This window comes from Furipterus horrens, unplaced genomic scaffold, assembly GCF_987537825.1.
Source record: "Furipterus horrens unplaced genomic scaffold, mFurHor1.1.pri manual_scaffold_13, whole genome shotgun sequence".
NCBI classification, from domain to species: Eukaryota; Metazoa; Chordata; class Mammalia; order Chiroptera; family Furipteridae; genus Furipterus; species Furipterus horrens.
In genome coordinates, this window is record NW_028327183.1 from 51,172,604 (window position 1) to 51,309,796 (window position 137,193).

The window sequence follows — 137,193 nt, forward strand, 5'->3', positions numbered from 1 at the left end:
GGCGATGGCCAGGGCAGCAGCTAGAAGGGCACCAGTCTGGTGCGGAAGTGGGAGAAGTGCCTGGAAAAAGGGCGAGTGCTGAGCAGGTGGCATTGTTCCCTCTCAGGCCCCTTCCCCACATACAGTGCCACAATGTGGTTAAATGAATCATCCTATACTGACGAATCACTAAGGCTCCGCCCCTTACAACGTAACAGGAGCAACAGGTCTACCTGGGATACTGAGGCAAACAGACACAGGAGCCTGTCAGAATGAGGAGACAGAGAAGTATGACCCAAAAGTGGGTATGGATCAAGGTTCCAGTGGGAGATCTAAGTGACGAGGAGATAGCCAATCTAACGGATGAAGAGATAGATAACCTAACAGATGCAGAGTTCAAAACACTGGTGATAAAGATGCTCACAGGCTTGACAGATATGCTTGAGTGTGGCCAACACCTAAGAGAAAAAGTGAAGGCTATGTTAAGTGAAACAAAGGAAAACCCACACAAAACCAATGGTGAGGGGAAGGAAACTGGGTTTCAAATCAATGATTTGGAACATAAGGAAGGAAAAAAACAGTCAACCAGAGCAGAATGAGGAAGCAAGAATTGAAAAGAATGAAGAAAACTTCCCAAATTTTGCAAAGGAGATAGACATACAGGTCTGGGAAGCACGGAGGGTCCCGGGCGATCCGGACCCAGAAGGGACCACACCGGGACACATCATGACTGAGATGCCAAAAGTGAAAGATAAAGACAGAGTCCTGGGGGCAGCAAGAGAGAGGCAGAGAGTTGCCTACAGGTGGGTGCCTATAGGACTATCAGCTGATTTCTCAGAGGACACTTTGCAGGCAGGAAGGGACTGGCAATCAGTATTCAATGTGATGAATGGCAACCTGCAACCAGGATTACTCTATCCAGCAAGGCTATCATTTGGAATGGAAGGGCAGATGAAGTGCTTCCCAGACAAGGTGAAGCTAAGGGAGTTCATCATCACCAAGCCATTATTATATGAAATGTCAAGGGGACTTACTTAAGAAAAAGAAGATCAAAACTATGAACATTAAAATGACAACAGACTCACAACTATCAACAACTGAATCTAAAAAATAAACCTAAATCCAACTAAGCAAACCGGAATAGGAACAGAATCATAGGTATGGGGATCATTTGGAGGGTTATCAGCTGGGAGTGGGAAGAGAGGAGAAATGGGGAAATGGTGCAGGGACTAAGAAGCATACCTGGTTGGTACAAAATAGAGAGGGGGAAGTTAAGAATAATATAGGAAAGGGTGAAGCCAAAGAACTTATATGCATGACCCATGGACATGAACTAAGGGGGTTGGGATTGCTGGAAGGAAGGGGGGTACTGAGCAGAGGGGCGCTAAGGGAAAAAAACTGGAACTACTGTAACAACGTAATCAATAAAATATACTTTAAAAAATAAAAATAAAAATAAACTCTTCAAGTCATTCCACCAGGATTCAAACATCTGCCTCACCACTTAGCCTCTTGCTAGTTCCACTGCTCACGCCGCTCATGCAGTTCTGGGAATTCCATGAATTAACATGCGCAGGCGTGGCCAGTGCCCGGTGCACGGTGAGCCTGCAGTAGCAGTCAGCTCTGGGTGGCTGGTCAAAGTGCCCTCAGCCAAGCGCTGCCCAGGTAGTCATTCGGGGGAAGGGGGCAGCTTTCAAGAAGCCTTTGCATATCTATGGCTAGTGGCTAGTAGCTAGTGTCTTCGTTATGCAAATGGCTTTGGCTCTTCCAAGGCTCCAAGGAGATGGGAGGCATTTTGACCATGGAAAGGTGAGGAAAGAGCATGCAGGGCCTGCGCAAGGTCTTCTGAATGGTCAGAACTGATTACCATGCCCACTGCGTCACAGGCTGCGGTCAAGGATTTAAAAATAAGGCGGCAGCCATTTTGGTGGGGGTAGAGAGGGAAGAGAGGAGAGAGCCACGCAGTTTACAGGGAGAAGGTAGTGTTTCACGCAGTTTGCAAGGAGAGTAGAGAGAGCCATGCGGCTTTGAAAGGGCAGAGAGAACCAGGCATGATCCAGTGCACCCCGGCACATGCTTTCCTGGACTGTGATGCAGAGGCTGATGACATCGTACCCCAGATCCTGAAGGAGAGAGCTGACAGATAAGGAATGGGGACCTACTGGGCTTGGTTTTGGCTTATAGCCTTTGGGGGAGGAAGGGAAGTGCTGGGTCCTGTGGGAGAACAGGACTCTGAGCAGGAATGCTCACGGCCCTCCCCAGGTTGGAATACTGTAAATGAAGACCTGTTTCCCTCAACACTAGTTGTTGGGTATTACACCAAGGGGCCACGTGAAAGAACCCCCTTTCGCTCTGTAACCATATCACCTCCTCAGACAAGCTGCATGCGCTGCCATGCCACCCACCCCTTCCGCCCCCGCCCTTTCCCCCAAGTCGGATTAGGGCCCTGGTTTATCAGTCTCCGTGCTGTTGATATTTGGGCATGTGTCGCTGAGTGGGGTTTTTTGTTGTGTGTGTCGCGGCGGGGAGGGGGCACTGTCCTGTGCGTTGCAGGATATTAAGCAGCATCCCTGGCCTCCACCCACGAGATGCCAGGAGCTTCCCTTGCCCTGTTTTGGCAACCAAAACTATCATCAGACGTTGCCAAATGTCCATGGGTGGTAACACCCCCCCCCCCCACCCTGTGGAGAACCATAGAGGTAGAGCCTCCGCCTCTGCCTTCGCAGAGACACTGGCAGGATGACAAACTATCTGCAGTTCTTCTTTTCAAGGCCGCTGCAGAAACCTTCAAAACAAATGCACATTTCTGCTGCTTTGCATCACCGTCATGAAGGAAACACTGGGAAATCCCTACACTTTCTCCCCATTTCTTTGTTCTCCAACTTTGACTGCATGTAGATTATATGCCAGAAATAGTAAGAGGAAGAAGATACAGTTCCTGCCTCAGGGAAGATCAGGTTTCTGGTTTGGGGTTTGGGGAAGGAACAGAAATATGTAAAATATTAAAACACAGTGTGATGAATTTCCCGTGGTGGGCAGATGGTGGCAGCCGGGGACAGGGGTCGATGCGGGGGGGGGGGGGGGGGGGGCGGTGTCCGAGGACAAGAACTCTGACCTCTGCCTCAGGGGTGGAAAGGAAGTTAGAAAAGGCTTCTCAGGAGAAACTGCTTTCAAGATGCACCTAGAGAGGAAAGCAGGAGTTGGCCAAGCAGAGAAAAGAGGGAGAGCATCCCAGGGAGTTCGAACATCAGGCACAAAACAAGGAGGTGGGAGAGGTCCTGGCAGCTGTCTGGGCAGGAGCAGTCCCAATGCAGTAGGTGGGGCCTGGGGTAGAGGAGACGAGGTGGCATCAGGCCCCTGGAAAGTGTCTGGGGTCTGCTCTCCAAGGGCTCTCCAAGCAGAGGAAACCGGACTTTCAGCTTTGAGTCTCTCGCATAAAAAATAAATCTGAGCCCTGGCTGCCGTGGCTCAGTGAATTGAGTGTCGGCCTGCGAGCCAAGTGTCGCCGGTTCGATTCCCAGTCAGGGCACATGACTAGGTTGCACATCAGGTCCCCAGTTGGGGGCGCGAGTGAGAGGCAACCACACAGTAAAAAAAAAAAAAAAAAAAAAAATCTGGACTTAGATAAGAAGAGGCTTGATTCAGAAGGATTATTGCAAGCCCTGGCAAGTGGCTTAGCTGGTTGGAGCATTGTCTCGTACACCAAAAGGTGGCGGGTTTGATTCCCGGTCGGGGCACATATCTAGGTTACAGGTTCAGTCTCCAGTTGGGGTCTGTATGGGGCACATACAGGAGACAACCAGTCGATGTTTCTCTCTCACATTGGTGTTTTTCTCTCTCTTCCCCCCTTTCTCTCTCCCTAAACTCAATAAAACCATATCCTCAGGTGAGGATTTTAAAAAGGGGATTATTGCAATGAGGGGAGTGAGATTATTGCAAAGGGGAGAGAGAAACCGTTACAATAAGGGAAGAAAGACTCCCTTTGTCACAAAACAAATCCTAATGAATTTTAAAAGATGGATATCGTCTCTGCGGGTCACTGGGAAATGAAACTGGAACTCTGTAACAGAAGGGAAATTTGAAAACTCACAAATACGTGAAAAGCAAACAACATACACTCAAACAACCAATGCATCAAAGGATAAATCACAAGGAACATTAGAAAATACCTTGAGATAAATGAAAACCAAAACACAGCACACTAAAATCTATGGGGTGCAGTGGGAGAAGTGCTAAGAAGAAAATTTAGAGCTGTAAATATTTACGTTAAAAAAGAGTCAACTTCCAGTCAAGATGGAGGCATAGGTAAACGGGGGTACTCATATCCTCCCACAACCATATCAAACTACAGGACAACCGTTATTCAGAACCTCCTGAAATCTGGTGGAATTGAAGTCCTACAACTGGGAATTTAAAAAAGAGGCCATGTTGAAACCGGTACAAAGGGTGGAGATGTGGAAAGGGCTGGTCCCACACCCGTGTGTGGTGGGTAAAAATTGGGAGGAGTATCTCAGCTGTAGAGGTTCCTCCTGAGGAGTGAGGGGTCCCAGTGCCAACCAGGCCTCCAAGCCCAGGGTCTCAGTTCTGGGAAAAGAGGTCCCCATAACTTCTGGCTGTAAAAACCAGCAGGAATTGAGGTTGAGTGTGACGGAGGGCTACTGACGTCCCAGGCAGTACCTCTTAAAGAGCCCACACACAAGCTTACCTGGACTCACTCCCTCTGAGCTCCAGCACTGGGATAGCAGCTCAAAAGTCACCAGGGACTTAGGGGAACTAAAGTGTCTGGAATCAGTGAAAAAGCGGGAGGTGGGGGACAGCTTTCTCCCAGACAGGAGAAGAGAGAGAGAGCAAGGAATTGAAAATCTATGTGAAAACATTGTGCTCAGTGAAATGAGCCAGGCACAAAAGAAAAAATATTGCATGGTTTTACTTGTATGAAATACCTATAATAGTCAAAATCATAGAGAAAGTACAGTAGTAATTACCAATGGCTGAGGGGAGAAGGAAATGGAGAGTTATTGTTTAATGGGTACAAAATTTTTCTGGAGGTGGATAGTAGTAATGGTTGCACAACAATGTGCAAGTTCTTAGTGTCACTAAATTGTACACTTAGAAATCTCAAAGTGATATATTTTATGTAATGTATATTTTAATCACAATTTTAAAAAAGAATATTGTACCATATTCATGGTCAATTCACCCCAAATTCATCTGTTGATTCAATAAAATCCCAGTCAGGATTCTGGAAGAAGAGAGAGAGAGAAAGAGAGAGAACTGACAAGTTGATTCCAATTTTTAAATAAATTTCAAAAAAGTTAAAAGAAACAAGACACTCTTACAGAAGTGCAAAGTTGGAAGACTTGAAATGCTTGACTTCAAGACTTTAATAAAGTTGGAGGAATTAAGACACTGGAATTGGTGCAAGAATAAATAATAGGTTATTGGAATACAAACAGTAATTAAATGTATATCCACATAGATAGAGACTTGATTGGTGAATAATATGATCCTGCAATTCAAGGGAGGAATAATTGTCTTTTTAATAAATGGTGCTGAAGCCATTATATATCTATTCACAAAGAATTAAACTTTACCCACTCTTCACATTACACTCAAACATTCACTCGGGATATGTCATAAACATGAATGGTGCAACAATAAAGCTTCTAGAAGACAAAGGGAAACGCTTTACCACCTTAGAGGAGGCTAAAAGAATTCTTAAACAAAACACAAATATTGCTACCATAAAATCTTTTAAATGATAAGTTGCATTTCACTGAAATCAAGAATTTCTCTTAATCATAATCACCATTAAGAGAGTGAAAGACAGGCAAAGACTTGAAGAAGATATTTGTTTTAAAAAATATGACAAACAATATCAAGGATATACAAATAACTTCTTCAAAAGTATTTTTTAAAGGCCGACCACCAACTACATTTTATTTTAATAGGTCAAGAGTCTACATGGGCACTTCACCAAAAAAAAAATTTGTTTCCAAATATTAATAAGAATATGAAAATAACATTATCCTCCCAGGGAAATGCAAATTAAAACCACAGTAAGATACCACTGCACAAACATCAGAATAGCTACAATTAAAAATTGGCTTATCACATGTTAGCAAGGACGTGGATGGTCTGGAGCTCTACATTCCTGAGTGCTCAATGTTCTGAGTTCACCATTGAGACGCAAGTGTTAAGTGGTTCATCCACTTTGGAAAATTCTTTGGCAGTATCTGACAAAGCTAAGCATACCCCTAACACGAAACCCTGAGCCCCTTGCCTCCTCGGGCCTGTTCTTGATTAAATAAATACTTATTGATGAATATGAATCGCCCTCAGTGTTCCAGGCGTGGAGGAAACAGCATTAAAAAAGAAAAAAAGAAAAAAAATCACCTTTGTCTACAATGAGCTTACAGTCTAGCGGGGTAGTCAGACCATAAGCAAAAATACAATTTAGTAGCAATAAGTGTTTTGAAAAACGTGTAATGGGTAATAAAGTGTTTTATGAGTACAGAGTAAGAAAAATAAAGTATGGTTAACGAACAGCAATGGAGCCATCACAGTGGGAAAGTAAAGTGATTTTCACAACCATGGTCAAGCAAGGCCTCTCTGAGAAGAAAACTAACGCCCCAACTTTCCTCGGCACCACCCATGACGAATGATTAGCTTAAACCCCTCAAATCACCCAGCTTGCACCCATGACCCACAAAGGGGGAGGGACATGCACTATCATCTCCTGGTTGGCCCTGGTCGCTGTCATCAGCTCTAACAGGCACGTGCCCACGAACGCAAATCTTCATCTGCCTCATTGATTGGCTGCCGAGTAAATAGCACGTGCGGTGGCTGATTGGCTGACAAGTATATAGCACGTGCAGGCAGCTGATTGGCTGCCGAGTAAATAGCACGTGCGGTGGCTGATTGGCTGACAAGTATATAGCACGTGCAGGCGGCTGATTGGCTGCCGAGTAAATAGCACGTGCGGCGGCTGATTGGCTGCAGAGTAAATAGCACGTGCAGGCAGCTGATTGGCTGCAGAGTAAATAGCACGTGCGGCGGCTGATTGGCTGACAAGTATATAGCACGTGCAGGCGGCTGATTGGCTGCAGAGTAAATAGCACGTGCAGGCAGCTGATTGGCTGCCAAGTAAATAGCACGTGCGGCGGCTGATTGGCTGCAGAGTAATAGCTCTTGAAGCCGCTGATTGGCTGCCACGTAGACGCGCCCCACGCAAGGCATGCAGGGAGGACCCAGAGAGACTGCGGAGCGCCATTACTCTGGCTTACGGTACCTCAGACAGGAGGCAGCTGGCTTCGTGAGGCCTGTTGTCTTTCCTGACAATCGCTGAGCGTGGGGCAAGCGTTGGGACTGACCAAACTGGGCTCCCATCAAAGCGGGACTTGTCTGTCAGTCAGCGAGACCTTGGGAATCCCGGCCGTCCGGAGGTCAGTGAGGCGGCCGGCAGTTCTCGGACCTAAGAGGCCCCCTCGGCCTCCTTTTTGGACAAAGGGCAATTCTGGGTCAGTCAGACGGTGAGGCTCCCCGAGGGCCCGTCTGCCAGGAGCTTGTCTATATTCGTCAGCCTGCCACCGAGTCGGTCCCCTGGTCAACCTGAAGGGCAGCCGAGCAATCTGTCGGTTAATGATCAGGTTAGTTCTCTTGCCTCTTGTAATCAGTCAGATAATCCATTCCCTCCATAGCCTGCCCTGTTCATCAGTTAATTAGATTAATAAATTACTCCTTCCCTAAAGCGCCCAGTCGTCAGTCACACGGTGTAACCCGGTTGGTTGATCAGTTTCGCGGATAGACCTTGGCTTCCCCGGAAAATCGGTCTTCCCGTCAGCCCCTGTAGGGCCGGGGTCCCAAAGTCAGCCTTTCCCTCAGCAAGTCCGGAAAGCCCTGGTACCACCTGCGCTCTTCCACGGAAATAGACGGAAGTGTCCTGAAGACAACGAAGACCCCGGAGGACCAGGAACAAGAGACGAAGGTAACATGGAGAGCAGCGACGGGCAAAGAGAAATGTGTAAGGGGGAGGAAAACAGAGGGGTGCCTGGGGACTCATCCCAGGTATGTCTAAAGCCTGACAGACAAGAACAAGAAGAAATCAGAACCCAAGAGCTAGGCTAATCGTTACATCTCAGAAAAACCACGCCTCGTACAGGTGAGGAGATAAAAGGAAACCACACAGCAGGAAATACCTGACCAGGATTCATCGGCAGCCATCCGTCTCGAGAGACGATGGTGTAGCTTCTTAAGAGTCTATCTGCACCGCCGAGAATGGCTGTGCAGTCCGACTCGGGAGTGACACGGTATCTGTCTCCTCCCGTGTTGAAGCTACAGAGCCTGGGCAGGGTGATATGGAGGGTCTGCTGTTGCCCATGCAGCAGACCCCCCCTCTCTTCGCAGCTGAAGGGTCCAAGGGAAAGACGGAGTCAATACAGCTTGGCTTCAGGTGCGCCGCAGGAGTTGCCGGTGTTGACTACAACGTCAAACCGCCTTAGGGACTCCGGCTCCGGATTTTCTGTCGGGGTTTACTCCCTTAGCCTTTCCCCTGAAGAGGTATGCCGCAAGGCAGCGGAGGTTTTTTGGAGTCAGAGTTTTCCTTCTCTGATGTGCCCTGACTGGAAGATCGAACCAGCGACACTTAGCTCGCAGGCCGACGCTCAATCCACTGAGCCAAACCAGCCAGGGACCTGACCAGAATTGTCCAGCAATTTGCTCCCAGAGCTGGGGCCAGGACCCAGAGAGGGCTCGTTCCCACATCCACATGTGGTTTTAAATAGGAGAAAGGGGGAAAGACAGAGATGGGCAGTACAGAACGGGAGCCAGTGTGGGGTGATGCAGACAGGTGCTTCGTTACCTGGCAGTCTGGGCAGCATCCTCTTTATATGAGAAGGAGGCAGGAAAGGCTGGGGCAGCGTCCACCCAGAGGGGTCCTGTGAAACATGCCGAAATATGAAACAGGAAAGCAGACGGCTGGTCCTAGAACCAGAAAAACACTGGGAGGGGATTAGAGACAGTCAAGAATGGTCCCGGATCTGATGCTGACAGGAGCCAGGCAAGAAATTTACTGAATAGTAACTGACATTCATTGAGTGTATACTGTTGGAGGCACTGTTTTATGAACTCTTTTGGTTCTAACAATAACCCTGTGAGGTGAGTGCTGTTATAATCCACATTTTAAAAGAGGAAACTAAGGCCTAGGGAGAGATGGAACTTCTGCTTACCACACAGCTAACCAGGCTCCACACCAGAGACTGACATGTTTCTTAAAAAAAGAGAAGCTCGCCCTGGCCAGGTGGCTAAGTTGATTGAAGCATCATCCTGTACACCAAACGTTTGTAGGTTCAGTTCCTGATCAGGGCACATACCTAGGTTATGGGTTCGATCCCCCATCCAGGCACATGCAGGAGCAACCAATCAATGTTTCTCTCTCTCTCTCTTCCTCTCCCTTTAAAATCAATAAATGTATCCTTGGCTGAGGACTTAAAAAAAGAGAAGTTGAAAGTTTGAATTTTTTGTGACATATCCTGACTTCTAAATGTTATCCCACAAAAAAGATATTTTAAAATTTATGCATTTAGTAGGCCACACAAGACCTATGTAAGGGTCAGGATCCAACTTGGGTACAGTTTGCAATCTCTGAAGCAGACCAACAGTGAGGGAGGTGACCTATCTAGAATCTCCCAGATGTGGGAAACAAAGATTAGGCCTTCCGACTTCTGGTCCATTTCCAGGAAGAATTTAGAACCCTGTCCTAAGTATACTCTGTGTCCCATCAAGTCAGAGCTGAAAATGTCTTAAACTCACGTTGCTATGCAATTTACAGCTCTTTTTCTACATGTCTTACAATCCCGCAAGGGCTATAGCTGATTTATTCCCATATTTTATTCATGAGGATATGGACTCAGAGAGGAGAATGGACTTGACCATCCTCACACTGCAGTTTTTAAGGAAAAAATGTGTCATAGAAAGGACACTGCACTTGGAATCAAGGGTTGAGTCTGAAATCTGTTAACTTAATGGCTGCAAATGTTTGGGTCGGTCATGTACTTCTGGGTCTGTGCTATCTTCTGTGAGGTCATAATAATGAGATCTATCTCACAGGGTTGAGAGGTTTTAGCGACATGAAATTTCTCAGTCTCTGGAGTTGTAAATGGCAACGTTATTTCCTCATTAGATGATAACTGCCAAGTAGTTACCAGTCGTAGCAACATGTACTATAGTTGAGTCATAATGTAATGGGGGACACACACCTCCAGAAATGGGGGAGGGGTTTGAGCTGCACATGCGTGACTGGAGATTTTGCCCCCTTGCTAAACTTGGTCACTGGAAGAGGGACAAAGGCAAATGTGGCCAACACTGGCCCTCATTGGATGGAAGACTGGATACTCCCACTAGCTTTTGACGTGCATGGGATTCTCGGAGACAGCTTTTGAAACAGAATGAGTTGGAAAGCAAAGTCAGTTGATTCTTTCCCCTCCCTTGACTGGGGATGGGGGTGGTGGGTTGTCAACAGTCGCCAGCAGGCCTGCCAACAGTGGCCAGTGTGGGCCTGTGAGTAGAGGCCTGGGACACAGATTCCGATAGTTGCCTGGAGCTGGACAGTAACTGGAGACCAGCTAAGCCACCTGTGTTTATGATACTTCTGGGTGAGCTTCTCTGGCTGTCCTACTCTGTGCATATCGCCACTCATCATTGCCAGATATTTAAGTTATGCTCTTCGTGACTCCACAGGGAGAGGACACCTAGAGGTTCTCAGGTTGGGACTTTCCTGGAGGCTGCCCTGTGTGCAGATTTTAACCTATGTCCTTTCATTGTAATAAATAGCAACCACGAAAATAACAGTTTTCAGTGGATTCTGTGAGGACTTCTAGTGAGGTATCAAGCTTTAGGGGAGTCTTGAGACCCCCAAAACCTGAAGTTGGTGTCAAAAGTGAGGGGTTTTGTTGGACTGTTCTCTTAACTTTGTGATTGATATTGGACATGAGATTCTGGAGAACAGGCCAGACTCACTGAAACACGGTTTGGGAAGAGGAAGGATGTGAGGCCAGGGATACTGAACCCTTGATTCCTGGGTGGCCCCAAGGTCACTCACAGGTGTGGAAATACAACTGTTCTGCAGTCAGTTACAGGAGGTGAAAGGAGATTACCAATTTTTCAAAAAATTATGGATCCAACTCCCAAGAAGCTGGCATACTGGATGCATGAGAAAATGCATAATAGCAATAAAGGCACTAAATATACAATCCCTTGGTTAATTTTATGTATAATAACTAAAATAAAAGTAAAGAAAAAACCAGGGTGGTTCCTGATACTGGGCCAAGCCTGGGTTCTGTCCAGTCTGGGCTCCAGCTGCTGGCCTCAGGGATGCTACTAAAGGAAAAGGTTAAATCCAAACAACAGATAACAAAGGAAGTTCTAGTCATTCACGAGAGAATGAAGAGAGATGAAGGGAAAAGACACAGGAACTCATCCCAACAGGAGGGAAATCTTTAAACAGTTATCAAGAAATGGGATGAGCCCTGGCTGGTATGGCTCAGTGGATTAAGTGCTGGCCTGTGAACCAAAAGGTCGCCAGTTCGATTCCCAGTCAGGGCACATGCCTGGGTTGTGGGCCAGGTCCCCAGCTGGGGACACATGAGAGGCAACCACACGTTGATGTTTCTCTCCCTCTTTCTTTCTTCCTTCCCCTTTCTCTAAAAATAAATAAATAAAATCTTAAATAAAAAAAAATGGGATGAATGAAGTGGACATTGATAGGGTCCAAACAAAGGTCTCAATGCAGTGCTCTTGGAGTTTGGGTGAACCAGTGGGAGCCCCAGCATTGACGGTCCCTAATCCAGTCTGTTCTATTTACTCTAGTTTGGAGGAATTTAAAAAGCCATTAGTGATATGACAATGTGAAACCTGACATCAAATAGCCTGAAGTGGTGTGACAATTTAATCAAGATGAAGATTGATAAAAAGGCCCACTCCCAGCTGGGGACTCAAAGCTACATGCACATTCGTGGTAACGTGGTCAGGAAAGGTTCCTGGGACTCCTTAAGGTGGGAGCCCTATGATTCTAAAGCCTGTTGGTTAGTCCCACTGGGAGTGATAGATGGGGACAACGTGTGAATCCAGGTGTTGATGGGATTAGGGCAAGAGCTGGGATGAAAATTGGAATGTTTGAAGAGATTTTGTGTGGAGTCATAGTGTCTCCTCATTTACCTGAATACAGGTGGGCACTGTGTCTGACTGGGGAGCATTTCCCTGACCATGTATTATAAAATAGGGGGCACGAAACCCCTCCCTTCGGCCAGGATTGATTAGATGTGCTACATGGGAACCAGTTAGATTTCCTAAGCCCACAGAGGTTGTAATTTGAAAAGTATAGGATACCTCCTGGAAAAAAATGCATGTTAGAAGCCCAGTGGTTGGTTGGCTTATCTGGGTTTTGGAAGACACACAGGCTATCTCTGTGACTGCTCCTGGCCTCTATTTATTAAACAAGCAGAAGTTCTGGAGTCCTTATGCAGACTGCAGCTTGTGGCAAAAGCCAGTGAGCACCACTCAGTGGCAACCACTAGGGTTTTTGGCCAGAAAATTTCCCTTAGAGCAGTGATTCTCAACCTGTGGGTCACGACCCCTTTGGGGGTCAAATGACCCTTTCACAGGGGTTGCCTAAGACCATCAGAAAACACATATATAATTACATGTTGTTTTTGTGATTAATCACTATGCTTTAGTTATGGTTGGGGGTCCCCACAACATGAGGAACTGTATTAAAGGGTCGCGGCATTAGGAAAGTTGAGAACCACTGCCTTAGAGAGACAGCTAGGTGGCTGTTGGGCTCTAATTGAAACCAGCTGTATTACTGAAGAACATAAAATAATCCTGAAACCAGAAATAATACCCATGACATCTTAGATGATGTTGGATAAATACACTAATAAGGAAGGCCATGTCCAGGAGAGTTTCATAATAAAACGGAAATAGTTTATAGAGCAACATGCTGCTAAGGGACTGTCCTAAGACCAACTCTGACCTGAGGATCTGCCAGATCCTGTTGCCACTTGGGTGGTGCCAATGAAAAGCTCTCAACTGACCAAGACCAAGAGCTGCTTGGTTTATGAATGGCAGTTCCAAAGTGAATGGCTTTCTTTTTTCTTTTTTTTTTTAATTAAGATTTCATTTATTTATTTTTAGAGAGAAGGGAAGGGAGGGAGAAAGAAACAGAGAGAAACATCAATGTGTGATTGCCTCTCAGATGCCCCAAGCTGGGGACCTGGCCTGTAACCCAGGCATGTTCCCTGACTGGAAATCGAACCCGCGACCTTTTGGTTCACAGGCCAGCACTCAATCCACTGAGCCACACCAGGCAGGGCATGAATGGCTTTCTTTAAGTGGGAAATATTAGCAATGGTGCTGGTAAATATTTAATTGTAGATCTCCAAAGGGCAGGGGAAACCCTGAATTATAGTATTGCCAATTTCTACTGTGTAAATACTTTCACCATAGTCAATTTCAAGCTACCCACCACGATGCAGAGTTAGGAAAAGATACAGTAGTATACCATTAGGTAGCATTTTCATCATACAGATACAATAAATGTGAACAACCTCAAGAACACAGATAACCATAAAATGTGTTAGGAAATTAGAAGTTATTGGTTTTGAGTAATTATTACCTTTGCTTTTAATATAATTTGCTTAACCACAGGTTTATATAATTTTATTTTTAATGATGAATGTGTTTACAGCCAGCTAGCAACATCCTTAAAATTCTAATAATCAGCAGTGAAATTTACAAAAGGCAGCCTTTTCTCTTTGGCATGGGGAATGTTGGAAAAGGCGCAGGGGGATATCAGGCAAGGGTACAGTCAAACTATGGAGAACCTCATTTGCAAAGCAAGGAAGCTTGGGACTTTTCCTACCAGCAGTAGTAATTCCTGTCCTTTTTTGTCCTCCCAGAGGTCTGTTACATCTGTCCCACCTCTCCATCCCTCACAGCCCACACACCGTCTGGGGTGTCACTCATTCCAAACCACCACACGAGCATCTTCCCTGGCCACCTGGCCGACAGTCACTCCCCCTACAGGCCGTCTCTCACATGGGCCCTGGCGGGCTCTTGGGAACACCTGGGCCTGATCCTGTCCCTCTGTGGCACACAACCCTCCCACGGATCCCCGTTAGCTTTGAGAGGGAACCCCAAAGACCTGGTAAGAGTCCCTCCACGGGGGCTGGGACTGGAAGTGAGATGCTAAGGGAGAGAGAAGAAAGGAGACCTGGCATTGAGCTTTCACAGAGGATCTGTGGCTGCTGCCCTGTCCCTAGTTGCTCTTGAGCATCCCATCCCATGTAATCCCTGCTCCTCAGGGTGGACTGGCCTTCAGGGTGACCAAAGAGGCAGAAGCTCCTGGCTTGCTAAAAAGACTTTCTGCTCCCCCTGCCCCCACATCTTCTTCCAGTTACTCATCCTCTCAACCCTTCTGGGCCACACGGTTCTGAGGTCAGAGCTGGCCACAGCAAAGGCGCCAGGCCTCTCCCGTCCCTGAGAGCTGTCGCTGCGGATGCTGATGGTGTTGCCACCGTTAGGCCTGGGTGAGTAGCGGGGAGGCGGCACTGGGGTGTCCAAGGAAGCCGAGGGCTCCAGGGACACAAAGGAGGAGAACACAGGTATGCTGGGTACCAAGTAACCCATATGGATCAGAAATCTGTGGCGCATCCAAGGCAAACAGTGGATCGGGCCAGAGAGTGGAGTTGGGGTGAGGGTGGTCTGAAGATACAAGAGCACGGGGAGCTGTTTCAGATGTCATGGCACATGCTGGGAGCTCCCAGGGTGTCAGTTCTTTAGTGTCTTGGTGGTGGTATTCCACGAACACGCTTTCCCAGATGGAAAAAGTATGAAGTCTCAAGAACAGCAGTGGAGGAGAGGCTATAAATCACCTAGCACCCAATTCCTTTTCACCTCAAGTGACCCAGATGAAAAGGCCAAGTCAAGACCCAGGGTTACTGTTTAGGGGGGAATTACCCCTGTCTTCCGGTAACCTCAGCTGACTCCAGTGACCAAGTACATGAAAGCACTAACAGCTGGCTCCTTACTAATCCGTGATAGTCACCAGGCTAACAATAAGTCCTGCCTATTCTGTGTAGAATGAGGCAGCTTCAAATGTTGTTACCCAGAAAATGTCACAGCAATCTTTGCTTCAGATGAATGCTCAAGCAAAGGCCACCAGGGATTGGGAAGAAGAAAATCTAGGAAGGCATTCTGTTTATTGAACGGGTAATGCTTTCCCGCACACTGAGCTAGGAACACTGCAAACCTGAGGGCATTCATCCTTACAGCAATGATAGTATGATACCCGTTCAGTGACTGTCCCTCTGTTACAGTCAGGGGAAGTGATTTGCCTGACAGAATCCAGACAGTAAGTGATGAAGGGAGAAACTGATCGCAGATGGAGCTGGGAAGGGGCAGAGCCCAAGGGGAGAGTGGAGATGGGAGGAAGAGAGGGAACACAGGAGCTGAGACTGGGAAGTCTAGCCTGGGAGGGAGGGAGATATGGGATTATATGCGATGTACGTCCCCAGAAAATTCCAGTCTAGCAGGTCAAGTGTTCAGGTTCAGGCCCGATGAGGAGAGGGGTCTGTGAGGTTCGACCCCTCAGGGCTTCCAGAAAATCTTTCTGAAGCTCCTTGTGCATCACGAGTAAGGAGAAGGCTGGGTCTTGGGGGAGGTGGAGATGGGGAAGGGGAGTCAGGATGCCCCACCAACCCCTGGCCCTCCCTCCCCACAGAGCCTGCCAGGCTGGTCTCTTCCTCTTGCTCTTTGGAGAAGGTTCTGGAGTGCAGCTGCTCCTTCCATGGGGTCCCCGCACCCTATGTACGGTGGTGGATGAAAGGTGACATCGTGGATGTGGACAGCACAGATGACAGCCCCCAGGTGACTTCCACCTTGCTGGGCCCCTGGGCCAACACCACCATCAGCCTGGCTGAGATGCCAGAAATGGGCACAAGCCTTCTCTGCGAGGGGAAGAATGAACACGGAAACCACGCTATGGGCATCGTACTGATGTCAAGTGAGGACGAGAAGTGCGCGGATGGGCGGGTAGGAGCTGGAGCTTAGGCTCCAGTTTCAAGGTCGCAGGAGAGCAGCTTTCTAATTTGTTCTCTCCTTCCAGCAAAAAGTTCCTTGGTTTTGCAGACATTCCTCAACGGGCTCTTCCAGGACCTCACCTATGGAGCGCTTTTGACTACAGTGCTCTTCCTGTGCCTCATCCCGTTCATGTGAGTCCTGGAGCTAAAGGCCCGCTGCAGGCCTCTCCCAGAGCCGCCGCTCAGCAGGCCCGGCTTGGTGGTGGCACAGAGCTGGCAAAGGCAGGGCCCGTGCCCTCAAGGAGCCCAGGGTCCAGCAATGGAAAGGTGTGCCAAACATGCCCCCACAATCCAGGGCTATCGGAACTATTCTGAGTCACAAACAGGCCCAAGGGACAGAGGCTTTCAGCCAATTTCATGAAGGAGAACGCAGTGGAGGAAGTGGCCGCCCTGGGGAAGACAGCAGCGTCCGCAGAGTACCGTCTGTTGTAGACCTGGGGGCCGTGCACTCATTTGGTAGAAAGTAGGATAGGCAGACACTAGGGACGCATTTGAGGAATTCCCAACGTCATTGTGCAATGTCAGATGCATGGAGAGCGACAGATAATGGCTAAAAGTGAAGGTGAAAAGGGCCCTCTATGCTGGTTTATAAGACTCTCAAACCTTGGCTGACCCTATTGGCTAGAAGCCTAGAGTGAGAAGGGCAGTTTCCAGAGGTCAGGAGAGAGAGAGTTGGGTGGTGGGTGGGGGTGGGGGGGTCTCGCCAGTCCAGATGTCTTGGGCTTAATTCTGAGCTGGGAGCCCTAGAAGCATGCTAAGCTGGAAAGGACAGCGTGAGCTTGACGTGGAACACAGGCCAGAGAGAGAGAGCCAGGAGGCCTGGGGCCTGAGCCAGGCCTGAGCTAAGGCACTCAGAGACGTGAGACTTGAGAGTGACTGGACACGCCAAGTGAGGAAGAAGAGTATCAGGGGGGCAGGGCCAACTGGGGAGCCATTTTCAAGTGTAGTCATCTTGATTTGAAGACCAGCAGTAATCCTTCACAGTTTGCAAAGCCCTGTCATAGCTGACCTCATCTGAGTCCCAGGGCCTGATAAGCAAGGTGTCCCCATTGTATGCGGTATGACACCAACTCCCAGACAGTGGTGTGGCTCGCCCTAGATAACATGACAAGAGGGCTCTAAACCGGCACTTCTGATTAATACCATGGTCCTCTTGAGGGCACTGGAGGTCAGGGAAGGGAGAGCCAGAACTAATCCTGCTGTGTGTGTGTGGGGGGGTCATTTCCTTAGAGTGAAATGTATCAGAAGGAATCCGGCAATAAAAACTGCACCAATCAAGGCAGAAAGTAACCAAGGATCCAGGATGGCTCTGGAGCCTAAGGAACCAGAACAATCCATAATCACGCCATCTTCTGAGAGCCGGAGAGTGGTGGGTACCCACTGTCTCTGCAATCTAGTCTATCATAATAATGGTAACAGTATGCAGAAGGAGAGCCACATGGTTATCCTCAGTTCTGTAGAATGCCAGAATATGCTTGAGCATCATCTTATAGAGGGTGAACCTAAGCCTCAGGGAGGGAAAGGATGAAAATTAAGAGAAACTAAAGATGATTAGAATCAGCAATGTATATGCGTACGCGCGCGCGTGCACACACACACACAGTCCCCATTGAGAGGAGGGTTGGGGGAAGCTTCAACAGTAGCTGTAGCATCAGAGTGGTTTGGCCCCTGAGAATTTGGCTGTCTGTGGTCACCACAGTCTGTAAATACCGGAAATGCTGGGGACCGTAAGCTCCGCTTGCTTCTTCATTCACACCGCACTCTGTATCCTCTGTGGGGTTTGGCGGAAGCAGTGCTTGAGGTTGCTGGGCCTCACTGTTATTGATCATTGACTGTTCTCAAGGCCAGAAGTGCCCTGCACTGGGAGCTGGTGTCCCCTTTTGGATAAGTCATGCATCTGTTACGTTCCACCAATATTTCCTGCAGTATTTCCTAATATCCATGTGGGCCACACTGGGATCTCAGAAATGGGTCAGGTCCAGGCCCTACCCTCAGAGAGCAACCAGGCTGGTGGTGAAGGCACCCTCATAGTAACGAGGCTGAGCTGGGGGGATGCAGGGGGCGGGGGGGGGGGGACAGGACCTACCTGCAAAAGCAGGCAGAACTTCCCAAAGGAGTCAGGGGGGCTATCAGGAGGCTCTGGTACTGGGAACTCATGGGGAGGATATGGTCGTAGGTTCCAACCAGGACATTGCAAGGAAAGGTGAAGCCAGTACCTGCTCTGTGTTGCCCCAAGTGCTCAACAGGAGGGACATAATTCTGTCCTTACTGGCTACGTCACCTCTGAACTTGTTCCAACATCTTTCTCTCTTTGCTCTTCAGCACCCATTACCCTGAACTTCTAGGAAAAAACAAGCTGAGTTGGAGCTGACAAAGTCTGTGAAAACTACATTCGCACCTGGAGAGCCCATAGCCCACAGAACTGGTATGCTGTAGAAACCCAGGATCTATAACAAACCCCGAGACTCCTCAGCTCACAAAGGAAGGCCTCTCAAGCCACCCCCCACCCTGTCCTTCACACTGGTTCTCCACTGAATAGGGTTCTTCTTGGACCTGATCTTCGAATCTTTGAAAGCAAGCTATGAACTGTTGTTTGGGTTAGCCAGAAGGAATGTGCCCTGTCCTGGAAGGGTGTCAAAGGAAGATAAAATACATGTGAGACAATGAAATAGGGCCACAAAGAAGGAGCTTTTGAGCCACTCCTATGTGCCCAGGACCTGGAAATATGCATACAAGAGCACCAGACTTTGGAACCATCCTATCTGGATTGAATCCCAACTTCAGTGGCTAGCTGTTATATGTCTTGGAGAAGACCTTTTGCCCCACCCTTGAACTTTAAACTTTGAACTTAAGTATCCTCACCTGAGGTGTACCCAGGTGGCAAGTGAGTGAAAAATGGTGTCCAGAGATACAGGTGGAGAAAAGACACAACGATGGGCCTTGACTGTTAAGATAAGACATTGGAGCTTTATCTGCTAGGACCTTATTCTGACTTCCTTAGAATGGGAGTTCCACGAGAACAGGGATCTTGTCTTTTTTTTTCTCCGTGTATCACCAGCACCTAGAACGGTACCTAAAATATAATAAACTCTCAAAAGTGTTCGTCAAATAATTGAATGAATGAGTAAATTGTAAGCTGCTGGAAGGGTTGAAGCAAAGAAATGGGGTGACCAGATATATAGTGAAAGATTATTTTAAGAGTAGTTATTGGACATGTAGTTAGAAGAGAGAAGGCTGGAGGCAAAGAACCTAGTTGGGAAGTTATTGCAATGTTTCTTGGCCAGGCTGAAAGGTAGGCATATAAGGGATGAGAAAAGGATTCTGATATTAGAATAGACCATAGCTGGGCAGTCCCCTCAGTGTTGCGTTGGTTGTGATTTCGGAGGCTGAAATAAATCCGGCAGGCAGGATGATTGGCCAGTAACGAACGGAGGGCTGTGGCTCGCTCAGACCATCAGCGGAGAGCAGGAAGCCTCATCCTCTTTTTATTAGGGTTTCAAAAGTTACTAAAAATAGAACGGGGGGTGTGACATTCCAGCCAACAACAGGAGAATTTTACAAGTGAAAGAATTCTTACAGTGTCATTAATATGTAAAATACGGCCAGGGTAACTCCTGGTTTAGCTAGCACCTATCAAGGAAGCAAGGCAGATCCACTAATCCTCAAGGCCAGCTCCATATCAAGACTTCATTAACAAGGAAGCAGATGGAGTACACAACAGAACCTGTTTTACCCAGGATTCCACGACTCAGTGGCCTCGACAGCCTAAAGCCGAAGGCGGAGACGAGAGTTGCTCATCGTCTCCTGAGTCACGGGATGCCTCAGAATGAATGGTAACCTTTCGTCTAGTGCCAGAGGCTAGTAATTTTCAGCTGTTGGAAAACGGGTCATCTCTTCCCTGGGGCATTATTTGGGAGTAAATCCAGCCATTTTCCATTCAGCACCAGTGAGATGGTCAGCTTGTACTCAAGGCAGATATTTATATAAGCCCTCACGTGTATGGGTACCTCTCTTGCATGAAGTTCATACATTCCATATATATTTGAGCATTCATCTTGTGTCAGATGAGGCAAATAAGCCAGATACTGACTTTATTTCTGTGGAGTTCATGATCTACACAGGCACACAGACAGCGAAGAAAGAACAATACACAAAATAACTCAAAATAAGAGTCAAGAAGGAAAAGGACAATACTCGGTATGTATAAAGGACCGGAGGAGGAACCTAGTTTGGATTAGAAAATCAGAGAAAGCCTCTTTGAGAAAGCGACATTTCTGCTGGGACCTAAAGAACTATTAAGAGCTAGTCAGACGGAAGAGTAGATTCTAGGCTCTGAGATGGGAGGGGTTTGATGAGTTTAAGACCTCAGAGGCAGGAGTGGGGTGTATCTCTGCCACTGGAACTCAGACTGAGGTGTGAGCTGCCCAGGAGACAGACATTTCCGGGCCTCAAGGTGAGAAGTTGAAGTTTTATCCTCACTTGTGAAGAGTTATTTTCTCATGTGCTTTGTAGTCCTGGGCTCCTATTCATTAGGACTTTATCTGTAAAAATATTGTGTAATAGAGATTTTAAGTTGAGGGAGGATCCTTTATAATAGGTCTGGCCTTGCTTCTATCCAACCAATGCTCTGTCAGGGAGACTAGGACAAGGACGGGGACAGGGAGGGTGCAGGCTTGAGGAAAGGATGGAGAAGGAGAAAAAGGATGGGAACTGCTTTGGAAATAGATCACGGCTGGGCTGTCATGAAAATGGATACCGGGGCTTTGTGTCTTTGTTCAGGATGGGGTCTTGCTTGCAGGACAGGAAATGAGGGTACCAAGGTGGCTTCCGATGGGCCCTGAGTGTCATGCACTTGGCATTTTGTTCCTTGATCAATGGCCTCCAATCTGCCCATCACGTTTCCTCGCAAGTTTTGGGTTGAGGAAGAGTGTCCCTTAATGATAAATTGGCCTGGCGTCTGAAGCTTCAGGGAGAATCCAGAACCACCAGCTCAAGAAAGACGATTCTCCCGAGAGCTGAGGTGAGGGACGTCCATCTAGATCCCACGGTTTCCAGTAGCGACCGTTGTTCCAGTCTGGCTCAGACACTGAAGACCCACGAGGCCCCGCCCCATCCCAGCAGCACCTGCGCGCATTCTCAGGCCCTGATTGGCTCCTGACAGACTTGTACATGCTCATTAGTGGGCATACGGCGCGGGGGCGGCAGGGGGCGTAGTTGGTGCTTCTCAGGAACAGGTATCAGCACGTGACCTCTGGTTGGTGGGTCATTGGTGAAGCTCCGGACTCCCAGGCCGCCCAATGGGCTGGTTACAAGGTAACTAATTAGTCTCCCCCTACCCGAGTCACTTCCCAGGGAGTCACTTAGCAGCTGTGCGCACGGCTAGTCCGCGTGTCGGTTCCTCGGGCTCATAGTGAGACGTTAAAGCAGCCCGACAGTTTCTTCCCCTGGAAAGGAAGTTCTGCAGTCGGTGTTTTCTAACATGTAGTGAGTCAGCCCGTCAGTCACTCAGCAAAAACCCAACAGGTCGTTCCGTTTGCAAGGAAATAGCCAGGGGGTGTGTTGAGGAAGGTCCAGGTTGGAGCTCTTGGAACCGGAACCCGAGATGAGAAGGTAAACTCGGAGAAGGAAAGGTTGCCTGTGGAGATAACCCACGATGTGCCAAGCCTGGAGAAGGGCATGAGGTACGGAAGAGATTTTGAAGTCTGAAGGACCGTTACCTACGGGCAATAAAACCCTCTCGTGTTATAGATGAGGGAAGTGAAGAGAAACCAGAGAGGGGACAGCGCTTAGGTTACCTTATGGTGGCCAGATGGCTGCTCCACTTCCATAGTCCAGGAAAGAAGCAAGGGACACGGAGGAAGTAGTGGTGCCAGTGTCGGAAAAGCAGAATTCCCCAACGTCTCCAGCAGATAGCCTCGTATGTTTGGCATTTTATAGAGAGACTTCAAAATATTTGCTTAATAATACGCCTAGCAGAGTGCAAGGTTTTTATTTTCGCACTGTTCACGTGGGAATGGGAAGAGTGCAATCCCACAGATAGGTATACAATTTAGGAGGACAGCGCCGTCTGTTACAATGTTTTGTTACCAGAGCAAGAAATGATCAAGTCAGACAACTGGTCAGAATATCATTTTTTATTTGAATATCATTTCCATAAGACATGGAATAATTTGTAATGTCTCTGGAGTCTCATAAGACCACTTTGTTTAAATTGTTCTTTCAAGGGAGGATTTGTATTAACAGAGAATGGAACAAGTCAGTGACAGCCATGAATATTCATTAAAATACTGTACATTGCAGAGGAGAACATAAATTATATTCTTATAAACATTCTCAGTTTTGCACAATATTCAATCAGATTCCTTGAATCCTTTTAAAACACAGAACAATGTGTTTTGATTTATAGCTGCAGGGGAAGGGAACATTTTCTTCAATTCTTTCCAAGTTGTTTTCTTTATTATAAAAACTTGTTTGTTTGTTTCTTTTAAAAAACTAGGCTTCGGAATTTTAATAGCTCATATTATATACCAAAAAAAACAACTAAAAGAGATATCCAGATTTCGATTGTGATGGCAAAGAAAAAAAATGGCATAAAGGCTAAATAGGCTTTTATTTGCTGTTAATAATTTAATAACATATTTCTTATACTTGACTCAGTGGTCAGAACTATGTCACATGACCACCTCTACATTTTTAAAAGCAGGGAAGCCCTGACTTGGTGTGGCTAAGTGGGGTGGGTGTCATCCCGCAGACAACAGGTTGCCAGTTTGACTCTGGGTCAGGGCACACGCCTGGGTTGCAGGCCATGTCCCCCGGTTGGGGGTGCGTGAGAGGCAACCAATCGATGTTTCTCTCCCTCTCTCTCTCTTGTCCCCTCTTTCTAAAAAATAAATAAATAAATATAGAAGCAGGGAAATACAGTTGTGGTTGTTTTTTAAAGAACCAGGGACTTGGTTACCTGAACAAACTTGGAATAGACACACAGGAGAGCTGATATCATGTAGGCGACTCAGGGTCTGCCTGACACACTGTCATAAGAGATGGACAGACTGGGATGCTGAAGAGAATCTGAGAAACAGCTTTCTGGCTGTGGGTGTCCTTGAAAGCTACCAGGAGGAAGTCACATTTGACCCATACTGGAATACAGAGGTAGGATCTGAGTGTGGGCGGCAGAGAAAGTTGCCAGGGGACGCCGTAAAAAGGGGCGTTGGCCCAAATAAACACGCAGAAGTAGGAGTGTACAGAGCATGTGTGGAAAGGGTGCCTTTTTTTCTTTCACACGCAAAGAATGACAGAGGGGAAGGGGCAAGGGAGACAGAGGAAGGTGGGGCAAAGTCGTGGAAAGCCTCAAATGCAAGGCATGGGAGTTTAGAATTTATTCTGTCAGGCATAGAAATGCCTTTTTTTAAAAAAATTTATATATATTTTAAGTATTTTATTTTCAGAGAGAGGGGAAGGGAGGGAGAAAGAAAGGGAGAGAAACATCAATGTGTGGTTGCCTCTCGCATGCCCCCCAGCTGGGGACCTGGCCCGCCACCCAGGCACGTGCCCTGACAGAGAACGGAACCAGCGACTTTTCGGTTTGCGGGCCGGCGCTCAGTCCAACGAGCCACACCAGCCAGGAGAAAATGCCTTTTAAAAAAACTCAGATACCTTAAATAGCCAACACCACAGAGAAACATGAGGGCGCTCCTCTGTTCTTGAAGCTCCTAGTGGCTCTTTAAATGAAGCCCCTAATTCACAGATGAACAGACTGTCAGGGCGTTGGAAGAGAATAGCGCCTAGTAAGCAGGGAATTTATTTCTGCCCCCACCCCGTGTCTCCTACTGCTGCACCTCTCCTCATTCAATCCAAATTCTTCTCTCCAGGACATCGTGGATCTGAGGTCAGATTTAGCAGCAGCATAGGTCCTGGTCCTCTCTTGTCCCTGAGATCCTGCTGGTGCTGATGGCACTCCCGCTGCTATGGCTGGGTAAGTGGCATGAGAGGCAGGGTCAGAGGTGTCTTAGGAAGCCAGGAACACGCTGGGGTGGGGGTGAGTGGGGATGGAAGGTGAGCAAGGCTGAGGTGAGGTACAGGGGTGAGGACCTAAAGAATTAAGCACTTGGTAAATAAGTAATAAAGAATTCCACATGCACATTCTGTGCTTGGCATTGTGACCCCATGCGTCCCATTTCATCACCCCAACAACCCCTTGAGGAATTATTATCCCCATTTCACAGATGAGGAAACAGGCTTTGGGAGATTAAGCAGCTTGCCCAACATCTCTAGAAAGTTTGTTAGTGGAGCCCAACTCTGCTGACTCCTAGCACCGTTTGAATGCCACACCCCTGCCACTCTAGAACCCAGATGATAAATGTGTCCACATCTGCTGTCTCCACATCATCCTGTATGGTGGGTATTCTTAAACCGCACCTTAGAGAAGAGACACAGCGTGACAGTCCAGAACCAAGTGAGTCAGGATCCACGGATGGCACTTCTTGGAGCACCAGACATCACGTGTGAAAAGTTGGAAGCCAGGCCTGATGCTGTTACTCCTTTGTCTATAACATGGGACAGGGCTCTTATTCTCTCTGAACCTCAGTTTACCTATATGTCTAGGAGAGTAATATAATAAACCATTATCAGAATGGCTTAAGCTGATTTCTAAGAAAGTGCTTTGAAATTTATAAACACTAACTGGTGGTATTAATGCCATCATTTTAGGGCGTCATTACTAGAAGTGGCCTCAGGAACCATGAAATTTACAAGTACATCTGTTTTGTACATGAGAGTGTTGTCACCTAGGAAAGTGAGGAAGAAAAAGAAGGACTAACTGTTCACTAAGAGCGAACAGCTAAGTTATAACCTGCAATTGTTATTACAAGGTGCCATGTGCTTCTGTAGTTAATATATTTAATTCTCACATCATTGTGGCATTGGTATTATTGTACCCATTTTTCTTATTGAGAAGCTGAGGTTCAGAAATGATACAACATGGCCAAGGTCACAAGATATGGTTCCTATGAATAACAAGGACAGCAAACAACCCAGCAGATGACATTACATTCGTGCAGTTGGGGAGTTCCCGAGACCACCCTCAGGTTCCATGATTCACAGAAGGACTCACATATTTGTGGTTACAGTTTATTACAGCAAAAGAATAGAACCTAAAATCAGCAGGCGGAAGAGCCGTGTAGGGCAGGGTCTAGGAGAGAGACCAGGCATGAGCTTGGTCTCTCCCAGTAGAGTCATGTGGGCAGTGCCTACCTCTCCCACAATGACATGTGGCAACACATGCAGTGTTGCCAAGCAGGGAAGCTGCCTCGGTGTCCAGGGTTTGCCTTGGGGGCCTGGTCCTATAGGCATGCCTGACCACTCCCATGGCCAGCCTTAGTCTCCAGCCCCTCCAGAGGTCACGATGCTCCCATGGGCCCCAAGGTCCCCACCATCAATCACATTGTTAGCGTACACTGCCTGCTTGTGACCCAAGGCCTCAGGTAAACCAAGGCATGGTCATCAGGCAGGACATTCCAAGGGCTTCGAGGTCACCTCCCAGGATCTGGGCAATGGCCACACCCTTCTAGGGTAGGGTGAATCCTTGAACACACTGTTGGGATACTGGGAGACTAAGTGAGTCTGTTTTTCAACTTGAATCTCTCCCCGCAGGGTTCCTTTCTCATGTTATGATGGAAGTCACGGAGAAGCCCATGGAAGAGGGCCTGTGCACTACAGTCCCCTGCACATTAGACTTCCCCAAAGAATCCCCGAGCAATTCTATCATCACGGGCTACTGGCTCAATAAAAATATCAGCTCCCCTGTAGCTACAGACAAACTTACTGCTGCCACAGATGATACCCGTGGGAGATTCCACATTATTTGGGATCTTGAAGAACAAGACTGCACCCTGCTGACCCACAGTGGACTCAGAAGGGACAACATGACATACTTATCCTCTGCAGACCGAGGAGGACTGAAGGGTGCTTTACTGAGGGAGAATATCACACTCTTCCTGTCAGGTGACAGTCTCATGCAATGGGTGCTTTAGAAAGAAGGAACTCCAGAAGGGGTTTGGTAATTGTGTGGTTTTTACTTCACAGGGCACTGGACCTTACAAAACCTTAGTGATTTAGTTCTTTCAACAGTAATACAGTTGACAACTTTATTTTTCTGAATAGAAATGGCAAAGAGAGAGGAAGTGACTTACCCAGGAGCATCCAGCCAATAAGAGATGGGGGCATAAATGATCACAGATCAGCTGGGAAGAGCAGAGACTACAGGGAGAATTAGATGGGGAGGGAGGGAGACAGAGTAGGAGCGGGCCCCAGGAAGTCTTGGCTAGGGGACAGACAAGGGCTCACAGGCAATCTAGATCCTTAGGAAAGTTACCCTCAGTCTTTTTAATTTAAAAAAAAAAAAAAAAGATTTTATTTATTTACTTTTAGAGAGAGGAGAAAGAGAGAAACATTGATGTGTGATAGATACGTCAGTTGGTTGCCTCTCGCACACCCCCAGCTGGGGAAATGCCCCAAAACCCAGGCATGTTCCCTGACTGCGAATAGAACCAGCAACCTTTTGGTTTGCAGGCCAACGCTTAGTCCACTGAGCCACACCAGCCAGGGCTCACCCTCAGTCTTGAGGGTGCAGAGTTCAGGCTCAAGTTCTGCCACTTGAAGCGAGTCTTTCCAGTTTCTCACCTAGACAATGGGGCATGGCCCTTCCGTGCAGAGAGGGGAACTAAGCTTATGAAAAACCACCCCGCGATAACAGTCCCAGGTTCAGTGAGGTTGGAGCAATGGGGGAGGGGCACCAAGTGAGCTAATGGGTGAGAAAGCACTTTGTAACCTGAAAACCCTAGGCATCAGTGAAGTGTCCATGAGGGTCCCTCATCCCTGAGGTTTGGGTACAATACATCTCTCTCCTTCAGACCCAACACAGAAACCAGAGCTCTACATTCCAGATCTCCCTATGGCCGGGAAGCCTGTGGCCTTGACCTGTACCATCAGAGGCTTCTGCATAGAAACCAAAGCCCTCTTCCTGTCTGGGAGAGAAACCACCATGTCCTTCAACACAGATGACTCCAGAAACAGCAACTCCTCTTCCTCAGTGCTACACTTCACCCCAAAGCCCAAGGACCATGGCGCTACCCTGCAATGTCATTTGAACTTCTCCCTACCTAACTTGACCAAAAGTGTCAGGTTCCCAGTGATCAGTGAGTGCCAGTGGGCAAGGGAAGATCCAGAGCCTGAGAGAAATGATGAGCCCAAGAGAAGTGCTTGAGTCCTGTAAGAAGGGAAGGGGAGGAGTCGGGGGAGTAGCCACATCTTCCCCTGGCTTCTGGGGCCGAAAGGTCAGAGGTAAGAGCTGAGAGCAGGTCTGAGACAAATGAGGAAAGAGGAGAAATCCCTGCCCTTATGAGCTTCCAGAAAGTCTTATTGAACCTCTTAAAAATATATATATTGTATTCATTTATTTTTAGAGAAAGGGGAAAGGAGGAAGAAGGAGAGGGAGAGAAACATCAATGTGTGGTTGCTTCTCCTGCGCCCCCAACTGGGGACCTGGCCCACAACCCAGGCATGTGCCCTGACTGGGAATTGAACCAGTGACCCTTTGGTTCACAGGCTGGCACTCAATCCACTGAGGCACACCAGCCAGGGCTGAAGCTCCCTTTGAATCATCAATGAAGAGAAGCGTGATCCTGAGGGAAGTGGAGAAGGGAAGTCCGGTGTCTTACTGACTCCTGACCCCACCTCCCCACAGGTTCCCCCACACTGTTCTATCACTCCTGTTCCTTGAAGAAGATTCTGCAGTGCAGCTGTTCTTTCTATGGTATCCCCACACCCATTGTGCAGTGGTTTATGGATGGTGTTCCCGTGAGAGTGAAAAACATGAGTGACGTCCTCCAGGTGACTTCCACCGCAGCTGCCCCCTGGGCCAACAGCACCATCCGCCTCCTTGGGAAGCCAGAAATAGTCATGAACTTCCAATGTGAGGCACAGAACAAATATGGAACCCACACTTCAGGCATCTTCCTCGTACCAGGTAAGTCTACAGGGGTCTAGTGACGGGGCTAGAATGACAATACCTAGGGACTGGGATGTGGGTGGGCGCAGGGACAAAGGGAAGCATAGTATCTCAGACTTCACAGCCTTAGGAGAAAAAAACATTCTCACTTGCCTCTGATTCCAGATGAGAGTTCAGTTCCCAAAGTGTTCGTGAAAGGGCTGATCCAGGGCATTGTGTATGGAGTCATTTTACCAGCACTATTCCTCTTCTTCCTTGTTCTTCTCGTGTGAGTACCAAGTTAAATTCGTCAGCATGCCTTTCCCAAAGCCTACTACACTTACTTTTGTTCTTTACTTCCTTCCTTATAATTCTTCCCGTTTATTCTACAGTGTCTACCCTCTTGATAGAGACTGGTATCATTAAATTACAATCATTCTTCTTTTCCAATATTTGCACTTAAGGCTATAAATTTCCCTCTGAGTGTAACTTTAGCTGCACCTCACAAATTTTAATATCAAATATTTTATTATCACTTAAACTATTTTAATTTCCATTATGACTTTTGGACCTAAAGGTATTTTTAGACACATCAAATTTTTTTAATAACCCTCATTTCTTTATTTTTAGCTTAAGTCCAGTAAGTTCAGAGAATATATACTTTACATGATTTAAATGTTTATTTTCTTTGTGGTACGATTTTTGTTTGGTTTTTATTAGTATTTCGTGTGGGCTTGAAAATAATGTGTATTCTACATTGTTGAATTTGGTGATATATATATATATATATATATATATATATATATATATATATATATCAAGTTCATTTATCATGGTGTTTAAATCTGCTCTAGCTGTACTGTGACTTCTGTTTGGTGAGCCTCTCTATACCCATTGCTGTTCTCTTCTCTTACCTGGCCAATGTTTACTCATCCTTTAGGACTCAGCTCACAGCCTTCCATCGTGTGCTTCAGGAAGACTTTCCTTGCACCTGGGCTGGTTGACTTTTGAGTGCTCACATAGCCATCTGAGCTTTGTAGTATTCACACTAATATTTTCACTGTGATGTGACTATATGTGGATATTTTTTGTTTGCTCTCATTTATATTCGTTTGGCCTCTTTAACCTATGTTTTTCATATTTTTTATCAATTCTGGAAGATTCTCCACCTTTGTTTCTTCATATATTGCCTCTGCCCTTCCCTTTCACTATGGGGTTCTCATTAGAAACTTGTCAGACTTTCAGTCATTTTGTTGTCTTATCCTGTAGACCTGTATTTTCCAGGGACGCAGACAGGTGAACAAGTGCTAGCTTTTTAAAGGTCTGTACAAGGAAGATTCTAAGGGAACCCCTTCAATATTTCCATCCTTGGTGTGGGCGGAGCATTAGTACTTCCCAGAAATGCTTCAACGTGCCTCCTCGTCAGCCCTCTCCAACATAATACTCTGTGAGTGTTGTAAATATGTTTCTTTTTTTCACAGCTGTCTTATCTGCCACCACCCCCCAGCTCTCAGCAATAAGTTTTACCTACTTAACGGGGGAAAAGCAACTCCTAACAATTACGAAGTTATTACCATTGGTGCAGATGATTCACTCCTTGCCTTTTTCAGAGAAAGAGGCATTCCTCTTCCTGTCTGAGGTCAGCCCCACCTCCTTTACTTGGGAATCCACCTCCTCCACATGTCATTAATCATCCCTCCCCTCTCCTAAATTCTCAATCATTCTTTCCTTCCTGGCTCTTTCTCTGTAGGAGATAAACATGCCCAAATCTGTCCGCCTGAGCCCCACAAACTCTCTCTCTACATACCATCCAATGTTTTATTTTGAGAGAAGAGCTTACCCCTACTTTCTGATTCTCATGACTCTTACATTCTTCAGTCCACTGCAATCGGCTCTCCAGCACCATGCCACCACGTGGCACTGCCTAAGCAACCAGTTACCTTTACTCTCAAAATCCAATAGCAGATGTTCCTTGTTCCTCTTGTTCATCTTTAATTGACATTCATGATTTGGGTGGGTGGGGTGAGGCCCTCCTACCCAGCGGCTTCTTTTTAAAGCGAGGGACTTTGCCAAGGCCATCTGCTGAAAGCCATGTGGGTGCGAGCAGGAGTGAGGGGGAGGGGATTTAAGAAGAGTGGTGGTGGCATTAGGGGTGGTTGCAGTGGCCGCAGAGGGGAATAAATGGGATCTGTACAAGGACAAGGAAAACAAATGGTGAGTAGCAGTGAAGGTCCAGTAGTGACTGGAGCTTATTACCTGTTAACGGCACCCACTGGCACCACTCTGGGGTATTTCCTCCAAGCCGTGGTTATCGGAGGATAAAGAGCAGATGGTGGCATCGATCTAGGTTTGGATCTTGCAGGCAGTGTGCCATGGAACGCTGATGTGAGTCATGAAGGAGGCGTGGGGACTGGAGGGAGTGAGCACTCGGAGTGGGTAGCCATTTGCCCAGTGGGTAGGGAAGAAAGGAAGAGAAACTAAGACAGATCCTGGAGAATGTGATGTCTTGGGATTGAAGCTTAAACCTGTGAGATCAGAGAACAGGAACAGGAGATTGGAAGGAGAGCACAGGAGAACTATGGAATAGAAAAACGTGGCAGATCATGAGATATTGGGATTTAAAATTTCAGAGGTGGAAAAGTTTGGGGGGATGATGGACCCTTGGCAGTTGACGGAGACAAGTCACATTCGTCAGGGCGGTTTCAATGGTGAGCACCAGGAGCAGAACTCTACAAGTCCAAGGAAAAAAAGAGAACAGGTCTGGTTTTCTGTTGCTATGTCACTACCCCTAAACTCAGGGACTTTATAAACAATGATCCTTTTAGTGTTTCTCATAATTTCATGGATCAGTTCAGGTAGCGTCCAGCTGGGTGAGTCTTCTGCTTCCTGTGGCATCCATTGAAGTCGCTTGGTAGTATTCAGCTAGCAGCTAGGCTGGCCTGGGCTGGAAGGTCCAGAATGCCTTCACTCACAATGCTGGCATTTGGTGGGGGACAGCCAGAAGGCTGGGCTCAGCTGCACTCCTCTCCCTCTCTCTGTAGGCTCAGGGCCTCTCATCTCTTCCCAGGCAGAAGTTGCCCATCACTCCTAAGGCTAGACCTGGAATGGGCCAAACATCACTTCCACCATATTCGGTCAGTCAGAGCAAGCCATAGACCAGCCAAGATTCAAGGGGAGAGGAAATAGACTCTATCTCTCCATGGGAGGAGCCCCCGAAATCTACAGCCACCTTTAATCTGCCACAGGAACATACTGGCCACATGTTAAGTTTAAGACTTAAACAACACAGACATTTTCTCACAGCTCCCGAGGCTGGAGGTCCAACATGTGAATACCAGCAGGGTTTGTTTCTCCTGGGTGTTCTCTTGGCTTGCAGATGGGGGAAGCACTCCATACACTGATATGCACACATATACCAGAAATGTTAAAAGAAAGAAGAAAGTTGCCAAAAAAGATTTTCTTTCCAAGGGAAAAAAAAAACCACTTGATATTCACATCAAGACATGCAAAAGCTGGGGAAGAAGCAGGGGAAAGGCACAGCCACGAGGGGCCACGAGGCTGGCGGCCTGAGACGTGGTCCGGGGCACGCTGGGGGCCGTGGGAAGGAAGACGGCGAGCAAGGGAGGGGCAGGGGCAGCTCTGGGGCAGGAGGCCGGGAAAGAGGCTGGGAAGAGGGTCCAGGCCAAAAAGTGAGTATTTGTACCCCCGTTTGATGAAGGGAGGGGCAGGCTGGTCACAGAACCCACAGACGGAGGGCAACTCGGTCTTCTGACGTCGAGCCCAGGGCTCTGCCTGGGAACGGGCGGCAGGCGTGGGGGACTGATCACAGCATTAACCGCGAGGTTCGCTGCCTTAGAATGCAGGTGCTTAAGTGGTGGACGAAGCGTCGGATCCTCAAGGACGAAGAGGCCCTGATCCGCAGGAAGCCAGAGCTGCCGGAGGAACCAGAAACATCCAACGAGGCTGAAACTGAAGCCTCACCCGAGTCCCCGGGACCGTGGGAGTCCAGGCCGTCCCCCCGCCAGGCTGCTGCGCCGCCCCGGCCACCAGGGGACGCTCTTGCAAAGCCAAGCCTCTCCGGGGCCGCGGGACCCTCCAGCCCGGCCCGTCGGGGGCTGAAACCCAGAGCGCGCTCGCTTGAGAGCTCGCCGGCCCATTCCCGTGCGCGGCCACCCGCGCGGAGGCCCAGGTCTAGGCCTTAACAGCCTCTGTCTGGTTCTTCCAGCGCAGCTCCCCTTCCAGCAGGCAGCCCAGGCCCAGCCCCTGCGCCGCCGAGGCCTCTCGGTGCAGGCAGCCACTGCCCTGCCGGGAGAGGATCATAAATACTAGGAGGGGATCGTTATCACTCTGCTCAGGCGGCAGTAGCGAAGCACCGTGGACTGGGTGGCCTAAACCACAGAGGTATTTTATTCATGATTCTGGAGGCTGGAAGTCTGAGATCCAGGTGCGGCCAGGGCTGCTTCCTCCTGAGGCTTCTCTCCTCGGGGTGCAGGTGGCTGAGCTCTCTCTGAGTCTGCATCCTACTCCCCTCTTACAAGGAAACCAGTGCGGCTGTATTGGGGTCCACCCTAAGGACCTCATTTTACCTTAATCATCTCTTCAAAGGCCCTGTCTCTGAACACAGTCACATTCTGAGATCCTGGGGTTAGGGCTTCACCATATGAATTTCGGGGGCAGAGGGGGACACAGTTCAGCACCTAACAGAGGCTTCTGGGAGCTGCTTGGATCCTACCATTTGTGGGAGACCTCAAGAGGGAAAGGGACTTGCCCAGGGCAGAGAAACATCAAGGTCTGGTTGTCCCTCTGTCTGAGGCAAGAACAAAGACTCTAAGGAGAGAAAGAAGAGTCCGGGGTGGATGGTGACCCACCCACGTGTGGTTCGCAGATGTGTGGCTTCACCCTCCAGTCAGACCGGTGCAGAGCTGCAGAGCAGGGCTGACTTCATGTCAGACTAACGTGAGAGGCTGGGCACTCACCCATTCACAGGGCAGATCCCCATCCCCCCTCAGGTCACCTGTCAGCTGCCTCCTGCTCTCTGCCCTCGGGGAGCATGTAAGGAATACGGAGGACCTGGCACACCAGGAAATGGGCTATTGCTGCTGCCAAGGCCAAATGGGCCACTGTGAACCCAGAGTGACAGTGACCTTCCTACAGACTCCGGGGCGCCACGGATCAAATCCAGCCTCAGCATTCTGCAGCGAGAGAAACTGAGACCCGTAGGAAGGGACTGAAACACTAAAAAAAAAAAAAGAAGAAAAAGAAAAAGAAAAGTTCTCTCTGTGGGGACATTGGGGATCTCAAGACCCCCATCCTCCACACTCTGCAAACAGGGAAACTGAGGCTCACAGCAAGACTGTGCCTGGCTCAGGACTCTTGAGGTCCTTGGTCGTCTTCTTCTGACCTTATGAGATTCTAGTGCAGTGGCTGTAAACTCGAAACTCCACAGGGCCAGGCAGGTAACAAAATGAGTGCCATTGTCCTGGTGAGTCCATTTGGGGAGCAGGTGCCCCTTCACACCTGAAGGGGGCACCCACCTGCAGTGAACTCTGCTCCCACTAACACCCTCCTCCCTGCCACCCACGTCCCAGCAGGAATGGGGTCTCTATTGCCAGATCTTCTGACTTTTTTTTTTTTTTAAGGAGAATCCAGAGATTCAGGTTTCAATGTGAAATTTCTGGGTTCGAACGTGTTCATAATTAAAACTATGTTTTTAAAAAGCGGTACTGGTCCCAGAAAAGCCTCTCCTTTGCAAATCTGATTAGAAGCACAGATATGGAAGGAACACCCTCTCTCTAAACCCACATCCTGCCAAAAGTAGGTGTCTTTATTCAGAATGCAAACCTCTTGCCAAGGGCACGTGGGATCCCCAGATACTCGGAAGAGGCTTGTGTGTGGAAGGATGAGGAAATTTCCTGGGTAGAGAACAGGTGACTCATTGCACCCCCCACCCCAGCCCAAAAACGTTGCCCCAGCAAAACTTACATTGTGGAAGTGGGGAGTGAAGGAGGGGCATTTTTGAAAATAAACACGTGAACACAAAAAACAGAATGGTAAAGGCTTTGGAAAAAGCAAAACTGAGGTGTGATAAAAAGAGACTGTCAAAGTAACTGGGGGTTACTTTGCCTGGTACAATCAACAAAGGCTTCTTCAAGGGGAGACCTAAAGGGTAAGAAGGAGGCTTGTGCCAGCCGGTGGGAAGAGCACTGCAGAAGCGGGAACAGCCCTGAAGTTGGAATAAGTCTAGCTTGTTCGGGAAGAGAAAGAATGACAGAGCCGCTGGAACGGAGTGTTGCAGGCAGGGCAGTGGTGCCGGGGCAGTGTGCAGGGGCTGCTGATGTGAGGTGGTGACAAAGGTCGGGGCTGGGAGACCAGGGCATTGGCGGCTGTAGTCAGAGCAGCCATAGAGGGGCAGATGGTGGCAGCTGAGAGCAAGGTTGAGGGAGGGGTGGAGGGCAGAGTTGAGATCCGTTTAGGAGGCAGAGCTGGCTTCTCTTGCAGACAGATTGGATGGGGGTGGGGTGGAGGATTGAGGATGGATAGGTTTTTGAGGTAAAAAGCCTCTGTGGGGCAACTTTAAAGTTTCTTTTTAATATTTAGTTTTATTTTAAGATTTTATTTATTTTTTTAAGGGAGGGAGAAGGAGAGGGAGAGACACATCAATATGTGGTTGTGTCTTGTACATCCCCAACTGGGGACCTGACTGGGAATCGAACTGGCAACTCTTTAGTCCGCAGGCCGGAGCTCAATCCACTGAGCCACACCAGCCAGGGCTCTATGAGGCAACTTTAAAAGTTCCTGCCTCCACCTGCCCCAGATATGGAGCAGGCTCAGAGACTGCTCTCTTGCCTCAGAGGCCTGTAGGAGGGACAGGGGACAAGGAGCCTGCCCCAGCTGGGCCAGGAGGGAGGACTATGCCTAGTAAATGGAAGCGGACTTGGGCCAGGAGGAAAGAAGGAACTACAGGTTGTTGGGGTCTGGGCGGGATCGTTCTCATTCTTCTCACTAACCTCGGGAGACGGAGGGGGTTCCACTTTGCAGGGGAGGGCAAGGAGCTTCTGGGAGGAGAATTGACTTGTCCAAGGTCACACAGCCAGACCCACGAAAGAATGGGGAAACGGGGTGTTTTGCACCTAAGCCTTAAACTACCATCTCCCCGCGCCCAGCACCAAGACTGGGCCGCCCATTTCGGCCCCATTCTCTTGTCATCCTGGGGGTGAGGGTTGGGATGGAAGGAAGAAGAAAATTTCATCCCTGAAGTCAGTGTTATTCACGAAAGTAGAGGAGCTGAACTATGTCCTTCAGGAAGAGGAGGCCGGGGGCCTGGACTCCCGGGTCCGAGGACGGAGGGACTGGGCATCCTGGACCGCTGCGTCCGAGGGAGGAGAGGCCGGGGTCTCGGACCCCTGGGTCCGGGGGAGGGTGGCATGGGGACTGGAGCAGGAGGGAGGTGGGCGTCAGAAGTGTCCCCGACCCAGGGCTGTGGGGATCGCGGGGGGCGGGCCCGGGGACGCCCGGGGCGGGAGGGGGTAGGGGCCGGGCCGCAGTAACAAAGGCCTCTCCCTCCTACAAGCAACCCCCGCGGCCCCGCCTCCCCAGCCCCCCGCCTGCCCTGATTGGTCGGCCCTCCTGCCCGTCAGCGCCGCCCCCCTCCCTGGGTCTGCAGCAGCTCCGGCCGCTTCGTCGCGCCCCCCCAGCCCCTTCCCCCGCCCCCGCCGCCCCCCCGGGCCGGTGCAGCCGCTGGCGGGGTCCCCCTCCCCCTCCCCCCTCTCCCCCCAGGACTCGCGCGCCCCGGGACGGCCCCCCTTTTCCCCTCCCCCTTCGCGCCGCCGCCGCCGCCGCGATGCCCCCCCCTGCGCCCGGGGCCCGGCTCCGGCTCCTCGCCGCCGCTGCCCTAGCCGGCCTGGCCGTCATCAGCCGAGGTACCGCAGCGCCGGGGGCGGGGGGCTTGGCCGGTACGCCGGGGTCCCCGGCGAGGACTGAGGGTGGAAGGGGGGCTGCATCTGCAGACGGGGGAGGAGAGGCTCCAGGACGCGAGGTCTGGGCCCGGGGGCGGGGGCTGCATCCCCGCGCCGGGCGAGGGGTCCTCGGACGTGTGGGTCCGTGCCGGGGGGATGGTCCGCGTCCGGGGGCCCGAGCCGGGGCCTGGCGGCGGAGGTCTGCTCCTCCGGGTCGACCAAAGAGAGGGTCGCGGATACCTGGCCCCGGCCTGGGGGCGGGAGTGTGCGGCTCCGGATCAGGGAGGGGGACTCGACGCTAAAGTAAGGGTCCCCGGGCAGGATCTCTGAACTGAGTTGGGGTGTAGGGACAGGGGGATTCCCCGTCGGAGGTCATCTCTGCGTGGAGAGGGTCCCTGAGGGGGTCCTGGCCTGAGGGCTGGGGTAGGTGTTTGTGGGTAAAAGGGGGGGGGCGTCTTCCCAGGGTCAGTATGGGGAGGGGGCAGGGGTGTCCAGAGACCTCAGTCCCAGGGCCAGGAAAAGAAGGGGGGCAATCTGGTCTCCTAGCTAGGAAGAGGCTGAAATCCCCCAGCTGGGTGATATAGGTTGGGGTCAAGTGTTGGCATTTGGGGAGGGGGTGGCAGTTATGTGGGGGAACGGGGATCCAGAAGGTTGGGGTGCTGGGCTGGGGATTCAGATGTGGGGAGCTCTGGCTAAAGGCCTGGGTTCCCTGGGGCTGGACTGGAGGATGACAGCCCCACAGATTGAGAAGGAAGAGAAGGGCCAACGTGGGGTCAAAGGGTGAACAGCCCTCCCAGTGGGGGAGGGGGCTGAGTGGAAAGTGGGGGACTCAGGAGGTGCACCAGGCAGTCCCTGGATAGAGGATGTGTAGCTGGACCTTCTGTCTCCCCAGCGGGGTGTGTGTGGGGGGGGGGGGTAGAACTGCAGCTGCGAGGGTCCCGGAAATGCCCAGGAGGGGAGGGGTGAGAGAGGAGGCAGGAGGCCAGGAACAGTGTTAATTCGGTGCTTCTGGAGGATTCCCCAGGCCCTGCCTCCAAACAAGGGTCACAGAGTCAGGGACACACGGTCGGGGACACACTAGAGCCTCCAACAGCCTTGGTGAGGCAGCTGCTCCCGGCCTCCCGCCCACACGCACTGGGTCAGGCACAGCCTCATCCACGCTGGCACTGAGTCCAACGAGGAGCGCACCTGCAGCCGCCCACGGTCACACCAGCGCGGCTCCCGGGGCGCGCAGGTCCGCAGTCAGCCAGCGCACGCAGGACGCGGGCCTGGGCCCCAACGGTCCCGGCGTCAGTCCCTCCCGGGTGCGCGCAGTCTGAGCGCTCCTTCGCCTGACCTGTCTGACTCACTGTCTGACTTTCTGACCACCAGCCTGTGTCTCTCCGTCTCTGTCACTTGTCCCTTTGTGTCTCTCTAGGCGTCTCAGCCATTTCCGGAGGATCCCCGGCTCTGGGCGACATTCCCTGTGTCTGTCTCAGGGTCTCTGTCTCTTCACCCCTGCTGGTCTCAGCACAATTCCACATCTGTCCCTCCATGCCTCTGGAAACACTTCCCATTTTCACACCATACATGTCTCGCTGTCCCTCCTGGGCTCTCTCCTGCGAGCTTTGGGCCTCATTTACTTCTGGGAGTTCACATCCGCTCTCTGTCACTGACACCTCTCATTCTACTCCCTGTCCTTTCCTCATCTCTAGCCTTCTCTCTCTCCTCCCCACACTGCCTTCCCTCTCCCTTCGCCACCCCCTACACTCTGTCCCTTTACACTCAAGATAACTTCCCACGAACCCCGACATCCTGGTGTTCACACATCCTGGGCTGGGGGCTTAGTAGAGACCTAGGTCAGGTGCCTCAGTTTCCCCATTCTGGGAACTGCGGAGGTGGGGTGGGGGCTGGAGAGCTGGGGCAGAAAGGCAGAAAGGCAGTCAGTCCCACCTGCCCACCCCCTACTGACAGCTGGGGCTCCCTGAGAAAAAGCTCATGGGGGGTACACAGAACTGCCTCTGCTCCTCTCTTCTGTTTTCCAATCTGTGGGAAGAATCCGTGCATGTTACCAATCCTCTACAGCGCAGCGGGTCCCCATCCTGCTCCCGTTCCTCAGCCTCTCCCTCCCCTACACAGAGCCAGGCACACAGGGTGCCCTGTAGGTAAGGGACTGGTGTGTGCATTGATGCTTTTCCCATGATAGAAACAAAAGAAACCCATTTCTCTGCAGCTGGCCTTTTTGTGCCTCTAGTGCATCCATCGATATTGTTCTGTCTTTAATTTTTTTTCCCTGTGAAATAGTTCCTGAGCGCACTGGCTGGTGGTGTGGCCATATTGGACAGAGAAGGCAGGGTGGACCCAGGCACGCGAACCGGGGTCCACCCACTTTGTCTGGACTGTGGCCTCAGCTCATGCATTCACTTAGCACATATTTACTGAGTGCAGTGTCTGTTGCAGGCACTGGGGGTCTATGCAGACGCAGCCAGATGAAGTCACTGCCCACACAGAGCTTAGATCCCAGTGGGATGGAGAGACAGAACAAAAACGGAAACAAAATCTAAAACCAAGCCAGCAAATAAAGAGGTGATTTCAGAGAGTGACGAGTAATGTAAAGAAAACTAGGGACAAGCTGGCCATGTGGGCTCAGGTGGCCGAGGGGAGCCACCTCTGGGCAGCTGAGAGAGCATGTGGTTCAAACTGAAAGAAGCGGAGCGGTCAGCCTTCAAAAGACCCCGCGGGAACAGCAGAGGCCAAGGCCCTGCGGCGGGAACCAGCGGAAATGTCCAGGGCTCTTGGCTAAGACTCTGGGCATCAGTGATGCAAAGACCGCTGGACTTCCAAAGTCATTAATGAGAAAGAGGGGTCCGGCGGCTCCTCAGTGGCAGCCAGGCCAGGCCGCACCCCTGTCACCACTGTGCCCTTCCCAACATGTCCCCACCCCCTCTCGCACCAGCCACACTTCTGCCATTGGCTCACACACACTCCTGGGCCTCAGGGTCCCCATCTGTGGGTTTCAGGACTGTGGAGCCCAAGCATCCCCCCAGTGGAGGGTCCCAGTTTTGCTAAGTTCCTTCTGGGGGTGCCAGGAGATTCTTAGCTCCCACTCAAGGTCACCCAGCTTGTTATAAATCCCGTCCTCTCTCAAGAGAGGGCAACGCACCCCCCTGCAGCCTTCATCCCTTGATTCACCAAACAGGCATGATGACTGCTAGTTTGGACCAGCAGGGACCCATGGGATCCCTCCAGTCACCACCAACCCTGGGCAGGCTGGCACCTGCCCTATAATTATCCCACCATGAAGCTGTCGGCAGGCACTTACCCAGCAGCACCTGTGGTGAACCATTGCTTGAATGACCTCTTTTCATCCTCCTCCTGCAACCTGATGAAGGAGGTACGATGACCATTCCTGGTTATAGGTGGAAAAACTGAGGCTCAGAAAGGGGAAGTAACTTGTGCAACACACAGGCAGGGCTGAGATTTGAACCTGGGCAGCCCGGCTCCCCGGTCCATTCCTTTTGGCGCCTGCTTATGCCAGCATCAGAGCAGATGCGGACAAGCCTCTGAATGATCACCAACTGAGTGTGGGTGCTGGACCCAGACGTGCCCTGCCCCACCCCCGGGAGACTGACCTTGGACCAGGGATGGCAATGGAAGCTTCCTAAAAAAAAAAAAGAAGGTGCTATTCTGAACAGCTAGCATTTATTGGACCCTTTCTGCATGCCAAGCACTGAGCTAAACATTTTGCTAGCGTTTTCTCGCGGAATCCCCCACAGAAACCCTCAGAGGGAAGAATTATTATTTTTTCTCTCTTTTACAGATGGGGGAGCTGAGATTCAGTCTGGTGTGGGGGGAGAGTCACCCAGCTAGGGAATGATGTGGCAGGCATTTCATCTTCCCACGCAGACTCCTTGGGACTTTCTCATCCAGCCTCTAGAGAGCATTTATTGCCTCTGTGAACATCTCCCAGCTCTGAACTAAGCCCAGCTCTTGGGAACACAGCCATGATTTGGGCCCTTGGGGAATTCCTGGGCAGGTGGGGACACTGTCACAGCTGAGTCATATTGTACCTATTAGAGAGAGTGGAAACTGTCTGCCTTGAACAGTCAGGGAAGTCCTCTTGGAGAAGGGGGTGTTTGAGTTTGGGTCTTGAAGAATGAGCAGGAGTTCAAGGGTTGGAGAAGCGTGTGGAAGGCATCCATGTGTTTTCACTCATTCAACAAACACTTCCCAAGGCCTTCCAGGGCCAAACCCTCTGCTGGGAGATGCTGGGGACACAGACCTGAGTCACACCCAAGTCCTGCCCTCAAGATACTTGGGACTGCCTTCAGACAGGCCCAGAGCTGGGCATGCTGGGAACACAGAGATGGTCTGCCCCAGGTCCTGCCTTGGAGGAACACACTTGGGAGGTAGTTGAGCCTGATCTAAGGTATCCTGGGCTTATATACACCATCTCTCCCAGGAGATGCCCCACTATACTAGGACCCTGAAGAAGAAGCATCTGATGGGAAACTAGGACAGAGCTGGGCCCCACATGCACCAAGGGAGATGAGGCAGGAGAGTGACACCAGAGCCCTGGACACCAGGCTGAGGGGCTGGGACTCTGTCCTGGTGGCGGCAGGAAGCCAGTTCTGTGTGTGGGAAAGACCCCTTGGGCAAGGGGTTCATCCGTATTTCTGTCCTCTGGGACACTTTTTTAGGGTCTTGGGTGCGGGTGTGGGGTCCACTCCTCACCCCATGGCCCTGGTTTGGGGATCCAGCTCGTGTGGTGGCTCCTGGCTGGAGTCAGGGACTGAGCCCTGGAGCCCTGGGTTCCTCAAAGCCTGTCCAGCACCTTGGACAGCTCCCTCCTCACCCCGGGCTGGCCCCCTCCTTGAAGCTGGGGCAGTAGCTGTCTTGGGGGCGGGGGGGAGGGGGGCTTTGTTTTGCCCCCAGGAGGCATTTAGCAATGACTGGAGGCATTTTGGGGTTGTCATCACTGTGTGGTGGGAGGAGCTACTGGCGGCTAAGGGTCAAGGCCGGGGGTGTTGCCTTCCCTCCTTCTCTGCGCATTACGGCCCCACCGCGGAGAATCCTCCAGCCCCAAGTGCCAGAGGTGCCAAGGCGGAGAAGCCCTGGCCCAGGATCCGTGTGACCAGAGTGGGACAGGTCCCCTGGGTACCGGTGTGTGGGTGTGGCCGTGTGTGAGATCCGATTGTAGGCGACAGCATGACTGTGCCTGGTTCTTGGCCCGCAGCAGCCCCTTTGTATTTCAGAGGCTGTGATGATGTAACTGTGTCATCGCACAGCCTGTGGCTTCCTGCACGAGGTCCCAGAGTGGGGGTGGGGACAAGCATGGCCCTCGGGCTGGAGGTGTGTGCATGTGTGTGTGAAGACGGCTCCCTGGGTGGGGCTGTAACAGTGTTTAGACTTTGCACCTGTGTTTGGGAGGCTATTGGTGTCAATGTAACTGCTGTACTGTATGTGATGGGGTGACTGACTCTGTGTGCGTCGCTGCTGCTTGGCCTGGGGCTGTCCCCCTGCCTGACTGTGACAACAGGACTGCTCCTGAGAGAACCTTGTCTTTTCTAAGTGACCTTCTGCTGGGTGGGTGTCCCAAGCTGGGTAGTCAGCTTGAGTGTGTGTGGGCCTGTCCCTCTGAGCAGGGCCCATTGCTGTTCCTGTGACTTGAGTGTAGGACTGTTCTCTGGCCTGGCGCTGGCTCTGGGTGTCCTCTCTGGGCCCTGGTGGCTGAGCGTGTGTCCGTGTGTGTGTGTGTGTGTGTGAGTGTGTGTGTGTCCATCCCCTGGCTGTCTCCTACTGTTACCAGGGCTGTGTGTGGCACTGTCCATTCTGCACAGCTGGGGAGGCCTGGCCCCTTCCCCGCATCCAGAAGTGACCAGGCGAGGCCAGGGTGAGGGGCTGTCCACTGCACTGGCTCTGCCCCAGGCCTGTCCTGAGGGGCTGCTGATGGAGAGGGCCCTCGGGAGTCATTGGGGCAGCATGGGCAATTAATTCATCAGATTAATTAGCTCCTCCACGGGGGGCAGGGCAAGGACCTCCCTTCCCAGGCATCCAAGGTCACCCGGCCTCCTCCTCTTCCCAGCCTGGTGCATGCATCTCCATCCGGCCGCCTCAGCTTGCCCAGCCCCCACTCCCTGGCTCTGGTCCAGCCCGCTGGCCACAGTCCACGGAGAGATGAATGGGTGGGGGCAGGGGCCCTGCTGGGCAACGGGGCCTTCAAGCCTCACTGGAGTGTGCGGGCAGGCGTGGGCCTGTGCCTGCAAGAGTGTGCCCGGGTGAGCATGCGCACACGGATGTGTCTGTGTGGACATGTATGTCTGCAAAAGTCTGTATGTGGCTGTGCACCATGCCTAAGGCTGTGTTTGTGGTAGATGTGTGTCTGCTGGATATATGCACAAATGTGTTTGTATGTACTTGCATCTGTGTATCTGTATGTTTTTGTGCACATGCATGGGTGTTGAGTGCATGCAGCTGACTCCGTGTGTCTTTCCATGTTATTTCTGAATTAATGTGTGCACATGAGTGTCTGCATGTGTTGGCGGCATATGCACGTTTCCGTGTGTATATGAGTATCTATGTACTTATGTGTCTGAATAAGTGTGTATGCCCACACCCACTTGTGTGTGTTTGCATGCACATGTGTGTTGTTGCATGTGTGTCTGCTTATGTACATGTACCTATGCGTTCTTGAATCTTTGTGTGTCATCACTGAGTGTGCATGTGTACATGCATGTGCATGTGTGCGCACACATGTATCTGCGCACACGCCTGCGTATATGTGTCCCTGTACAGAGTGTCTGTGGGTGTGTGTATTTGTGTGAACATGCCTGTGTTGGTGTACATGTGTCTTGCATACACATGTTTATGTGCTATGGTGGAGTGTGGTCTCAGTGTCTCTGAAGGTGTGTAGATTTGTGTGTCAGCCTGAGCAGTGTAGGCTTATGGGAGGATACATGCATGTTGTGTGTGTCTTCTCTGAATGTATCTGCTGTGTGTGTTCCTGGAAACATCAATGACCATGTGTGGGGGTGGGTGTGGACAACGTCTGCATCTGCAAGGGCTCGTGTGTGCGTGTGCACGCGCATGTGTGTGCGTGCACATGTGTGCGCAGTCCCCACTGTGCTGAGCTGGCCCTGCATCCACAGGGCTGCTGTCCCAGAGCCTGGAGTTCAGCTCTCCCGCCGACAACTACACCGTGTGTGAAGGCGACAATGCCACCCTCAGGTACGGGGACTCGGAAGGTCCCCCTGGGACTGCAGTCCTGCCCCCCACCCTCCCCAGGGAAAACGCCCTGGCCTGGGGCACAGCCCAGCACCACCGTGTCAGAGAGGCCACTAGGGCACAGACTCTGGGCCTCAGTGTCCCTGCTTGTCAAATGGGCGAAGGATCAGTTGTTGTGGGGATTGAAGGGTCTGTACGCACACCCTGGGCTGAGAGAGCACAGCCCACTGCGGCTGCTTAATAACTGGGGGGGAGGATCATCGCTCCCCCAGATCTCTGCCTCTGCCCACTCTGGGTCCTGGTCCCCCTCTCTCTGGGTCCCTGTCTCCTTCCCTCTGTGTTCCTGTCCCCCTCTCTCTGGGTCCCTCTCTCCTTCCCTCTGGGTCCCGGGTCCCTCTCTCTGGGTCCCTGTCTCCTTCCCTCTGTGTTCCTGTCCCCCTCTCTCTGGGTCCCTCTCTCCTTCCCTCTGGGTCCCGGGTCCCTCTCTCTGGGTCCCTGTCTCCTTCCCTCTGTGTTCCTGTCCCCCTCTCTCTGGGTCCCTGTCTCCCTCCCTCTGGGTCTTTATCTCCCCCTCACTCTGAGTCTCTGTCCCCTCTCTCTGGGTCTGTGTCCCTCATTTTTGTGCATCTCTGTCCCTCTCTCCTGGAGTCCCTGTCTTCCTCCTTCCGGATCCCTGGCACACAACAATCACCCCATAAGCATCAGCTACCAACCCATGTGCACCTTAGCTCACACCTTTCCCTCTCTGGGGCTCAGTTTACCCACTTGCAAAGTGGACACAGTCACCTGTCCCTCTCAGGGCTGCAGTGGGACCTGGAGATGTAGTGGCCCTCTCCGCACCCCTTCCCCAAGCCCCGGAGATGGGACAACCTGGAGGGCCAGGCTGAGGTGAAGGAGAGGAGAACCTTCCTCCCCTCGTCCCCCCCGCAGCTGCTTCATTGATGAGCACGTGACCCGCGTGGCCTGGCTGAACCGCTCCAACATCCTGTACGCGGGCAACGACCGCTGGACCAGCGACCCGCGTGTGCGGCTGCTCATCAACACGCCCGAGGAGTTCTCCATCCTCATCACTCAAGTGGGGCTGGGTGACGAAGGCCTCTACACCTGCTCCTTCCAGACCCCCCACCAGCCGTACACCACTCAGGTCTACCTCATCGTGCATGGTGAGCCCCAGGCCAGAGCGGCTGGGACAGGGTGGGCGGGGTGGCGAGGGAGGGCATGGAGGCGGGGCACGATCCCACGTGGAAGGCAGCCACTGTCCTGCCCTTGCTGATTTCAGCCCAGAAGAGGAAGGGACAGTCACACAGATAGTGACTCTTCAGGGTGACAGCTTCTAAGGCATGAGAGCTACAGGGGACGGGGCAGGTGTGCTCACAGGAAGGCCACATTCATTGGCTCAGCCCCATGTATTAAGCACCTACTACGTGCAGGCATTGCTCCAGGCACTGGGGATAGAGAAGGAGCCCATCAGGCTATCCCTACTCCTTTGGAGGTGACTTTCCAAGGGGAGGCGGCTTCTCAGACGTAATGTCTGAGCTGAGACCTTCAGCCAGATGCAGAGCAGATACCGGAGAAGGAACATCGCGTGCAGGGATCTGGGCAGAACATGAGTCGGGTGTGCAGGGGTGAGTCCAGCACAGCAGGAAGCATCAGAATTCGTGTCCAGAGAGAGGGGGCTGGAGAGATCCACAGAGGGGCAGGAGGAGGAGAGAGGGGGGAGGCTGCCTCACATGACATCAGAAATGGGCTGCAGGGAGGGAGCACTTGGAGAAGTGGGACCCAGACACAGGGATAGCCCAGCAGGGCCAGGACAAGCCCCACTCTGGAGTCAGACCACCTGGGTTCCAACCTCTGCACCACCACCTGCTGAGGGGCCCTGGGCAGGTGGGGCGGTCTCAGACTCCCCACACGCATCTGACCTAAGTCATCCTCCATTGGGAGGGACCTCTTTATTGTACGCTCTGCTGGAGAAGAAAATGGGGTAAAGAAAGACACCCACATGTGTCAGAATTGATGAACACAGTCACATCTACCCCAGAGGGTGGCAGTGAGGGTTTAATGAGTTAATTTTTGTAAAACACTGAGAACAGTGTTTACCCCACAGTAAAGCACCATGTGAATATTGGGTAAGTTAATTTTAAAATAATAATAACACATAAATAAAATCGACATGGGGAGAGAGAAATTCAGAACAGAAGATAGAAAAACCAAGTTAAGATGAAGGCAGACAGAGAGACTGAGAAAGAGTGAGGAAGACAAAACTTAGACCAGAAGCCAGACCCAGAGGCAAGAGAGAAACACAGGGAAACCTCACAGAAAGACAGGGAATGTCAGCCGGACACTCAGGTCAGGGGGAGGAGGGGCTGGGGGCGCAGACCCCTGGGTCTGAGGGATGAGGGGCTGGGGGCCTGAACTCCTGGGCCCTGAGAGCCCATATCCAGCATCTCTCCCCTCCCCTACAGTCCCAGCCCGCATTGTGAACATCTCGTCGCCTGTGACAGTCAATGAGGGGGGCAACGTAAACCTGCTTTGCCTGGCTGTGGGGCGGCCGGAGCCCACGGTCACCTGGAGGCAGCTCCGAGGTGAGAACCTCCCCCATAGCCCAAGCCCCTTCTTCTACTCCACAATTTGGGCCCCTCGTTTTCCCGTATCCCCCATTCCTGATCCCCCTAACCCGGTAATAACTTGATTTTCCTCTCCCACCCAATCCCATTATTTCCCTGGCAGACCTCAGACCCTTAGAGCCTCCACCACTTGACATCCCAGGCCTGGACCACTTCCTCCAAATCACCCTTACACCGCAGCCGTGCCCTACCCTCCTACCTCACCCGGTCCCTACCCCCCAGATCCACAGTGTCTTCCCCACCAGCCACAGGATTCTCCGGGACTCAGATCCAAGGCCTGAACGGGTTACAGGCGGTGGTCCCGCCCACATTCCCGCCTCCTGGTCACATCACTACATCTCTGCTGGATGCTCCCGCCCAGCAGTTCTCAAAGTGGGGTCCCCAATATAGCAACATCAATATCCCCTGGGAACTTGCCAGACAAGCATATTCCCGGGCCCACCGCAGACTATATGACTAAAAATTACCGGCCCCTACCACCACCACCATCACCAGGTTTTAACAATCCTGATTCTGATGGTCAAGCTGAGAACCACTGCTCTGGGCTAACCCTAAACACAGAGCCAAGGTGCCTGAACGTGACTTCCTAAATGGTGACTCCTCCCACCACCCCTTTCCCTGGATCTTCACCACCACTTACCAGATCCCTAGATCCTCATCTGCTGCACCTTTGGAGACCAATGGTGCCAATCACTGAATTCCTGAGACTCCAGAACCCAACTGCTAGGTCTCAGATCCCTGATCCTCCCCCATTGGGCCATCTGAACCCCACAATCCTGGCCTGAGATCCTGGCTTACCAGATGCCCTAAGTCCCAAAGGGTCTTCCGAGCCCAAACCTGTCATAGACCCTGCATATCCAGATTGCTGATCCCAATCACCAGATCCAGATTCTCTGAACCCCAAGGGCTAGATCCCAGAACTCAGGACCCTCCCCCATTGGGTTTGTATTTCCTGGGTATTTCTGAGCCACAAGATCCTGGGACCCGCGCCAGGGGATCCTCTGAGCCCCATGATCTGCGTCATGTACTCCCAGATCCCTAGATTCCCCTGCACCCCCAAATTCTAGGTCCCTCCCCACTGGGTTCTAGTTACTAAGCCCAGATCCTCACTTCCTGCCCCACCCCTAGCAGGAGAGCCCAGCCTGCCTCCACCTCCGGCAACCCCTGCCCCACAAGCCCCGCCTACCTCCCCCTATCCCCGGCACTCCAGGCCCTGCGGTGCCCGCCCCGCTGATGTGTGTCCTGTTGTGCCCGTGTTGTCCCGTGTTAAGTGTTTGTGTCCGGCCCTGCCCCCTCCCCTTCCCAACTCCACAGACGGCTTCACCTCTGAGGGCGAGATCCTAGAGATTTCTGACATCCAGCGGGGCCAGGCTGGAGAATATGAGTGCGTGACTCACAACGGGGTCAACTCGGCACCGGACAGCCGCCGCGTGCTGGTCACAGTCAACTGTGAGCGCCCCGGCAGTGGGCACGGAAGGGGGGCGGGCCCTGGGTCCCTGGGCAAAGGGGGTGTGCGGGAGGAGAGGGCAGGGGGCCCGGGCTCCTGGGAAGAGGTGGGGGAGTCTGGGGGCGGGGCCCCCTAGGCCCGCCTGGCTGGGAGAATTCGCTGACTCTGGCTGTCACCAGATCCTCCGACCATCACGGACGTGACCAGCGCGCGCACGGCCCTGGGCCGGGCCGCCCTCCTGCGCTGCGAGGCCATGGCGGTGCCCCCGGCGGACTTCCAGTGGTACAAGGATGACAGACTGTGAGGACAGCACCCGGGCGGGTGGGGCTGGGACCGCGGGAGGGCTGGAGGGAGCGTGCGCGCCGAAGGTGGCACAGTCCTAGGTCCCGAGAACACGAGGTGGGGGGTCCGCTGGCCCCAGAGAGATTGTGGGGACCCACTGAAGCCCCACGATGGTGCATGTTACCCAAGGTCAAGGGCCGATACTGAGCATCTGGCGGGAAAGCTTTCGGAGACCACGGGGCCGGGGTCCAGCGGGGCTTGGGAGCCCTTAGAGACTGGAGGCACACCCCGGGAGAGTCCATTGTCCCTGCGGAGCGGGGGTGCCTGGAGCGGGGCGTCAGGCAGGGGTGGCCCGGGATCCATGGGGAGCCAGACCCCGAGGCTGGGCGGGGCTGTGTATGGGGGGTGTCTCTGGGGAACTGGGGAGCCAGCGCGTCAACGGCCCAAGCTCTGCGCCCCGAGGTGGTCACGGCCTGGTCCCTGCCCCGAACCCCCGGCAGGTTGAGCGGCGGCACTGCCGAGGGCCTGAAGGTGCAGACGGAGCGCACCCGCTCGATGCTACTCTTTGCCAACGTGAGCGCCCGGCATTACGGCAACTACACGTGTCGCGCAGCCAACCGGCTCGGAGTGTCCAGCGCCTCCATGCGGCTCCTGCGTGCGTCCGAGCGCCGGTCGGCGGGAGGGGCGGGGCCAGGGCGGCGTGGGCGGGGCGGTGGAGAGTGGTGGGCGGGGCCTGGGCGGGGGCGACGCCGGGACCACCCACAGACTCACCCAGAACTTCGGAAAGAGAGGGTGCTGGGACTCAAGCAGTATGACTGAACAAAAAGCGGACCCCTTCGATGATTATCGATTCACTGAGTGCCCACTAAGGGCTGGGCGTTGGACGCTGGGGACACAGCAGGGCACGAGAGACGCAGGTCTAGGGACTCGCAGGCCTTATGGTCTAGTATTAGCAGAAAAGCAATAAACAAGTAGACGTATAAATAAAATGAAAAGCTAATACATACACACATAAATAAGCAGAAAATAACAGGATTGGGGATAGATAAGCTCATCAGAAAAAGCTTCCTGAGCGGATGGAGGGTGGCGGGGCCGGTAACAGGTGAACTGAGACCTACCTGAGTGGTAAGAAGCAGCCAGCCCAGCCCGGGTCTGCGGGCAGAGCTCTGCAGGCAGAGGGAACAGCGATTGCAAAGGCACGGCGAGAGGCCGGCCTGACCTGAGCAGAGCGACCTGAGGTTGTAGGGGGAAGGGAGAGCCAGAGTCTCCTGGGCCATGGTAAAGACTTGGGATTTTATTCTGCAGGGCGAGGCCACTGGAGGCTATTCAGCCAGGGAGTGACAGGTGGTTGACGCTCCTCAAAAGAATCACTTTGCTCTTTGAGGGATGGGCTGGTGGAGGCAGGGGGTGGGGGGAGCGCTCTCAAAATGGAGGCAAGAAGACGAAAGAGGAGGCTTGGAGAGGTGGGATGGGGGCGGGACAAAGTGTCTATATCAGGGAGATGTTTTGGGGGTGGAGGGAAGAGGGCAGTGGAGGCCCGGTGATCCCAAAGTTGGCCGGAGCAGCTGGGTGGATGGGGACGCAGCACTGAAGTACTGAAATGGAGAAATAGTGAGGGCTGGGGCAGGGCAGGAGCCAGGCTGGGAGGCAAAAGTCAGGAGTGCAGCTTTGGACAAGCTGGAAGGTGCTCGGTGGCAGTGCTGGGTGGACAGAAACTGTATGACGGAAAGACCGACATTGAGAGCCCCAGGCTGATGAAAAGGGGGCCGAGATCTGAGAAAAACAAGGAAAGAAGAGAGTCAAATGCCCCACGAGATGCTGAGACTCAAAACAGTCAGAAGAGCAGAGAAAGGCCCAGAATGGCCCCTGAAGAAGTAGCCCCATAGGAGATCCTCAGTGACCAGTGCAGAGACAGGCTCCTGGGAGAGACACACACAGGTCTCCGCCTCCCAGGCCTCCTCCCGTGACCTTCTCTCTCTCCCCAGGTCCAGGATCCCTGGAGAACTCGGCCCCAAGGCCCCCGGGACCCCTGACCCTGCTCTCTGCCCTGGGCTGGCTGTGGTGGAGGATGTAGGAAGCACTTAGTGCAGCTGGCCTCCCCCTGCAAGGGCCCGAGGCCGAGAGCGAGAGAAAAGGGGGGAGCAAGCGGCGTGGGTCTCCAAGGGGCGGAAGAGCTCTCGGCCACCGCGGAAGAAGAGAGGAGAAGGAAGAGGAAGAGGAGGAAGAAAGATCTTCAGAGAACCCATCACTGTGAGGGATAACGCAAAATTATGCATCTTTCTACAGCCATTCTCGCCACTGTTCACGTTTCCGATTGTGACCCACCCCCGCCACCCCACCCCTCTTAGCTCAGGCTGTCAACTGGATTGCATGTGTGTCGTGGATGTGTGTGCGCGTGAGCCTGCATGTGTGTGTATGTGTGTCGCGGGGGGAGCGGGGGGGTAGGGTGGGGAAGGGGGCCTGAAATCTTCCCTCCCCGACACTCCCACACCCACTGCCCCAGCCCTGCGGCCTCTCTCCTAGGGCTAGAGGTAGGTATGGGGGCTTCGTGATAGAAGCTGTGAGGGGAGGCTCTCTGAGGTCCCTGCTTTCCCAATATATGCACGCAGCACACTGCCCGCTCCCCTCCCCGATGAAGAGGTGTTTCCTGGGCAGGCTGGGAGTGGGGAGGGGTGCGGCACTCACACGTCAAGCTGTCATTCAGCCTTTGTGAGCCGGTGGGGGATCTCCGCCTGGGCTCTGGGTCCCCCTGCTGTCAACCACCAACTGCCTGTAGCCAGAGGCCCCATCACTGGCTCAGCGGCCTGAGACCTTCCCACTTTTCCTGTCCCCACCCCACCCCCCTTCCCCTGGACTTTCTGGCCCCCTCCTGGGCCAATCGGTGCTTCCATCCAACTGTCAGGCAGGTGACCATAGACACCTGCTTGTCTCAGTGCTTTGCCCTTCCCAACCCCCACTCCCTTTGGCCACCGGCAGCACCAGCCAGCTGCCCTCAGCATCCCTGCAGCCGGCCCGCACCTGTGGGTTTGCTGGTCTACTACTCCCTGGCCTCTCCACCAACTGCACCTCCCGGAGGCTGACCTGACCGCCCACACACACACACACACACACACACACACCAGCGACTGACCAGCAATAGCCCCTGGCTCCAGCGACCAGCTGTCGTGCCCCCCCAGGGTGGACACCTGTGGCCAGGAGGGGGCGCTGAGAGACCATAGCCTCTCTGACTGTAGGAACGCCCCACCCTGGCACACCACATCACACAGAGTGGAGGAGAGAGGCCTCACACAGACATCCAAGCCCAGACCAAGATGCCAAGTTACCAGCTCTGACTCCCAGGAGACCCTGTATAAACACCCCAAACCACACCACCCAGCGCTTGTGGGGGAAGAGGGCAGAGCAGGGGCAGGGGGGCAAGGGGCAGTGACTGTACCTCAGACAGGGGCGTGGGCCCCATCCCACATTGTCTTCCATTCCCAGGGTCCAGGGGGTTGGGGAGGGGTTGGGGAGGGAGCCAAGGGAGGGGGTTGGGAGACCCTGGGGGCCGTGTGTTCCAATTCATGGGGAGTGTTGAGACCACCACACCAATAAACGCCTTTTTCCAAAGTCTCCGCCTGCAGGTGTCAATGTCATTAAGGATTTGGGGGCATGGAGGGCAAGGGTCATATCATTGGGGGTGCCTCCCCAGCATCATTCCCACTGTCTCTCTCTGGTAGATTTGGATGTGGCCTCTAATTGGCTCAAGCCACTGGGCGTAAGGCATTGCCCACTGACTGGTCCAGAATGAATGGGAGAGTGCACCCCAGGGCAGTATAGATTCACAAGAAAAGACAGCCTTCCACTGGATAGAGTGACTCAGTGATTGAGGTCTAGACCTGTGTGGTTGCTTTTCCCCATCACATGGAGGCCTCTTTAGTCTGTGGGGACAGTGACGGTGGGGAAGACAGAATGTGGAGCCTGAGAATGACAGGAACACTACGGAACGCAAAGTGAACGGTCTAGGGAAACTGAGCTCACGACAACCTCATTGGAGCTGCTGGGTCAAAACTTATCTGATGCCTGCCTCTACTCACACAAGCCAAGCCCCCTAATGTTTAAGCCGATTTGTGTTAGTTTCTATGTCTCTGGCGATCAAAAAGGAAATGAAAACTCTGATTGATACAAAAGAGATATAGAGGGTCCAGGTATCCAGGACTCCAGCCCCCAACTCTTCAAAAATGGTCCAAGAGCTCTATTTCTGAAAGGCCTCTCTTACCCAGAATCCTTAACCAGAATACCTCACATCCTTTCCTTTCCTGAGACAGATGCTTTTTGCCTTTGCTTTAGTTATTTGCTTTTGTTGTCAGACCCAGCTCCCATGAGACAGCCTGATGAGTCTGGCTTCCCAGACTCCCTTGCAGTGAGTGACATGGCCAGTTTGGGATCAATGAGACAAGGAAAGTTTTCTGGTCAGCTTCCAGGAGAGTTTTCTCTCCACTCATGAGGTGGGCCAAGGAGAGGTGTGTGAGGAGAGAGCCCTGCTCTCTGCTTTTTGCCTTCAGATACAGTTGTGTGAAGAAGTGATGCCTGGAGCTGCAGCAGCCCTATTGTGACAGGAGGCAACATGCCAACCCACTGAGGATGGCAGAGCAGAAGGATGCAATAAGGCCAGGGCCTTGATGGGGTCACTAAGTTGCTGCACCCGCCGGAAACCACCCCCCTCCATGTTTCTTTCCAGCCAATGAACAAATCTTCATTGATGCACTCCCTAAATTTCCCATGAGAACCCCTGCTTAAAAAAAAAAAAAAAAAGACATCGTACTGGGGAGAGCAGGGGCAAACCCAGCCCATCACTAGCACCAAAACATTTGATCAATTAACCTATATTTATTGATTGCCTGCTGTGTGCTAGGCTCTGTGTTAAGTTCTGGGGATAACAACATGGTCTCTGTCTTCAGGAAGCTCTTAGTTCAGAGAGGGAGTCAGAGGCTAAACCAGTCAGTCATTATGTGTTTATGGCCGAGGAGCAGAAGGTTCAGGGTCTCTGGGACCTAAACCATGACTATTGCTGAGAAGCATCTTCTAAGATGGTGATGGTTGCCTTTACATTTGGGAAATGAACAACACAGGAGAGAGTCAACTCTAGGGGCAAAGACCTGGGGGCAAAATAAAGTGGCAGAGAGAAAACTTGTGCTACTGGAGTGGCAGAGGGAAGCATTGGAAGGGGAGGTCAGAGAGGCCCGCGGAGGCCGAACCGCAAGGCTTTGGAGGTCGTGATGAGGAGTCCGGACAATATCTGAAGGGCAATGGGCAGCCATAGAAGGGTTTAAGAGAATAAAGGTGTGTGCTCTGATCTGTTTTAAGAGGAAGACTCTGGAAGCTGGGTGCGTATGGCCTGGAGGAAGCAAAAGCAGGCATAGGAAGACCTTCTCAGAGATGAGGCGGGGCCCATCTCTGCCTCCGAGAAGCCCAGTAAGCCTGCCCATTCCCCACACAGCCCACCTGCTTAGCCGTTTGCAAACCACACTGTCAGATCAGCAGGAGTCTCTTCCAGCCCAGGAGTCCCGCCTCCTTAGTTGCACAGATGCAGGTAGGGTTGGAGGCGAGAGAGGGAGACAGGAAGTCCCACTTTGCGAGTCTGACCTTCAGTCACAGTAGGACTGGGAGGCAGGCCCTGCCTGCTGCTGAGTAAAAACCAGAAGTCCTGCACAAAAAGCCCTGCACGGAGCAGGCCATTATCCCTGGTCACACCTGGGTGGCTGCCCGAACAGTCTTCAGGCCTCCAACTGGAGAGATGACTGGACTGGGACCCGCAGCCTGAAAGAGAGAGGAGGGGTGCAGACAACCTCAGGGGCTATGCTGGATGTGACCTGACTCACCCATTTCTATAGCACTGGCTCTCATTATTCAGGAATTAGCTGGATCTCCTCCATTTGCAGGGGATAAAAAAATGTCTAGCCACCTCTGGAGAGAGGTAAGACCTGCAACAACCCATCTTTACCAGGGAAAAGAAATTTTGTCCCACTTTGGAGAGAAAATAGAAGTTTTGCCCATTTCTATGGAAAAGACAAATAAAGGAGGTTCCATCTTACTCCTTTTGGGGGAAAACTAGAATGTCACTCTTCTTTTAAAATACCTACATGTTGGATGGGAAGCCCTGTCCAACTTTATATATTTTTTTTAAAGGATAAATTTTCACCAGGATTGTAAACCAACAAGTAAAGCTGGAGGAAGAGAACTCAGACCATCTCCTCTCCCTGACCAAATAACAAAAAAGTCCACCCTGTCTCCAAAGGTCACTGGGCCATTCCCACTCACTTGGTGGGCCCTGGCTGGGCTAGGGTCCTCCAGTGGGACTTTGGGGGGCAGGGGTTGTGGAGTCCTCACTGGGGTCATGCTCTGCATCTTCTTTTCTGGTGGAGGGACCACAGGGATAAAGGTGGGCAGGTGCTTCTTTTTCTTGAGAGTCTCTCCTGGGAAAGAGCAGGGAAGAGAAGAAACAGAAACATGTGATTGGCTGCTCCAACACCTACCCAGCCAATGGCAAGGGAAGCTGAGATGAGAGGTGGAGACTTAATCTGGTTGGTTGATATGGAGGGAGAATGGTCTGGACATGTGATCTGTAACCACACTGACTGGCTCTGCCAGGTTTCCAATGGGGTTTTACCTAGGGCCCCTCACTCACCCCGAAAACGACACAGGCAGCAGACACAGAAGACTATAAGTGCTGTCAGGAGCGCCAGGCCCACTAGGGAGCCCAGGACAATGCCAGTGATGGCCCCAGGGCCCAGCGTGGGGCCTGGAAGAGACAAAGAAAGAGGGTTAGGCAGATGAGAGCCAGAGCTGGACCAGTTTTCTAAGTCCCTGGTTCCAACCCCCTCAGAACCCTGGAGTCTGGGACCCAGCACTCACAAGTTGTTTAACGTTCGCTAAGTGACTATTCTGTGCCCAGCATTCTGCCAGGTGATGAAGATCCATTGCTGAGCAAATCAAGGTACCTACTCTCGTAGGGATTAATTTTAGGAGAAAAATCAGAAATGAGTGTGCAAATAAATAACATAATTACAGATTGCACTAAAAAGAAAAATAAATGTGGTAAGATAGAAATAATGGGAAGGGGGATGGCCTTCAAAAAAGATGATGAAGGGTGGTCCCTGAGGAAGTAACATTTGACCAGTGACCTGAAGAGCATGGAGCCAGGCACGCTAAATGGGGGAAGGGTGTTCCATGCAGAGGGAACAGAAAATGCAAAGGCTCAGAGGTACAATAGAATTTCCTGTGTTTAGTGAAAGCCAGTGTGGATGGGGGACATGGAATGAGGGGGAAAGAGGTAGATGATGATGTTAGAGGGTTCAGCAGGGGCCAGAGCCTGGGGAATCTTGAAGGAATTTATGAAAAGCTTTTAAGGAGGTCAGCAGCGACAAGATGTGAGTTCTACGACTCTGGCTTCTATGTGGTGAAGAATGGGGTGTAGGAAAGCAAGGGGGTACATAAGGAGACCAGAGAGATAAGTGGCTGGTGCAGTCCAGACAAATGAGGATGGTGCTGTCTGACCGGGAGGTTGGAACGGAGATGGAAAGAAATGGATAGATTACAAAAGCATTTCGGAAGGAAAGTTGACGTGACCTGCTAGAATTTGGGACGTTGGGGGTGACTTGAGCCTGTGGGTGGTGCCACTGGATGCTGGGCAGGAGAAAGAAGGTGGGATGCGGTTTGTGGGGAAAAACATGAAGAAGTTTATTTTGGACCCGTGGTGTCTGAGATGCCAACTGGACATCCAAAACGATGGTGTCAGAGAGGGAGGTGGCTTTTTCATGTGACGTTCAGAAGAAAGGCCTGGACTCAGGGCCAGATAGTTGAGAGTCTGAGGACTAATGACAGTCAAGGCAATGAGAGGGTACAGGGTCACACTGGGGAGAAACACAGGGAGGGAAGCGGTCTGAGCCCCGGGCTCTGAGACATCCAACACTTAGAAGGTGGGAAGTGTTATCAGTTGAATCGTGTCTCCCCCAAGAAAGATATAGAGACACCCTACTCGTCAGTACCTGTCATTGTGATTTTATTTGGAAATAGAGTCTCTGCAGATCATCTTAACTTGACCACACCTGCTCTGTTTCCAAACAAGACCACATCCACAGGTGCTGGCGACTAGGATGTCAACATATCTTTTTGGGGGGACACAATTCAACCAGTCAAGCCAAGATGAGGTCATTAGGGGACATCCTAATCCAACACGACGAGTGTCCTCACAAAAAGAAGACAGAGAGACACGCAGGGAGGAGGAGGCTTTGGGGAGCAGGAGGCAACAATTGGGCTGGCATCATTACAAGCCAAGGGACGTCAAAGATTGACAGGTACCATCAGAAGCCGGAGGAGGCAAGTAAGGCTTCTGCCCAGACACTCAGTGGAAGCACGGCCCTGCTGACACCTTTAGTTTGGACTTCCAGCCTCCAGAGCTGTGTGCAAATACATTTCTCTGGTGTCAAGCCACCCACGGTCCTTTGTTATGCAACCCCAGGAAACTAATCCAGAAAGAGGGAGGATCCAACGAAATGGACTGAGGGGGCAGCCCCAGAGAAAGCTCCAATGGCCCCAACTCACCAGCACTGTAGATCCGGCTTTGGGATGGGGTCCCTGGCTGACCCCCCAGGGTGGGCAGGACACGAAAGACCCAGGCCCTAGCATTCTGAGGAGGGAGGGGCACCACAGCTGACCGTTCCTGAGGCCCCAGGATGAGCAAGGAGGCCCAGCCCTGGTAGGAGGTGGCTCTGCCCAGGTCAGGCCCCTCCGGCCGTGCCTGGATCTCAAAACCACTGATCAGGGCCCCGCGCTCCACATCCCAAGTCAGCACCGCTGCATCCTGGGCTCTCTGCAGCGTCCATGAGGAGATGGAGGGTCCTGGAGGGATCAAGGTGGGGGGCAGGATTTGTGAGTCCCAGAGGGAAAGGGAAGGGGGCTGCGGACGTGGACTCATAGGTCCCAGGGGAAGAGAATCTGAAGACCCAGACTTCAGAGCCTGTGAGGAAAGGGGCTGGGGTCGTGGCATCTTGGGTGTGAGGGAAGAGATGGCCGGAGCCTGGACTCAGGTCTGAGGGAGGAGGGGCCAGGGGTATGGACCCCTGGGTTCTGGGAAAGGACAAACTCACCAACGAGAGTGATCTGGTCACCCCCAGCTCCCAGCGCCCCACTGCACAACACGGAGTAATTTCCTAGGTCCCAGTCCAGGCTGAGGTTGCCAATGAAGAGCCTCCGGCTGTCTTGACTGATCCTCAGGCGTCCCGCACCTCCGGAGACCAGGGGCCGCCCTTCCCTGGCCCAGGATGCTCGTGAGGGTGGCGGACAGCCAGAGGCCTCCAGCACCACCTCTGCCTCCCCTGACCGTGTCTGCTCCACCATGGGTTGCAGCAGCACCTCTCGAGGGGCCTCTGCAGGTGCAAGAAACCCAGTCAAGACCTTGCCCTAAAGTCCAAGAACAAGTCCTGTGCCCTTTGCTGAATCAGGCAGCAGTGAGACCTCGGCACCTTAGTTAAATGAGGAAGCACCATCTACTCCCTTCTTCTGCCATTCGCTCATATCTCACTTCTTTCACAAGGACTTACTAAGTACATACTGTAGGCCAGATCCTGGCCTGGGAAACTCGTGTTGTTCTCAACCGTTTATCGTTCTGAACACGTGGGAAGGTGTCAGCCCTCCTCCTGGGTCCAGGAAAGAAATTTTGTCCCTGTCCCTCCTTAAGGTATAGGAAAAACCTGGGTCCTTTTGTGGAGTTAAAGACACAAGAAATCCTTTTTTTCTGGAGTTAACTCCTCCTTTCTCATGTCCTAAAGGAGCTAAGAAACGCCCCGCTCTCCTCAAGAAGGAAAAAAGAAGTCCCACCAGCTCTCACCCGGGGTGACAGTGCAGGTGCGCGTGGTCACCAGGTGGCGAGCAAGGCAGGTGACTGGGACTCCGCTGAGCCGGGGATGGGCAGGGACAACTGCCTGGAGCAGAGAGGGCGCCGGCCCCGCGCGGACGCCTTCGGGGAGACCCTGGAACAGCAGGGAGGCGGCAGGGACCCCACCGGGCCACCAACAGCGGAAGCGGAGGCTGCGGTCCCCAGAACCCCCTTCGACTGAGCACTGCGGGGACCCGGGGGGCATATCTGTGGAGTGGAAGGAAAGATCTGGGAGTCAGTTTCTCTCCCCTCTCACCTTTATCCTCAACTCTGCGCCTTCACTCCGCCCAGTCTTCACTTGGCTCCGCCCCGTAGGCGCTGACCGCGCCCCTCCACACTGGCCACGCCTCCTATCCCGGTATCCCAGCCCCTTTAACGGGGAATCCCCGCCCTTCTCTGCCAGCCCCGCCCCCTCCCGTGCATCCCAGCCTATTGCTGTTTCCTGCCCGTCTCCTGGGAAACCCCGCCCCTCCGCGTTAACCCCACCCATCTTTCTGGCCCCGCCCCTCCGCGGTGGCCCTGGGCTCCCCCGGTACCCGCTGCGCTCACCCGCCACCGTGAGGTTGAGCAGAGAGCGGCGGCGGCGGCCGGTGCGCGGGTTCGCGGCGAGACAGGCGTAGGCACCGGCGTGGCCGGGCTGGACCGCAGGCAGCAGGAGGCGCGGGCCGGCGGGCACCGCGGCCTCGGCGGGGTCGGCCAGGCTCCACGCGATGTCGGCGGGCGGCCGCGAGGCGGCGGTGCAGCGCAGGGTCACGTTACTGCCCGCGGTGACATAGAGGGCGGGGGCGGCGTCCCGGTCCGAGGAGATCCTGATGACCGGCGGGTCCGGGCCGTCTGGGTCGAGGGAGGGGTCGGAACCACGAGTGTCGGGGTCACTCCAGGGCCCCCGGAAACTAGACCGTCAGCCCCGTCTTCCCCAGGGACTAAGGAGCCTGGGTCCCCAGGTCCCTGCCCCCGACCCCAGGCATCCCCCAACTCACAGAAGACACTGACGTCGGCCGCGGCCTCCGTGTGGCCGAAGGGGCTGCGGACGCGGCAAGTGTACCGGGCTTGGTCGCTGCGCACAGGACGCACAATGAGCAGCTGGTCGCCTTCTGTGCGGATCCGGGGCAGCTTCGCTCCCTCCGGGTCCGCTGCCTCCAAGGCGCGTCCATCCCGGGTCCAGCTTAGCTCCCCGCGACTAGGCACCCACCCCGTGCAGTGCAGTCGGAGCTCGTTCGCCCCCTCCTCTGTCTCTGGAGCCTCGGGCTGCACGGACAGCTGGGGCAGGGGCTCTGGGAGAAGAGGAACGTGCTCAGGACCGAGCCCCGGGACACCTTTCCCCTCAGGTCCAGGACTCCAAGCCCCAGGCCCTCCACCTCCCACACCCAGCACTTCCAGGCCCAGGTGGGGCCTCCTCTTCGGCCCAGCCCTCCTCACAGATCCATGAGTCTGAGTCTCTAGAGAACTCATGAGTCGAGGGCACTCAGGAGTCTTGATCCCTAGGTCCAGATTCCCTCAGGAGCCCCAGTCTTGGCCCCAGACCCTTTTCTCCTCTGTCCCAGAAGTCCTCTCTCCTCTGTCCCCTTCTGGGGAGAAAACATCCTCAGAGGAGCAAGTGACCTGCCCAAAGGTCTGGCAAAGCAGCCCTTACAACCTCCTTTCTGGACCTCAGGGCCCACTTACCATACACACCCACCGTGAACTCCCGAATCTGCCGGGAGACCCCTGCCCGAATGACCTCAGCTGTGTAGGCCCCAGCATCCTCCAGCTGGGCAGAGGCAAGTTCCAGGTGCCCTCGGACCTGGTCAAATCGTAGGCGATCTCGGAGAGCAGGGTCCACGCTGATCAGAGGGGCCCGTGGCCCCAGACCCCCAGCTGCCAGCACCTTGGAGCCCCGACGCCAGACCACCAGAGGGGCAGGGGGGCCAGGGCTGGGGACTGGAACCAGGGGGAGTTGGATGGTGGTGCCCACCAGCACAGCGAGAGGCCCACCGACCTGCTGGGGGAAGCTTGGCTCCAGCGGGGCCTCTGCAGGAACTTTGGATTCAGGGCTCTGGGCAGGGAATTTAAGATCCCCGTCCTCAGGGGAGAACTTAGAACCTGGACCCTGCACAGATGCATTAGCATCAGGGACTTGAACAGAAATGTTTGCAGCTGGGTCCTTAACAGAAAAGGCGGGCTCTGAATCTTTGGCAGGAAGCACTTGGGAACCGGAGATCCCAGAGGTGGTAGGGTCCAGGCCAAACTTTTGTTCCTCAGCAGAAATAGTCACGTTGTTTACATTCAGGGCCTCGGGAATCCATTTGGAATGGGGGATGTCAGCAGTGGCTCTTGAACCTGGAGACGGATCCAGAAATTGCCATCTGGGGGGTTTGATGAAAGAAACGTTGGAACCCAGGCTCTGGGAAGAGCTTTCTGAGTCAGAGATGAAATTGGCTCGTTGCACTCCAGACGGGGTTCTGAGGGCAAGGACACCTACTCCAGAGGCTGCAGAGGGGAGGGAGAGAAGGCACTGAGGGGCTGCTGAGGAGTGGGGCTGATGGGAAAGGGGCTGAGCAGGAGACTTACCCAGGAGCAGGAGGAGCGGCAGAGCCTGCGAGGTGTCCATGGTGCTGGCCGCACCCCGCAGGAGGACACTGGAGTGAGACTCGGGGCAAGTCCAACAGGACTGGTAGCTTCCTGGGCGGGGAAGGGAGCCAGACCCAATGGGAGGCACCAGAATCCCTCACTCCAGTCTGGTGGCCAAGCCACCCACCCCACCCTACTGGCCCTCATCAGCTAGTCTCATCGGAGGGGAAGCCCAGCCTGACCCTTATCCCCCTACCCCCAGTGGGGGAGAGAGAGCTGAATCCCAGTTGGAAGTGTGGAACAAAGCCAAGAAGACTTCCTGGAAGAGGGTAATGTGACCTTTCAGAGAGCCTCACCTTTTCTTTTTTTTATTTTCAAGATTTAATTTATTTTTTAGAGAAGAGGATGGAGGAAGAGAAGAAGAGAAACATCAATAAGTGGTTGCCTCTTGCGTGCCCCCCAACTGGAAATCTGCTCTGCAACCCAGACATGTGCGCTGACTGAGAATTGAACCGGCAGCTCTTTGGTTTGCAGGCTGGTGCTCAATCCACTGAGCCACACCAGCCAGGGCAAGAGATGGCCGTAGTCTCCACTCAGACTTTTTCCTCCCCAGTGCCCTGGCCTTGGGTCCTCTGTGTTCTGCCTGCAGCCTCAGATATACCCACATCTGGCCCTGTTCTTCCTCTGTTCCAGACCCTCTGGTGATTTCCTAGTCCCTCAGGACCAAGTCTCAAGTGGCTCTCTCCCACCCAGCCATCTCTCCGGAGACCCAGAACTGCATCTTCAAGTCCCTTAGAGCCTCCACACCCCACATTCCACCAAATTTAGCATCTTCCCTCTAATCCACCCCTCCTCCTGGGTTCTTCATCTCAAGTACAGTTCCACCATTTGTGCAGAGGCTGGGGAGTCTTCCTCCCTTCACACTCCACCTCACCGCTGTGCATCTCCGAATCCCACCCCTCCGGCCTCCTCCTCCTCTGTTTCTTTTCGTCCTCTCTGTTCCCACTGGCCACGTCCCAGCATACACCCCGTCCTCTCCCCTTGTCCCCTTTGCTTAGCCTCCTAGCTTCAGCCTGGTCTCCTATAGTCCGTGGATCCCCACATGGCCCCTGACTACAGCCAGAGCTGCCCCACCCCCGCCCTGCTCCCAGCCCTCCCATGGCTCCTCAGGAGACCTCTAGGGAAGCTCCAGACCCTGTCTAGCCTAGGTCCATGCACTGCACATATCTCCCCCTCCCTCCAGCACTTACTCTTTGCATACCCTGCCACGCTTAGGCCCCTCTCTCCCCTTCCTTCCAGATATGCAGACACAGTGTCCTCTGCCTGGAATTCTCTCCCCACTCCCCGCCCTCCTCCAACCTGACTAAACCACAACTTGTCCTTCAGGTCTCTTACTACGAACCAAAATAATAATTACCACTTATCACGCACCAGGAACCGTGCAAAAATGTTCCTGAGACATTATGGGCTGAACGCTTCCAAACGCCCTGGGAGCTGGGTGTTACCCATCCAGGGATGATGGCTCAGAGAGGGACCTGCCAGAGGGTGCACAGCCAGAGGGGGAAGCTGGGTGGCTTCAGCCCAGGATGGTCACGCTGCTTGCTCCTTCTGAAAGCTTTTCCTGCCACCCCCTGCTGGCCTTCGCAGCTCTGCGCCGGTCCCAGTCCTCTGAGCTTACCCAGGTGGTCTCGCCATGCAGGTGACCATAATGGTAACACTTCATCGTGAGCATTTTCTGCGTGTTGAGTGGTTCTGACAGAACTACATTAACCCTTTAAACCCCACGGGGTAGGTTATATAGTTTAAAGACGGCTGCAAATTCAACCTTCCTCCCATTAAGGAATATGGTCTCTGTCCCCTCCCCTTGCGTCCGTGTAGGCTCTGTGACCTCTAGACCAAGACAGTACGGTGGACGTGACCCTGTGCGTCTACCCCTAGGCCTCAAGGGGACACTCCCGCCATGCTGTGAGGAAGCTCAAGCAGCCCCAGGGACAGGAATCATGGCCCCTAGTGAACAGCCAGCTCAAGCCAACAGCCCCAGCCAGCTTGTAACCACGTGACAGAGCCCTCCTGGACGACATTCCTCTGGACCTACTGGAGCCATGGAGGAGAGGCATGCTGCCTCTGCCAAACTCAAATCTCAGATGTGTGAGCAAAATAAATGATTGTTGGGTTACGCTACTGTGTTTTCCCGAAAACAAGACCTAGTGCTTAGACATATAAGGCCTCCCCTGAAAATAAGACCTAGCATGTCTTTAGGAGCAAAAATTAATATAAGACACTGTCTTGTTTTCGGGAAAACACGGTACCAAGCAACAGACAAACAGATCACAGGTATTGTTATTAACTGCCCCTGATGGAGCAGGAAACTCGAGCTCAGAGAGTAGGAAGTTGTCAAAGGTCCTTCTGGAGAGAGCGATCGGCCAGGATCTGAACCCAGGGCCTCGGAATCCAGACCCCAGGCCCATAGCCACTACCCCAAGCTCTTGCTGTTTCGATAGGCCGGATAAGGAACCTGAGGCTGAGACAGGAAGTTATTCACTCAAGACCTCACAGTTGATACACCTGAGGGTTTGAAATCACTAAGTCTGACTCCAGGCCCTGGCTCTTCATCTTGCACTGGTTTTGATCGTCTCTTGCTTGTCTGTCTCCTCAACCAGAATCTGAGCTCCTGGCCTCCTTCCCTCTTGGATCCCAAGTCTCATCAGGGGCCTGGCACCCAGGAGTCCCCAGCCAACCCTTTGCAGGTGAAAGCCCTTCTCTGCCCCCACCCCCTCACTGGTATTTGTCTTTCAATACTCAACTTAGATGCCACCCTACTGGGAAGTCTCTCTGCCCCGACAGGGCTGCTCAGATGCCCCATGTGGGCTCCCAGTACCCGGTGCTGCCCCATGTACAGCACACAGCACCCCACCTCCTGGCTGTCTGTGCCCAGGTCTGTTGCCCCTTCAACATGGAAGCTTCTCAAGGGCAGGGATGGATGTGACTCACCTGGATCTCCAGCGTTGCCCAGCACAGGGCCCGGCACAGGGGAAACTTAAGTAGATGTTTGTTGAATGAATCAAAGAATGTGTGTTCATGGAATGAGGTAACAGAGACAGACGTCGAGAGTCATAGTTTTATTGTCAAGTTTCATGGAAGGGGCTCAAATCCGCCCAATCTCCTTCAGCTTGGCCACCAGGTCCTCTGTGGTCTCCACCTTGACGCCAGCTGTGCGCTGGGGCGGGTCCTCCACGCTAACTACAGAGATCTTGGAGGTCAGGTCCACGTCCAGGTCCCCGGCCTTGAGCACCTCGATCTTCTTCTTTTTGGCTTTCTGCGTATAGGAAGCCACAGTTCACAAAGCTGCCAAGCCCCCTGCCCACACTCCTGCAGCCCCCGTGGGTGCCACATCTGCTGAACAGCTCCCACTGGCTACGCCCTTCTAGACCTTCCCACGGGCCAGGACACACATGACCTCTTACAGGGCCACACCTGGTGTGGACAATTCCCATTGGCTAGGACGTCCTCCTTTAGTCAACAGCCTTGGGAAGCCCTTCACGGGCTGGAATGAACTGACCAACACATCCTCTGGTAGTAAGACGCATTGGACTTTTGGCCAAACCGACCCATTAAACTCACCCTGTTGGCTGAGTTGACTCAATGAACCCATCTTATTGGATGAGATGACCCACTGAACCCTCCCTACTGGCTGAGATGGCCAATAAATCCTCTTCATTTAGCTAGGATTACAGAGTGACCTGTTCCTATTAGCTGCAATGACAAAGGAACATTTTTTATCAGCTGATAAAGCTTTCCTATTGGCTGAGGTAAGCAGCAAACCCTCCACGTTAGCCAAAGTAGCCCCCACGGGCTCTCATTATTGACACAGTTGACCCTGAACCCTGTTAACCAAAATGACCAGCAAGCCCTTCTTTTGGGTGAGATGTCCCTTAGATGCTGTCTCTCCCATCTGGCCACCCATCAGGGAGGCACAGGCCCGCAGCCTTCACCCATTCCCAGGGCCCCCGTGACCTGTCTGCCGGGTGCTCACCATGATGTTGGGTAACGTGGCGTATCGGGGCTCATTGAGTCGCAGGTCGGCGGTCACCACGGCAGGCAGCTTGAGGCGCAGGGTCTCCAGGCCCCCATCAATCTCCCGCTCCACTTTCAACTTGTCCCCTTCCAGTGTCAGCTGGGAAGCGAAGGTGCCCTGGGGAGGGGCCGCATGGGGGGAGCAGGCAGGTTACTTGAGGGCAGGCCCGGAGCAGCCCTCCACAGGCCACTGCCGAGGCCGCAGGTGGAGCCACGAATGATTGAGGACAGAAGAGGGAGAATCCTGCAGGGTGGCTTATGGACATCAAGTTCAAAAGTGGGGGGAAACCACAGAAAGGGATCTCAAAAATCTAGGACAGGGCGTCTTTACTTTCACTGGAAGCCAAGACGTAGGTCCTAACACCCTGACCCTGCCAGTGGGTGTCCCTCCCTTAACAACAGTGAGCACATGTTGAGTATCGGGTGCCATTCTAAGCAATTTAAATGCATTAAGTCATCAGGTCCTCATAGGAACTCTAAGAGGGAAAGTTTATTATCCCCACGTGACACACAAGGAAGACTGAGCCACAGAGAGGCTCAGTGACGTTCCTCCTGTCACCCCTCGCTGGCAAACCCAAAAGCTGCCAGTGTGGTTCCAGGCTCCACATCCTGCTGTCACCTACGCACCATTCTGTCCCCAGGAGTTCCCTCCAAGGCCCTTCTGCTGGGCCGACAATGGCCTTGTGTGTTCACCTCTATCCTCTGGGGCCCCATCTTCCTGGGTCAGCGCCCGTCCTCTGGCCAAGGTCCCTCTGCCCCTCAGGCCTCGGTCATCATTTCCTGACCTACACACGCTTTGTCTAACCAACCTGTTCTCTCTATGCACTTGGTCGCTGCACAAATCTTTCAGGTCCCAGTCGGCATGTCCCATTATTCTCAGTCCCTTTTGAGTGCCCAGCAGCCCAGCTCTGGGGTATACCCTGAACATGACCAGCCAGGCCCTGCCTGGTTTTCGTGGGCACCTACCCTGGCCACCCGTGACCAGCCACCACTGGCCATGAGGGGCTTCTGAGGTCATGAAACAAGGCTAGTGTGATGGAGGGAGGGTGGAATTTTTTTCTTTATCTAATTATTTTAATTTAATTTATTTATTTTTAAAGATTCTATTTATTTACTTTTAGAGAGAGGGGAAGGGAGGGAGAGAAACATCAATGTGAGAGATGCACCGATCAGTTGCTTCTCATGTGCCCCCAACTGGGGACCTCGCCCACAGCCCAGGCACATGCCCTGACTGGGAATCGAACCAGCAACCTTTTAGTTTGCAGGCTGGTGCTCTCAATCCACTGAGCCACACCAGTCAGGGCTCACTTATCAGTTTTTAAATTTAAAATAATTAGTTGGGGGCATGGGAGAGGCAACCAATTGGTGTTTCTCTCACACATCAATGTTTCTCTCCCTCTCTTTCTCCTTCCCTTCCCCTCTCTCTAAACATAAGTAAACAAAATCTTAAAAAGAAAAACCTGATAAACAAGATACATTATCAGGATAATGGTGATGACTTCATGGATGTATACATGTTCAGTTTGCCAAACTGTACACTTTAAATATGTGCAGGTTTTTGAAGGTTATCTTGACCAAGCTGTTTTTTAAAAAAAAGATACTCGATTCAGTTGGTGTGTTTGGAAAAACTTGGGCGTATGAACCTGCTTTTTCAACTGTGAATTTTGGGAGTCTAAATTAAGGATTTCTAATGGAAATTTATCATCTGAATTGAGATGTGCTATCAATATAAAATACATGCTGAATTTTGAAAGTTTCATACCAAACGGTAAAAGAATGGGGAGATTGGAGGCTGGGTGGAAAAGGTGCAGGGATTAAGAAATACAAATTGGTAGTTACAAAAGATTCACCGGGATGTAAAGTACAGCACACGGAATACAGTCAATAGTATTGTGATGACTGTGTAAAGTGCCATGCTGTGCACCTGAGACCAACCCAGAATAATACTGAATATAAACTGTAACTAAAAAATAAAACAAATAAATAAAGATACAGAGCCGGGAAAAATATTTAAAAAGAAAAAAACGCTAAATAATGCAATAGTTTTTATATTGATTACCAGTTGAAATGATATTTAAGATATACTGAGCCCTGGCTGCTGTGGCTCAGTGGATTGAGCGTCGGCCTGCGAACCAAGTGTCGCTGGTTCGATTCCAGTCAGGGCACAAGACTAGGTTGCACGTCAGGTCCCCAGTTGGGGGCGCATGAGAGGCAACCACACAGCGATGTTTCTCTCCCTCTCTTTCTCCTTCCCCCTCTCTCTATAAATAAATAAATAAATAAATAAAATTATTTTTAAAAAAAGAGGTGAACATGTGACTAGTCTACAAGATTACAGTAGATTGGAATGAATTATTTTAAAAAATGATATACTGAGTTAAATAAAATAACATTATTATTAAGTTTGCCAGTTTCTTTGAACTTCTTAAATGTGGCTATGAAAATTTCTCAATGACCTCTGTGGCTTGCATTTCTTTTCTTTTCTTTTTTAAATTTATTTATTTTCAGAGAAGGGAGGGAAAAAGAGAGAGAAATATTGATTGGTTGCCTCTCACACGCCCCCAACCAGGGGCCTGGCCCGCAACCCAGGCACGTGCCCTGCCTGGGAATTGAAATGGTGACCTTTTGGTTCTCAGGCCAGTGCTCAGTCCACTGAGTCACACCAGCCAGGGCTGGCTTTCATTTCTATTAGACTGGCACAGGCCGGGACTGGGGAACCTGGAGTTTGGAGGAGGCATGAGTATTTCAGAGGGGTGGGCAAGGAAGGCCCCCCTGAAGAGGTGATATCTGAGAGGCGTCTACCTGAAGGAGGGGCTGAAAAGCTCTGAGGCAATCTGAGGGGACCATGTTCCAGGCTGCGGGCACAGCATGTGCAAAGGCCCTGAGGCAGGGATGCGTTTGGTGTGGGTGAGGAGCAGCAAGGCTGGAGAGGATGGAGCCCTGCTGTGCTCTCCTCCTTCCTGCCCACTGGAGTTTGCTGCCCTGCTTTACGCCTGCCTCCCTCCAGTAGAGTGGGGACCACAGTGGCCATGTTCTGAGCCCCCAGGCCTGGCCCTCGGCAGGCGCTACCCACTCCAAACCTCACCTGTGGCCAGTCCAGAAGTCCAGCTGTCATCTGCCCTGTCTGGTTACAATCATCATCAATGGCCTGAGTGGGAGAAGAGAGAAGACTGTGTGACAATGGGACCTTTGTCTCCCACAGGGGTTGGCAAACATTTTCTACAACGGGCCAGAGGGTAAACATCCTTCGGTCTCTGTCACAGCACCTCGCGCTGTTCATGTCGTGCATGAGCAGCCATTGACGACACGTCTGTATAAACAAATGGGTGCGGTGGTATTCCAATAAAACTTTATTTACAAAACTGTGGTCTCTGTGGGCCATGGTTTGCTGATTTCTGGTTTCACATGACCCCATCCCTTCGCGCAGGCCCAGAGCCAGGCAGTCCCTCGTCCAGGGGCCCATGAGGGCACCTGCCATCTGCAATGCCAAACCTTTGCCCTGTCTGAATATTCACAGGAGCCTCCTGTGAGCCAGGCCCAGGGCAGGCCACCCTGGGGAACCGAATGAATGGGATCTGGGCCAATGAGAACATTCTGTTCCTGACTCCAGCAATTGGCTCAGGGATGAGCACATGACTCCAGCTAGACCAATGGAGAGGCAGCCTCGGGAGTTTTGCCAAAGCCCTTGGGAAAGAAGCTCTTTTCTTTCTGCTGGGGTCACTGGGTTGGTGGGGTGTGAGCCTGGAGATGCTGAGTGAAGCCAAGATAGAGGAGCAGAGTATAGAGCCCGTGTGTGACCCTGGATGTATGCCTGCAGCTCCCCTCACCTGAGCTAATAAGTTCAATTTTGCTTTTAATCCTCACCCGAGGACGTGTTTATTGATTTTAGAGCGAAGAAGGGAGAGAATGAGAAACATTGATTGGTTGCCTCCTGTACGCACCCTGACCAGGGATCGAACCCACAACCTTTCGGTGTACGGGACAATGATCCAACCAACTAAGCCACCCAGCCAGGGCTAATAAGGTCACTTTTTAACCAGTTTGAGTTGGGGTCTGTCACCTACAACAAAGAGTGTCCTGACCCGTGCACCCAGCATCTCCTCAGCAGGAGGCCCAGGTCCCAGGAACTGTCCCTGACAACCAGGAGAAGCAGGACACCAGAGTCTGACACCCATCAGCAAATGCAGGAAGCTTCGCCAGGCCATGCCACCAGCACCTGTCACCTGGGAGCAGGGGTGACAGCTGTGTCTCACCCAGACCCTGCCTTTAAGCCTCTTCACTGGCGAGACCCTCTGCTTCAGTGTCCAGATTTGTACTCTGCCTTCCCGGCTGTCATCTCTCTGTTTTCTGCTGCCTGACTTGGACAGGACTCCCGGTGACCCAAGTGGACCCTCAGTGCCCTCTCCCTTGGGGCTGAGCTGGCCCTCTAGGCTCTCCCTGCGGGGGCCCCAGCTCTGCCTCTGAGCCTCCCGCGCATCCCTGCAGCGTCTCACCTCGCTGTCTCTGACCTTCTTCCCCAGCCTCATGACCTCCCTGTCCGACCCCTGTCTGTCTGAGGCTCTTCCGATGGCCCTCCTCTGCCCTCTCCCTGGGTGAAGCCACAGGGTCTGCCCTCTGGGGGGTGGGGGGGAGGCTACCCCCGAGGTTGAGCCAGAGCACACCCTGCCTTGGCTGAGTGCCATGTGCCGGGGAAGGTTCTAGCTGAGTTCTCGCCCCAGGGCACTCTGTGAGCCCCCAATCTCCTCCCTAGACCCCTGGCTTCCAGTCTCTCCCCTTCCAGTCCATTCCTCAGGGGATCCCTCGGCACCCACAGCTGATCCCGCCCCTCGCCGGCTCCCAGAGCCCCCATGGCCCCTGAGTGCCCTCCAAATACTTCAGCTCTCTGTGCAAGCCCAGGCCTCAGTCAGAACCCACGCGGATGTCCCCACCCCACCTGTCCCCTGGATCTTCACACTTCCTCTCACCTGTTCCTTCCGTTTTCCCTCTCTGTGCCTCCAAGGCACGGGCCCTACCTCCTCCTTCCCCTCACTCTGTTGGATCGAGTCCTGTCCCTCCTGCTGCATCTGTCTGGTCTGGCCCCTCGGACGGAGTCCAGGCCTCCTTTTCTCCCACATGGACAGTCACCCTGGCCTCCTGGGTTCCGATCTCACCTCGTAGGACCCAAGAGGACTTTCTGAAGCCCACAGTGTCCCTGCCCTTCCAGCAGGGACAGCAACGCCCCAGGCCGCTCAGCCTAGGATGTGCAGACCCTCCCTGCCCACTCCCAGGAAAGGACGGCCGGGCTCACCCACCTGCTTGCCCAGCAGGACCAGGTCCACCTTCTCCTTCGCTGCCAGCTTGGCCAGGACCCGGGCCACCTGCAGGGGACCCAGGCGATCCGCCTCTGCCGGCGGCACCTCCACGTGGATGCCTCGGTCTGCGCCCATGGCCAGAGCAGTGCGGATGGTCTCCTGCCAAGGAGAGGAGGGGCTTGACTTGGCTTCTAGCCCCAGGGGGACCCAGGAGCCTGGTCCCCAGCCCCTTCTCCCTCAGACCCAGGGGTCCAGCCCCCGGCCCCTCGTCCCTCAGACCCGGGAGGAGCCCAAGACCTCAGCCCCTCCTTCAGACCCAGACTCCAGGCCGAGCAGCCCCCCAGGCCCCAGCACCTGGCATGCGGTGGGCCCGCAGCTGACAGCAATGACCTCCTTCACCAGCTTCTTCTCCTTGAGCCGCACGGCCTCCTCCACGGCGATCTCACAGAAGGGGTTCATCGAGTGCTTCACGCCATCTGTGACCACACCCGTCTTGTCTGGCTTCACCCGGATCTGCCCAGCCAGGAGGGGAAGGGACAGGGTCAGGGGTCAGGGCCGCAGCACCAACCCTCGCACCGGTTGGATGGGGACCACAGGGGCCTTGTCCAGGGTCCCATGGCTCCAGGGACAGATTGGGACTAGCATCCACAGGAAGGTGGAGGGTTGCCCTCTCACCCTCTTGTTCAGACAGTCCCTGAGCACCAGGGACATTTGACATGCCCATCCCTACTCCGTCGCTGCTCCTTGGGCCTCAAAGAGTGTTTCTCAAAGTTTTGTTTATCATCAGCCACAGTGAGAAATGCATTTGATGATGTCCCCAAGTGTATTATAAACACACACATACCGGCTACAAGGGTTTTCTATGCACCAGCTCAGTCAGCTAATAACAGCCCAGGAGGCTGGTCACTACCATTACCATCCTCGTTTGACAATATGGGGCAACTGAGGCTCAGACAGGCCAAGCACCTTGTCCAAAGTCACACAGCAAAGAAGTGGCGGGACTGGAGTCTAACCCCAGGTCAGCCTTGGGAACCCTGAGCCTCTCCAGGACGCCAAGCGAGCCTGCCCGCAGAGGTAAGCGCTCAGACCCCCCATTCCTTGACCACAAGGTCCAAGCGGGTTTTTATCGAGTGATTTCTGACGGCTCTTCCCGAGCCCCTGACACAGCTCAAGCTCTTCTGTTCGGTTGTGTTCTCCAGACTTTTCTATCAAGCGCATCACTGGGCATGTGCTGGGGCTTCAGGCACAACATAGAGTGACCAGGACGTGGAGCAAGCAGGACAGCCCATGCCAGGCCGGAGACGGTGGCCAGCAAGCGGTGACAGCATCAAAGCGCTCAGGCAGAGGCCAGTGCACTGAGCCTTCAACAGGACACCTCTCGTGGGGCAGAGCAGATGAAAAAGGCCGACGCCCCCAAGGAGGCGACATGTGTGACCTGAGGGATGAGGTGAGGCGAGGAGAAGGAGACAGTCATGTGCTCCCAGAACTGAGAAAAGGCCTGGCTGGTCAGGATTAGGCCCAGAGATAGAAACAGGCTTTGGGGGCCCCAAGTTTCCATCCTTTGGAGGCACCTCTGTAAGAAAATAACCAGCTAATCGTGAACACAAAGTTGCTTCAGCCTCTCCTTGGGCCTTGAAGACTCTAAAGGGAAACACTCATCAGCCTCATGGAAAATGTGTCCTTGGCCAGAAGTGGGTGTACCTGGGTTGCCAAACACCTATTAATACCCTAGACACACACACACACACACACACACACAGGCACCCAGACACACACCCAGAGACAGGGACAGTGACACAGACACCCAGAAATACACACACACACCCAGAGACATAGACGTACAGATACCCAGTGACACACACACACACTCAATGAGCAGAGCATTTATGTTTTGAATAGATGAGTAAATGAACTCTCGTTACTATTACTAGCAATAATGACAACATTCACTGAGTGCCAGCCAACACCTACTGTGCAGCAGGCACTGCTTTAAGAGCTTATTTAGCAGACTCGGGCAGCTGGGCTGGGAGTCCACACTCTGAACCGTTCCAGCAGTGCACCTGCTGTCTGAGACCGCAGCGACGCCATCACCCAGACTCTCCTCCCCACCCTAGAGCTCAAATCAGTAAATGACATCATGGGTTACAAAGTGATCACAATGTGGGGGGAAATACAGCAAGGAAGCAGACAGGGGCCATAGGGCTGAGGTTTTAAGCAGGTGACCAGGGAAGGCCTCACAGAGAAGGTGACATTTGAGCAAAGACTGGAAGGAAGTGAGGAATGGAAGCTGGGTCAGAGCAGGCACACCCTGAAAGGAACCACCAGAGGTGGGGGTGACAACTGGGTACACAGAGGATCCCAATTCAGTGTGAGAAGGACTGAGAAAGGCAAGCCCAGGCCTGCAGGAGCACCTAAGGACATGCCAAGGTAGCCAGAGGAGGCAGACTGGAGGGCTTCCTGGAGGAGGTTATGCCAAAGAACCAATAAACTTCGATGCAACAGTGGTGGAGTGAGGCAGGGCAAGGGAGGGAAAAGACGCAGAGGTTGCAGGGTGAAGTGGGAAGGGCGTCCAGGCAGAAGGCACAGCAGGGACAAAGGCCCAAGGCAAGAAGCGGCCTGGTCTGTTGGGACAAGTATAAGCAGGTTGGAACTACGGAAGCACAGAGGGTGAGGGAGGGACAGGGCGATGTGGCTGGCTGAACAGGGGACCAGGGTTGAAGCTCAAAGGGCCTTGAACACCAGGCTGAGGGGTGTAGCGCAGCTCCAGGTGAGGCTGAGAGGGTCCAATCTGGCGCTGGGAAGGAGACTGGGCCGAGGGTCCCGCGGGGAGAAGATGAGGCCTGAACTGCTGTGGCCGTGAGGACGGAGAAGGGGGAAAAGGGCAGGGCCATGCAGAGGCCAGGAGGGTTGGGCTGAGAGCTGATGGGCTGTGGGAGGTGAGGGAAGGAGGGGCAGCACGGGTCTAGCCCAGTGATTACGTCGTTGCCTGTGTTTGAATCATTTATTTCTTCAGAAAAGGAAATCAACAGACACCTCCAGCCAGACAGGATGCCATGGAGCAGGCCCTGGGGCACCGTGGGAGGGGCCATGGCGCCCACGCTTAGGAAAGCTCAGGAGCTGATACCCGGACGCTTCGCTTTCCCTGTCAGGCAGCACACACAGCGGAGGCACCCACGTGCTGGGCCCCAGGCTGGACGGTGCTGGGGTCCAGGGCAGGGTTAACGGTAAGGCTGCCCGGCAGTGGGGAGACAGGTGCGACCGCAGCCATCTCGGGCCAGGGACCAGGGCTGAGAGAGGCCCAGGGGGCTACGGGGCCCAAAGGAACAGTCAGTGGTGGGAGGAGACCAGGAGAGTCGGGTCCCAGAACCCCAAGGGGAGCACGTTTCAAAAAGCTTGGAGGCAACACCCCTGCGAAATGCTGCCAAAGATGTCAGGACGCAGACTGCTGCTGAGCGGAACAGGAAAAGCACAGACTGGAGCAGGGCTTGCTTGTGTTTCCATACTGCCTGTCACTGCCTAGTGGACGACGCTGCCGAGTAGCAGAACCTTCACGGGCCTCAGTTTCCTCACCTGTCCAACGGGATTAGTACATCTAGAGAATATTGGAAGGACTGAATGGGTTAAACTCAGCCGGGGACTTAGAATGCTGTCTGATGAACAGTTAAGTGCCCACCAATGTGAGCTGTTAGGATCACTCACGTTTTCATGCCTGGCACCTGAGCCCTTCTCCCCGCCACATACCGCGACCTGGCAGGGGCCCCATTTCACCCACCCCGAGGCCTCCTGCATGCCAGGTCCCGTGCACGTAATGCTGGGCACATGGGGGCAGGGTCCCAGTATGATGGGGTGGGGTAGGGGGAGATGAGAACCATGGATGGGCGGTCACACCCTTCTCTGGTTTAGGGCAAGTATTGAGAGAAAGGGGCCTGTGGGCGTGTGTCTGATTTATCTCTCTCCACACCAGCTTCCCTCTGGGGACAAGCCAGGCCCTCAGAGACGTCCCCAAACCGTCTCATGGACGACGTGAGCCATCCCACCAACTCAGCAGACTGGCTTTCATCTCTAGCCAACACTTTTCCCCCTCCCTTCCTGGCTCGAGCCTCCTCACTCACCCTGTAGCTTTCTTTGTAGGGTGAAACGGAGCTTCTGGGTTCCCCCAGCACCCCGTGGGAGCTCCATTATAGCACGTTTCCTGTACTGTAAGAGTCAATGAAGTCTGCAGTGCAGCCTAGTGGGCGAAAGCACGGCTTGTGTGCAAAGCACTCGTTGGGGTGAGGAGTCAGACGGACCTGGGTAGGGTTCTCGGCTCTGCCCCTTCCGGGCTCTGTGACCTCTCTGCCTCAGTTTCTCCGTGTGTTAAACAGGGAACATGACTCCTCCAGCACGTAAGAAATAGCGACGGTAACTCGCCCTGCACGCAATTATTAAGACAGTGAGTTCAGAACCGGGGGAAAGAAAACGGGGTCATAACCCCAAGGGGCGTTCGGATGTCAGAACCTCAGTCCTTGATCTTTGCCCTGAGGTGTGCCTTTGACTTTTGGGGAGAGAGCGGCAGAGATCAGAGGTTACGAGAAGACCCCCCCATACAGGGTGCGCTCGTGATCCTGGAAGCACACGGCCGCGGGGCACAAGGAGGTGGGAGGGGGGGCCCGGTCACCTTCACGGCGTAGTCGATGACCCTCTTGACAGCCACGAGCGCGCGCAGCTCCGCCATCTTCCTGCCACAGCCACCTGCGGGGTCAGGCCGCACCCGGGGCCTCTGGGTCCTGACGCCCCGCCCCGTCCTCCTCTGCGCCTGCGCTCCAGCCGCCAGCCAGTCAACCTCTGCGGTGCCCGCCTCCACCCCAACAAGGACCAATCGGGAGGCCGGAGTTAGGGAGGTGTGTCAAGCGGTTGGCAACCAATGGGAAGTGGATTCCTGAGAGAAGGGCGGAACCCGGAGGGTAAGAGACAAGCTTTGTGAAGGGGGCGTGGCACGCAACTAGGGGAAAGGTCGTTCCCGGGAGGGAGGCGCTCTCAGAGTGGAACTCCGTCCGGTAGTCCTAAGCGTTTCCCAGCGTCCTCGGATCTACCCCTGCTCCCAGGTCCCTGCCTCTTCCTCGCCTCTCAAAGTCGCACTGCCCGTGTCCCCACGCCCACCCGTGCCGATGCCCCCGCCTCCGAGTCCTCGCCTGTCTGTCTCCCCATTTTCTTCTTGTCCGTGTCCCTAACAGCCTCTCCATATGCCCCTGTCCCCTCCTGACTCCACTCCCCCGTGTCCCTGTTCCCCTCCACATCCATGTCCTTTGTCCACTCCATGTTCGTATCTCCACACCCGTGTCCCCCAGGTCTCCACGTTCCCTATAGCTTCATGTCTTTATGTCCGCTCTGTACCCCCGTGCTCTTTAGGGTCACGTTCCCCCGTGTGTTCATGTCGCCCGTGTCCGGGTCCTCACAATCCCCAGAAAGGCAGGCGGAGCCGCGGCAGTCGGAACCGTTCCTTTATTCTGCCCCAGGCAGGCTAAGGTCACAAGCACACGGGGAACCCACCGATGGCATCTGTACTCTGCACGATCATGTCCGCCAGCAGGAAGCAGAAGCCTGGCGGGAGGGGAAAGGAGGGCGGTGGGTTCTGGGGCAGATAGCCGGGAGGGCCCTGGGGCCTGGGGTTTGGGGCTCCGAGGGCGTCTCTGCTGGGTCTGTGGAAATCGGGAGTGGAATATGATGGGAAGTCCCCTGGAGGTGAAAGTGGGGTTTGCTGGAAGGGCGGCTGCGGAGTCTCCGCGGGGAGGAGGGTCCCTGGGTAGGCTTCTCCACCCACTTCCCGCTGTTCACGTTACCCGCCAGAATAGAGAATGGTAAAGCCAGCCATCCCGAAAAATAGGACCAGGAGAAGAAGACGTCGCTTTTCCACGCATTCTTCACCGTGTAGCCTGTCAAAGCGATCAGCAGCAGCAAGCCTAGCCCCGCCCACACGCCAGGTGAGCGAGTCCCGGGGAGCCGCATGCAGGCCCCACCCAGACCACGCCCGAAGTCCGGACCACGCCCCTCCTGGGGACCAGCTCTGTGAAGGGGGCGTGGCAGGCAACTACGGGAAAGGCGTTCCTGGGAGGGAGGTGCTCCCAGGAAGGCCACGCCCGTATCCTCCGGGCCCCGCCCCTGGCCCCACCCCCTCCAGCTCCGGTCCCGCCTCTGGGTCACCCTCCACCCACCTCGGCTCACTTCCCTTGGACCCTGCCCCCTGCCTGGGGGCCTGCTAGTGTCTCACCGCAAAGGAAGAAGAGAGCGCTTGTTGTCTGGCCCCGCGAACCGCCCTCTTGGCGCAGAATCCTCAGCGCCATCACCACGCCCACGATGCTGGAGCCCGCCGCCAGCACCATGCATGCCCCGGTCACCGCCAGCATGGCTGCGGAGAGCCGGCCGCCTCAGCCCCGAGGGGGCGCCGCGCCTGGCCACCGCCCTCACCCGCCGGTACCCGGCTGGCAGCGGAGTCAGGGCTTTGGATGGGGACTTAGAAGTTGTTCTGAGGGGCTGTCCTGTTCGTAGTGGCCTCGATCACGGAGAGGGAGCTGGATCTGAGACTCGCGCGGAAGGGATGGGATGGGGGCCCCCCCGCAGGATGTGCCCAGCTCTTGTGTCAGGGGAGGGGGACAGCTGTGGTCAGTTCTGGGGCTGTGTAGTGGGGGTCTGACATCTGGATGGGGTGAGCCTCACTCTGGCAGGGGGTGTTAGAGCAGATGCCACCGTTACAATCCTACCACAGGCCACTGTGTCCCCCCGGGAATCGGATCCAGTAGTTGGTGGCAGTGGAGAGAATCACGAGGACGTTGGCCAAGAAACCCAGTAGGGTGCCACCGCCCTGAAGGCCCCACTTCACCCCCATGCCAGGGAGGCCGCTGCTGGGGGTGGGGAGGCACACATACATGACTGGCCACCACCCTCCTGCCCCCAGGGCCCTCTCCAGGTTCTGAGACCCTCCTCCCACATGTCTCTCCATATCTTGGCTGTCTACCTTAGCACCCCTGACTGGGGCCTGGAGATGCCCCCCTCAGTTCCTCCCATGCTAGAGACCCTCCCCCAGCACCCCTGCCTGGGTCACCCCAGGAGTCACTGCTTAGGAACCTCCCTGCCTTCCAGAAACCTCCATCCCCCCAGTGGAATGTCCTTTTGGCCTGTTCCCCACCCCCCACGCCACACAGCCACCTAAGTGACTTACAGCCAGCTCCAAGGGCTTCTTAGAGGCAGAGCCCAGGGTGGGGGAAGGGAGGCTGGGCCAGTCTCTGTGAGGCAGCAGGGGTTCCAGAACCCCCTCTCCCAGCAGCCACTTAAAGAGATAATCACCCACCCACCCATCCGCACACACACAGGCATCTCCCCACCAAGTGACAGCTCAGGGTCAAATGGCAGGTATGGGAGGTGCCTGAGGGCCTCAACTTGGTAGACCATGTCCTTCTAAAAACTCTTCTTCCGTGACTGGTGTGGTTCAGTGGATTGAGTGTTTCCCTGGGAACCAAAGGGTTGCTGGTTCGATTCCCAGTCAGGGCACATGCCTGGGTTGCAGGCCAGGTCCCCAGTTGGAGGCACACGAGAGGCAACCACACACTGACGTTTCTCTCCCTCTCTTTCTCCCTCCCTTCCCCTCTCTGAAAATAAATAAAATCTTAAAACAAACAAACAAAAAGAACTTTTCCCTCGACCCCATAAGTACTTCTGGTCCGCGGCTCTGACTCTGCCTTCCAGGCACCCAGGCACACACGCTCCTGCCGGTCCTGCTCCTGCATCTGTACCTCCCACCAGGTGACCACAATGCTCAGAAAGCATGCCACACCCCCTCCTCCAGCCCCAGTCTCTCTCCCGAACCTTAGATTGGAGTCCTCACCTGCTCCTGGCTGGCTTCTCCCACCTGAGCTCAGCCCCTTCCACCAAACCAGGATGGCCCCACCATCCCACTCCTGCGTACTATCGTTGGGTCCAGCCCTTCACCCCACAAAGCCCTTGGACTCCCAAGTCCAATTCAGTCTCCTGTCCCCTGAATCTGGCTCCTTCCCTCCTTGCCACCTCATGCCCTGTTCCCAGTCAGGCCTTGTTCTCACTCATGTTCCACTGTTCGCATTGGCAGGCTCCTCTATCCCTTTCAGCCTCTCGGAGGCCCCAGAGAGGAACTGCTGGCACCGGGAGCTGACACTGTCCCTTCCCTGCTTGCATCCTGGCTCCCCATCCCCCTCAGGAGAGCGTTGGTTGTGGCGTTAGGGGTCCTGGCTCCCACCCACCACCCCCTTCTCATTCTCTACCTGCCACTCCCCACATTGCACATCCCGACCACAAGGTACTGTTTATCCTCTGTATACTTCAGCCATTTCATGCCTCAACACCCTCTCCCCAGAAAGCTCACCTCCACCTTCCCCCACGACACGTTCACCCTTTGTCCCACGCCCTTCCCGGGCTGTTTGTCCTCTGGCCTGTATTAACTCCTCCCTGCCCTCCACCGGACTTGCAGCGCCCAGTGGGCAGGACCTGGGTCTGACGCACATCAGCGTCCCCTGCGAGGCCAGCAGAAAGGGTGCCCTTGGAAAAAGCCAGCAGAAGGGAATGAATTAATGAAATGAGCAAAGGGAAGTAGAGCGCAGGTGAGGGACAGAGAGGGAGTGAGAAGGAAAGCACGGAAGCAAGAAAGGCACAGGGAAGAAACGAGAAAGAAGGACAGAGATGGAGGCAGGAGACGGATAAAGGAGAAAGACAAGGTGCAGAGAAGGGGAGAGGGACTTTGGGGCAGTGACCAAGTCCACAGTGGGCAGGAGCGCCCTGAGAACAGGGGGAGGTTTCTGACTCTCCTGGGTGCCCACTGTGACCCATCATGGAGCGAGCGTGACATCAGCATCTGTCGTGGTTGGAAGAATCTCAGAATAACCAGATTCCAGCAAATCGTTGTTGAATGAATGAAGAAACACACAAAGGGGCTATGGAAGGGCTGAGGGGGAGGGCTAAGGGGGAGGGCTGAGGGGGAGGGGGAGGGCTGAGGGGGAGGGCCAGGAGAGGGCTGAGGGGGAGGGCCAGGAGAGGGCCAAGGGATCCTGTGGCTCCTGACGATGCCTCCAGACCCATTCTGCTGTCCTCGCTGGTGGCTCACAGGGAGTCATAGCCCGGCCGGAGGCGCTGGCAGTGAGCAGCCAGGCTCAGGCCACCTGGAGTGGCAGAGGGAGGTTAGCACTTGCCCCCTGCACCCCCGCTCCTCGGGACCCCCAGCAGACCCCCACCACCACCCTGAGCTCCCGGGGCACCAGTCACCTGTAGTGAGAAAAAGGGGAGCAGAAACCCAGCCCAGGTAGAAGGACCAGGAGAAGAAGGTCTGGATCTGGGGGTGCCTAGGTTGGCTCCACCTCTCACTGGTATAGACTGCCATGGCCACCGTCATGGAGAGGGCTGGGACAAAAGACAGGAAGACTGCTCAGCCCTCTGTGGGGGCTCTCAGCGCCCCCAGTGCCCGCGGGCAGCCCGGAGTCCTTACCTGCAGCGAAGGCTGTGATGGAAGAGACAAGGGGGCCGCGGCCCGGGGCCGACAGCGAGGAGATGTAGGACAGGACCAGGAAGCCCACAGACACCAGGCCGCACAGCGCAGCCAGAATGCTGAAGGTCTGCGTCACACGGATGTAGGCTGCTGAGACCGGAGACCTCTGAGGGCCTGTCCTCGCTGGCTCTTCTCCCCTCGCCCCCCGACAGAGAAACCACCCCCCCTCACCTGCTGTGGAGTGCTGATCCGCCTTCGGCCAGAGGCCTGTGTGAGCTGAATCTTTGGGCCCCATGGCCACGAACCAGAAATCTGTGCTCATAGCCACCAGGACACACATCAGGGCCAGGGAGCCAGCCAGCAGGGCCAGGGACCGACAGGGCTCCATGGGGGTGAGCGCTGGGTTTCTGGGTCCTGAGGGATGAAGAGGCTGGTGGTCCAGACTCTGAGGTCTCTGAGAGAAGAGGCTGTGCTCCCTGACTCCTGGGTCCTCTGAGCCAAAAAAAGAAAGAAAGAAAGAAAGAAGCAGCAGCAGCAGCCAGCAAGCAGTAGGGGCCACTTGAGAGGTCTGTGCACCTGAAGACCACGCTGGTTCTGCTGCCCCCTGATCAGTTCCCGGCAACGGCTGTCACACACCCTCCCTTCCTGGGTTGTACTGATAACTTCTCCCCTCCCCGAGGTCCTGGTTCCCCTCACCCTGTGTGGTGGGGAAGGGTGTCATCATCAGTGGTTTGGTGGGTGGTGCAGAACCTGCCTCTCTATCTCAGATTCTATACCTCCCGCCCCCTGAGCGCTCCACGCCAGAGGGGGGCTTCCTGGAAGAGATGAGAGAGAGGCTTGGGGGCTTGGAGGTGGAGGTGGCGAATGAGGCCAGGGTGTGAGTTAAGTGTGAGGAGGGATGTGGCCAGAAGGGGCAGTTGGGGGATGCGTCATGTTTTCTTGTGGGTATTGCAACCTTCCGTTCTGGGCGAGGGGGGCCATCACTACATGGTCTCCGTGGTGCCTGGGGCTGAAGGAGAAGAGAGCTGCAGGCATGGACACCGGGTCCTGGTGGGGGGGCATGGTGGGGCGGGGGGCAGGTGGCAGGCTCAGTCTCCTGCAGCCCTGCTTGGAGCTTACACTCAGGGTGGGCTAAATGTGGAGAATCACAATTCTAAAAGTCTGTGGAGAGGAAGACATCCCCACGTCCCCATCCGGTAAATGCGTTCGCAGACAGCTCTGCTCCAAGCATGGCCGGCGTTACCACCAGGGTCCTGGTAGCTGGCAGGGGGGCACAGGGCCCTCAGGTCCTTTAAGCTTCTTTCTCCCACAGCGGCACCAGGCCCTGGGCAGCACCTCACCTGTGAGCAGGTGTAAGGTGCAGGTACCACAGCCCAGGCAGGAGGCCCAGGCAAACTGGACCCCTGTGAGACTGGAATGGCTCTGAGGAGGACTTCCCTGTGGAGACAAACTGAGCCCACAGTCCCAGGACAGCTGGACAAGGGAGAACCGGTGACCCAGCTGGCCAGTCCCCTTCCTTTATGGCAGGCTCCAGTTTGCAGGCCCCCATTGTCCCCCCAGACCCTCACCAGTGAGTCAGCTGGCCATTCCCAAGAACATGACCTCGGGGACAGGCTCCCGGAGGTGCAGCCAGGTCGTGAGCAGTCGGGTCACTGGCACAAACGTGGCTGTGGACGTGGCTCTGGGAGGGGCAGGTGGACAGGCTTCAGGAAGTCTGGGCCGTGGGTGTGCGGTTAGGGGCAAAGTCAGAGCACAGAGCCCTCTGTGATCTTGACCCTACCCCAAACTCAACGCTATCCTCAACCCCATTCTAATTCTCACCTCATTTCCAAATCCAGCCCTAACCTCAATCCCAGCTCAGTTCATCCATAACCCTACCCCAACCATAATTAAAGCTCCAGCCCCAACCCAACTCCCAAAACCAGCTCTAAAAACCCAGTCCCAGCTCAGCCCCAAACAGAAACCATTCCTTAACCACAGCTGCAATCCCTAATGTAACACCATCACTATCCCCCAACGTAACCTCATTCTTTAAAACAGAAAAAAAGATTTTATTCATTTATTTTTAGAGAGAGGGGAAGGGAGGGAAAAAGAGAGGGAGAGAAACATCAGTGTGTGGTTGCCTCTTGCACACCCCCAACTGGGGACCTGGCTCACAACCCAGGCATGTGCCCTGACTGGGAATCGAACCGGCGACCCTTTGGTTTGCAGGCCGGCACTCAATCCGCTGAGCCACACCAGCGAGGGCCTAACCTCATTCTTTTTGACAAGCCTAACCCCAAGCCTGACCCCGTCCACATCCCCATGCCCAAACCCATCCTCATCCTGAGACTTAACCTTAACCTCATTCCCACCCTGACACCAGATCATTTCCAATCCCAACGCCAGTCCCAGTCCAACACCCACTTCCTTCTTCATACTTCTCCCCACTCCCTGTGAATCCGGTCTCAACTCCACCCCATGCCATCTTCACCCCACTTCCAGGTTGAAGGCCGTAACCTGTTTCTCATTTCCCTAAGTGCCAGCACTACCGTTGACCAAAGAAAGGTCGATCATGCCTGGGCCTGGGGGGGGAACCTCTATACCCTTGGAATGCCCAGCCTGGTAAATAAATGCCTCTCTTTCCCTGGAGTCCTTGGGCCACAGCAGATACTTCAGGCTGTCAACATGGCTGATGGGGGGTGGAGAGGGTGCTATATCAGGTTGGGCCCTGAAGAGGCTAGAAACTGGATAACGTAGGTCAGCCGTGTGGCTGCTCCCTGCCTACACAGCTGATGTCCCACGAAAAGCCCAGACATCGGGATTTGGGTGAGCTTCTCCTGTTGGCGGCACCAAGTGTCCTCACACGTCCTGGCTGGGAGGAGTAAGTGTCGCTGCTACGACGCCACTGGGAGAGACAATGGGAGGCTGGAGCCTGGGCTGGCCTGCCCGCTGCCGTAGGAGGCTTCTGCCTTTGCCGATGGTAAACCATGCCCTTTGGCTGTAATAAATTCACTGTGAGTGTAAGTTTTCCTGAGCTCTGTTAGTCCTTCTAGCAACTCACTGAACCGGGGGGTGGAGGTGGGTGTTTTGAGGACCACTGAACTGCAATGAGAGAGGGGGGATTAAGTCAGAGAGTTACTGGGGGCCAGAACACATGGCAGTTTGTGTGACCTTTATAGACGTTAGCTTTTCACCTGAGATCAGAGCCACTGGAGGGCTTACAGCAGGAGTGACGTGATTTTTATGAATATGCCCCTAGAGCAGTGGTTCTCAACCTTCCTAAGGCCGCGACCCTTTAATACAGTTCCTCATGTTGTGGGGACCCCCAACCATAAAATTATTTTCGTTGCTACGTCATAACTGTAATTTTGCTACTGTTATGAATCGTAATGTAAATATCTGACATGCAGGATGTATTTTCATTGTTACAAATTGAATATAATTAAAGCATAGGGATTAATCACAAAAACAATATGTAATTATATATGTGTTTTCCGATGGTCTTAGGCGACCCCTGTGAAAGGGCCGTTGGACCCCCAAGGGGGTCGTGACCCACAGGTTGAGAACCACTGCGCTGCTCTAGATGCTGCTTAGAGAATGAGCTGTAGGACGGGAGGTGGCAGAGGGTGAGGGCCGAGCTGGTTAGGAGGCTGAGTCAATAAACCAGGTGATAGATGATAGCAGCTTGCATTAAGGTGAAAACTGGTTAAGCAAGACAGAGTCAAATTCCAGCCCTGGCTGGTGTGGCTCAGTGGATTCAGTGCCGGCCTGTGAACCAAAGGGTCTCTGGTTCGATTCCCAGTCAGGGCACGTGTCTGGGTTGCAGCCTGGGTCCCCAGCTGGGGGCACATGAGAGGCAACCACACATTGGTGTTTCTCTTCCTCTCTTTTTCTCCCTCCCTTCCTCTCTCTCTAAAAATAAATATTTTTTAAAAATTCCAAACACATATGAAAGCTAGAGCCAACACTATTGGCTGATGAATCAGTGGTGGGGTATAACAGAGAGAGAACGGCGGAGGGTGAGCCCCCCACATTTGTGGCTTGAGCAGCTGCATAAAAATAAAGTTGTCATTTACTAAGAGGGGGGAGACCAGGGGTGGAGCAGGTGAGCGGTGTCAGGGAGACCAGGAACTCAGATATGTGAGGCTTGAGATGCTCTCCTGTGCAAGCTGAGTAAGAAGTTGGAGACATGAGTCTGCAGTTATGACATCATTCTTGCTAGAGTAGCCCCTATAAATATGATTGCTGGAATAGGCCTCAGTAACTATTCCTACCTACAGAGGCCTCAGTAAAGTATTATTAGAGAGGGCTTCAATCGCCATTATTAGTGGAAGAAGCCTCTATAAACATAGTATTACTGTTATTTGAGGAAGCCCCAATAAATATTAATTCTAGGGAGTAAGCCTCTATTAATATAGCAATTACTAGCACAGACAGTGACACATATTCTTATTGTTAGAATCAGCCTGTGAAATTGTCTTGTTATTTTATGATTGGCATCAGTAAACCTCAGGGCAGTGGGTATCAGTTGATTGAATGAACTATGACTGAGTGAATGAAGAGAAGGTCAAGGTCATGAATAATGTGTGAAAAAGCAGGTGAAGGAGGTGAAGGGTCAGAGTTCTGGTGTTTCCACTTGGTGGAGCCCATGAGGAGGGGAGAGGGGGACGGGAGAGCCAGCTGGAGATGGGGTGGGCAGGTGAGAAGGGGAGCTGTTTTTTTATTTTTAATTTTTTATTTATTTTTATTTTTTGTTTTTCACCAAGCTTTTTATTTATCCTATTATCCTACTGTGATATTGTGATTTATAGTAAGAAATGCATATGGGGCTGAGTCCTGGTTAGGACATCTGTCTGCTAAAGCCCCTGGAATCTTCCCAAGTCATGGAGACCATAAAGGTGTCATTTGCTGTGGAAAGGGTGACTTTTGTACCGCACCTAAGGATTGGGCAATGTGTGCCCGGGCAGCCAACCATGGGAGTGGACGGTTGGAACCTTCAGTCCCAGCCCCTGACCTCTGGGCAGCAGAGAGGAGCTGGAGGCCGAGTTCCATCACCAAGGCCCAGGATGAATCAATCACGCTTATGTAATGAAACCTCCTCGGGGAGCTTCAGGGGTGGCGAACACTTGAAGATTTGGGGGGAGCGGTGACTTCAGAGCGGATGAGAAGCTCCGGGCGCTTTCTCTTACCTGGCCTTCTGCATCCCTTCCATCCGGCTATTCCTGAGTTACATTCTTTTATAATCAACTGACAATCTAGTAAGTACCGTGCTTTTCGGAGTTCTGTGAGCCGCTCTAGCAAATTAATGGAACCCAGGGAGGGGGTCGGGGGGACCTCTCATCGACAGCTGGTGGTCGGAAACACAGGTGATAACCTGGCCTAGCAGGTGACCTCTGAAGTGGGGTTGGGGGCCGTCTTGTGGGACCGAGCCCTTAACCTGCGGTGTCTGATGCCATCTCCAGGTAGTGTCAGAACCGAGGTAATTGCCTGGTAGCGTGAGGCAGAAACACACATATTGGGACCGGTGTCAGAGCTGGGCCTGCACCTCAGTTTCCCGGAAGCTGAATTGTCGTTCGTGCGGGGCTGTGTGATTCATCTCTGGCCACTCGCCCACAGAACAGCAGGCCGGGCTGCTATCACCCCCCCCCCCACACCGTCCACCACCCTCGCCCCGCCCCTCGGGGAGTCACGCGGGAGTAGTTTCACTTCGGTTTTATTAGACTGCCCCCACATCGCTCTAATGGGTACTCCAACTCAAACAACCCCCCTGGGGGTGGGGCCTTGGGTCTTCCCAGCCCCCTCCCGCCAGGTCCCTGCTGGACTCCGGAGTCAGGGGCCCCCACCCAGAGGCCAGGACCGAGCCCCCCTCACGCCCCCAGGAACCAGGATTTCAGGCCTCTAGACCCTCCCCCTCCTCTTCAGGGATTTCATTTTAACTTCCTGCTGGAGCCGAGGGGTGCAGCTGGGCTCAGCGGGGAGTGGACACGCGCCGACATTCGTGCATCCGGTAGGCACACATGTAGAAAATGCCTGTGCGACAAAAGGTCCCGATGGACACGCCCCAAGCCCCGGCCCCCGCACCCTCTTTCTCCCTGGGCGTCCACACAGCCTGAGTCTGCCTCCCGGCTGGGTGCTGGGGGCCCGTGTGGGACACCCCCCCACCTCACCCTCAGTAGTGCCCCTGCTCACCCTCAGACACCGCCCTTCCCACCCCGCAACCCCGGTACCTGCAAAGAAGGTCATGAGCAGGGCCACCCAGCCCAGGATGTAAGACCAGGAAAAGCGCCAGTCCCCAAAACGGCGACCGAGGAAGCTGACGGTGACTCCAGTGTAGATGGCCAAGGCCAACAGGACCAAAAAGGCTGGGGGGAGGGGCGGGGGGTGGGGACGTGGGTGAGGATGGGCTTGGAGATGGGGGTGGGGTGAGACTGAGGAAAGGGGTGCGGGTGGGGTTACGCCAGAGCTGAGCTGTAGTGTCAGAACAGGTGGGATTAGAGAGAGTCTTGGAGTTGATGTTGGGTGTGGGGTGGGGATTAGGCTGGGGGAGGAGTGGGGGAGGGAGAGACTGGTGTTGGGGGTGGGGTGAATTATGGTTGGAGGTGGGCAGGGAGTAGAGAGAGGGGCAGGGTGGAGGGGGGGTCCACTCACTGGAGGCGAAAAACATGATGCCGGCCGAGAAGGGTCGGGAGAAGCGGGTGAGGGTGGGCTGCTGCGCAAAGGCCAGGATGCCCACGATGACGCCGGAGGTGGCACACAGGGAGGACAGGATCATGAAGGCCCGGGTGGCATTCCAGTATGCTGCGGGAGCACCCCACGGTCACGCCCAGACCTCCCCTGCCCTTGGCAGTGAGGGCTGCTACCTCTGAGGGCGGTAACGCCTTCCCTCTCTCCATATCCCTGACCCGACCCAGCTTCTCCTTCACCTGTGCCCTCCTCTTCACCTGGGAAACTCCTATCCATCCTCCAAAGCCCCGTTCCCAAAGCCTCTCCTCTAGGAAGCATCCCTTGACCCCTCAAGCCACATCCTCACCCCCTGCTCCGCGTTGTGACTCTTTGTCTGCCTCCCCCTCCAGCCTGATTGCCCCCTGAGGACAGGGACTGGGTTGATTCTACCTCATGCTACCCCCAGCATAGGTTTGGGGTGCACGCAGGCCCGGAGAAATGTTCGTTGGGGGAATGAATGAATGATGCTGACTCCCCATGTTGTCTGCTCATCATCCTCTCTCCTCCCTCCCATTGCTCTGTTTCATTTCCTTCATACCACTTGGCCATAGCTGAAAACGCCCCATGTATTTATTTTAAGCTGTTCTGGTGCCTGAACTCTCAGCTCTGTGAGCGCAAAGGTCTTGTTATATCCCCACACCTTGTGCCTGGCACATGGCAGCTACTCAATAAACGTGTTGAGTGATGGCTTTTGAGCACTGGGGATCATTCTTGCTTTCCATAAAATTATCTTATGCAATACACTATATCATACACAGAGATACAGTATATTACATAATATACATTATATACACACTATATATTAAATATATGTATATAATATACATCGAAGAGCCCTATACTGCACTATTCTTATTACCAGATTTATAATATATAGTACTATATACATATATACACACACATATATATACACCTATATACATATATATTATATAGCTTGAGACGGATGGCTGCCGACGACGATACAGCTTGGCACATAGCAAGTATTAAAAAATCCCTCATCCGTACTTAGCAAATTTAGGGTCTCTCTTGCTTCTGTATGTATTCCCCAGGACCTAGCATAGCTTTTTTCTTTTTTCATTACAGTTAACATTCAATAGTATTTTATATTAGTTTCAGGTGTACAACACAGTTGTTAGACAATTATACAGTTTACGAAATAATTCCCCGATAATTCAAGTACCCACCTGGAACCATGCAGAGTTATTACATTATTATTGACTGTCTTTCCTCTGCTGTCCTTTACACCCTCGGAACTGTTTTGTAACTACCAACCTGTAGTTCTTAATCCAGTCACCCTTTTCACCCAGGCCCCTAACCCCCTCCCTTCCGGTGACCATCAGTCTGTTCTCTGTGTCTATGAGGCTGTTCCTGTTGTCTTTGTTCTTTTATTTGTTCTTCAGATTCCACACATGAGTGAAATCATGGTATTTGTGTTTTTCTGACTTTCTCACTTAGCATATTAACACTGTTCTGGATACATAGTAACTATCTAGGAAGTGCTGTTCCGGCAACCCAAGCTCCGCCTGCGGTTCCTGGCCTGTTTCCTGCAGGAGGTAGGTGTCACCTTTCCCTCCTTAGCGCCTCAAGCAGCACATTCTGTCATTGCCCCGAATGAGTGAAATCCCAGCTTTGCCCCTTCCATGCTCCGAGTGACCTTGGGTTGGTCCCATTCCTCCTCCTGAGCCACAGGCTCTGCCCCCAGGCACAGCCCACCCCCCACCCGGCCCCTCACCGATGCTCTCCGTCTGCAGGTAGCACTTGCTGCCCAGGCAATAGCGCCACAAACCCTGGTGGGCAAAGGACCCCGACAGCCGGTACTGCATCCAGTGGTCTGTCGCCGTGGCCACCACGAGAAGAATAGTCCCCACCCAGGCGCAGAAAAAGCCGCCGCCCATGAAGCTGTACATGGTGACCTGTGGGGAAGGGGGGAGATGGGGTCAGGAGCTGGACTCTCAGGTTCCGGGAGAGGAGGGGCTGGGGGTCCGGACTCCCAGGTTGAGGGAGGAGGAACTGAGGACCTAGACCCCTGGGTCCTGGTGGGGAGGCCGGGGGCCTGGACTTCCAGGTCCTGGCGTGAAGGGGCCTAGGGGCTGGGATCCCACCGCATCCCTGGGAGAGAAAGGAGCTGGAGGACTGGGTGTTCAGGCCTCGGGGGAGGAGGGCACCGAGGGTCCCGTGCCCAGTCCCTACCTGGTGGCAGCGCCTGTCCTGAGCCCTCTGTCTGCCTCAGCCCCTCTGTGCAGACTGAGCCGAACCAGGTTGCTGGCCTCTCTGCTCCCCGGGTCCCCCAAATCCCTTAAGCCTCCCCACACAATGGCCCCACAGCCCAGCAGCTTCCAGCAGACAGAAATGCAGCCGTGGCAGAGGCCCCAGATGGAATTCGCTGAAGCAGGGATCCAGGGGCCCCCTCCCCGCAGCCCCGGGCCCCACTGGCCTCTCTCTGTGACCCTCCCCACGACCCTGCCACCTCTCACAGGCCTTGCTCACAGCACCCACTGGGTAGGCCTGAGCTGCGTAAGCACACACACACAGACACAGGACATAGGGACAGTCAGCCGTTTATTGCTCAGCCAGGGCCCTCCACCCCCGAAAGGGCAGGAAATGGGGTGGTGTCTAGGTACACTGGGCCTGGGGGGTTCCTTGTGGGTAGGGTCGCAGGCCATGCCACAGTTGGGGCCTGGAGAGGAAGGAAGATGGGCTGGGTTTGGGGCTGAGTTTGGGGTGGAGTTAAGGATGAGCATTGGGTTGACCTGAAGCAGGGGGGGGTGGGAAATGAGGGTGAAGAAGCTTGGAAGCAGGTGGGTTCGGGGGCATATGGGGACAGAGATGGAAGTGAGTGGGACTGGGAATTCGGTACCGAGGGTGGGGATGCCCTGGGGTTGCAGAGGCGGGTAAATAGCTTTGGGATTAAGAGTGGGGTCAGGATGGGACTGGAGGAGCCCTTGGGTGGAGGATGAGCTGAGGGCTGTCACTGTAGTTGGGGATGGTGCCAGGAGGGGAAGAGGCACTGGGTATGAGGTTCAAGGCTTTTTCTGGCTTGGGATCCTAAGCCAAGGCCAGATTTTGCCAGGGGACTGCCCGGCCCCACTGCTGAGGCCATGGTTTGGAGAGAAGAGGGATGAGGTTGAGGTCACCCTGGGCTCCAGAAAGAGCCTTGTGGTGACTGAGTGGCCCTCGGGGTCCTAGTACTCAGTGTCCCAGTCCTCCGTGGCAGGTGGTGTGGCCACGGGTGGCTGCGGACCTTGGGCTTCCTTCTTCCCAACCTGGGTAGGTAGTGTTGGTGGTGATGAGGGCATCCTGGGTGGGGTCCCGGGGCCAGCCCGAGAGTCCCCCACCCACACCCTCTTCGGCTGCCCAGGCCTCCCAGGTCCCCGCCGCTGGTGGCCCCTGCCCCAGCCTGGTCTGCGAGGGACGTCCCAGCCCCCGCGTCCCCTGAATGGCCTCTTGGCGGTGTCCGGCTGGGTGGCGCAAGCCTGGGAGTTGCAGGGGCAGGAGGGCAGGGACTGCTGCAGGCTGTAGGCCCCCAGCAGGGCGCTGTGCAGGAGGTAGGAGAGGGCGTCCAGACGAATGGGGACGGTGACAGAGGCCAGGCTGTCAGGGAGCCCCAGGTGGGCTGGGTCTGGGGTGCCCAGGAGAGAAGACGGCAGGGCTGGGGAAGGCTCCGTCCCAGGTGCTGGCAGGGGCAGGTTGTTCCTGGAACGCCAAGGGGACAGGTCAGCGGCCTCCCCACCTGCCTCTCTCCCCCAGCACCGCCTGGCTGCCTCTCTGCTTCTCCAGCCTGAGCTCTGCGTCCACCTCGAACGTCCTCACCCCGTCTCCCCACCCCGACCCCTCTTTACAGACAGGCAGACTGCGCTGCCGGAGCTTCAGCATCAGGCAGAGCTCAGCGGCAATTCCCGGCTGCCCGGCTCCCTCAGGGCGTGCCGCAGGCCCAGCCACTTTCCCACTCTGCACCTTAATTTTTCACACCGAAACACGGCTTTTGGGGGGGTCCCCAAAGCGCCTGGGAAAGGGTTGGGTCTGGGAAGTGTTCAAGAAGTGTAGGCAATTATTATTATTATTATTCTTAGGTTCAGTAAGAGCCTCAAAACCCCCCACCCAATAAGTTGATTAGCAGGAAGTAAAAACCACGAACAATGACTATTGAGCAGTCCAGTGAAAAGTTCCTCAAATCTTGCGAAACACCAGCAGGAGGTAGAAAATTTTTTACTCCCTTATTCTATTCTTCTCCCCAGCAACACGCCCAACAAATCACCAAGTGCCTCGTTGTTCCCACCATTGTTCCCTCCGTTACCCCCAGGCCCAAGCCATTGTGCCCGCCGTTACCCCCAGGCCCAAGCCATTGTGCCCGCCGTTACCCCAGGCCCAACCCATTGTGCCCGCCGCTACCCCAGGCCCAACCCATTGTGCCCGCTGTTACCCCCAGGCCCAACCAATGACTAGGCGCCCCATAGCCTGTTCCAGTCATTCCCTATCCCCCCCTTTAAAACCTTGTCAGCCTGTACGCCAGCTGCTGTTCTCTCCTTTGAGACAGCCCGGCGGGTTCCTCTTAATAAACCTTGCATCTCAGCTTCCTTGGTTTCAGTTTTTGCTATTTCTAACAATTATTATTATTATTATTATTATTATTATTATTATTATTATTATTATTATTATTATTATTATTATTATTATTTCTCCAGTCCTAGGGCTGTTCCTGGCATTTTCCATTCTCCTGGTTCATTCTAGACATGTCTCTGACCGCGAGCATCTGTTTCTAGCTCTCTCCCTGGTTCTAAGTACTTTGCTCAACGCTGTGGCCAGAGGTGATGCCCGCGGCTTCTTTTCTCCGTCTCTCGGGGTCTGTTCCCCTCGCTCGCATTCGCTCTGTCCCCTCCGCTCCCTGGGGCTCCGTCCTCCCTGCGGAAGGTCTCGAGTTTCTCACCTTTCCGGCCCTGTTCCTTCCTTCTGGGGCTCCATCTTCAGGAGGGTCTCTCGAGTCTCTTCTAGCACCTTCGCCTGGATTGTTCCAGGGCCCAAGGAGGCAGGATGGGGGTGTGGGAAAGAAGTGGGCGGGGCTTTGTCAGAAACGGGGCGTGGCCTGTAGGGCGCGAGGAACCCTGGGAAAGAGTGCACGTGGGTCTGTGGGAACGGGCTCCTCCAGCCTACTCAGCTCGGGCCGCAGCCCCTGCCTCCCCAGAACCAGGGGTCCAGGCCCCCTGCTCCTCCCCTCTTCCCATCAGCATTCCTGTTTTCTGGGGGTCTGATTGTGTTCTTTAGGATTTTAATCCTAAAGATGAAAACATTTAGACAAGGAAATCTGGAGGTCTGGACCCGCCCCAGGGTAGCGGGGTCAGTAGATGGGCTGGGACCTTTAGGAGCTGAATTCCATTCTAGGCTGTGTCTTTGACTTGCTTTAGATCCTTAAATCCTTCTAGTCTCTACGTTTCAGTTTCCCCATCTGAGAAATGGGGCTTCTATTGCCTTCCAGGTTCTTGGGAAGTTTCAAGGATACCACATGTGGAACGCAATCAACACAGAATCAGGTGTAATTAACCTCAACAAAAATGAGAGTTACTTATCATTATTGCTGGTAGCCATGGCAGTATTTTATTGAGAAACAATGGTCATTCTTCCACCCATTCATTTAAGAAACAGGTTCTCAGTGCCTGCTCTATGCTGGGCTGGGTGCTGGGGGTGCAACCCGGGATAAAATCGATGCAGCCGAATGTGCTGAAAGACAGAGGACGCACAATACATTTCCTGTAAGTACTATGAAGTTGTAAAGTCACGGCCAGGGGATACAGAGGCACCGGGAGCAGTTATTTTAGAGAAGATGGTTAGGGAAGACGCTGGGAGACCTGAGTCTTGAGCGTTTCCGGTGGCGGGAACAGCAAATAACAAAGGGTTGAGGGCGCAATAAGCGTAGTGTTTGAGGGACTGGGCAGGAATGAGGGATATGAAGAGAGGGATAGGTCTCTTGAGTCTAGAGGCCCTTTGCTGGATGATGCCTGTGACACCAAAATGATGCAGAACCGGTCCCTGCCCTCCAAGGGCTCTCAGTCTTTGAGGGGCAGGGTGCAGACTCAAGGATGGAGTAACGTTCCAGGGTGATCAGAGCCGGGACACAGGGAGGAACAGGAACAATGAGAGACCTAAGCAGGCAAAATAGTGTTGCCTGAGCCAAAGAGTGGAGGATGAGGTCAGGGAGGTGTTTTTAAAGGAAGTGACCCCTTCTTGGTTTAAAAAAAAAAAAATAAGTTTTATCAAGAAGGTAGGCTTTCTTTTGTTAGCGGCTATGATTAGGACCTGAGTCTCCGGATCTGAAGTTTGGGTCTACCCATTCGGTTCCATCGTATCCCAAAGAGGCAGCTTATGTATACACAGGGTTTGGAGATTAAGGGTTCGAATCCCTGCTATTTACCAGCGCGTGACCTAGCATGCTGTTTAGGCTTTTTGAGCGCTCACTGCTCTATTCCGGCCTAAGGGGTTGCTCCCGGTTTTGTTCAGTTCGGTTTCTCCGCGATCATGGTCTCACTTCCTCACGTACCACGGCCCTGGGGCTTTAGGGCTCTCCTCCCACGCTAGGAGAGAGGAGGCGGGATCTTGCGTCTCTAAAGAAATGCCATTTACTTGGCTTTCAAAATTAGAGGCAAGTTCTGAAAAGTGACCAATCAACTCCTGTGTCAGGGAAATGAGGCTTCCGATTCGCCGGGGACTCTTTAGCCCTGCCCACTCGTCGTTACGTAGGCAGCGCGAGACATAATCTTCGGCTCTGATTGGAGGGTGAGCTTGCGTTGCGAGGCCCCCTCTTCGCTCTTTCATTGGCAACGTTTCAAAAAGTGAGCCTCCCTCTTGCCCTCTGATTGGCTGTCCTCTTTCCGTACCTTCTTTGGGCTGTAGTAACTGACATTTTCGCGTTGGCCTTTAGCGGGGGCTGGTGTCCGCGCTCCCGCAGGGTGGCGTCCGCCGCGTCCGACGAGACCCAGCCCCGCCTGGAGAGCCGATCTAAGCTTGGAGAGGACGGGGCCCTGGGTTGATGGACCAACCCTTCCTTTCAGTAACCCCCCAGGCATCGGACAGTCAGAGATGCCAGACTGGACTTTCAGGGCCGCCCCAGCCCACGCGGCTCCCGGATTCCCCTGAGGCGCCCTTTACCCCACTTCCGGCCGCGCCCAGAAATCCCGGGGCCCTGCGCGCTCCCGTGAGCCTTACCCACTCGCTCGGCTCTTCCAACTTGGGTTGGCGTCAGGGCCTCCCGGTCTTGGGGGCGCCTGTCACTGTCACCCCTACCGGCCCTTACATCCTCCCTCCCACCCCGTGGAGGGCTCTCGCCTCACTCTCCCCTCCCAGCCGCCTCGAGGCCCAGAGGTCGCCTTTAGACTTGGACCCAAAAGTTCTGTTTCTTCACCCCGCCAAGGAGGGGTCCCGGGCGCGCATGTCAGGGGGCCGATGCTTCCTGTGATGTCTCCCAGCCTGCCTCCCCCAGCGTCTAGACCCGTCAGGACGGAGACGGGACATCCCCACCCTCAGGAGTGCAGCTTCCTCCTTTCCCCGTCCTCGCAGGCCCTGACTAGCAATTACCTGGCAACCTTTCGGTTCGCTCAGCCCACTGCGCCCCACCAGCCAGGGCAAGGGTCCCCACTTTGTGAGCCCCACTCTGCCTACTTAGGGGCTCCCCGCCCCATTTTTAAAAAAGATCTTATTTTCTTACAGGGAGAGGAAGAGAGAGAAACAATGTGTGGTTGCCTCTCGAGCACCTGGCTGCAACCCAGCATGTGCCCTGACTGGGAATCGAACCTGCGACCCTTTGGTTCTCAGGCCGGTGCTCAATCCACTGAGCCACAGCAGCCAGGGCGGGGCTCCCTTCTCACAGCCCCTCCCTCCACTGTCTAGAGGACTACTCAGGGATTACCCTCAGGGCCCCTTCCTCCTTTGGAATTGCCCCGTCCACTTTGGCTTGTATTTGGGACAATCTTTTTCTTTTTTTAAGATTGTATTTATTTATTTTTAGAGAGAGAGAGAAAGAGAGGGAGAGAGACATGAATGTGTGATTGCCTCTTGTGCGCCCCCAACTGGGGACCCGGCCCACAATCCAGGCACCTGCCCTGACTGGGAATCGGGCCTTTGATTCACAGGCAGGTGCTCAATCCACTGAGTCACACAGTCTAGGGCTGGGACAATCTTTTTCATTGTCTTTTTCAGTCACTTGTGCTCAGGGAGTCCCCTTCAGGGCTTTTCCATATTTTGAAAACTCCCAGACAGCACCTCCCAAATTCATTAACTATCTCCTGAGCCTCTGAGAGCAGAAATTACCATCCAGATTCAGAGAGGGGGATCTTCAGGGCTACCCTCAGCCTCAGGAGTTTCCCCACCTGAGACTTCTTCCTCTTACTATTGGCCTCCTCACAGTCCTGGAAGACCCAACATCCTCTAGAGAGAGCAGCGGTTCTCAACCTTCCTAATGCCGCGACCCTTTTAATACAGTTTTTCATGTTGTGGTGACCCCCCCAACCATAAAGTTATTTTTGTTGCTACTTCATAACTAATTTTGCTACTGTTATGAATCGTGATGTAAATATCTGATATGCAGAATGTATTTTCATTGTTACAAATTGAACATAACTAAAGCACAGTGATTAATCACAAAAACAATATGTAATTATATATGTGTTTTCTGATGGTCTTAGGCGACCCCTGTGAAAGGGTCTTTCACCCCCCCAAAGGGGTCGCGACCCACAGGTTGAGAGCCGCTGATCTAGACCAAAAGTTTCACTTTCAAGTCCTCTTTTTAGGATTCTCCCCATTCTTCCAACTGCCAGCTTTCTCCCTTCTCCCAGTCACTATCGTAAGACCCCCCTTTCCTCAGTTCCCCCATTATCAGTGCTCACTGCCATGCACCCCGCTGGGTCATTTTCAGCATCTAGGCCATCGGTCTTAGGATGCCCTGGGCCTCCTTCCTCACCAGGCTCCCATCCTGTGCTCTCTCCTCTCTTCCAAGTGTCTGGGCCTGTGTGCTCTATCCCTCACAAACACCTTCCCCAGAATCTCCTTCCTACGCCCTTGGCTTCAGGATTCTCGATCCTCTCTTAACTCCTACCCAGCTGCTAGACCGGGTCCCACCCATTGGGAGCCTTGGAGCTGGGTGGTTTTGCCACAACCCAGAAAATGACCAGGGTACTTGCCAAGAGGCTACTGGAGTGAGAATGAGTTCAGGGTCAGATGTGTGAACAGAGGTCTGTGCCAGAACAAGTCCCCTAGGTTTGTGGGGTCCCCATGGATGGCTTTAGGCTGCTTGAAATTGAGGATTTGCTAGAAGCCTCTGCTGAAGTGGAAGTGGGAGTCTGGAGGTCAAAGGACCCCGAAGGGGAGATCCCGTAGACACTCTCACTTGCGTTATCTCATTTAAATTCTCAAACAGTGATCAATATATTTTCTATTCATATTATTTATCTTTTTTAAAAAATATGCTGTTACAGATGTCCCCTTTCCCCCCTTCGCCCCCTCCACCCAGCCTACCCCCACTTCCACTGTCCCTGTCTGTGGCTCCTTCATGCATAGTCTTTGACTGATCTCTTCAAAAACTCATTCCCTTTGGTGTATAATTCCGAGTTTTGGCAAACATACAAAGCCTTGTAGCCATCACCACAAACAAGATGCAGAATATTCCTGTCATTCCCCAAATTCTCTTGCCCTGTCCATTTGTCATAATAACCTTAAAAACAAAGAAACAAACCCAGCATCTTTCTGGAAGACAATTTGACCTTATCTAGCAATAGGGAGAAGGCACAACCCCTTAGATCTGACAATACTATTGCCCAGGGGGCACCTGGAGATAGATTAGTGACCTTGCATTTTAGTAATCCATGACAAATGGCTCAGGGAAGTTCCTCATGTCATATTGGCACACAAGAAAAGCAGCCAGGACTAAACCTGTCATTGTGACTTCTTTTTCTTTCACACACTGCATTCCAGGACCAATGGTGGTGATGGTGATGATGATGGTGATGATGATGATGATGACACAGTAGGAATAAAGTAATAATGCATATTTTAAAAAAGATTTTATTTTTTAAAAAATATTTTATTCATTTTTTGAGAGAGGGGAAGTGAGGGAGAAAGAGAGGGAGAGAAACAGCGATCAGTTGCTTTTCTCGTGCCCTTAACCGGGGACCTGACCCATAGCCCAGGCAAGTGCCCTGACTGGGAATCCAACCAGCGACCCTTTGGTTGTAGGCTGGCACTCAGTCCACTGAGCCACACCAGCCGGGGCATATGCATATTTTTGAAGGTGTAGAAGGCACTGAACTCTATTCCAAGTTCTCTCATCTAGTTCAATTTTCACGACAGCTCAAAGGTGGCTTATGTTGTATAATAAAGAACGTGTCTGGCCTTTGTCCCTGGCTCCTGCGAGGGAGCCTCTAGACCCTTGGAAGTTTCTCAGTGCTAGGACAGTCTCTGGTGTTTATAGCGAGGCCCTCAAACTACATCTGGGTTTATGCCAACAAGACCTCTACATGGTGGCCCCTAGTTAGTTTCAAGATGGTGGCTGTTCATTCTGGAAAAACTAACCATGTCATTAGAACTTTGGGCCTTTGAGCCTTGTGATGTCAGCTTGACCTGGGAGGGAAGGGGGACTAGAGAGGGTGGCCAGTGATTCAATCAGTCATGCCCACGTAACACACACACACACACACACACACACACATGAAAAACTCTGGATAGCAAGTCTCAAGAGCTTCCTGGCTGATGACAGACATGGCGGTGCTGGGGAGACAATGAATGCATCCTGACACAGAGCTTTGCATTTGGGACCCTCCCTCTATGCATCTAATCTTTTGGCTCGTCCTGATTTCTATCCTTTACAATAAAACTGTAAGCATGGATGGTGCTTTCCTGAGTTCTGTGAGTCATTATAGCGAATTATTGAACCCAAGGAGGTCGTGGGAACCCCTGAATTTGTAGCCAGTTGGTCAGAAGTGTCAGTGGCCTGGAACGTCTGAGCTTGTGGCTGGTGTCTGAAGCAGGGACAGAGGTAGTGCAACCTGTACCCCACAGTCCAGCACAGTGAGCATGTGTGAGTCCAAGGGGCACCGAGGAGGGTAGCGAGGTTGCAACCATCTAGAAGGTATCTCACCCTCGAAGGCAGCAGGAGGCCATGTGACACCTTCTAGTGATGGAATTGGGAGGGGATTAGGTCGTGAGGGTGAAGCCCGCAAGAATGGTCCCTTATTAAAGAGACCCCACAGAGCTCCCTGGCCCTTATAATTTCCTGAGTGATAGGGATGCCTTTTGTCCTAAAAAGGTGACTCTTGGTGGGCTTCTGGGTGGGGACTGGTCACCCCCAAACCAAGCCATGATTAGAAGCTTGGAACTTTCCCTGCTCTGGGAACAGGAGAGAAGCTGGAAATGGAGTTAATGATCGATTGTGCCTACATGATGAATCCTCCATAAAAATCCCAAACTTCGGGGCTTGGAGGGCATCTGGGTCGGTGAACACGTGAAGGTGCTGAGAGGGGGATGCATCTGGAGGTTCTTGACCCCTTCCCTACGCCTTGCCCTATGCATCTCTTCCATCTGGCTGTTCCTGAATAATTTCCTTTTATAATACACCAGGAAAGGTAAATAAGGGTTTTCCTGCCTTCTGTGAGCCATTATCAAATGATCCAACCCAAGGAGGGGATCATTGGAACCTCCAATCTATTGCTGATCGATCAGAAGTACATATGACAAATGAACTTGTGACTGGGTGTCTGAAGAAGGGAGGGGGCAGTCTTGTGGGTTCTGATGCTATCTCGAGGTAGACAGTGTCAGACTTGAGGTCATCTGTAGGACACCCAGCTGGTGTCAAAGAATCGCTTGATGTGTGTAAAACCCACACATCAGAGGTCACAAGTGACTTGAAGGGCGGTAGCACTGAGAGTAAAAGAAACACACAGGAGGGCTTTTGTCCCCCCTTACAGCGTGGGAGGAGGGCACAGCTTCTATGTGAAGAAACAGAGGGCTCGGGAAAGTCTCACCAGGCCCAAGTCCTAGTCCTCACATTTTTGCTCCGTGAGAGAGCCAGCTTTTGGACACCTGTCACACAGAGGGCCAGCCACGGTTAGCCAGAGAGGCCGTTTCAGCCAGCAAGAGGCCGGAGCTGTGGCCAGCTAGATCAAGAGTCACTTGTCCCCTTACCGGTCTCTCCTCTGAGCCCCAATACTTCGGAAAGCTAGGGCTTGACATGGGAATGAGGAAAAGGTGTGGCAGGGACAACTGGTCTCCCTGTCTTCTCTAAGGAGTCAGGTCCCAGCCCAAACCTCTGCTGGACCGAGAGGGGACATGATGGGACGTAAACCAGGTGTGAGGTGAAGAATTAAGATCAGGCTGATTTTAATCATCAGGACTGATTGGAAAGTTACAGAATGTCTGAATCACTGTTCAGGGCTAAAAAAAAAAAAAAATTTTAACAGTGGCCAGAAATATAGAACTGTGTTATGTTTGTATTTCCTGGAGTAGATCGTCTCTGATTAGCTGGTCATAGAGAGTCTCTGGCAAGGCAGATTGTCCAAGCTGGGTCTTCTGACTCCAAGCCTGGTGGTGATTTCTTTCAGTTTGTTTTTTCTTCATCTCTATAAAATTGCATTTCCCAGAGAGTACTGAATAACAACACGCTGCCTTCCCTCCAAGTCCCCAGTCATTACTGCGCTAAGTCAGGACCTTAACACACGCATTTCAGTTTCTGACCCCTCGTCAAACCTGTTGCCCTAGCGACACAACCTTGTAATCTAACAACCTCCCAGGTCAGACACATGCTGAAGGCTTGCCCCCCTGGAAGGATTTGGGGGTTGAGGGAGGAAAACAGAGGCTCCTCTAGCATCCCCCCAACTCTAACTTTATGAAAAAGAATCCGGGACCTACAGTGTTCATCTATTTTAGGACCTGTCTGAGTTTGGATTTCACTTCTGCTACTTTGTGGCATGATCTTAGGCCAGACCCTGTCCCTCCCCGAGGCCCATCTATGAAAGGAGGTAGGTGCACAGGGTGACCCCACTCACAAGTCTGTAATTCTATTACTGTGTGTGTCCTGGCTTCCGGAGGCCAACTTCAGTTCTTGCAGCTCACTCGATTTTTAGTTTTAGTCATTACACAGAGGCGCTGGCACATTGGAAAGCAACGTGGGCCTTCCCACGGTATCATCAGTTACCCGCTAACTGCCAAATCCAGGCTCCTGGTTCATTAGGGCCTGGCAAGATGGTCTATGGCCAAAAATGTCGTTAACTTTCGGTGAGGATGAGGTGGGGGCGATGTAAGCATCAAACAACAGTGCCGGGGGTAGGTGCTCAGCATATGTTAGTCAGCGTTATGAACATTCTCACAATGAAATAGCTGTGGAATTGGAGAGGGTTCAGCTCCCGTGGGTATTGTCTCTGAACGTCCTCTCCTGTTCTCTCGCTCAGGACACCGTGACTCGGGACGCCTGCCGCACGCCCCTGCTTATGCTTGGAAGATGTTAGCCTGTCCGCTCACGGCGCTTCTCTCTCAGTTGAAGTTGTCACCTTTTGAAATTAAGTGCCTTCCCTTCTAACTCTCACCCCACTCTTCAGCAGCTTTTAAATATTTATCCATTTATCTGTTTATTTCCCCTCTGGAGAAAACAATGAAATGTTTATTTTCAGATGATGTAATTTTTTTTTTTACATAGAACATTCAAAATAATTTACAGATGAATTATTTAAAATAGGCAAACTTTTCAAGGTTGATAGATACAAAGTTAACATGCAAAATTCAAGTGCATTTTTATATACCGGAATCCACCAAAAAATGACATAGAAAGAAATATGCCATTTTTAATAGAACCAAAAAAATATCAAATACCTCGAGAGAAAGCGTATAGATATGTCTGTCTTCTACATGGAAGATTATAAAGCATTATATAGAGAAAAAGTATTAAAGGACACAGTACGTGAAAGTAAAAACCATGTAAAATAGGGACTGAATTTTATAAAGATGTCCATTGTTCCAATTGAGTAGCCTCCTTTTAAAAATTTATTCTTCAACTACAAACATACAATATTATAGTCATTTCAAATGTACAACATAATGGTTAGACATTTATATACCTTATCAACTGGTCCCGCTGATAAGTCTAGTACCCACGTGATACCACCCATAGCGATTACAATATTATCGACTATATTTCCTGTGCTGTACTTCACATCCCTGGCTGGTTTGGCTCAGTGGATTGAGCGTCGGCCTGCGAGCTAAGTGTCGCTGGTTCGATCTTCCAGTCAGGGCACATCAGAGAAGGAAAACTCTGACTCCAAAAAACCTCCGCTGCCTTGCGGCATACCTCTTCAGGGGAAAGGCTAGGGGAGTAAACCCCGACAGAAAATCCGGAGCCGGAGTCCCTAAGGCGGTTTGACGTTGTAGTCAACACCAGCAACTCCTGCGGCGCACCTGAAGCCAAGCTGTATTGACTCCGTCTTTCCCTTGGACCCTTCAGCTGCGAAGAGAGGGGGGGTCTGCTGCATGGGCAACAGCAGACCCTCCATATCACCCTGCCCAGGCTCTGTAGCTTCAGCTTCACTGGAGAGGACACTCCAGCATCATCGCAAGATGTCGATTCAACACGGGAGGAGACAGATACCGTGTCACTCCCGAGTCGGACTGCACAGCCATTCTCGGCGGTGCAGATAGACTCTTAAGAAGCTACACCATCGTCTCTCGAGACAGACGGCTGCCAACGACGACGACTTCACATCCCCGTGACTGTTTTTATAACTGGCAATGTGCCCTTCTTCTCTCCCACCTTTTTGCCCATCACTCCAACCCTCTCCCGTCTTGATCCTGCTGACAACAAGCTAGGTCAGAGATGGGGCTTTTATGTCTCAGTCTATCCCCAGCGCCGAGCCGCGTGCCCGGCCTTGGTTCTGGCCTGGTATTTGGAGTCCTTGTCACTCAAGGGCGCCCCCTTCGGGAGGGGAAGCTGTGGCTTTAGTCAGTCGGCTGATCTGTGCCGTGTGGCTTCAAATAAATGAATTCACCTCTCTGAGTCTCAGATATCTTCACAATGGAAATACTCTTTATCGTACACCACAGTCATTGTCGGGGGATTTAAGTATAAATAACTGACTTATTGTGATAGTAGGAGCTGCTTAAAATATGAATTTCTTTCCTCCCCTTTCCTCTGATTAAGACATTGCCACTTAGGTACAGCGTGTGAGCTGAGAAAACCCTACCTAAGCTGCTTTAACCCTTATTTTTCTCAGCTTTACTTATAACCGCTTCTGTTTTATTTGTACTTTTTTTCCAGTTCTTCCTACCTTCCAATGTGCAACATCGCTTTCTTTTCTTTTCTTTTTTTTTTCAGTGCAAAGGCCAGCATCTTTTCTGGGCTTCCCAGTTTTCTCCCTGACTAAAAACCACTTCCCAAGAGGACTGTCCATGAAGCAATCAATCACAGCTCTGACATCTGGGGAAGGAAGAAGGGGAGGAACGGGCTTTGCCATGTTCCTCTCTGCTCACCAGCCGGTTGGTGCTCTTCCCTACATTTTCATGTTCACCCCCAACCTCTGGGTCACCTCCTTGCCCTGCATGTCCTTACCCTGGAAACCTTCCATCCAGTCCCACAGCTGGTCACGCTGGCCTTGGCTACTCTTGACCCCTTTCTAAGCCTCTGCTTTAGTTTCCTCTTCTGTAAAAATAAGTGGGTGAGTTTACTTTAAGATCCGCAAACTTTTCCTGTAAAGAAACAGGCGCTAAATATCTTAGGCTTTGCAGGCTGACACCTCAACTCTGCATGAAATCAGCCATAGAGGACCACACATCAAAGAGTGGGCATGGCCCTAGCTGGTGTGGCTCAGTGGACTGAGCGCCAGCCTGTGAACCAAAGGGTCACTGGTTCAATTCCCAGTCAGGGCACTAGCCTGGGTTGCAGGCAAGGGCCCCAGTTGGGAGTACGCAAGGGGCGAGCACACATTGATGTTTCTCTCCCTCTCTTTCTCTCTCCCTTCCCCTCTCTCTAAAGTAAATTTAAAAAAAAGAACAAGGGAAGATTAAAAAAAAAAAAGAATGGGTGTGGCTGGTCTCCAATAACATTTTGTTAATGGACAGCCTGATATTTGAATTTCAGTTTCATGTGTCACAAAACATTCTTCTCCTCTTGATTTCCCCCCAACCATTTACAATGTAAAAGACATTGGGTGGTATGTTGAAGCATTTCTAAAGGTTCTCCCATCTTCGAGAAAAGTGAGCCTGGGTTTGTCACACGAAAAGTTTATCTTTGTTCCCAGAAGAGTGTGTCCAGAGAAGGTCGCTCTGGAGAGAGCTGTCAGGCGGTTGCCAATGCCAGGTCTGGGGTGGGATGGCCCCTCCTGGGAGGCGTAAAAAGACACAGAGAGCAAGACGTTGCCTGCTTCTCCTCACCCTCTCAATGACCCTGCCTTTCTCCCAGCTGGATCTCCGCCCCACAGTGCAGTGGGCCTTCAGTAGAACCTGATTTCTGAATATTCTGCGTCGGTGTCCCTGGGCTCCTGGGTCTCCTGGGCCCTGAGGCCCGAGAAGCGGAGGGCAGCATAATGGATCTCCTCTTCGTTGTTCCCCGATTCTGGGGCTGGAGGGGACGATTTGGGTCCTGGGGAGTTAGCATCTGCAGGAGGGGGCCTGGAGGGGCTGCTGGGTTTGGCCCTTCGATTCCGAGCCTAAGGGAACAATGGCCATCATTCATTCATTTAGTCACTCATTCATTCATTCATTCAACAAAGACCTGAGTGCCGACCATGTGGCAGGCACTGATGGAGGAACTGGGGTTTTATCAGGAAGTAAAGTCTCTGCCTTTTTTAAAAATCCCCGCCCAATGATATGTTTTTATTGATTTGAGAGAGAGAGAGAGGCCTCCATACATGCCCTGCCTGGGGATCAAACCTGCAACCTAAGTGTGTGCCCTGCCTGGGGATCGAAACTGCAACCTTTTGGTGTACAGGGTGACACTCCAATCAACTGAGCCACCTGCCCAGGGCAGTCTGTGGCTCTTTGCTGTGGCCACCCTAGCAGACTGACGCAGGTAGGTGCCTGTCACCACCATCAAGACGCAGAACAGCTCTAACCCCACAGAGACCTGTCCCTAACCTCAGGGCAGGTACTAATCTGTTCTACAGCTCTACAATGTTATCATGTCAAGAGAGCTATGTACATGGAATCATGTACATGGGATCATTCAAGTTTGGCTTTTTAAAAAAGTTTTTGTCCCCAGGCTCTCTATATATAACCAGTTGTAACTGTCAGTCATTTGTTCTTTCCTTTTGATTGTATTCTAGGGAGATGATGGACCTTTTTGGGTTTTAAATGGATATGAGGCACAGAGAAATAGACTAGGGGTGTGGGGAGCAGAGAAGACCCACAGAAGGTGGAGGTGTGTCTAGAGGAGGTGTCGGTGCATGGATGAGGGGAGCAGGAGAAGAAGTGGTCTGAATGTGTTTTGAAGGGGATTTGCTGATGGATTGGTTGCGTGGTGCTAGAGAAGAGAGGTATGAAAGATGACTCTGAGGCTTGAGTCTTTAGCAGCTGGGAAAACATGCTGTTTGCTGTGATGGGGAGGATGGAGGAGACGCAGAACTGGTGTAGTTACTCCTAAGTTTGACTTTGAAGGGCTAGGTTTGAGTTGCCTGTAGGCATCCACATGGAGACGCTGCCTAGACAGTTGGATGAGAGAGAGTTTGGAGTTCAGGGGTTGAGTCTAGGGTTCAAGGATGAGTCTGGGAGATGTGAATTTTGCAGTCACCAGCATATAAATGTTTTCTCCTGAAAATATCCAGCATCTTCCAAACACTAAATGCCAGGTACTATTCTAAATGTTTAAAAAGTACAATAGGAGCCTACTGAACATCTAGAATGATCCTAGGTGGTAGGTAGGTAGTACTATTTTCCCCCTTTTAAACTTCTAGAAAAGGCTCAGAGAAGTTAAGTGACTTGCCCAAGAACACACAGCGCCGGACGTGGGTATGAACCGAGGCAGCCCTGCTGCTAATGACCAGGACACACTGCCTCTCAGTGATGTTAGTAATGGTCGCCTCATTAATTCATAATGTTCTTAGTGGTGGTAACAATGGCATAGCGGCTACATATCAGACAGGGGCATATATGTTCCTCCTCAAACCAACTCTCAAAGGAAACAGAGGAAGAAATGGAGGCTCGGAGGGAGCCAGTGATTTTGGCCAAGGTCTCATAGCCAGAGTCAGGATTTGGATCCAGCAACCACGCTTTTGCCACCTTGGCGTCCCTTGGGCAAAGAGTGGGGGCAGGGTGAGGAAGGGGCAGCGCACCCGGCCACTCACCAGGCGACTGGGGTCAGGGACCACGTTGATGTAATCCAGGATCGTGCTCCTCCTCCTGACCTTGGGCGTCTCAGCCTCGGCGGGAGACTCTGCCGGGGCCTGTTTCTTCCTCAGAATCTTCACGCTGAGGGAACGACCGGCCTCGGTGTGCGCCCTGGCACCTCCCCTGTCCCTTGTCCCCTGTCCCCAGCCCCCCTCACTCCTGCTCCTAACTCACGTGACCAGGATGAGGCAGAGGATGAGGAGGGCGGTGACGCCAGTGCCCAGCGCTATTCCTTTAGAGAATCCCGTGTGTCCTGCAGGAGGAAGCGTCTCTGAGCCTCTGTCGGCCACGCTCCTCGCCCCGCCCACCTGCCCCAGGCGCTCGGGCTTCCAGCTCCCGTTCCAGACGTCAGACCTGCAGCCCTTTCGGTCTGTCTCTTTAAAACGCTGCTGTACCCCAGGCCCAGGCTTTGTATTTTCCCCTCTCAACCCCCAGCCAGAGGTGCAGGGGGACCCTTCCCCAGCTCCTGCTCCAACCGCAGGTCCCCGCCCCCGCCCCACTCAGGCCCCGCCTCCAGGGGACACCCCCGACCTGGCGGCGGCGACAGCAGCAGGACAGAGGCGCTCCGGGCCCCGTGGACGTTCCCGGCCTCGCAGCTGAGTCTGAGGCCGGCGCCGAGCCCCGTGCGGAGGCTCAGGGCGCTGTGGACCGAGGGCCCGGCTGAGCGGGAGGTGACCGTGTAGGAGGCGTTGCTGGGGGTCCCCTCCAGCAGCCGCTCCCCCAGCCGCCAGCGCAGCGAGGGGCCCGGCTGGGCTCGGGACGAGCAGTTGCAGCGCAGACCCTCGTCCTCCTCCCAGGAGCAGGCGGGTCCCAGCAGCTGTGGGGGGTCTGCGGGGAGCGAGAAGGTCAGCGGAGCCCCTGCCCGCCGGGACCCAGGTCACCTGCCCGCAGGTGCCCCCACCCCCACTCACAGTGCACAGAGAGGCTCAGCGAGACTTGGAGGGAGCCCAGCGAGTTCCAAGCTTGGCAGATGAATTCGCCTTCCTGCTCCATCTGTACCCGAGGCAGCTCCAGGACCCCGGGGTCTGAGGGCTGGGAGGAGCTCAGAGTCTCTCCCCTTCGGGCCCAGCTCAGCCAGGCTGCCGGGTTGCTGCGGGCGGCACAGAGCAGACGCAGGCTTTGGCCCTCCAGGACGGGGAGGGACACGCCATTCCTGAGGTTTTCCAGGACTAGATGGGGCAAGAGGCAGGACAAAGGCAGAGCTGAGGGCACGGGGACCCGGGCGCAGGCGCACGTCCCAGATGCCCTGGACCCCAACGTGGCGCTGAGAAGCCGCGCGTTCCCCACTCCCTCTGTCCTACCTGTTCCATTTGCTCGAGAGACCGTCACTGTCACGCTCTCAGGGGCATCTGAAACAGAGACAGAACACCAGCTGCGGACGGGCCAGGGCCAGGGCCTTCGCTCCGGGCAAAGGGTCCCTGGGATCAAATGAGTGGCAGGCAGGGGAGGGGCATCCAGTCACCACTGAGTGAGTTGCCCCCGACGCAGACCACCCTAGGAAATAGGTGGGTGAGGAGGACAGGCCCCTGTGACCTTGTGATTTATAAGGACAGATATATTTGGTCTTGGTCCCCGTTCCTGGCGCAGAGCTCCTGAAAGCCTTGGAGTGTCTAGGTGACCAGAGTGATCAAGGTGTCTCCACACTCCTAAGAAACCCTTTGCCACTACCCCTGAGTTCAGGTTAATGAGGTGACTTCCAGAAAGCACCTAAGACGGGAGCTGGTTGCCAAGGAAACCAATGCTTGGGGAGGTTGGCATTTTGCCGTCCCACCCCCTGACCTCCCAAAGGGGGAGGGGCTGGAAATTGCATTCAATCGCCAATGGCCAAGGATTTAGTCAATTATGACTATGTGATGAGTCTCCATAAAAATCCAAAAGGCCAGAGTTGAGAGCGCTTCTTTGGGGTCCATGAACACGGGGAGATGTGGGGGGAGAGAGGCGCCTGGAGAGGATGCGGCTGTTCAGGGCCCTTCCCCTGTGCCCGGCCCTCTGTGCACACCCCTTCCATCTGGCTGGTCCCGAGCCATATCTCTTCATAACAAACTGGTGAGCTAGGAAATAGTATGTTCCTCCGCGTTCTGGGAGCTGCTCTATCTAGCAAATTAGCCAAACCCAAGGAAGGCGTCGTGGAAACTCCCCATCTGTAGCTTCTGATGTATCGTCAGAAGCACAGGCGGCAACCAGGACTTGCTATTGGTGCCTCAAGTGGGTCTGAGCCCTTAACTGCTGGATCTGCATCTCTGGGGACATAGTGTCAGGACTGAGTGACACCAGAGGACACTCAGCTGGTGTCAGAGAATTGCTCGGTGACGGGGACAAAACTACCTGCATCAGAATCGCCATCAGCATCATTGTCCTATAGGCCTGGCTTCCGGGTTCCTTTGAGCTCTGGCACTCTGCCTCCAGGCCCTGGCCCTCACCCTGTCGCCCCCGGGAGCCAGGCCCTGCTGGTCACACTCACACTGCACGGAGAGGTTCAGGGCGTGGCTTTGGAAGCCAAGTTTGTTCTCCGCTCGGCAGGTGTAGCGTCCGGCATCCTCAGGCTTCACCCTGGGCAGCACCAACTCCAGACCCGCGGAGCCCGAGACGTGGGACCGAGAGAGGACTCTGTCATCCAGGGCCCAGCTCAGGGTGGCAGGGGGCCTGCTGTCTGCCTCACAGAGCAGCCGCAGGAACTGGCCTTTCTGGACTTCGAGAAGTGGGCTGTCTCCCTGGCGCTCCAAGGCTGCAGAGAGGGGTGGAGAGAGAGAGAGAGAGAAAGAGAGAGAGAGAGAACATTTCCCCCAGACTCCTGACATCTTTTCCTCCCCCAGAGAGGACCGGCCCAGCCGAGTCCCACCCCGCTCGCAGGCCCCCCGGTACCTGATCCATTGGCTCGGGAAATGCTGATAACTGGGACTTCGGGAGCGTCTGCAACAAGATTGTGAACTGGCGTTGAGGAGGAATATTTGGTTTTCCCGCAGCCAGAGAGAACCCACTCTGGGAACAGAAAGTGTGACTCTCCTCGGGGAAGACAAGCCACAAAAAGAGTGACAAAGACATGCTTGTGGATGGAGGACCAGATGGCATCCGAGACCCCTCCCATCACGGGACTTCACACCCTCCTCTCCGTGGACTCCTCCCCGCCCCCCAGAGCCACCCATCACCAGACACAACTCTACCTCCCCACCTGCTGGGCCTGATGTCCCCACCAAACTCACAGGACACATGAAGCTGGACACTGTTTTCGGTGATCACATGCCCCCCGGGGAAGCCCACTCGGCAGGTGAGGCTGGTCTCATGGTGCTGCGGTCTCGGCGTGAAGGTGAGGACTGAGACATGGGCGCTTGTCACTCCGATGTCTTGGGAAGAGATGGCATCCCCCGTCCAGGAGAAAGTAGGGGCCTGACATTGTTCCAAGCCCAAGTCAAACACACAGATGGCTGTCACCTGCTTCGAGGGCTCCAGGGTCTCTGGAACGTAGAGAGCTGGCTTCTGTGTCAGGGCTGGGATGAGAGAGGGCACAATTGTAGCCCCAGATGGGATAGTTCAGGGGGCGACCTCTGGTCCATTCCCCACAGCCCTCCCGGCATGAGAGGCACGGGGATGAAGGGGGAGGGAGGTGCCACCCCATTCTAGCCAGTTCCATACCTGTCACTGTCAGATGGAGCAGATTTTTCATAAAACTAAATCGCACAGTAGGGCCTCTCTCGACCCGAAAGTAGTACAATGCGCTGTCTGTCATCCGTACCTCTGTGATCAGCAAAGAGCAGCTACGCCCCCGAGGATCACCCACGAGGTGGAATCGGCCCTGGGTCCCTGAATCTACCTCTCGAGACTGGTTGTTTGTTGCCACCGGAGAACCTGTGTTCGCGTCTGTTCTACGTTTGAACCAGTAGCCCGACGCTGGGGTTTGCTCAGTCCAGCCTTCCTCGGGGTAGGAGAAGGAGCAGGGCACCAGCACACACAAGCCCTCCGGCACCGTCAGCACGTTCTTTACTGTCAGCGAGTATCTCGGGTCGTGGGGCCCCCATCTTGTGTGGCCCCAATCCTGGTCCTTCCAGTTCATGGCCCAGTCGCGGCCCCACAGCCCGGCGAAGAGCAGCAGCAGGAACATCTCTGCCCAGGCGGCGCTTGGACCTGCCCTGGGGCCGGCTCATTCCCCAGCGCCGCGGCTGGCACTGAGCGGGGACAGAAGAGGAAGCCCAAGCAGGCGGCTAGGCGGAAGCTGAGCCTGGGGGACTGATGCGTGAAATGAGCGCCTCAAACGAGACCCCCGGAATCTCCCTTTCTCCCCACTCCCTGCCCCGCTTGCCCACTTGGACTCTCTGTCTTTCCGGGGGGACCTCCCTGGCTCTGGGCTTGCTGAGCTGGTGCGTCCTGAGTCACCTCCGCAGGGGCAGTGGAAGGCGCGTGTCTAGCCCTGCGGCCTGGCTCTGGGCGGGTGGGAGGGGGCCCTCCAGCTGGGCCCCGGGTCATTGCGGAAGCAGAAGTGAAAGTTCGCAGTGAGCCCTTCTTACAGGGGCCCCTGGGGATAGGAGGGGAGTGCAGTGGAGGTTGGGTTTGGGGGGCAGGGGAGCAGGGCTCTTCTTGCCAGACAAAATGCAGGGTACCCAGTAACTACTTCACTTTCAGGTAAACAAGGAATCGTTTGCTGGTGTAAATATATTCCAAATATTGCGTGGGACATGCTTATACTAAAGTGATCCATTGTTTGCATCTGAAATTCTAGCTTATCTGGGTGCCTGGTGCTTTTGTGTTTGTGTGTTTGTTTTTTTATGTGTGAGGGTTTTTTTGTTTTTTGTTTGTTTTTTGCTAAATCTGGCAAGTATAGGCCGGCCTCAGAGCCACGCCATCATCCTCCGTGGTGGGTTCACTGAGCCTGGTCCTCAGGGAGCACCCACCCCCAAGACCTGAGTCCACGTCCCACCTCCTCTTCTTCTGTCATACAATTGCATGACACTTCCATGTGACACCCGTTGTAATAAGAACACCTGCACCCGGAGGTGAGGCCGCTGGCGGGAGTTGCGGGCGATATAAAGGGCGTGGGAGACGTGAAGTGAGTGGGATAAATGCCTCCACATGTTGTCCCCCTAACCCAGCCTCTCTTCTTAAAATGACTGTTCTGGTCATGTGGAGACACTGTGCTCATCCACACAACCTCATGCCCTGGGACCACGTGTGTGGCAGGTGCTATGCTGCACACGGGGGACACGCACGTAAATCAGACACGGAATAAAGATTCACGGAAACAGAGAAGTACTGACGTGCTCATAAATGTCTGACTACCCCACCCCGTAAGGTGAGAGGAACGTTCACGAGGGTCCCGGGGAAGTAGGGGTTACTTCTTCCTGGCAAAGTCAGGACAGGTGTTCTAGAGCAGGGGACATCCAGCTGTCCCTGTCCTGCCATCCCATCCACAGGTTGGGTGACTTAAACAACAGAAATTTATATCCTACAGTTCTGAGTGTGTGTGTATGTGAGGAGGTAGAAGTTCAAGACCAAGATGTCCCCATGGTTGTTTCTTCTGAGACCTCTCTCTTTGGTGTGTTGGCTTATAGATGGCTGTCTTCTCCCTGTGTCCTCACATGGTCGTCCGTCTGTGTGTGAGAGTCCTAATCTCCTCTTCTTGTAAGGACACTGGTCCTATTGGATTTGGGGTCACCCTATGACCTTATTTTAACTGAATTATTTCCTGAAAGGCCCTATGTCCAAGTAGTCACATTGTTTTTTGCTTTTTAGATTTTATTTGTTTACTTTTAGAGAGGAGCAGAGATGGAGAAAGAGAGGGAGAGAAACATCCATGTGTGGTTGCCTCTCGCAACCAACTGGGGACCTGGCCCGCAACCCAGGCACGTGCCCTGACTGGGAATCGAACCTGCGACCCTTTGGTTCACAGGCCCGCACTCAGTCCACTGAGCCACACCAGCCAGGGCTAGAGTCACAATCTTAGCTACTGGAGGTGAAGACCTCAACATATGAGTTGGACGTGGACATAATCAGTTCGTAACAGACACTTTCCTCTTCGCTCTGATCCCCAGGTCCCCACTGCCCAACCTGGGCTTTTCTGGGGGAGAGCCAGGTCCCCTTCCCTCAGCGGTGCTCACAGGGAGGCTCCTACATGGAGGAGTGAGAGAGAGGGCAGGCGCCGCCCTGTAGGAGCCAAGAACCAGGAGAACGGCAGCCCCGCGGTCCTTAGGGGACTTCTCCGCACTGCCATCCAGTGCTGCCCCCTCAGCTGGAGAGGGGGGAAAAGAAAAGACCCTCAGCCACCCGGGGCTGAATGACGCCAACTCACGACTCCCTGGCTCCTCCAGGCTGACGCAAGGCCTCAGAACCCCACCCACCCTTGGGGATGGGTCTCCCTTTGAGCCCTCAGGTATGGGGCTGAGGACTCCAGGACCACACTGACAGAGGGGTGGAAAGAGGGAGGGGTCTGGGGACCCTCCAGGGACCCCGCCTGTGGACTGACCCTTCCCCCTTCTGGAGGCAGCTGCTCAGAAGTTCCTGGAGGTGGTCCTGAGACCATCAGCTTCTCCTCCCTTTTCCCAACAACACTGAGGGGTCTCTTCCTCTCTTCACAGGACAAGTTCGATTCCCCGTCAGGACACTTGCCTGGATTACAGGCCGGGTCCCCAGCTGGGGGCCTGCAAGAGGCAGCCAATCGATATTTCCCTCCCTCTTTTTCTCTGTCACTTTCCCTCTCCCTAAAACTAAATAAATAAAAATCTAAAACACACACACACACACACACACACACACACACACACACACACACATACGGGTGTCTGAGTCCTGTCAGGCTGCTAGCCCAGCGTACCACAGACGGGATGGCGTAAAGAGGAAACATGCCTTTCTCCCAGCCCTGGAGGGTGGGAGTCCAAGATCAGGCGCCGGCAGGTCTGGGGTCTGTGAGAGCTCACTTCCTGGTTCAGAGATATATCTTATCATTGTGTCCTCACGTGATGGAGGGGGGCAGGGAGCTCTGTGGGGTCTCCTTAATAAGGGACCATTCTTGAGGGCTTCACCCTCATGGCTCCTCCCAAATGCCCCAGACGGTTGGGTTTTTGCAGGTAGTCTGGGGCACGTGGGGTTGTTCCAGGCACCACTTTGCTCTGTCTAGGTTGGGGTCACATGATCCTCAGGAGCTCTTCGCTCGACCCTCACCCTTTCCTCTTCAAATCAAGATAGCATGTTATGAGGCAAGAAGGTGAGCCACATACTACATACAGGAGGTGAACCTGATTCAGTCTCATTTCCAGGAAAGGAAAAAACCTGCAAGGTCAGTACTTTGCGATCAGTTATAATTGCTACTTACTAGTGCGTGTTGATGCTCAGTGTGAACTCTTCTTTTTCCAAATCAAAAGCTCGTCAGTTTGCTCTGGAACTTGTGTTGAGTGCCGAAACCGATGCCGACCGAACAAGGAGTGAATGATGAAGCATTTTCTCTTGCAGGGTGGCATCGTGGCTCATACAGGTTCTAGCAGTGGGACGGGTCCCAAGCAAGCGGTAAGTGCTAAAACATTTTTTTCTCGTCAAAATGTGACGAGTCCAGGGTTTGACGAGTTCTGAAGCTGACGAGCACTGAAGTGTGACTGTACCAATTCTTTTTCTTTTTAAAATTATTTATTTGTTTGTTTGTTTGTTTTTAGAGAGAAGGGAAAGGAGAAAGAGAGGGAGAGAAACATCACTGTGTGGTTGCCTCTCACTCGCGCCCCCAACTGGGGACCTGACGTGCAACCTAGTCATGTGCCCTGACTGGGAATCGAACCAGCGACACTGGGTTTGCAGGCCGACACTCCGTCCACTGAGCCACAGCAGCCAAGGCTATATACCAGTTCTTTATGTTACACCCCAAGGCTGTCTGGGAGCTGATCCCTGCTGACTCCTCCAGCTTCCTATCTTTTTACTCCATTACTTTTAAAAATCACCCTTTAAGAAAGACTCACTTGCGGCCAGGCCTGATGTCCTCCTGATGAACAACAACAACATCCCAGGATGTCACCCCGGGACAGGCCCTTGTGACTGTGGTGGAACAAGACCACTCCAGTCATGTCTCAGCAGAGACACAAACAAGAACATTGTCCAAGCCACAGAGCGACCAAACACCCCCTGCTCTCGGGCCACGTGAATGACTGCTGAGTATTGACCAACTGCGGCTTCAGCCACAACTGTGGACTCCATGCTGCGCCCACCCCCACATTCGTATGTTGAAGCTCTAACCCCAACGGAATAGTATTGGGAGCTGGGGCCTTTCAGAGGTGATTCGGTCACGAGGTGGAGCTCTCACGAATGAAATTAGGGCGCTTTTGGAAGGGACCGGAGAGAGCACCCTCGTGTGTAAGGACACATTGAGAACAGGCTGCCTGTGAACCAGGGAGGGGGACCTTCTCCGACACCTAATCTGCCAGTGCCTTGATCTTGGACTTCTCAGCTTCGGAACTGTCAGTAGGCCCTGGCCGGTGGCTCAGTGGGCTGGAGTGTCACCCAGTACACCTGAAGATTGGAGGTTCCATACCCATTCAGGGCACAGACCTAGGTTGTAGGTTCCATTCCTGGTTGGGTAGCGTATGGGAAGCAACCAATCGATGTTTCTCTCTCACATTGATGTTTCTCTCTCTTTCTTTCTCCCTTTCTCTCTCTGAAATCAATAAATGAATTTTTAAATTTTTTAAAAAGACCCATAAGTAATAAATTTCTGTTGTCTCTAAGGCCGTCAGCCTGTACCGCTTTGCTTTAGCAACCGGCACAGACTAACACACACCCAGGCACCTCAGAGACATCCCTTAGGGAGACTGGTATTTATTTATCTAACTGAAACCATGATCGAGATACGGAGCATCCTGTCACCCTAGGAGATGCTACCCACCATGCCCTTCTGCGTCACTCCCAGCACAATCAGCCTGCCATGCTTGAGTGAGAGCCCCTGGTGCATGGGCCAGGAGGTGACCTGAAGGAGAGAGCCCCCAAGTCGCAGCTGCACTCACCTGGCTTTTCCCTCTTCAGGGCACAGCTGGCAGGGATGAGCCATGCTGGCAGCCTGCCCCTCCTGGGAAGACACCATCGCCCTGGAGGTGGGACCGGAGGGAGAGCCTTGTGTCCTTGGCACCACCCACCTGGCCTGGAGTTTCCATCATGCTGAGCAGGAACGCAGGTGGGAGGTGCAGAAGGGCCTTCCAATGCCACCGACTCATTGTTTCTACCAAGCGTTAGTCAACTTCATATTTGATGGTTGCTCTTAGGGCAGTTTCCAGAGAACAAAAATGGTTGTTTAAAGAAAACATTTCCAACAGTTGTGCTTGCCTGAGTGAACACTGAGCCCACAGAGCACCTCATGGTAACATTTCAAAGCGGAACCAGCAGCCTTATTTTTAAAGCTGCAACTGGAAATGATCTGAATGTCCATCAGCCACTGAATGGATACACAAAACGTGGTGTGCATCCCTACAGTGGAATGATATGGAATAACTGAGAACAACATGTAATTATTTTAAATTAATAAGATGAAGTTTATTAATTAAAATATTATGGACATGTACTCTAATATGGTTGAAGCTCAAAAGCATAATTCTTCCTGAAAATACCAGACACAAGAGGTTTGATATGATTCCATGTATATGAAATGTTCATAAAAACAGATCATTAGAGATAGAAAGCAGACAGTGACTTTTAGAGATGGGAAAGGAGTAGGTATTAATTGCAAATAAGCCCAAAGGTCTTTCTAATCAAAATGTGTGACAGTGGTCTATAAATTTACAAAGAAAAACATCAAACTGTTTACTTACAATGAACTAATATTATGTTATATAAGTTATTCCACCATAAAATTTTTTGTAAAAGTTTTTGCTGGAGACTTCTGCTTCTGAGCATGGGAGACTAACAGGGTCCAGAATTATTATTCTTTTGTAAACAATAATAATAAACAAAATACAGGAAATCTATATTTTTGTACATGAGACACAGACAGGAAATATCCACGGTCCTTGAGAGAAGACAAAACACACGATGAGCCCTGGCTGGTGTGGCTCAGTGAATTGAGTCTCAGACTGTGAACCAAAGGGTCACCGGTTTGATTCCCAATCAGGGCACATGCCTGGGTTGTGGACCAGGTTTCCAGTTGGGGGCGCATGAGAAGCAACCACACATTGATGTTTCTCTCCCTCTCTTTTTCCCTCCCTTCCCCTCTCTCTAAAATTAAATAAATAAAATATTTGAAAAAAACAACACATGATGAGACTTTGAATCATCAGGGTTGTCTGTTAGGAGGTAGTTTGCAGTCACACACACATGCGTGCACACACACACACCCCTACATACACATACAGAACTAAAATTTCACTGAGTTGAGGAGCCAGACATTGGACTTTAAAAAGACTGTCAGGCCCTGGCTTGTGTGGTTCAGTACCGGCCTCTAAACCAGAGGGTCGTCGATTCGATTCCCAGTCAGGGCACAGGCCTGGGTTGCGGGCTAAGTCCCCAGATGGGTTGCATGAGACACAACCACACACTGATGTTTGTCTCCCTCTCTTTCTCCTTCCCTTCCTCTCTCTCTAAAAATAAGTAAATTAAAAAAAAAAAAAGACTGTCAGAGTCTTAGACAGGAAACAGTATGGCAGAGAAAGTGTTTGAGGTTGAGTGGTTGGCAAAATACCACTTGGCACGTGCAAACCCCATGAGGTCAAACGAGAACAACTTCTAAGGAGAGAACAAACACCGGGCACCTCCTCGGTGGGAAACCCCTGGAGGTCACACAGTGCGTGGTGTTGTGCATGTTCCTTCCAGCCAGAGTGAACAGTCCTCCTTCGATATATGGGCATTTAGTCAAATCTCCAAAAGGGCCGTGGCATTCACTTGAAAGAAAATTAATGCTAAAATAAAGGCTCCGTTAGATCTATCTTAGAAAAGAGGGGAATAATGAAAGAGCCTTAAATCTATGGCCCAACATGTGAGGCACTTGACTGTCTTCAAAAAAAAAAGACCGATGTTCTTTAAGGAAATAGAACAGCCCTGGCTGGTGTGACTCAGTGGATTGAACACCAGACTGTGGAGTGAAGGGTCGCCTGTTCGATTCCTGGTCGGGGCACATGCCTGGGTTGTGGGCCAGGTCCCCAGTTGGGGGTGCGTGAGAGGCAACCAGTGGATGTTTCTCTCCTCTTTCTCCCTGCATTCCACTCTTCGCCAAAAAAATAAAGTCTTAAAAAAAAGAAGAAGAAAGAAATAGAACAAAACCAAGCAGTCAACCACATTAAATTGACGATGTCCACCACTCAGTGAAAAATCACAAGACGTATAAGAAAGTATGAACATGCCACACTTCACAAGAGTAAACCACTCAGTAAATCATGCTCGGATATGACAGAGGGGGTTGGACTTGGCAGACAGAGACATTACACGACTTGCTGCAAATACGTCCCATGTACTCAAGGACATCGAGGAAAACATTACTTTAATAAGAGAAGAAATAATAAGATTAAAAATGAGAGAACTGCAACCTGTAGAGAAGAAGATACATGATCTGAAATGCCAGTGTCACCGAATGAGACTAACAGCAGGTTCAGCGTTGTAGCATAATTCATCAACTTGAAAATGTAGCAATAGCTTTGGTCCTAACGGCGGAATATAGAGAAAAAAAGGCTGAAGAAAAGTGCACAGACGCTCAAGGCTGAGTGAGATCATATCAGGCAATGTAAATGTGTAAATTTTGAGACCCAGAGAAGAAGAAAGAATATATATATAAATATGAATATATATATATAATAAACGTCGACTGCCATTTTCACAACTGCGGCCACAACTATAAATTGATAGATTCAAGATAGTTAACAAACTTTCACCAGGATAGCATCTTTCTCTCCCTCTCTTTATCTCAGACACATGCTGAGAACACACCAGGGCAGATATTAACACATCATTTAAAACCAGTCAAAGTCAGAAAACATTAAAACCATCCAGAGAAAGACAAACTGCCAACAAAGAGAAAAAGATAAAAATTACAGCAGAATTCTCAAAAAACAAAAAAACAAAAACAAACAAACAAACAAAAAACTAGGAAAGCTAAAAGAAGCTGAAGGACTGAAAGAACAAAATTTTTTTTTTCCTAGAATTCTTCATTCAAGAAAAATATCTTCCCAAAGCTCATGTAAACAAAACATTTTCAAAGATCAGCTGGGAGAATTTATCACCAGTATACCTGCATGACAAGAAATATACAAAAAGATCTTCCTACTAAAGGCAAATGAGGCCCTGGTTGGTGTGGCTCAGTGGACTGAGCATCAGGCTGTGAACCAGGGGGTCGCTGGTTCGATTCCCAGTCAGGGCATGTGTCTGGATTGTGGGCCAGGTCCCCCGTTGGGAGTGCATGAGAGGTGGCTATGCATTGGTGTTTCTCTCCCCCTCTCTCTAAAAGTAAATAAATACAAAATATATATAAAAAGGTAAAAGAAAGGGAGGTGAACATGGAGGGAGATGGTGAAAAGACAGAAACTTCCAGTTACAGCAAATAAGAGCTAGAGATGGAATGTCCCACATGAAAACTAGCAAACGCTGCTGTGCAGTAGACAAGAAGGTTAAGAGTCTGTCGTCGGTTCTCATCACAGAGAGAAATGTTTCTTCCTTTTTTCTTTCCTTAGTTTTTATTGCATCTATATGAGAAGATGGATGTTATCTGAACCTGTTGGGGTCGTCCTTCCACAACGTATGTAAGACAACACTGTCGTGCTGTGCGCCTTAAACGTATACACTGATTTATGTCCATTTTCAATGAAACTGGAAGAGCGGAAACTAATACTGCAGAGAAATTTGAATGCACACAAATAGGGAGCAATTGAACACGTTCATATATGGATAATAGGAAAGAGTTGCTTTTTCTAATTAAACATCACTTTAAAACTGCTTTAAAAATAATGCATTCTGGGGTTCATAACAGTATATTATGGGTTTGAACTATGGGCTTCTCAGAACCACGTTAAGGTAAGCACACAGTAGCCAAATATTACACCAATTATAATTCAAATTAATACTAACCCTTTTCTCCGTCTCCCCACTCACCCTCCATCTATTGGGATAGAACCACCAGAAAGAGTCGCGGGAACCAGAGGCGGAGGGTAATTTCTGAAGGGAACCCAGAGCTGGGCAAAGTAGATATCAGGATACAGCGGTGAGATGGATCACATCCCCCTGCGGGGCCCTGGAGCCCAGACCCCAACACCACCTCGAGGAAGGGGCTCAGTCACTCGGTGCAGCCTTACCCACGAGGGAGCTTCTAAACCTGCAGGGCAAACAGATTCTGAAATGTCACATCAGTTCTGCGGAGGGTTCGCTCCGAAGAGAACAGGGTGTGTGAAGCCACACAGGTGTCTCCAATGCGGGACACCTTGAGAAACCTGCTCACCTGGTGTAGCAGAGCCAGGTGAGGCCGTAGGTGAGGAGGAAGCCGGCCCCCATGAGGGCCCCTCTGACCAGGGTGAGCACCAGGGGCCACGAGCCCTGCTGCCCCTCACAGACCTGGTGGGAGGTACAGGAAGCGGCTGGAGAGGAAGAGGGAGAGAGGCAGATGTATAGTTTCCTTGACACCTAGTCCTGATTAACGCCCCTCCCCCACGCCCTCACCCCAGAACACAGGCGTCCTGCTGACACTCACCCTGCACAACTAGGGAGATGTGGGAGGAGATCCGTGGCTGCTGAGCTCGGCAGGTGAGTTCCCCTGCGTCTGCCAAGACCACGCGGGGCAGCTCCAGGACCCCTGGGTCCAAGGGCTTGGAGGGGTTCAAGGCCAGGCTGCCCCGGGACCAGCTCAGCCTCGCAGGAGGGTTGCCGTCCGTCTCACAGACCAAGCGCAGGGACTGGCCCTCCTGGACTCGCAGGGAGGTGGCATTGCCCAGGACCTCTGGGACTGAGGAGACAGAGAGACAGGAGCACAGGGCTGAGAGGCCCTTCCCTTCTCTGTCCGCCCCCAGACACAGGAGTGGGAGACAGTGTCTCTGAGACCAGCATTGCAAGCAAGGGCCAGTGGGGGTGAAGATATGTCATGGAGGGAGGGGAGGAGGAGAGAAGCAACCTGCAGATCCCAGAACAGGGGGATGGGCATTTGAGGAAGAGCTGGTCATATGTCCAGGTGGGGGAGACCCCTCGGGAGGTGGACCTTGATGTGACATTGTGCAGAGGTGCTGGCCATGCAGATTAACCACTGGGGGCTCCCACACAGGGATGCTCTCAGCCTCTCCCCTGAGGGAGGAGGGAGCCATGGCGAGATCTGAGCAGGGAAGGCGCAGGGTTACATCTGGGGTATCCGAAGATCACTTTGGGGCCCAAATTGTGGCAGCCTGAAGTAGGAGAACATGGAGGCCGGTGGCCAAAGAGGAGACTGGGTAAGGTCCAGGTCTCTGTCACGTCCAAGTGAGAGAGGGGACGGAGGCCTGAGGTGAGGCTGAGATTGTGGGGACAGAGGAAGTTCGAAATTTGAGACATGCACAGGAAGTCAAGTTTGCAGAACTCAGTGAGTCCTGGGGAGTGCTGGGTAAACACAGGGACACTAACGTGACTTTGAGGACATTGAGTCAGATTCCTCAGGCAGGAAGGGCCCTCTCATGGGCACAGAGGGTGCTCAGGTGACCTGGATGGGACAGGGTTGTGTGAGGGTCTTCAGGGTAGGGGTAGGATGGAAGCAGCGGGGTGGAGAGACTCCCCGGAGGGGTTGGGCAGAAAGGGGCTGGTAACCGGGTGCCCAGCTGTAGACTCATCTCCTAGGAGGAGAGGGAGATGGCACGGTCAGCGAGACGCAAGGAATCAGGGAAAGAACGTCGCGGGAAAGTGAGGGAGAGAGGAGGTCAGCGGTGAGGGAGCAACCAGAGGTGACATGAGAGGTCCACTAGAACTTCACAGGAAACCCAGAGAGACCTGGCAGGAAACAGGTGTGGGAGAGGGCAGAGGCAGGTCTAGAGAGGAGATATAGGTGCTGGGGTTCATTCTGCCCAACTTGAGATCATTGGCTCATGTGACCTCTGACCTCAATTCGACCCAGGGCTTCTCCCACCTGTGCTGTTTCCCCGGAACACTCGGACAGTCAGATTCCGTGGAGCATCTGGAGGAGAAATAAGTAACTGGCCACCTTCGGTATGATGGGCTGGTCATGAGGGTGAGGGTGGGTCTGGATGTTCTCTCCATTTTCACCCCAGCCACGCCTCCAATAACAGTCCCCAAGTATTCTCCACCCAGGCCCTACGCCCCTCAACCTCACTGTCCACAGAAACCAGGTGTTCTGGTCGGACACTCACAGGACACGTTGAGCTGGATGGTCTTCTCCACGATCCCAGCATCTTGCAAGGTCACTCGACAGGTGAGGTTGGTGCCGTGGTGCTGGGGCCCGGGGGTGAAGGTGACCGTGGAGGAGTTGGGGGTCCTGGGACCCAGTGAGCTGTCTGTGACCCCAATCCAGGAGAAGATGGGTGGTGCCTGTCTCTCACAGGCCCATGGCACTGTACAGGTAATGTTCTTGGGGTGGCCAGATTCTAGGGTCCCCTGGATGTGGATGTCAGGTGTCGGTGTCAGAGCTGCAGAGGAGAGAGACAGAGACCCAGGTTCTGGAGGTGGAGTCCCTGAGTGTGCCCCTAACTGCAGCCTCTGTGCCAAGCCAGTCCCAGGGTCCAGTCCCCATCAGTCCCCCTGAGTCCTTCCCAGAATGAGAAGAAGGAGGTTCCGTCCCAGCCCGGGAGCCCTCAGGACCCGTCCATGCGTCCTCTCCTTGGCCCCATTCCTTACCTGTCACACGTAGAGAGAGCTTGTTCAGTAGGTAATTATGTCTCACATAGGACCCTCGCTCGATCCTAAAGAAGTATCTCCCCGTGTCCTTTTTCTGTGCATCTCTGATGAACAGGGAGCAGTCGAAGGTTGTGGGGCTTCCAACGAGGTGGAATCGGCCCTGGGTCTCCTTCTTCACTTTACGATCGGGGTTGTTCGTGGCCACTGGAGCATCCTTGTCTGTATTGGTACCTTCCCAGAACCAGTAGCCATGAGCTGGGGTAGAGTCGGTCCAGCCAACCTGGGGGTAGGACACAGTGCAGGGCACGGAGACGCACTGGCCCTCCTGCACCGTCACGGACTCCGGCACTTGCAGCTGGAATCTGTCACTCTGGGCCAGGGACCCTGCGGGAAAAGGTGAGTCAGCCGCAGCTGCCACCCCAGGCCACCGGCTCTCCCCTCGGGCACTCACCTGCGCACAGCAGGGCCAGCAGCAGCCGCAGCATCTTTGGGGTACGTGTTGGTGACCTCGGTGTCACAGGACAGAGAGGAAGCCCAACGGGAAGCCAGAGTGAATTGAGGAAGATGATGATCATGGAGGAGGAAGTGGGCGGCCATGTGGTGGAGCTGGCCTGGCCCTTGGAGAACAAGCGCTTCCACTTTCCAGATGGGGTCCCGGTGAGGGCCCCCCGTGCTTCTGTGGACTTGAACCCACCCCTTCTGGCTCCCTGTCCTCTTGTCCCTCAGGCACTATTGCCCGCACAGGAAAGCAAGCACTGCCTGGCCAGTCACAGCTTCTATATGGTGCAGAGGATCAGTCCCTCGAGTGTGGGACTCAGGAGAGGCTGTTGGGGGACCGGCAAGGCAGCAAATATGACGTAGGTCCTCCAGGTGGACAGGGGGGATGAACGAATGAATGAACACACAGCCCAGTCACAGCACCGACTCCCTCAGGCGTTTGGGGTCCAAGGGGAGACTGTGGCAGGCTTTGTCCCTGTCCCTGAGAATGTCCCTAACGCTGTTGGAGGAGGCAGAGGGGCCCAGGCCATTCCAGCTGCCTGTGGTCCAGGCTGTGAGGGTGGGAGCACAGGCAGGAGCTTATAGGAAACCTGGCTGCTCTGGGCAGGAGACGGTGAGTTCCCAGGTATGAATGGCCAGAGCAGGTGGGACGAGGAGTCTGAGGGGGTCACCAGCATGTGACCCCACAGGGGGTCCTGGGCTTCCTGGCCTGCTCTAAGCCCCCCGGCCCAGGCGTCGCTGGTGTTGATTCAGAGCAAGACGTTGGAGGAGGTCCAGCTTTGGAGTCAGGTGGGCCTGGCTCTTCTGCCCCCCAAACCTCGGTTTCCTCATCTGTCACAGGGAGGCATCACGACTCTCAGCCCTCGTCTGTGGGAGAATCCTCTGTAAGCTCAGGTGCCTGGCCCTGCCCACCCCTCAGGGGTCATTCTGAGCCCAGCCCTTGGGGAAAAGCTCCTGATGGCTCCTGGTGGCCGGCTCTGCCCTGCGGCTTCCTCGTGGGAGGCCTCCGATGCGGGGTCAGGGGCGGGAGCTCTGCAGCCAGACAGCCCCAGGCTCCAGCTCACGGTGCTGCCTCGGGAAGGGGCGTAACCACCCTGGACTTAGTCGGGTGCCAATGCTCACAAGGTGTTGAGAACTGAATGGTGTCACCCCCAAAATTCATATGTTCATGTCCTAACCCCCAGTGCTTCCAAATGTGACCGGTTTTGGAGACGGCGTCTTTTAAGGGTGATGAAGGTAGCACGAGGTCGTTAGGTAGGGCCGTGATCCGACGGGACTGGTGTGCTTATAAGAAGACACGAGGACGCAGGCGCCCACAGAGAAGAGACCGCAGGGGAAGGGCCGTCTTCAGAGGAAGGAGAGAGGCCGCAGAAGGAACCAGTCCCACCAACACCTTGATGCTGAGCTTCCAGCCTCCAGAGTCCTGAGAACACGACTTTCCGATGTGTGAGCCCCCTGGCGGCGGCCCTTGGCTATGACAGCCCGAGCGCGCGCGCCCATGGGGCTGCCGAGGAGACGGGCAGGTTCATGCAAGTCAAGTGCGCAGAGCGCCCGGCCCGGCCCACCGCGGACACAGCCCACACGGTGGCTGGTCAGCGGGACGCGGCCACCTGCGGATGGGAGGAGGGGAAGGGGGGAAGGATGTGCTCACTGGCCGAGACCTCCACTGTCCTAGCCACCGGCTCTGCGCTCTGCAGGGCTGTCACCCCAGCCTGGCCTCGCTTCTCCTGCTCTCCCAGGTCAGGACAAGCCCCACGGCCTCTGCTCAGGCTGCTCCCTCGGCTGGATGAGCCCATCGGTGCACCTGACCCTGGGCACCTGCCTCCCATCTGCTGAGCGGGGTGTTCTGGGGGCTGCGCTGGGCTGAGGTGAGGCAGACCCTGCGGGACTGGAGGAGTGGGGGGCAGAGCCACAGTCCCAGCCTGGCTGGTAAGGGCTGATGCAGTGGGGAGGGCAGGGCTGGGGGTGCCCCAAAGGGGAGTGAGGGCGGGGCTGGAGGATGGGGCAGGTGAGCCCGGATGTGAAAGGTGAGCAGGGTGTATGGGAGGCAAGGTCAGCCCTGTTCACAGAGCAGGACCTGAGAACCAGGCCTGAGACTTCCCAGGGCCACGCTCCCCATGCGAGGACCCAGGTGGCTGCTGCCTGTTGTGTGTACGTGTGTGTCCTTCACAAAGGTGTGCATATTTGCAGTGTATGAGTCTTTATGTGTGCATGTGTGTGTGTGTCTGAGTCTAGGTGTGTGTCATGTGTGTCTGTGTGTATGTCTGTGTGTGCTTGTGTGCACACCTGAGTTGTGTGTCTGTGTATGTGTGTGTGTTTATGTCTGAATCTCTGTGTGTCTGTATTTTGGTCTCTGTGCCAGGTGTTTGTGTCTGTGTTCGTATTTGAAGTATGGATGTGTCCATATATCTTTGTGTGCATGTATATGTGTGTGTGTATTGTCTCTACATATGTGTCTGAGGTGTGTGTATGTGTGTATCTGATATGTGCATGTCTCTTTTCTGTGTGTATGTCTGAGGTGTCTGTGTGTGTGTGTTTTCAGGTGTGTGTGTATATGAATGTGGGGGATCTCTGTACATGTGTATGTATGTGTGTATATGTGTCTGTGATCCCTGAGTGTATGCATGTACATATCTGAATGGTGTGTGTGTCTGTGAAGCACTGTGTGTGTATATGTGTGTGTACTCAAAGGTTGGTTTCTTCATAACTACATGCACACATAACATAATGAGGAATATAATCCATTCCATATTTTCTATATGCCTTTCCTGCTTTGTTTTTCTCAAGACTCCTTATCCCCAATCAATATAACATATAACCTACTAAATTATTCTTTGTGTGTCTTTTCTGTCATTAAAATGTAAGGGTCTTGTAGTTCTTCTTACTGCTGAATCCACATGCTTAGAAACATGCTTGGCATATATGAGGTAATCAATAAACATTTGCTTTCATAATTGTAAGGAATTTAGAATAGACAAATATGAGATTACTGGCTGTCTGTGATGGAAAGTGTGCATTCTTTTTTTAAAAAGGTTTTTAATTATTTATTTTTAAAGAGAGGAAAAGGGAGGAAGAGAGGGAAAGAAACATCAATGTGTATTTGCCTTTTGCGCACCCCCAAATTGGGACCTGGCCCTCAACCCAGGCACATGGCCTGACTGGGAATCGAACCAGCGACCTTTTGGTTTGCAGGCCAGTGCTCAACCCACTGAGCCACACCAGCCAGGGCTGACTGGCATTTTATTGCCTTTGAACAGCCTTGCGTTGCTATAGTTTATGGATGACTGGTGACCACACAAATAGTTCACGTCCACAGACATGCACAGGCCTCTGCCTGCTGGGGAGTCACTTGGATCCCTCCCATGGGCCAGTTCCACCTGCATTCACATGTTCACGTCAACGTTCATTTACTCCCTACAAATCTGCGCTCCTTTCATTCTGCCTGGTTACCTCACTCATGAGTTAAATTAAGTGGGGAGCTGCTGTCGACCGGGTATGAAGTTTCAGTTACGTGAGAGGAGAGAGTGCTAGGGGCCTGCTGCCCAGCACAGTGCCTGTAGTTGGTAATACTGGGCTCTTAATTTGTTATGGAGGTAGATTTAATATTTTGTGTTTTGAACCACAATAAAAGTCTTTAACCCATGTTTATTTTGTATCTATATGAGAGACATGATGTTACCTTTAATAAATTTTTTTATCCTCACCCGAGAGCATTTTTTTATTGATGAGAGAGAGAGAGAGAGAGAGAGAGAGAGAGAGAGAGAGAGAGGGAGAGAGAGAGAGAGAGAGAGAGGGGTGTGAAAGAAATATCAATCGGCTGCCTTCTTATACATGTCCCGACCAGGGATCAAACCCACAACCTGGGGGTGTGCCCTGACTGGGACTCGAACCTGAGAACTTTCGGTCTATGGGACAATGCTCCAACCAACTGAGCCTCACTGGCTAGGGCTAAAAGAAACTTTTTTAATAGACAAGATGAACAAATTTGTGTGCATCTCCGTGTAAGTGTTGGCGGTTCAGTTTTTGGCGTGTTCTAAGCATTAGAAACAAATAAGACGGACGGTGTTACACCCCTGGGGATTATCTTAAAGGACGTTGTCTATTTTCAGGGCGACCACTGGAGAAAAATTAAACCGAAGAAGCAGAAAAATGATACTGCTGGGTTTTAGAGCCCCCCGTGGCTTCTCTACAGGGTCCAGGTTGGAGGCGGGTGGAGAACGCTGGGAAGACGAGCTTCCTTTGCTGTGTATCGAAGGCTCCACTATGGCAAGCGAGTCCTTGGAGGCAGGAGCGTGCCTGTGTCCCCAGCCCTGTGGCCTAGCTTTGCACACCCTGAGGAGCCGCACGGCAGGTGATAAGTCCGTGCTGAGTGACAGGCTTGGCAGATCTGCATCAAGGCAGATGCCCACGCAGCAGGGTCTTGCGTAAAGTTCTGCTTTAATTTGGGCAAAGAGAATCACATATATCTGCTTTTCATCTCCCTGTAGCTCCTCACTCCCAACCAGAGGGACTAGTTTGGAAGACCAGAAATGAGAGGTGAGGAAGAGTTTGCTTTTCTGTGTAAGTCGGGGCCACCTCAGCAAAGCACTTCCCTAGTGTGCAGAGCTGGGCCAGGGGTGGGGAGGGGCTGGGGTGTCCCTGTGTCTGGCCCTTTCTTTCTTTCTGGATCTTCTGTCCAGGACCTTCCCCATGCCCCAAGGGGCAAAGGAATCAAGATTTTTCATCCCCCCTTTTGCGGAAGCCCCCAGCCCTGCTGGAAAAGGAACAGGAGTGAGGCCTGTGTCAGCAGAATGTTGGCTGTGAGGCTGAGCAAAGTGAGAGCTGTATTCTGGTGTTTGGGGGACTCAGGTAAGGGGTCACCTGGGCGGGGCCTGGTCCCCTGATGTGGCTCCTGGAGAGGCCCCAGGGGAGGAGGAAGCCAGCCCCCATGCGGGCACCCCGGACCGGGTGAGATAACCAGGAGAGGCGCAGACAGGGCGATGTTGGGAGGCCATGAAGTCTCTGTTTTCAGTCCTATCATGACCCCCACTTGGCAGCCCGGGCTCGTAACTGCAGGAGGTGTTGGGGTGGGAGCCCTGGGGTGGTGGAGACCACCTAATGAGAGGCCAGGAGGCTCCAGACGGAAATGTGTGAAAACCCAGAGAAAGGGAAAGCCTGTCCCGGACTGTAAGCGTCAAAATCAGCCCAGACGGGGAACGCTGGAAAGCGTACTTGAAGTGACTCTGCTGGTTGAGGGGACAGACACAGAAGTAAAAGAAAACCTTATTGGCACAGCTATAAAGTGTCGTAAGGACCCCACTTTGAGTGACGAATGCTCTCCCCCAATGATGCTCTCAGTCCGGCTTCGTTGTTTCCACTTGATGAGTTAGCACAGCACCCAGTTCATAGTTACACCCCCACAGGGTGCAGAGTCCCGTCTGAGAGTGGTGGCACACCCTGGAAGGTCCTGGACACCGCTGACCAGCATCGCTGACCCAGGAGGTCACCAGACCCTTCCCCAGGCCCCGCTCACTCTGCACTGGGGCTGATAAATGGTTGGCTTCCTGGAGGGGTGGCACTCAATCCACTGGGGGACTCTGAGACCTGGGGAGACTCAGGCGGGGGTGGGGGGGATGATGCACCTCTAGGGTCTGCAAAACACTGGTACACAGCAGGTGTTCAGTAACACTTGCTAAGTGAATCTAACAGTAAAGGAGTGGATGTCACTATGCAATAAGACACACACACACAATGGCGTGAGGAAGGATCAGCGCTTGAAGATGTAGGAACTGGGAGGGAAGAGCATTTCAGCTGAAGAAACTGTATATGCAAAGTCTCATAGCCACCAAGGCCCTGGCCTGGCTGGGTGCGGAGATGGTGTGAGATTCAGGGACATGGTGGAATCAGGTGGAGTGTCCAGCAGTGGACAGACCAAGCCAAGCCCTCAAATCCAGCTCACGGTGTTTTCACCTGGGTCTCTGGCCATGGAAAGACTGGTTGGTTTTCATGCTTTGCTGGAAGCGGGCAGCATGTATCGGGAACCACAATCTGGAGACCTATGTTGAAGACAGAGATGGAGGAGGGAGGTTGGTGTGTTCGGTGACCCGGAGAAGAGACGAGACCACGGATATGACCGGGGACAGAAGAGGAGGAGACAGAAATCAAGACCAGCTCAGAACAGGCACAGGCAGGACTTAGCAATTTATCGGATTGGGGAGAAGGGAGTGGGGGAGATTGGAGAACACCTCACTTCTGGCCTTAGAGAAGGGGGCCACTGTGTCATCTCTGTGAGGGGGAACCCAGCAAAGAAATGGGTTTAGGAGGAAGGCTGTAGCTCAGTTTTAAAAAAGCTGAGTGGGGCAACCTGGGCGAGCACACCGGGGAAGGCGTCTATTAAATGTTGGCAGGTGGACGTCTACCTCACTCACTTGAGGGGCCAGTCTGGGACGAAGTACTCATCCTCCACGTGTTCTGCGGTCCTGGCCGGCTTCCTCACGCAGAACCTCACGCTGAGAAAATAGACCGCGGTCTTTCAGGCTGATGAGCAGCAGACCCTGGTCCTTGTAAGGGACTGAAAGGGAGACTGAGGCGGCACTTATCTGCCCCCACAGACCATCTTGAGCAAAGTGGGTGCCTCTCGTCCTGAACCCTTGCTGGATTCCATGTGGAATCTTTACCCGCCAACCCATCAGTCCCCTGGGCGTCCCATTCCGTGGCCCATTCATACCCCATTACTGGTCTGGACTTAGCCACACGCCCCTGGTCTTCCCCTCGCCTCCCCTTCCCCGCTGGGCTGAGCTCACATGAGGACAATGAGGCAGAGGAGAAGGACCAGAGTCTTGACAGCTGCTTCTGCGATGGCCACCAGCAGCACCTCTGCCCTGGGTCCTAAGAGATTGACCAATGTGACTACACATATAAATAGATTCCGAAGCGCTGTAAAATCCCAGCGACCTTCAAGGAAAGTGTGATGACGCATCACATAAACGTGTTCCACCTCATGTGACAGAAAAACATCGAATTCCTCTAACTTGAAAAATGTTTCCAAGAATGCATAATAAAATTCAAGTCATGCAGGAGAAAGACTGAGCAAAAAAAATGGGTGGACAGTTCACAGAATCAAAGACACACGAGTGACTCTTAATTATCAAACTCATATTCAACTGCATTTATAATGAGGTAAATGCTAAGTAAAACGTCACGGAGAGTCCAGTTTTCATCTGATATTGTGAACGCTCTGTTGCGTCCCACCCTGGCCTGGTGAGCTTGTCCACCCCTGAAGGGAAAGAACGTGACATATTTTCAGAAACTGAGGATGTGGAGAAAAGAGAACCCTCATGTACTGTGGTGTGTGTGTGAATTAGGGAAGCCACTCTGAGAAACTGTACGGAGGTTCCTCAAAAAAAAAAATTTAAATGGAATTACCATATGATCCAGCAACCCTACTTCCTGTATTTAGCTGAAAAAAAACCAAAATCACGAAGTGCTTGGTTCTGTGTACAGTGTCTCCAGACAGTGTGAAAGTACCTCTTTGGATACAAGGTGGACTCAGTCAAACTCTGAGATGGCCCGTGGCCTGTGAGTGAGTGTCCTAGAATACAGGCAACACTCGATTTATCACGAGACACGGGTCGAGTCACCCAGCGCCTCCCAGCCCCAGGAAGCCGTGCAGGATACAACGGTCCACCTGCCCGGGCCCTGCGCCCAGCACTGCCACTTAGAGGAAGGGGCTCGTTCTCTCCCTGCAGCTCCGTCTCCATGGGAGCCCCTGAACCAGTGGGAGACAGACGTTCTGAAATGACGCATCAGTCCTGTGGAGGTTTTGCTCTGGAAAGGACAAGATGTGAGAAGCCACCAAGATATCCCCAAATCCAGGACACCTTAAGAAGGGCTCCTTGTCTGGTGTGGTAGATCCAGATGAGGCCAAGTTGAGGAGGCAGTCAGCCCCCATGAAGTCCCTTCATAAGCAGGGTGAGGACCAGGGTCCAGGAGCCTTGCTATTCCCCACAGACCTGGGGACAAAATCGAGAGCGGCCCAGGGGAAGAAGAGGGGACAAGGTGGAGAGGTATTTTTCCTTAAGTCCACACCTTAGTGCTGCTCATGGCTGCACCTTACAGTGCAGGTGTCCTGCTGATACTCACCCTGCAAAACTAGGTTCAGGGAGATGTGGTAGGAGATCCGTGGCTGCTGAGCTCGGCAGGTGAGTTCCCCTGCGTCTGCCAAGACCACGTGGGGCAGCTCCAGGACCCCTGGGTCCAAGGGCTTGGAGGGGCTCAGGGCCAGGCTGCCCCGGGACCAGCTCAGCCTCGCAGGAGGGTCGCCGTCCGTCTCACAGACCAAGCGCAGGGACTGGCCCTCCTGGACTCGCAGGGAGGTGGCATTGCCCAGGACCTCTGGGACTGAGGAGACAGAGAGACAGGAGCACAGGGCTGAGAGGCCCTTCCCTTCTCTGTCCGCCCCCAGACACAGGAGTGGGAGACAGTGTCTCTGAGACCAGCATTGCAAGTAAGGGCCAGTGGGGGTGAAGATATGTCATGGGGGGAGGGGAGGAGGAGAGAAGCAACCTGCAGATCCCAGAACAGGGGGATGGGCATTTGAGGAAGAGCTGGTCATATGTCCACATGGAGGAGACCCCTCGGGAGGTGGACCTTGATGTGACATTGTGCAGAGGTGCTGACCATGCAGATTAACCACTGGGGGCTCCCACACAGGGATGCTCTCAGCCTCTCCTCTGAGGGAGGAGGGAGCCATGGCGAGAGCAGGGAAGGCGCAGGGTTACATCTGGGGTATGTGGAGATCATTTTGGGGTCCAAACTGTGGCAGCCTGGAGGGGGCGGACACTCCAGGGCCTCTCCCACCTGTGCTGTTTCCCCTGAAGACACGAAGAGTCAGGTCCTGTGGAGCATCTGGAAGAGAAATAAGTAACGGTCCACCTGCGGTGCGATGGGCCGGTCATGAGCAGGTGGTGAGTGTTCTTCCTGTCCTCACTGCAGCCGTACCCAGAGGAACAGTCCCCAAGTACCCTCCGCCCAGGCCCTGCTCCCCCACACCGAGTGCCCTCAGGAACCGACGCCCCGGCTGGGCACTCACACACGTTGAGCTGGATGGTCCTCTCCGTGCTCACGCTGGCCCCGGGGAACGTCACTCGACAGGTGATGTTGGTGCCGTGGTCTCGAGGTCCTGGCGTGAGGGTGACCACTGAGGAGCTGAAAGTTCTGGAACCCAGGGAGGTAACATTGACTCCAATCCAGTAGAATTCGGGGGGCGTCCCTCTCTCACAGGCCCATGGCACCATACAGGTAATGTTCTTGGGGTGCCCCGATTCTAGAATCCCCTGGAAGTGGATCTCAGGTGTCTGTGACAGAGCTGGAGAAGAGACAGACCGAGACCCAGGCCCTGGAGCTGGGGTCCTTCAGTGTGTCCCTACCAGTAGCCTCTGTGTCAGCCCAGTCCCAGGGTTTCGTACCCTGCATCCCTCTGAATTCTTCCTCAGATGAGGTGCAGGGTATGCCATCCTGTCCCTGCCCTCGGTGTCCTCAAGGCTCATCTATGTGTCCTCTCTTTGACCCAATTCCTTACCTGTCACATGCACAGAGAGCTGGCTGTTTTTGTAACTGTATTTCACATAGGACCCTCGCTCGATCCTAAAGAAGTAACTCCCCGTGTCCCTTCTCTGTGCGTCTCTGATGTCCAGGGAGCAGTCGAAGGTTGTGGGGCTCCCAACGAGGTGGAATCGGTGCTCGGTCTCCTTCTTCACTTTATGATCGGGGTTGTTTGTGGCCACTGGAGCATCCCAGCCTATCTGGGCCCCTTCCTGGAACCAGTAGCCATGAGCTGGGGTAGAGTCGGTCCAGCCGTCCTGGGGGTAGGACACAGTGCAGGGGACAGAGACGCAGAGGCCCTCCTGCACCGTCACGGACTCTGGCACTTGCAGCTGGAAATTTTCATCCTGGGCCAGGGACCCTGCGGGAAAAGGTGAGTCAGCCGCAGCTGCCACCCCAGCCCACAGGCTCTCCCCTCGGGCACTCACCTGCCCACAGCAGGGCCAGCAGCAGCCGCAGCATCTCTGGAGGTTTCTGGGCTCCTCTGGGTGAAAGGAGAAGGAAGGAAGTGGGGGGGGGGCTGTGGGAAGCAAGCCTCACAGGAGCTGAGGAGGAGCACCGGACCTCCCCACTCACAGAAGAGGAACCTTAGAGATGGAGCCTCTCCCACATCTGCAAAGAGTTAGCACACACCCTACAGCCCAGAGACCTGGAGACCTGTCCAGAGAGGAGCGGACAGCGAGCAGACCCCTGTCCTGCCCCAGCTCGGGGGCTTCCCTACAGGACCTCTGAGGACATCCGAGGACGGGACACGTCAGTCTCCTCCAACACCTACTCCTGGGGTATTGCCGTTAAAAAAAAATAAAAAGAAAGAAAACCTATGACCTCATGGATGTTCTTTGTACGCATTTATGAGGGGGAATCATGTTATCTTGGTTTACAATAGTTCTGACCATATGCTTGGCCCAGCAAGAAGTGTGCCGGTAGCCAAGCACAGAGAACCTGAACGACGGCTGCAGGGGCGCCCCTAGTGGCCGAATTTTGTCGGTACACGGGGTTTCCCCTCGTCTGGGCTGGAAGGCGGCCACCAGTACGAACCTCGCTGAACAAGGGCTCCGGGCTTGAACAACACAGTTGTCTGAGAATTTGCCCATTTACCACGGATTGTAAATTTATGGGCATTCAATATTTTCATTATTTTCTGTTTAATTTCTGCTGCATAAAGTGATATCTTCTCTATGTTCTTGGGTGCTGGTTGATCTTGCCTTCTATAAATGTTTCTGGATTAACTGAACTTTGTCAGCTTTACTGTTTCTATCAAAGAACTAAAACGTCATGATGTTATTATTCTTATTGAATATTTTTGTATTTCATTTCTTCAATTTTCCTTTGGCTTATTTTACTGTTATTTTCCTAAGTTTATTAAAAATAAAACCCTAGCTTATTAAATTTTAGCTTTTCTTTATCAGATATAGACATACGAAGTTATATTTATTTCTTCCAATAAGCACTTTAGTTTTACAGTAAATGTTTTATAGTATTTCTTTTTTTTTTTTTACAGTGGGGTGTTTTATTGAGATACGTTGTAGGAGCACAGAGGCGGGGTATCAACAGCAGGGAAGACTTCCAGGAGGAAAGCCACCAGGATCCCACACCAGCAGTGGATGGCTCAACCCCCTCCCCCGCCCCGAGAACCCTCTGAACCCTATCACAAAGTTCCACAAGCTAACAGGGGGTGTCCCAGGTCTGCTGACATGAAAGCGGGACAGAGGCCCCTCTTCGGCAGAGACCCCACACTGAGGAACACAGTACATGCGGAAACGAGAAAGAAACCAGATAACCCTCCTGTCCCTCCCCCTGCCACCACCCAACACATACGTCCCCACATGCCATTGTGGGCAACAGAGGAAAACTGAGCTCTGGGCCAGGAGTCCGGTCAGGCTCCTTGAAGCAGAGCGACCAGGGAGGGGCCGGGGAGGGGCGTCAGTCTCATTGGCTTTAATGCAAGAGGATTCATGTGGGAGGAGTGGGAACATTGCTGCAGAAAAGTGGGGGCTGCAGCTGTAGAGGGCCTGGATGAAAGGGGGCTTGGGAAGCAGAAAAGGGGCCAACGAGGCATCAGGTGAGGATGGGGGCAGTGAAGGGAAAGGCGCTGAGAAAAAACAAGCAGAGCAGATGGTTCTAATAATGCAGGAACTTCCAGCTGTGCTCCCCGCTCCGTCTCCTACGCTCACGGGCCTACTTGTTGCCCCACATGGCAGCCTTGGAGTACACAGGGGTACGGAGAGCGGCTGGACTTCATGTAGGCGGAGATCTTCTTCAGGCCCTCAAAGCGGGTCATGAAGTCCTTCAGGTTCGGGAACGCATCCAGGCACTTGGGCTCAAATATACGCAGCATGTCTAGGACGTCATAAGCCAGGAAATCCACATAGGTCAGCTTGTCCCCTGCAAACCCAAGACCGCTTCCCCAGAAACTGAGAGAAAAGCTTCAACTTTTCAGGGAGCAGCTTCAAAAACTCAGGCTTCAGTTTCTCAAAGTCAGGGTTGTAGCACGTTCTGATGTGGTACATCCGGATGTCCATGATCTCGTTCTCCAAAATGTCCATGCGGATCTCCTCCTCCTCCGTCTCCCCACACAGGTTGTGTTTGCGCGCGAGGTAGCGCAGGATGGCGTTGCTCTGCGTGAGCTTGCGAGCCCCGTCCAGTAAGTAGGGCAGGTTGGGGAAGTCCAGGCCCAGCTTGAATTTTTCACTCAGCCACTGGCTTCTGTCATAGTCGGGAGCGTCCCCCATCGTGTACTTCTTCTCGTAGCTCGAGTTCGTGTACTCCAGGAGCAGGCGGATGGCGTGGGCCAGCCTGCAGATGTCCCAGTAGCCCAAAGTCATGGCCATGGTGCTGGTTTTCCCACTTTCAGTCTATAGGATTTTTATTATTACTTAATTTTAAATAATTTTAAATTTGCATGATATTATTTTATCCTTGACTTATTTATCAGAGATTTTCTAAATTTCCACTAATATTTACATACATAGTTATAGAGTTATACTTATGACTATTTAATACATAAATATATAATATATGTTTATCTCTATATAATATATAAATAAATAACATATTATATATTTATGACTACAAGGGTGCCCCCCCCCCCCAATAAAACGGAATTACCTTCTGGAAGGCAATCCCTTGTAGTGCAGGCTTCCCCTGCTAGGGAAGTGTTCTAAGAACCTGTCTGTTTCGAGAGGCTGTGCTCAGTTTTCTGTGATTTTTTTTTTTTGGAAGACTTTTTGTCACATTTGCCCGTTTCATGATGTGTGTTTACGAGCACACCTGCCCACACCACGCTGAGTGTTCAGCAGTTTTTAACCAGAAACGGCAGGACCCCTGTGCCCCACCTTTTCTATTCACCCAGTCTCACCCCAAGCGATGTTTTTTTTGTTTCCCTGGATGAAAGATGTCCCCAAAAGGAAACGTTTTGCTGATGTGGAAAAGGCGAAACAAAAAAGGCAGAAGCACTAGAAGGCATCAAAATCAACGAGTTCCAAAACTGTTTTGTGCAGCGAAAAAAGCATCTCGTGGGTGTATTGCATCACACGAGGCGCACTTCAGTGGTGACTGAAGTTTAAACGTGTAAGAATTAATACACAACTTTTTATAAATAGATTCCGTTTTTGGGTGTGGGTCTCCCTTGCATAATATATTATATAACCAAATATAATATGATGCTTTTGTTATTGATTTCTAGCTTAATAGCCGCGGAATCAGAGAATATATTCTGCACTACTGCAATTCATTTACATATGTTGAAATTTTGTTTTATGTGATGCAGTCTATGATAAAGTATTTTGGAATGTTTCGTGTGTGTGTGCTCAAATGGAGTGTATATTCTGCCATCATTGAGACGAGTTTTCGGTCGATGGCAGTAGGTCAAGTTCCTTCATAATGCTGTTCACATGTAGTTTAATAGCATATCCTTTCTCTTTTTTTGCCTTTTTATTCTTGTTCTTTTACGGTTGTCCCAATTTTCCCTCCATTGCTCTCCCCTGCCCTGCTCACCACCACCCTTACCTGCTCCCAGAGTCAATCCCTACCCTGTTGCCCATGTCCATGGGTCCTTTATATTAGTTCCTTGACTAGACCCCCCCTTAGCCCCCTCCCTTGTCCCCTCTGGTCACTGTCAGTCTGTTCCTTGTTTCCAGGTCTCTGGTTCTATTATGCTCATTTGTTTATAAAAACATACCCTTAGTGATCTTCTTGTCTCTGCATTTTATCAGTCATTGTAATATATATATTCAAATTCCCTCGAAGAATGTGAATCAGTTTAGTTTTTTGAAACTTCTTCAGTTTTTGCCTTATGTTGCCATATGTATGCACATTACAAATGTTATACCTTCCTGGTAGATTGAATCTTTAATCATGATGAAGTGGTCCCATTTATCTCCATTAATAGTCTTTATTATAAAGTATACATTTTCTGATATTAATATACTTGTGATGGTCAGTAATCCTCAGAAAAAGTCAATCAAACACTAATTTAGGTTTTACATCGATCTCTAGTAAATAACATACAGCCACATTTCCCCCCAGTCTGACTATATTTGTATTTTATTGAGAGCATTAAGTCCATTTGTGCTTAATGTGGTTTTTAAAATGTATTTGGATCTAAAAACATAATTTTATATTTGTACTCTGTATGCTCTGTTCTCTTCTTTTCCCTCCTAATCTCTTATTTCTTGTTCTCTCTGGTTTGATTGAAAAATGTTTCCAGAACCTTTTATACTTCTAGTTTGGAGATAATAAACTTGGAATCAATCCTTTTAGAAAATTTCCTTGAGCTCACAGCAACAAAATAGAAAAATCTACAGCTTGTCATAACATTTTATTTCCTCCCAAAATAACATAAAGACTTTATCAAATGTAAATTATATTTATACTTCCCAGAATTATGTTATGATAATGTGGCATTTCAATATTACATCCTGTGTTTGACCCTTGTACACATCATCACTATCTTTTACAGCAAGTATTTGTTTCCTTTAGCTCACATATGTGCCACTCTCTTTTCCATTGATTTTTTTTTAGAAAGGGAGAGGAAATGGTGAGAAAGAGAGAGAGAGAGATAAACATGAATTTGTTGTTCCACTTATTTATGCATTCATTGGTTGATTCTTGTATGTGCCCTGATTGGAGATGAACCTGCAACATTGGCATATCAGGACGATGCTCTAACCAACTGAGTTACCACCCAGGGCAGAGATAGGGTCTCTAAAGAGATACTTCAGTTCAAGTGAGGTCCTTATATATATAATTATATATATAATTCAATATATCTGGTGGCCTTATAAGAGGAGGAGATTTGGACCCATAGAGGGAGGACCACATGGAGACACAGAGAGAAGGCGGCCATCTACAAGCCATGGGAGAAGCCTCGGGAGAAGCCTCAGAAGAAGCCAAGCCTGCTGACACGTTGAGCTAAGACTTCCAGCCTTCAGAACTGCGAGAAAGTAATTCCTCACTTGTGTGTCTTGATCTCTGAGTACACGGAGTTGGCACCTTCCTGTTCCTGAAGCTTCAGGTTGTGAAATCTGAGGAAAGCATAGTGCAGCTCCTGGTCCTCTTCTGCGGTGGGGCTGGCACCATCAGGGGCTGGGTGAGCCGAAGGGCTGTCTGTCAAGCACTGAGGCCGGTGCACCTGAGTGGAAAGAAGAGAAAGGATTCAAAGCTGCTCAAAGGTGTCTGGCCAGAATGGGATTGGGACAGGTGGAACTCTTATCATTTACTCATTCTTTTATTTTATTATTTGTAAAGATTTTATTTATTTATTTTTAGAGAGAGGGGAAGGGAGGGAGAGAGAGAGAGAAACATCAATGTGTGGTTGCCTCTCTTGTACCCCCAAATGGGGACCCGGCCTGCAACCCAGGCTGTTGCCCTGACTGGCAATCGAACCAGTGACCTTTTGGTTTGAAGGCTGGTGCTCGATCCACTGAGCCATACCAGCCAGGGCAGCCATCCATTTATTTAAAAATGTTTAATAATTACGATTGGCCAGTCCCTAGAGAGTGTTTGTCTTAATCACATTATATCCTTTTAAGAAATGCCGGGGGAGGATGCTATGATCGTATTCATCTTACAAATAGTAAAACTAAGACTCAGCAAGATTAGACGCACGGCCCTGAAGACGCACATCAACACAAATGTGCCATCAAGCTGGGACTCGGCACCCATCTTTCTTACAAGAGTGCCCTCCTTTGTTCAGGTAGGTTATAATTTTCTAGGAGAGACAGTTATTACAAATAGAAAACGAGTATATTTCAAGTTCTAAATTTGGGATAGAAGACATTTTGAGATGCAAAGCAGGGGCAAGGGTGACAGATCCTAGAAGACAGAGCAGAGACCAGGTCCTGCAGCAACCAGACACCCTCGTCTAGAGCTGCTCCCTGCCCCCAACACCCTCAGGCTGCAAAAGCCCAAACTAGAAACCCTCAAACAGTAGCTCACAAAGGCAAAGACTGCTAGTCCTCAGATGAGGAGGAAAGGGCTTCACTACAGCAGAGCAAGTAGAGTACAGGAAGAAGGATGCCCATGTTAAGGAAAGATGGAAATAAAAGGCACATGCACTGCAATTCTACTACAGCCAAAGGATAGAGGAGAAAAAAGCGTGACTGTTAATAACCATAATTAAAATATTTGTATGAGGATGAACCTCACTAATCAAATATAGAGACAGCCCTGGCTGGTGTGGCTCAGTGGATTGAACATTGGCCTGCAAACCAAAGGGTCACTGGTTCAACTCCCAGTGAGGACACGTGCCTGGGTTGTGGGGCCGGGTCCCTGGTTGCGGGTGTGTGAGAGGCAACCACACATCAATGTTTCTATCCCTCTCTTTCTCCTGCCCTTCTTCTCACTCTAAAAATAAAAATACATAAGTAAAAATTTTTTTAAAGATAGGAACATAGTTTATAATAGAAAATGAGGTCCAGCAATATGGTCCTTCAATGATTTAGTACAGAAATATTTCTTGAGCACCTACTTATGAGTTATGCGATAGACACTCCCCTAGGTCCTGGGTGTGCAACAGGGAATAAAACAATAACAATAACATCCAACCACCTTTGGGACTTACATGCTAGAGGAGAGAATGATCCTGACTGGTAATCGTGAATACTGTGCCTAGTGTATGCCAGGTACTGTTTGAAACTCCTCGTAACTATTCTGTGATACAGGTATTCTTAATATCTCCATGTTACGGAAAATGAATGGCAAAATGCAGGCAGTCTAGCTCCACAGTACATGCTTTGAACCACTGACTGCAAGAGACATTCATTAAAAGGAAAAAAGTTGCCCTGGCTGCTGTGGCTCAGTGGATTGAACATTGGCCTGTGAACCAAAGGGTTGCTGGTTCGATTCCCAGTCAGGGCACAGGCCTGGGTTGTGGGCCAGGTCCAAGGTTGGGCACACATCGATGTTTCT

The 137,193-nt window shown here is 52.7% G+C and overlaps 11 protein-coding genes, 1 long non-coding RNA gene and 1 pseudogene across 14 annotated transcripts in view; 2 read left to right on the plus strand and 11 right to left on the minus strand.

Annotated features, from left to right (window-relative positions):
• Positions 1-35,934: 35,934 nt before the first annotated feature.
• IGLON5 (IgLON family member 5) lies at positions 35,935-51,091 on the plus strand. Its single transcript, XM_090261461.1, has 8 exons — positions 35,935-36,017; positions 43,181-43,259; positions 44,187-44,419; positions 45,719-45,838; positions 47,195-47,329; positions 47,507-47,627; positions 48,110-48,264; positions 49,595-51,091. The coding sequence occupies exons 1-8, from the start codon at positions 35,939-35,941 to the stop codon at positions 49,681-49,683; spliced, it is 1,011 nt and encodes a 336-aa protein (XP_090117587.1). The 5' UTR covers positions 35,935-35,938; the 3' UTR covers positions 49,684-51,091.
• Positions 51,092-53,189: 2,098 nt separating this feature from the next.
• Positions 53,190-60,177, minus strand: VSIG10L (V-set and immunoglobulin domain containing 10 like). Of its 2 annotated transcripts, XM_090260481.1 has the most exons (10): positions 60,073-60,177; positions 59,188-59,991; positions 58,503-58,796; positions 58,072-58,356; positions 57,475-57,729; positions 56,735-57,013; positions 56,190-56,486; positions 54,274-54,387; positions 53,907-54,061; positions 53,190-53,405 (listed from the first exon to the last, which is right to left on the minus strand). In XM_090260481.1, exons 1-10 carry the CDS (start codon positions 60,110-60,112, stop codon positions 53,334-53,336), a joined length of 2,595 nt encoding a protein of 864 aa, XP_090116607.1. In that variant the 5' UTR covers positions 60,113-60,177; the 3' UTR covers positions 53,190-53,333. The 2 variants fall into 2 exon arrangements, with proteins under 2 accessions (XP_090116607.1, XP_090116606.1); XM_090260480.1 differs by having other exon boundaries at positions 59,188-60,177.
• A 2,999-nt stretch (positions 60,178-63,176) lies between these two features.
• ETFB (electron transfer flavoprotein subunit beta) lies at positions 63,177-74,231 on the minus strand. Of its 2 annotated transcripts, XM_090259319.1 has the most exons (7): positions 73,592-73,631; positions 71,547-71,581; positions 69,792-69,950; positions 69,438-69,596; positions 67,232-67,294; positions 64,106-64,264; positions 63,177-63,388 (listed from the first exon to the last, which is right to left on the minus strand). In XM_090259319.1, exons 1-7 carry the CDS (start codon positions 73,614-73,616, stop codon positions 63,218-63,220), a joined length of 771 nt encoding a protein of 256 aa, XP_090115445.1. In that variant the 5' UTR covers positions 73,617-73,631; the 3' UTR covers positions 63,177-63,217. The 2 variants fall into 2 exon arrangements, with proteins under 2 accessions (XP_090115445.1, XP_090115444.1); XM_090259318.1 differs by lacking the exons at positions 71,547-71,581; positions 73,592-73,631 and adding an exon at positions 74,095-74,231.
• LOC149995208 (uncharacterized) lies at positions 72,947-77,082 on the plus strand. The gene is made up of 3 exons (XR_016507620.1): positions 72,947-73,114; positions 73,402-74,380; positions 74,826-77,082. It is a non-coding gene; the product is annotated as an uncharacterized LOC149995208 (long non-coding RNA).
• Positions 74,903-76,559, minus strand: CLDND2 (claudin domain containing 2). The gene is given in 4 exon segments (XM_090259320.1): positions 74,903-75,017; positions 75,257-75,376; positions 75,685-75,822; positions 76,131-76,559. Coding segments are annotated over 4 exon segments (615 nt in total). The 5' UTR covers positions 76,414-76,559; the 3' UTR covers positions 74,903-74,943.
• Positions 77,083-78,428: 1,346 nt separating the features above from the next.
• On the minus strand, positions 78,429-79,677 carry NKG7 (natural killer cell granule protein 7). Its single transcript, XM_090260101.1, has 4 exons — positions 79,153-79,677; positions 78,922-79,068; positions 78,702-78,836; positions 78,429-78,598 (listed from the first exon to the last, which is right to left on the minus strand). The coding sequence occupies exons 1-4, from the start codon at positions 79,307-79,309 to the stop codon at positions 78,540-78,542; spliced, it is 498 nt and encodes a 165-aa protein (XP_090116227.1). The 5' UTR covers positions 79,310-79,677; the 3' UTR covers positions 78,429-78,539.
• A 5,043-nt stretch (positions 79,678-84,720) lies between these two features.
• Positions 84,721-87,536, minus strand: LIM2 (lens intrinsic membrane protein 2). The gene is made up of 4 exons (XM_090260356.1): positions 87,362-87,536; positions 85,552-85,701; positions 85,131-85,265; positions 84,721-84,933 (listed from the first exon to the last, which is right to left on the minus strand). Exons 1-4 carry the CDS (start codon positions 87,534-87,536, stop codon positions 84,872-84,874), a joined length of 522 nt encoding a protein of 173 aa, XP_090116482.1. The 3' UTR covers positions 84,721-84,871.
• Positions 87,537-88,757: 1,221 nt separating this feature from the next.
• Positions 88,758-90,603, minus strand: CUNH19orf84 (chromosome unknown C19orf84 homolog). The gene is made up of 2 exons (XM_090260376.1): positions 90,554-90,603; positions 88,758-89,322 (listed from the first exon to the last, which is right to left on the minus strand). Exons 1-2 carry the CDS (start codon positions 90,586-90,588, stop codon positions 88,812-88,814), a joined length of 546 nt encoding a protein of 181 aa, XP_090116502.1. The 5' UTR covers positions 90,589-90,603; the 3' UTR covers positions 88,758-88,811.
• A 9,748-nt stretch (positions 90,604-100,351) lies between these two features.
• SIGLEC10 (sialic acid binding Ig like lectin 10) lies at positions 100,352-108,426 on the minus strand. The gene is given in 12 exon segments (XM_090259151.1): positions 100,352-102,293; positions 103,926-104,049; positions 104,143-104,221; positions 104,500-104,796; positions 104,880-105,137; positions 105,270-105,317; positions 106,430-106,693; positions 106,831-106,878; positions 107,169-107,453; positions 107,599-108,064; positions 108,107-108,339; positions 108,342-108,426. Coding segments are annotated over 12 exon segments (2,403 nt in total). The 3' UTR covers positions 100,352-102,077.
• Positions 108,427-116,596: 8,170 nt separating this feature from the next.
• Positions 116,597-120,188, minus strand: LOC149995214 (sialic acid-binding Ig-like lectin 14). Its single transcript, XM_090259152.1, has 6 exons — positions 120,155-120,188; positions 119,704-120,087; positions 119,220-119,495; positions 118,979-119,026; positions 117,587-117,838; positions 116,597-117,473 (listed from the first exon to the last, which is right to left on the minus strand). Exons 1-6 carry the CDS (start codon positions 120,186-120,188, stop codon positions 117,334-117,336), a joined length of 1,134 nt encoding a protein of 377 aa, XP_090115278.1. The 3' UTR covers positions 116,597-117,333.
• A 5,749-nt stretch (positions 120,189-125,937) lies between these two features.
• Positions 125,938-130,289, minus strand: LOC149995215 (sialic acid-binding Ig-like lectin 13). Its single transcript, XM_090260386.1, has 8 exons — positions 130,212-130,289; positions 129,761-130,144; positions 129,272-129,547; positions 129,040-129,087; positions 128,323-128,580; positions 126,984-127,068; positions 126,609-126,689; positions 125,938-126,236 (listed from the first exon to the last, which is right to left on the minus strand). Exons 1-8 carry the CDS (start codon positions 130,243-130,245, stop codon positions 126,185-126,187), a joined length of 1,218 nt encoding a protein of 405 aa, XP_090116512.1. The 5' UTR covers positions 130,246-130,289; the 3' UTR covers positions 125,938-126,184.
• Positions 130,290-131,940: 1,651 nt separating this feature from the next.
• LOC149995216 (glutathione S-transferase Mu 1 pseudogene) lies at positions 131,941-132,631 on the minus strand (annotated as a pseudogene).
• Positions 132,632-134,255: 1,624 nt separating this feature from the next.
• Positions 134,256-137,193, minus strand: part of LOC149995217 (sialic acid-binding Ig-like lectin 6) — a 9,444-nt gene continuing 6,506 nt past the window's right edge. Inside the window, 2 exon segments of the mRNA XM_090260311.1 lie at positions 134,256-135,433; positions 135,436-135,459. Coding sequence (XP_090116437.1) covers positions 135,236-135,433; positions 135,436-135,459 — 222 coding nt within the window. The 3' untranslated portion in view covers positions 134,256-135,235.

Coding starts and splice junctions, on each gene's coding strand:
- IGLON5 (XM_090261461.1), top strand. CDS start 35,939: ATGCCCCCCCCTGCGCCCGGGGCCCGGCTCCGGCTCCTCGCCGCCGCT. Junction 43,260..44,186: donor GGCGACAATGCCACCCTCAG/GTACGGGGACTC, acceptor TCCCCCCCGCAG/CTGCTTCATTGATGAGCACG. Junction 47,628..48,109: donor TGGTACAAGGATGACAGACT/GTGAGGACAGCA, acceptor AACCCCCGGCAG/GTTGAGCGGCGGCACTGCCG.
- VSIG10L (XM_090260480.1), bottom strand. CDS start 60,112: ATGGACACCTCGCAGGCTCTGCCGCTCCTCCTGCTCCTGGGTAAGTCT. Junction 58,797..59,187: donor GTTCACGGTGGGTGTGTATG/GTAAGTGGGCCC, acceptor CTCTTCTCCCAG/AGCCCCTGCCCCAGCTGTCC. Junction 56,487..56,734: donor TGACCAGATCACTCTCGTTG/GTGAGTTTGTCC, acceptor TGATCCCTCCAG/GACCCTCCATCTCCTCATGG.
- ETFB (XM_090259319.1), bottom strand. CDS start 73,616: ATGGAGCTCCCACGGGGTGCTGGGG. Junction 67,295..69,437: donor TGGTCCTGCTGGGCAAGCAG/GTGGGTGAGCCC, acceptor TCTCCCACTCAG/GCCATTGATGATGATTGTAA. Junction 63,389..64,105: donor CCACGTTACCCAACATCATG/GTGAGCACCCGG, acceptor TCCTATACGCAG/AAAGCCAAAAAGAAGAAGAT.
- NKG7 (XM_090260101.1), bottom strand. CDS start 79,309: ATGGAGCCCTGTCGGTCCCTGGCCCTGCTGGCTGGCTCCCTGGCCCTG. Junction 79,069..79,152: donor GGATCAGCACTCCACAGCAG/GTGAGGGGGGGT, acceptor CGGTCTCAGCAG/CCTACATCCGTGTGACGCAG. Junction 78,599..78,701: donor TCCCCTTTTTCTCACTACAG/GTGACTGGTGCC, acceptor CTGCCACTCCAG/GTGGCCTGAGCCTGGCTGCT.
- LIM2 (XM_090260356.1), bottom strand. CDS start 87,536: ATGTACAGCTTCATGGGCGGCGGCTTTTTCTGCGCCTGGGTGGGGACT. Junction 85,266..85,551: donor CATCATGTTTTTCGCCTCCA/GTGAGTGGACCC, acceptor CCCTCCCCCCAG/CCTTTTTGGTCCTGTTGGCC. Junction 84,934..85,130: donor GCTCATGACCTTCTTTGCAG/GTACCGGGGTTG, acceptor TTTGTCGCACAG/GCATTTTCTACATGTGTGCC.
- CUNH19orf84 (XM_090260376.1), bottom strand. CDS start 90,588: ATGGAGCCCCAGAAGGAAGGAACAGGGCCGGAAAG. Junction 89,323..90,553: donor GAAGGAACAGGGCCGGAAAG/GTGAGAAACTCG, acceptor TTGGCGTTCCAG/GAACAACCTGCCCCTGCCAG.
- LOC149995214 (XM_090259152.1), bottom strand. CDS start 120,188: ATGCTGCGGCTGCTGCTGGCCCTGCTGTGCGCAG. Junction 120,088..120,154: donor GCTGGCCCTGCTGTGCGCAG/GTGAGTGCCCGA, acceptor CTTTTCCCGCAG/GGTCCCTGGCCCAGAGTGAC. Junction 117,839..118,978: donor GTTCCGGGGAAACAGCACAG/GTGGGAGAAGCC, acceptor CTGTCTCCTCAG/TCCCAGAGGTCCTGGGCAAT.
- LOC149995215 (XM_090260386.1), bottom strand. CDS start 130,245: ATGCTGCGGCTGCTGCTGGCCCTGCTGTGGGCAG. Junction 130,145..130,211: donor GCTGGCCCTGCTGTGGGCAG/GTGAGTGCCCGA, acceptor CTTTTCCCGCAG/GGTCCCTGGCCCAGGATGAA. Junction 126,237..126,608: donor GTCCCAGACTGGCCCCTCAA/GTGAGTGAGGTA, acceptor TCTTCAACATAG/GTCTCCAGATTGTGGTTCCC.